The 124,099-nt window shown below is 53.3% G+C and overlaps 2 protein-coding genes across 2 annotated transcripts; one reads left to right on the top strand and one right to left on the bottom strand.

Moving 5' to 3' along the window:
* Positions 1-6,209: 6,209 nt before the first annotated feature.
* Positions 6,210-19,550, top strand: TBATA (thymus, brain and testes associated). Its single transcript, XM_037055800.1, has 9 exons — positions 6,210-6,253; positions 7,628-7,860; positions 9,774-9,929; positions 10,815-10,894; positions 12,075-12,245; positions 14,135-14,216; positions 14,942-15,086; positions 16,668-16,720; positions 17,772-19,550. The coding sequence occupies exons 1-9, from the start codon at positions 6,210-6,212 to the stop codon at positions 17,888-17,890; spliced, it is 1,083 nt and encodes a 360-aa protein (XP_036911695.1). The 3' UTR covers positions 17,891-19,550.
* An 11,910-nt stretch (positions 19,551-31,460) lies between these two features.
* Positions 31,461-121,108, bottom strand: ADAMTS14 (ADAM metallopeptidase with thrombospondin type 1 motif 14). Its single transcript, XM_037055816.1, has 22 exons — positions 120,727-121,108; positions 118,646-119,094; positions 92,641-92,797; positions 86,645-86,835; positions 66,260-66,343; positions 64,965-65,112; positions 62,855-62,960; positions 60,971-61,114; positions 60,245-60,377; positions 59,055-59,168; positions 56,802-56,950; positions 53,722-53,897; positions 51,294-51,427; positions 50,796-50,919; positions 49,482-49,562; positions 44,970-45,133; positions 43,309-43,477; positions 42,686-42,818; positions 40,894-41,101; positions 35,437-35,566; positions 35,189-35,299; positions 31,461-33,184 (listed from the first exon to the last, which is right to left on the bottom strand). Exons 1-22 carry the CDS (start codon positions 121,049-121,051, stop codon positions 32,697-32,699), a joined length of 3,918 nt encoding a protein of 1,305 aa, XP_036911711.1. The 5' UTR covers positions 121,052-121,108; the 3' UTR covers positions 31,461-32,696.
* Positions 121,109-124,099: the final 2,991 nt, after the last annotated feature.

Genomic DNA, 124,099 nt, shown 5'->3' with positions numbered 1-124,099 from the left:
GAACTGGAATAGCAAAGACAGTCTTAAAAAAAAACAAAGCTGGAAGTCTGTGACATTGTGCTTTACAATATGAAATACCATTATTTTTTTTAGACCATAAGACGCATCTAGGTTTTAGAGAGGAAAATAGGAAAAAAATTTGAAGCAAAAAATGTGGTAAAATATTTAATAACAAATAACATAATATTTCACCAATACAAATGTAAACAGAACTCAACAGCAGCATTAACAACCATTATTCCTCCCAAATTGGGGGGGGGGGTGCATCTTATAGTCCACAAAACACGGCACATATCTGGTCATCATCCCCAGTCCTGGCAAAGAGCTCCTAAGGCCTCTTGTCATTCAGAATGAGCCCCTTTTAACCATATCTGGGTTTCTGTCAATGAGATGACTTTTGGTTACCAGGGCAAGCTTTCAGCCCCTCCCTCACATCTGGGGAGGGGAAAGAGGCTGGAGATTGAATCAATCATCAATGGCCAATGACTTAATCCATCATCTATGTCAGGGGTGTCAAACTCGTTTTCGCCAGGGCCCACATTGGCCTCACAGCTGTCTTCAAAGAGCTGAAATAATTTTAGGACTGTATAAATGTAACTACTCCTTAACTGTTAAGGAGTTGAAATTACATTCGGCCCTTTGAAGGCAGCTGCAAGCTTGACGTGGCCCCCGGTGAAAATGAGTTTGACACCTCTCATATATGCAATAGAGCTTCCACAAACCCCCAAAAGGATAGCATTTGGAGAGACCCCAGAGTGGTGAATGCATCCACGTGCTGGAAGAGGGGGGCGCGTCCGTACCAGAGGGAGAGAAGCCCCTGCACTCAGGGCCTTTCTGGACCTCACCCTGTGGACCTCTTCATCTGGCCATTCATCTGCATCCTTAATAATAGCCTCTATAATAAACTGGCAAACATATGCAAATGTCTTTCTAAACTTTGGGAATCGTTCTGGCAAATTATAGAGCCCAAGAAAGGGATCATGGGAACCCAATTTATAACTGGTCAGTCAGAAGAACAGGTGAACCTGAACTTGTACCTGGTGTTTAAAGTGGGGGTAGTCTTGTGGGACTGGGCCCTTAGCCTTGGGGATCACTAGGCAGAGAGGGTTAGCATTGAGTTAAAATTGAGGAACACCCACTTAGTGTCTCTGAAATGAACTGTTGGAAGTGGGGAGAGCTCCTATACGTTTGGTGTCAGAAATACTGAGAGTGGAGAAGAAAACGAGTTTTCCCCAACCAAGTCTTATACCACTAGATATTCAGAGGCATTTAAAATGATAGTTATTAAGAGACTGTATATTGGTGGAGCAGTAAACAAAGAGCATGGGGAAAAAGCACAGAGTCCAGAGACAGGCCACACACACATGGATGCTTAGTTTTGATAAAGATGCTACTGCAAAGAAACAAGACAGGAACAGTGTTTTGAATAATGGTGCTGTATCAAAAGGATATTTTTATGAAAAAAATATGGCTCTTGAGCCCTATGTCACACCATACACAAAAACCAAACCCAGACTGATATCAAGGTAGAACAGTTCTTCTAGAACAGTGGTCCCCAACCTTTGTGGTACCAGGGACCAGGGTGGGGTGGGGGACACAGGAGGTGGAGCTCAGGCAGTAATTTGAGCAGAGTTCATGGGGAGGAGGGAGGCTAAGGACCCATGTTCTAGAAAATAATACAAGAGATAACCTTGGGTAGGCAAAGATCTTTCAAATAGGACACAAACACCACTGATCTTTAAGGATGAGATCAGTAAATTGGGCTATGTTAAAAATAAAGAATGTCTCTCTGTGGTAGGCAGTGAGATGGATGGATGTGAGCAGAGCAAAGGACCATGAGCCAGGTTACAGAAGGTCCCTAGGGCAGAAAGCTCTGAGTGCCTAGCAATGAGCAAACTGGGAAAACAAGGACTCACCCCCAGGGTGACCTTTTCTCCCCTAGCATATCAGAGGTCCTGCGGTTTAGACGCCCTGACCTTTCGTATCACTGGTCATGTGGTTCAGACCCTCCCCTCCTCACTGTCCTCCCAGGTGTGTTGCTAGACATGCTGTTGGACCCCCTTAGCGGAGGAGCAAACGCAGGGTCCAGAGGTAGCCCTTCAGCATTAAGCTCCCAGGACAGTGAGGTTCTGTCTCACATTAGATGCTCTGGGCCTCAGCTGTGTTCAGCTCCAGGCCCAGAAAAGCAGCGAAACCAGGCAAGTGAAGACACAGCGCCTGACATCAGGACCAGTCGGTAGAGGCCACGACCCAGAAAGGACACACTTGGAAAGCTGGTGAATGGTCTATTGGGATCCTGCCCTGAGGCCTTCAAACAAATATCATCGAGACCGAGGACCCAGTGCAGCTCTCTCTAGGGAGCACGCCCATGCCTTTCCCCACCAGGCGCGTTTTCTCTTATCCCTCTCTTTTTTCTTTTCTCCCTCCCGCCACAGTCTTTTACTACCACTCAAGATACTTTCCTTTTAAAAAAAAAATATTTATTTACTTTAAGAGAGAGAGGAAGGGAGGGAGAAAGAGAGGGAGAGAAACAGCAATGTGCACACCCTCAATCAGGGACCTGGCCCACAACCCAAGCAAGTGCCCTGACTGGGAATTGAACCAGTGACACTTTGGTTCACAGGCCAGCACACAATCCACTGAGCCACACCAGCCAGGGTGCTTCTCTCTTTCTACTAAGCTCCAAGGAGCCTTCTTTTGTCTCTGCAGCTGTTTCCTGAGCCTGTGTCTTCTATTGCTCACTTCTGCCACTTCTGTGACTTTCTAAGTAAACTTCCTCTTATAGTTGGAATCTAGGCTCTGAATTCTTTCCTAGCCAGGACTAAGTACCCATGTTGCTAAATCAAGGTCCAGTCTGACCCCACTGACCTAACACTTGGTGCCATTCTCACTGCCACCAGCATCTCCATCGGAGACTGCATTTGGAGACAGAAGAGCAAGCCAGGGAGGGGAAAATATATTTCCAACACAATAACTAAGAATTTCTCTGATCACTAGCTCCCTCATTGGTTAAATGAGATAATATAGCACTGTGTCTGCTGTGTGGGAAGTGCTTTTAAAATTTTATCTCGAGACTCTCATAACCAAGGCCTCTGGGCAGGAGGACAGCACTTCACACCATTTCCAGGGAGACAGAACTTGCCTCCTGTTTTTGACCCTCTACAAAGAAAGATGTCATCTTCCTCAGCCACTCTTTTACACCCCTCACAAAGGGTGTGGAGGGCGGTCCCTAGGGTATCCCCTTTCTCCCCCAGCTGCAATCCGCATGCAGACCAGGTGTGCAGTCCTAAGTCATACCACAGAAGCGTTCAGTGGTGCACAGGGGAGGGGAATGTGGCTTTTACCCTCAGCTGTGTCAGTCCACTGTGGGGGATCCCCGAGTGAGCTCAGAGCGACAGGGAGGCGCTGGCCAGGAGGGAAGAAGCCCTCTCTCCTTTCAAACATATCGTTTATCATAACAGTCACCAGGATTCCCAGAAGCAGGAAAGAGGGGACTTTTAGAATGGCATCAGAGGGGTCAGTCACCTCCTTCCTGCTGAGACAGGAGAAGCCGGAGCTCCAATGGGGAACATTCTGACCTGTGTGGGGGGAGAAGCACTTAGGGAGGCCAGGATCAGGGGTCACTCCCCATTGTGACCCCACACCACCCCTCAGCAGAGATCTCGGATTGGCTTCTAGCTGCCCCCCTTCCTTTTGTTCCTCCCCAGGAGGAGGACACAGAGTCTAGAAGCATGGCGCCACTAATATGAAGCCAAAGGTGGTGAGGATAAAGACCCTTGAATAGGCTCATCCCTACAGGTTTCGAGGGCCAGAGGCTTCGCGGCTAGGACATCAAGCACTGTGTGCAAACCTTTCTGTACTTTACAGAACCGGCCTGCACCCTGGCAGCCCTGACCCCTCCACAGCCCCACGGACTGCGCATTAGCCTTACTCCCATTTTACAGGCGTCCAAGCTGAGCCTCGGAGAAATAGTTACTTACCCAACGCTCTCAGGTGACAGGCAACTTCATAGTTGGCCTCCATCAAGATACCAGTAATAAAGATAGCAGGAGTTACCACTTTTGAACCAGGCACGTAGTCAAATAGGTGCTTCACAGCCATTAGCTCACTTGCCTTCAGAAGGACCCAGAACTAGGTGAGAGTGCCCCGTTCTACAGGCTCGGAGAAGGCAGCAGCAATAAGAGAGCATGCCTGGTGCTGGGCACTGTTCTCAACACTGTGATGTACACTAACCCCTCAGTCTGCCCAACAGTCCTGTGACAATACGTGCCAGTGTCATCTCCGTGTCAGAGATGCAGAAACTGAGGCTCGGAGACATCGGAGGCCACACAGCCAGCAAGTAACAGAACCGGGATTTGAACCAAGCGCTCTTACCACTGTTCCGCATCTGGCGGTACAGACCTCTACCCAAGGTAACACATCCAGACAGAGTCAGAATCTGTGTGAAACCCCTGCCTTACTGAAAACCCGGGACCTTCCCCCACACTGATCTTGCCGAGGGTAGGGCTGGGGGGCTCCTCTGGGTCATGTCTCTCCATCTAAGAGACAGCTTCCTGCCAGTCCATCTCCAGAAACAGGACACAGGGGGACAGAGCCTTACATGGTGGCATCTGGCCCAGTCACACCGACAAAGCTGGGACCCCAGCCCACAACCTTCTTTGCCAGTTTCTCTGCCTGCTGCCCACTGGCTGAAACCAGCCTGACTCTCCTTTTCTCCTTTGGTCTCCACTGAGAGCTCTGAATGGGAGGCAGAGAGGGGGTTGGAGGGAGAGTAGAGCAGGCAGTCAGCAAGCCCTGCCTTCCGCTCCAGGAGGAGGAAGAGGAGCTGGGTGGGGGTGAGGAGAGGGGCGCTGGGGAGTGGTTCTGGAGTTGTGGGGAGGGGGTAGCCTAGCAACCACTGGCTCCTGAGTCACAAAGCAGACAGGCTTGCCTACAGAACCCACAAGCCTTCCCTTTGACTGTCCTCTTGCTCCTTCTTGCTTGGGCAACAGGGGCTTCTCGCCCACGTGCTGGAGGGCGCCTGCCCTGGTGAGTCCAGGGATCCGTCCAGGGCAGGAAATGGACGCTAGAGCCAGACTGGGGCCCAGGGGAGGGCCCCAAGGGTCTGAGATGCAGAGGTGAATATTCTGTCCCTGGGCTCTTGTGAGCATTCAGACTCCTTGTACCTGTCTGGCTGGGGGCCCACGGGGAGAGGGGAGTGGGGGAAAGACAGGCCTGACCCCCTCGACGGCCGCTGTGGGGTGCAACCCAGCAGCGTCTTATAAAATCAGTTTAATGGATCACATCTAATGTTTCTGGAGCTTCCGGAGTTTCTGGGGTTTCCGGAGTCCCTGGAAGAATCCGTGATTCCGAGTGTTAATTCTCAGAGTGCACCAACTTCCCGTTCTTTCCAACACTGTCCCTGGCATCTGGAGCCCCCAGCTCTTTGGCAGCCTGTGCCTGCATTCAGGCCCGTAGATTTAGATGAATCTCCACTCTTGGCTTGGGCACCTGTCATCTTGCACCTGTGTCATTTAATTCATTTACTTAATAACACAACGGACACCAGCAAACGCACCTCCCAAACTGAGACCTGGTGCGTGGCCACAAGCACGTCTTAGGTGCTCCTCTCCCCGCCCCCTGCCTGCTCTCGGGAAGAGCCGCCAGTTGAATTCCATGATTCACATTTCCCTGCTTTCCTTTTCTCGTTTCATCACATGTAGAAGGTAATTTTACTTGCTTTTGAACTTCGTGTTTAATAAGGATCTCAAGCCTTGTAGTTTTCTACCACTCGCTTTCCTTGTCTTAGCATTATATTTGTGAAATTCCTCTAAGTTGTGTATAGACGTGGTTCATCCGCAGTTCATCCATTTTAGTTGCAACATAATTTCAATTGCCTGAATGTACCACAGTTTATTTATTCATTCTTCTGCCACTGGGCGCTCGGGTTGTCTTCAGGTGCTTACTAGTCTGATCCGTGTAGGTTTGAACAGTCTTACAAACAGCCCCACCTGGGCTCGTGTAGGAGCTGCACGTGGGCATACACGGGGGAGAGGACCTGCTGGGTGACGCAGTATGCCGATGTCCAGGTTCACAAGATATGGCCAATCTTTTTCTCCCAACGTGTCTGTTCCAGTGACTGCCTCGCTGCCAGTCTGTGAGAGCTCCTGATATCCATCTTCAACACTAGTGTTAAGTGTCCCGACCTTGATCCTAATAGAGACCATACAATGGCTACAGAGGTGACAACCCAACTGGCTGAGCATCCACTGAGGTAAGGCCCCAAACGTCTACCCTGCTGACCTGAGGAGGAGGTGGGGACAAAAGTGGCCCCAGGGGAACTCAACAGACTGAGGAGGGTCCAAGGGAGGCAATGCCTCCTCACCTCCCACTGCCATCGGCTAGGTCCCAAATGGGTTCTCAGGCCTGAGGTACCTTAGGTCCCAGGTGGGACCCCTCTCTGCGTGGGGAGAGGGTGTGGTAGTAGGTGCCAGGAGCGCTGAGCACAGGAATTCCAGGGATTTTCAAGGGGTGACTTTGTTAGTTGGGGGTTAGGAGAGGCGAGGCCAGTTAAAGTAACTTTCAGGAAAGGTTTGATTTATTTCTTTAAGCCCCAGATCCCTTAGGAGCGAATCAAGGACGGAACAGGAAACCCAGGGGCCTAGTCAGCAAAATCCTCAGAGGGTCCTGAGGCAGAACACCTTGCTTAGCATACCCAGAGTCCATCTATACTCCAGATGGGAGAAGGACTCCCTCCAGCCAGGGCCACCGGGAGAAGGGAAAGCAGACAGCAAGCAGGCAGGCGGTCCCACCGGGCACCAGGCGGAGAGCAGCCCACCTTCAGATCCTTGCTGGACGCACTTCGACCTCTTCCTTCAGGGACAGAGGCACAGCGTGTGCAGGAGAGGGAAAGGGTGCGGGGTGGAGGACAGAGAACCTGAGACGGCTTGTCTCCAGTGAAGCGAGCAAGAGCTTGAAGCTTCCCTGCAGCGTCGCACCCCTGAGAGCTGCACCCTCGGCTCTGCATCTCCTGGGAGGGGCTCCCACAAGAAGAGGATTTGCTGGTGTAGTCTGACCCTGAAGCCTGCTTTGGCCCCCAGTGCTGGGTCTGGGCTAGAACTGCCCCCAATGGAATGAGCGGGGGACACGGGGGGAGGAGTGACAGCCTACAATTGGCTTCTCTTGGGCTGCCAACATTTGGCTTGGGGAGAAAGCCTTGCTGGGGTCAGCCCTCTGGTTCTGGAAGAATATATAATGTGCCTTTGCTCCAGTCCGGGTATTTGGATGAGTAGGTGGGTCTATAGCTCCTCTTTCTGGCTGGAGAGATGGTTCCTGCGAGAAAACTGGGGTCCTGGGGGATTCCATCTGCGTTCTCTCAGAGGGACCCTGGCTCCCTGCTAAGTACCTTAGGGAGACAGAAGCCTCCCTGGGATGGGGGATTGTCCCAGTTAGGAAGATCCCCCAGGAGGCCCAGCTCTGAGCTCAGGTTGGGGATGGGGGGCGGGGGAGGGATGTTGTGGAGAAACCCTGGAAACCACATTTCAGAGTATCTCAGGAATAGACTCTGTGCTAAGCCCCGAACTCTGAGTCTGGGCAGGCACTGCTGCCCGGAAGCTTCATTAGCTTCTTCCTCACCCTCTTCTTTCAGTCCAAGGGCTGAGCTGAAGGCTGAGAAGCCAGAGCACAAGCCAAGAAGCCACGAGACCGACAGGCCACAGAAAGAACCGCTGGTCCCAGGGATTGTGGATTTCAAGGCGATCCCAGAGGCACTGAGGATCCCCAAGCCCCAAGTCCCTGGCACCTACCGCTTCGGCCGCCTCAGCCACCACTCCTTCTTCTCCCGGCATCACCCCCACCCACAGCGCGTGACCCACATCCAAGGTAGGGCGGGGTGGCCAGGGCTTGCCTGGACACTGGTGGGGGGTACTTTTAAATCCTGGAAAGGATGGATCCAGACCCTATTTCTAGGCTGAGGCCCAGAGAATGGGGACTTGGCCAGGCTCACAGAGCTGCTTAGCTACTCGCAAGCACTTGGCCAAGCCAAGACTTAACTTGAGGGTCAGGCTCCGAGGGCAGACCACATGGCCCTACAGAGTTTCCCTTGCTGATTCTCCCATAAATCGGAGAAAGGGGTGAATGTTCTGCCTCGGAGCTGCACTCTGTTCGCCAACACAGGTCATTTTGCCAACCCAGCAGTGTCTACTGAGTGGGAACTCCGTACAAGTCAGGTACTTTCTTAGACCCTGGGAATGTGACAATGAACAAGACAGTCCTGGTCCTCAGGAGCTAACCCTGGGGGTGGGGGGAAGGACGGAAAAGAGACCAGGCATCAGAGCATGGTGAGGGCCAAGGCTGTAGAGGGGGAGAGCTGGTGAATGGCATGACTTCTGAGCAAAGAACTAAAAGAAGAGGGGGCATGAATCAACCATGTGGGGGTTGGGGCTGGGGTGCAGCGTCCTGGGCAGAGGGAAGAGCGAGTGTGAGGGCTCTGAGGCAAGCCTCCTGCCTCTACAGGAGGGACAGCGAGGGGGCCAGTGTGGCTGGCACAGAGTAAGGAGGAGGAGAAGGAGGTGCAGCAGAGAGGCAATGGGGACCCGCGTCCTGTGTCCCTGGAGGCCACTGCAGCCATCACTGAGCCCTGTCACTGAGTCAGATGAGAGCCACGGAAAGTCGAGAGCGAAGCATTGTACGAAGTGACTTTTTGGCCTCTGTCTGGGTGGTGGCTCGAACCAGGGAGGTCGTAGTGGGAGAGTCAGTGGCCCTGCTCTAGAGATATACCAAAGGTAAAGCCAACAACATCTGCTGATTGATTGAAAATAGTGTGAGAGGGAAAGAGTGGTTGATGTTGACTCTCAGGTTTTGGGCTCGAGCGACTGGAAAACCAGAGTTGTATTGGCTGGGATGAAGATGACTTGAGAAGGGGCTGTGGAGGATGGGGGAGGACTTGGGAGTTTGTAAGAAGAATGTAAGAGGTTCAGAATGTGAGCTGTCTTTTAGACATCCAGGTGGAGACACAGAGGAGGTCCGGAGTTATGGGGAGAGGTGCAAACGTGAGAACGATTCAAGGACCGACGGTGGTTGAAGTGGCGGACCTTGGGATTGTGCAGGAGACTGTGTGAATAACCTGGGGGCTGAGCCCCAGGGACCCCAAGGCGAAGAGGCTGAGAGGAGGAGATGAGGAGTGCCTGGGAAGCTAGGACAAGCTAGGAGAGTGAGGGGCCTGAAAGGAAAGTGTTTCAGGAAGGAGACAGTAAGCATTCATTCTGTCCTGATGAAGCCGGCCCCCCAAGCTGAACTATCCAGCAGTAACACGGTATCACACAGACCGTAGGCCGAAGGGTCTGCAGGTGTATGCTGCCTGCCACCGCCTCCAGGCTGCCTGGCGCTCAAGTCTGCACAGGCCGACAGATGGCAAAAGGTTTTATCCAGAGGCTTTAGCTAAATCTCACCCTCTGTGGTTTGAGCCCAGGTCCCTCTCGTCAGAGACTATGGCTTATTGCCTCCGCTCCCACGTGTCCCTTGTCGGGCTGCTACCTCTGTATGCTCACACTTATAGCCAAGTGGACCTCCAGACCGGGGTCTCAGGAAGCCCGACTTGCTGCATGATCCTGAGTGCATCACTTGGCTGTCTGTTCTAAGTGCCCGGGGTAAGGTCTGGGACGTGCCGCAGGCCGTCTGGGCCCTAATGATCTATAGGCACTGGAAGAAGTGGGGCCAGCACTCCCCCTGCCCGGCCTGCTGGGGCTCTTGTGGGCCACACAGGCCCCCCTCCCTCATCCTCCACCCCTTCACAGATCTCACCGGGAGGCCCGTCTGTGTCGTCAGGGACCAGTCCTCTCTGTCTCCCTTGCCTCAAGCCGCACTCTTATCCCACTGTCTGATGGGGATGCCCACCGTCCCTGCTCCCGTTGGCGACCCGCAGTCCAATCGGGACCCCCGGCTTTTTTCTGGTGGGTACTTGGGGCACAGACCCTCTACCTTGGGGTTATGCCTCTCTCCAAGGGCTGTCCCACTTGCATAGGCGCCTGAGAAAAAAATAGGATCACTTGGGTACCCCATCTTCCCCTTATTACTCCTCTACACCTGCATCTGCATTATCTTCCCACCCTCAAGTCCTCAAAAATGCCCTTGCTTGGATTTGATTATTACTCCTCCTGATTGAGGAGTAACCACAAGCAGAGGACAAGCAGATGTGGGCAACAGTCATGTGACTTACAGCTACAAACAGGAACGATATTGGAAAGATTTAGTGCTTGTCAGAATAGTCAGCCACGGTGGCACTGCTGCAGCGTGCCCGTGCCCGAGGCCTCTGCTCTGCCAGTCTCCGCCCTTTCTGTCATGGGGGGTGGGGGCAGGGCGGTGTCCTGCGGAAGGAGCTAGTGCAGCCTGCGGACATTGAGATTTGGAAGGCTTGGTCAGGGCTCTGTACCACCCTCTCCAGTAGTCCAGTGTTTTAGTAACTGGCACGGCATATCAACTGAATCTCAGTCTTGGATTCAGTTTCCTAAAAGGGACAAAGCTAGATTAAACCACTCACATCTTGGCATAAATGGTCAAATGCTCTCCAGCGGCTCCCAGTCAAGCCACAGGCTAGAATAACCACAGCCCCTCCATAGCCCCTCCATTGCCCCTCCATTGCCCCTCCTACCCACGGACAGTGTGACTCCAAATCCTTCCTCCAAGGGCACCGCCTCCCCTTCCCTTTAAGATGCAGGTGGGCAACTGGGAGGAGAGGATGCTCTTCCACCTACAGCCCCCCAACACCTGGTGCCACGGGGAGGGCAAGGAGGGGGCCCCCAGACATCAGTTGCCAGGGTCTTGTCCCCTTTTCCCAGAGGCCTGGAAGAAGGAGTTGAAGGACCTGGCTTCCCAGGTGGTCACATTCAGCAAGGAGAATGAGCCGAGGAACAAAGAGGTGGGTGCAGAACAAAGGAGCTGTTTGGGAAGAGGCCCAGCCCTTTGTAAGGAAGCCCCGCCCCAGTCTGGCCAACCTGATCAGCAGAGGAGCAAGTGTGCGCAGAGAGCTGCCGTGTGCATGGGGAGGGGGGATAAGTACCAGCCCAAGGGAGGCGGCCACAGTGGGGGCTCAGAGGAGCAGAGGAACGTAGGGGGAGGGGGGAGAAATGCAGGAAGAATTCCTAGAGCGGGGGACGTCCTCATAGAGGCACACAGCGCAGAAGCTCGGAAGGTGGAAAACACAGGACATCTTCAGAGAGCAGGGAGCCTAAGTGCAGGGCAATGGGAGAGAAGGTGGGAAGGGGCCGACCTAGAATGTGGACAAGAGCAGCTTGTTCTGATCTCTGAACTTAGTGTAGTGCCTAATCTCACAAAGAGTGGAGAGCTGCTGAAGGTTTTCAAACAGGAGCGGAGTGGCCTTATGGGTGTCATTTGCTGATCAGTAAAGACGAGTTGGAGGCGGCTTGAAGGTAGTAGGAACTGGTCCTAGGACAGGCCTGGCCCTTTGTGGGTGAGTCTTGTCCTGCACTTGTGGTGGGCAGCAGAATTCTCATCTCTGCTCCGCAGCTAACTCACTGGGGGCAACTCAGCCAAATGCTCTGGCTCTCAGTTTTTCTTATCTTTAAAATGGGAAAAAAGATATTACCAGTCTTAACTGGACTTCCCGAGTCTAGAGGCGCCAGGCTTTGTGCTCACAGGCTCGGCTTAGGAGGGTTTCCCAGGGCTAAGAAAGGATGCCAAGCTGTGGGAGACAGACCTGGGGGCAGCTAAGCTAGGAATTAAGGTAGGTGGTGGGGTCATCAGCACAGAATACTGATGGGCTAGGGGGAGCGGTGGCAGGGAGGGCCTGGCTGGAGGAAGGACCACCGTGGGTGGCCAGTGTTCAATGAAGTTTCAGGAGGAAGAGCTTTGGCTACAAGGGAAGGGCCCCTGCTGGGGAGAGGGGTGTAGGACAGGGTGGGGCTGGCCTGTTCCACGTCCTGGGTCCCTGTGATGCTTGATGCTGAGGTTCCAGGAGACGTGACCCAGCCTCCTATTCTCTTCTCTTCCCCTCTGTCCTCTCTCCCATCTGTCTGTCTGTCTGTCTGTCTATTCCATATCCCTGCCCCTGGAGTCCCTGGACACTTTTCTTCCAGCAGGAGGAGCCTAAACGGGAGCAGGGGGCGAAGTACTCGGCAGAGACTGGGAGGCTCATCCCTGCTGCCACCCGAGCGCTCAGCCGCCGCCAGTCCCGCCAGGGCTCAGGAGGCTACACCTCCAGCAGAGATGGGGGAGTCCAGACCTACGTCCTGCAGGATCAGGAGCTGCTGGTGAGACCCTGGGAAGGCGGGGGGCTGTGGCCCTAGAGAGGCTCTGGTCTGAAACCAGAGAACAGGGTGGTGTTGCTCCCAGACCTACAGCGATCCCAACTAGAACTCTTGCAAACTGCTAAGTGTGTACTCTCCGGGGGATACTTGCACCTAAGACTATAAGACCTGAAAACTCCAGACCTGGGAGTCAGGAGCCCAATCCCCTGCTGCTTCCAGGTTTCGGTGTAATCTTTTCCCTCTTTGTTAAGTCTTTTCCCCTCTTGGGGCCTTAGTCCCATGATCAAGCCAAACTGGGGGAATAGACACATTATCACTAACGTCTGTTCCCGCTTCAGCACTTGGCAAGTTAACGAAGGGAGCTGCAGTGGTGGAGTGAGAAGCGTGGAGACAAAGGTCCCGCCCAGTGTGTCCTCAGACCACCCCCAGTGTGTGGCACCCTGCCACCTGCAAGGCTGGCCCCAGCCTTGTCTCCCCACACTCTAAGAGGCATCTGGTCTGTGCTATGACAAAGCACAAAGCCCGCCTCCCCACATTCAAGTTTCCCCATCAAGGCCTGAGATGTGTCCATGACTCGTTCCAGTGGGTTAGGGTATTGAAAGTGCCTGTTAAAATGCACACGTGTTCTCCAGGAAAGGCCAATTAGCCAGAATCTCAACGCCTTGCCTGTGACCAGTACATTCAAAACAGCCCAATGATGTGAGTGGAGCAGACAGGGCCCCAGATCCTCATTTCAGAGATGGGGAGGCTGAGGCTCTGCCAGGTGACATTTTGTGGCCCAGGTCCCCATAGAGGAAGCAGCACAGCTGGGACTAGAACACAGTACTTTCTCCACCATAGGGCGGCTCCACCTTGCCTGGAAATAGGTTCTCAGGTTCCTTGGGGAGGGTGCACAGGGCAGGTAAGTTGGATGCCGGGGCAGTTGAGAAGGACCCTGGGACAGAGTGGGGGCAGGGCCACCATAGAGGGTGGGTACCTGGGGGCGAGGGTGGACACCCTAGCAGGCACAGGCCTGGGGGTAAGGCAAGCCCAGGTTCCCCTCTGACCTCCACTGGTTCGAGTGGGCTCTCCTGAAAGACGGAACCCCCTTTCCTAGGACGCCAGGTGCTCCACCTCCCATCGCGGGCTCAAACTCCAGCCAACCACAGACACAGCCGCCATCAGCATCATGTCCTAGGGAGCCCCCGTAGCCCTTTCAAGACAGAGCTGGATCTTTTCCCAATGATCCTTCATTGGAGGATGCAGGGGGGAAAGGGCCCTGAAGCAGCAAAGATGGCAGATGCTGAGGACACAGCCGCAAGCAAAGCGGGCATGCTGCTCGGTGGCGGGAAGGAGCCCCAAGCTGAGCAGCTTGCAGGACCAGCCAGCCCCCACTGGGATCACCCCGCCTCTTTGCTAACATCTCCAGACTCTGAATTTGGGAACTTCAGGGTGGGGGGGCTCTTGGGGTCCCTGAAATCTCCACACCAAGGATTCTGGCATTTGGGACTCGGTGCGTCTCTGAGGAGCTGACTGTCCAGCTCTGACTTTGCCTTCCCAGGGAGGGACTTGGGGTGCAACCAACCAGCCCAAGCAGGGTTCTGAGATGAGGGGTCCACCTATCTGGTTCTGCGGGTTAGTTCTGCCTCCATCTCCCTGCTAGGTACCCTCCTCTCTCAAGGCCTCAGATTGCTTACCTGTTCCATGAGGGATTAAGACTCTTCCCCCAGGGCTGCTGGGAGAGCAAGCCCTCTGTAGAATGCAAAGTCCCATGCAGATGGGAGGCAAGGACGATCGTGGGGACCACTTTAGCCAAGCACGTGGCTCCGGAGCCCACTTCAGGGAGCAGGCGCCCGCGTGGCCCGCTGGAACAGGCCATCTGGCATGCTGACCCATGTCTGTCCCGCCCACAGATCTTGGAGCTCCTTTGTCAGATCCTGCAAACAGACTCCTTGAGTGCTATCCAGTTCTGGCTGCTCTTTGCTCCCCCCAAGGGTGAGACTCAGCCCCATCCCAGGTCATCCTCGGAGTGGAGGCTGCTGAGGGCCTTGTCCACTGGTTCAGCAGCATTCTGATGTCACTGGGCCTTCTGCCTAAGCCTCCAGTCCCCAGGATATCCATGACCCTTTTCCTGGGAGGGGGCCCCTCCTTTGCACTGACTGGCACCTGGGAGGGAGAAGTCCAAAGACCAGACTTAGTGGACTCAGCCCCTCACCCACCACCATGGACAACGTGCACGCACACAAATGCAAATGCACGTGCATAAGAACACACATGTACACACACGTGAACACATGAAAGGACATACACGCACTCACTGGGACGGAGGTGGAGGCTATGTCTAAGTGGGAAGGTGAGGAGCGGTAAGAGCTGAGAGCTGATTGGAAAGGCTTCCTGATGGGAAGAGTGAAGGGGGAGAAGGGGGCAGGTCCCTTATGGGCTTCCCAGATGGGCCAGGGTGTGTGGTAGGCAGGTGGGCCAAGGGCAAGGTACGAGTGAGGAGGTGTGGAAGGGCTGGGCACACGGCACACCCAGGGCCAGGGAGAAGTGGGACCTCCCCATGGGGCCCTGTGGGCAGAATGTGAAGTGCTTAGAGAAAGCTGTCCTGGGCCAGGGTTAGGCAGGAGGGCTGGAGGCCCCGGTTCCTGCATGTCCCATCCAGGGCCAGAATGGGGTCTGGGGGCGTGCCCCTGAGGACTGCTCCCTGGCTCTGCTTACAGAGAAAGACTTGGCCTTGGGGCTCCTGCAGACAGCAGTGGCTCAGCTGCTTCCCCAGCCTCTAGCCTCCATCCCAACAGAAAAACTTCTAAACCAGCTCCAAGAAGTCCAGGAACCACCTCAAGAAAGGCAACAGCCATCATACAGGTGGGCTTCACATCCCTCACTTGCCCCTCTGTTCCCAGATGTTCCCTCACATTCGGCACCTGTCCTCCAGGTGAGGCTAGTGGGGTCCAGAGAAGGGAGCCGGCGCTGGCCGAAGCCTGGGCCAACTGAGCCTGTCCTGGAGGGGGAGGTGAGTCTCTCCCATGGGACCCTCCAGGGCTACTTATGCTGCTCAAAGACCCAGTGTGCCAGACCAGACTCCAGCTGCCAGCTGTGGGGGTGCCCGAGGGGGTGACCTGTGCCAGCTGTAGCAAGACAGGGCTGGAGAACGGCAGCTAGCCCTCCAGAAGCTCTTGGGGAGACACAAGTGGAGAAGGAATGCTACCAGGCAGGCAGCGGTGCCTCTACGTTGGTATTAAGGGCCCTGATGGCTGGAGAGAAAGAGACTAACCCCAAGTGGGGAAAGGAAAAGTGAGGAAAGGCCTCACAAAGGCGAGGAGGGCCAGACGGCCAGCACTGGCGCCTGCAGTGCCGGGTGCCCATGATAGCTGCCTGCCATCGCTGGGTGCTTTACATGGTTCTAGTCCACACAGCCACCAGTGGAGGCCCTATCACCTCCATTTTACAGATGAGAAAACTGAGGCTTAGAAACAGAATGACCACAAGTCACCTGGCTGATCAGCAGAAGAACTGGGATTGGACTTGGGCTTGCCTGCCTTATATGCCTGGCTGTGCTCAGATTCACAGCAGAGCTTGTTAAAAGTGAAAATTCCCAGATAGTCTAACACAACTGATGCCGTGAGAGGCAGGTACACAGGAACTGTGCATTTTTAACAATCACCCAAGTATTTCTGCTATGGCTTAGAGAGCCCTGCTGGGTGAATGGGACTTGAACGAGGGAAGGTGGGGTGGGCGGGTGTTGGGGAGCAGTGTCAGGAATGGAATCAGGAATGTGCGCACTTAGAGGATGTCAGGTTGTGGGGTGGCTGCGGCCTGACGGGCCTGGGGAGGAAAAGGCAGGTGCCTGTGCTCACTTAGACTTGCTGAAGGTGCGGGTGCTGCGTTTGGTTTTCTCTTCCACGTGGGGAGGCCAGGGGCGGCCAGAGGAGCAAGGCCGGCTTGCCTCACTGTGGCCTTGGTGAAGCCTGTCTGCTTGAGCCTCAGCGTCTCCTCTCCACAGCCCCTCTCCCATAGTTGTAGGGAGGACAGATTACATCCGGTGCGTGAGAAGGCTTGCGGAAGTGTAAAGCCGATACAATATAAGAGCATTATTAGTGCTTGTAAGTAATTCATCAGGGAAGCCTGTTCTCATCTTCCCCAGGAAGGTTCCTGTCTGCAAAGAGACAGGAGACCAAGAGAGGGCCCACCTGGGGCGGCGCTGGCGGAGTGGCCTCCCTCACAGCTCCCCGGGCGGGAGTGCCTCGGTTCACTGTGACCGCGGCAGGTGGTGGAGTCACAGTTGTCAGGGTCCCCCTTGGGGTGGTGCCAGCCCCGGACAGACACTTGCTGGTTCTCAGGGAGGACTGGCTGAGAACCTGGCTCGCCTCCCCGTCCACGCCACTGCTCAGCCATGGCCCACCGGCCTGGCCTTGCCCAACCTTCTGTCCTTTGTGTTGGTTACAGCCAATCCTGGAAGAAGTCCAAGGCAACAGCTCTACCAGAAAGCGAAAAGCCAGGTAAGACTCCACGAGGCAGGCCCCTGAGCCTCACTGGGGCCCACCCTGGCAGCAGTCCTTGGGAGGTTTAAGACTCCCTGGAGATGGGTCTCTGCCCAAAGAAGCTGTTCATCTCGTCCATTCATCCATTCACTCATTCATCTGTTCAACAGAAACTTACATAGCACCTGTGTGCCAGGCTCTAGGGACCGTTGGGAAGAATCCAGACAAGTCCCTGATGTCAGGGAGCTTGCATTCTTGGGAGGAGGTGTGCAGGCAACGAATAAAAACGTACAAGGGGCACACATTCTGTAAGCAAAGTAGGGTGGGGTGGGGTGGTAGACAGTGAGAAGGCCTAGCACGGCAAGGAGAGTGCTCTTTGAGCTGAACGACGGGACAGATTCAGCCCGAAGCAGGTCAGGGGAGAGCCTACAAACAGGAGTCCTACCTCCTGGTGTGATGGTGAAAGAGTGAGCAGACCAGGGTGACCTGGGCCTTGTGGGTTGGGGACAGTGGTAAGAAATGAGATGAGACAGATGGACCTGGTATGTGGCTTCATGCAGAGGACACAGGGGTGCACTGGAGGTTTATGGGCGGGACCCCTCTGGTTTCTGTGTGGAGTATGGACTCTCGGGGGCTGGAGGGAACGAGAGAGGTGAGGGAGGAGGCTGCTGCAGTCACCTGGTGTCTTAGACCAAGGCAGGGAGGGGGTGTTCGCGGGGAGAGAAGGCAGTATCTGCCACGCACGAGATTCTCCCTCGCTAGACTCTACAGGGTCCTGAGTGGCTGGCGGAGTGTCTGCAGAGGGTGGGTGCTTCATAGATATTGTTACCTGGATGTAGAAAGAAGAGGGTGGTCGTGAGGCTCAGAGAAGAGTCCGCTGTCCCCGCCACCGGCAGAGCCCAGAGCAGAAGCAGCGTTGACTCGGGCTCTCAAGCATCTCCCCCGCTCTTACACATCTGCCTGGGGCCTTGCCGGGGCAGGGGTCCCCCCAAGTCCCCTGGGAGGCTCCCAGGTAAGGCTCTGGCCCCTCCTGATCCTCTCCCACACGCTGTGTCTCCCCTTCCCCCAGATCACATTGGAAAAGCACAAGTTCTGCAAATACATTCAAGTCAGAACACAGAAGAGAAAGCGCCAGAGCCAAAGCCAGAGTTCCAAGGAGTCTGCCCTGCTCTGCCCGCCCCGCTGTAAAGTCAGCCCGGAGTTCGAAGTTGCTTTCGCCTCTACCACCTCAGCAGCAATACGTGCTTTCCTATCACACAGAGTCTATTAAAATAGGGTCTTCCCTTTAAGAGGACGGTTCCACTCTCCTATCAGCAGCAGGTCTGTGCTTGGGTCGTTTTTTCTCGGTGACGGGGGTGAGCTGCGTGGACCCACCCCCACTCCCTTGGAGAACTCCTGAATGCCAGGGCCCACGCGGGGCTCCCCTGTTCCTTTGCCTTCCAGGGAACGAAAGAGCAAATAGCGTCTGGGGCGGCCTGAGGAAGCTCTGCCGCTCCTTGAACCAAGGCACACGAGGCTCTAGGCAGGTTAGAGTAGAGGTCAGGAACCCGCAGGCCTCCTTAAAACAATCATCAATACCAATTATCGAAGTCCCGCCAGGCACTGAGGCAGGGACTTCGGTAATAGCTAATGATGAACAATGTTACCTGACCCCCAAACGTCAGAGGGCTTTGGCTAAATATAAATGACAGATTTGCTCAAGGGTCTTAGGGTTTGCAAACTGGAAACACAACTAGGCGATACCCAGAGTGTTCCAGAAGAGAAAGAAAAGCGGAGGGTTTGTACAGTAAAAAGCTCACTCGGCCCTGCACTCGCAGCCCCCAGACTGGGCGGAGGTATTTGTCGGGTGTCTGGTGGTCTGGACTGCAGGGCAGTTTCTTCCTGAAGTCACTCCGCTGGTTTGCTGAAGTCTGGATGTACGACCAGGCATTTCCGCACAACACACGGACGTGCGTCCAGGCTTTGACACAGGGTCGGAAAGTTCAAAAGTTTAAGTTCTCAGGGTAAGTTAAAACAAGAATTGTTTCCCTGTTGCCTCAGACTACTTAATTTCTATAATTTAGCAGCTTGACAGTAACGACTTTATTTTATTTCTTCACTCTAGCCCCCAAACACTACGCGAACTGTTCTACGTACTTTGTATGTATATATTTGAGTCTCCCGAAAGCTCTATGAGGTAGAGCATTAATATTAGAACTACAGTTTTATAGATGAGTGAACTGTGGCTCAGAAAGGTGAAACAAGTTGTCCGAGGCACATAATCAGTGGCAGACCCCAGATCCAAACCCAACACGTCTGGCCCCAGAATCCCCGCTACCAACAGCAACCCTCACCAGAAGTGGTGGCTACATTCCTGAAAAGTGCAACGCTTAGCAAGATGGTGGTTGGCAAGGTCAAGGAGGAAAGGGGTGTCATCCTGTAAACGTGACTCAGATACCCCCAGGGTGTGTCTGTCTTTTAAGATCTGGAGAAGCTGGCCTTGACCCCCTGGGAAGTCCAATGTCATCCTTGAGATATCTGCAAATTCCCCGAGAGGTGCAGGGGAGGAAGGCCCCGAGATCTACAATGCCAAAGTCACCTGCGGCCCCGTGCTCTTCTCTGAGTTCCGTCCCTGGATTGTGGCTCCATTCCACAATCCGTTCCGTTGCATCGCTGCTCCACCTCCTGTCAATTCAGGCAGATGAAGTCCCTCAGGGTTTTCCCAAAAACCCCATTCCCAGGAAACTTTTGTGTGCTTTTGTGTGTGGTGCTAGGCTTCAGTGGAGATTAGACACTGGACGGGAATTTGCTGTGAATCCAGCAAACAGCTTCACGCTCAGTATTAAATAGCCTCGGTTTTGAAAAGTCCTTGGCCACTCACTCCCCCAGCGGGGCGGGGGGGGGGGGGGTTCCGGGGGGGGGGGGGGGGGGGTTCCTCCGTGGCAGCCTCTCACCCTATCACTGGCTTTCTCCTCCTCTGTCCTCTCCCCTGGCACCAGTTTCCCCCTAGAAAGCCAACGTCTTAATGCTTTTCCAATTTTTTATTGTGGTAAAATAGGCATCACCTAAAACGTACCACTTTCACCATTTTTAAGTGTACAGTTCAGTGGTGTTAAGCCTAGTCACGATGTTGTGCAGGCATCGCCACTGTCCGCCTGCAGAACTCTTGTCTCTCGCAAAACTGAAACTGTGTGCAGGAATCAATAACTCCCCATCCCCCGCCCCTAGTGCCTGGCAACGGCCATTCTGCTTTCTGCCTCTGAATCTGGCTGCTCCAGTACCTCATGGAACCACACAGTCACACTTACTTGTCCTTCCGGGTCTGGTTTGTTTCAGGCAGCATAACGTCCTCAGGGCTCATCCACAGTGTAACACATTGCTGTTTCCCCTCACATTTATTTTTTTTATCGATGCAGCAGTTCAGCTTCTCCCCCCAACCTCTCCAGCCCCGCCTTGACCCGTCTGACCTCATCACAGGTCTGTTCATGGAACAGGGTCCTTGCCTCTTGGCAGCTGTGGTTATGAGAATGTGCCCTCCTCTGCTACAAATATTTAAGAATTCACACAGCAAAAAATTCTAGAAGATGTCTACCTTCAAAATAAACCACACTTGTCTGCACAAAAACCCTGGCTCTTGGGGTGATCCTTCTACCTCACCTTTGATTTTTCAGGAAATATTGCCATGAGGTGTTTGCCACTGCAGCTTCCCACGGCTTTCTCAGTCCACACACTGCACCTCTCGTCAAATGTGCCTAGTCCATCCTTCAGTGTATTGATTCTGCTTTCTCCATCTGTGGTTTGCTTTTGCAAATCCGTGCAAAGTGCTGGAGTCGCTGCTGGGCCTTTGCACCCATGGCCATTGCACTTAAAGAGCAGATGTTCCCAGGCCAGCTCCTCACCCACCTGTTTTGAGGGTGGATTGTGAACAGGTATTTCTCAGTAGCCCCGAGGTCTATCGGGAGGGAGGAAGATAAGGACACTGAGCGGAACTGTGGACACATAGGAACACAGTGGAAATAAACACTGTGATATGCAAATGGAAGCTACCATATTGCAAAAAAAAAGGATGGCCCAACCATGGTTGGGTGGGATAACTTCACCTCATTCAGTGCTCACGACAGTACATCAGGTAAGTGTGATTAGCCACGGTTTACAGCAACATGTCAAAGTTTACCCAGCCAGTAGGTAGCAGATTCAAGCCCAGGGCCAAGGGGCTCCTCAGTCGCTACCCTTTCTGATACACCACCAACATGCTTGCCACACCCCTAACTCTACAGTCTCCAGACAAAGAAGTCAACTCTTCTCTCACTTCCAGCCACATCACTCCCCTCACCCCCTCGGTTCTTGCTCTCCAGCTCTTGGCTATGGAGCAAGGCAGGGCTGGCTCTGACTCCCAGGCCCTCTTTGAAGTCTCCCAACAGAGAAGCATCCTCTTTCCCCATCTGAAGGGAGCCATTAGGAAACCTCAGAGGGACAGCCCACTGGGGGAGTGGAAGGTTCCAGACATCTGAAAAAGCACTGGTCAGAGTAGTCAGTGGCCTTCCTCGTCCATCCGTCCGCTGCACTGGGCCTGGGTCCCTATGGCCTTGTGCAGGCTGGTTGCTGGGCTGTGGCCCTTGGGTCTGTCTGGCTTTGCACAGTCTCTGTGCTCTGCTTGGCCGCACTTCCTGTCTCAGTGGCTCGGCCCCATTTGACTTCTGGGTGTCAGGACACTTTGGGGTCACTCCTAAGTTTTTCCCTAAACCCAGGCCCTGGAATTTCTCTCCTTACCTTCTGCTTCTCTGACTGAAGCATGAAGACAGATTTTCCCTTCGAATTATATTCGTAGCATCATGGTCTTGAGTTGTTATAGAAGTTCCTCATGTCATGAAGATAAATATAAATGCGTTAAATCAGCCCTGGCTGGTATAGCTCAGTGGATTGAGTGTGGGCTAGGAAACAAAGGGTTGCCCGTTCGATTCCCAGCCAGGGCACATGCCTGGGTTGTGGGCCAAGTCTCCCAGTGGGGGCCACGTGAGAGGCAACAGACACTGACGTTTCTCTCCCTTTCTTTCTCCCTTCCACTCTCTCTCTAAAAATAAATAAATATAATTTTAAAAAAGAATTGTTTGGTCATCATATGTCAGGAAAAAATAAATAAATGTGTTAAATCAAATCACTGGCCACCAAAGTTCATCTGTTGTACCACCAGAGTGTACTCACCACACCCTGAGAACAGCGACTAGAACCGATAGCAACCAAAGACGAGAGAGCCACCTCAGGACTCTTGGCTCCAGGGCACACGTCGGGGTCAGCTTCTTGCTGCTCAGTTTGCTGGCTCATCAATCTCCCCACCCCACCCATCCCACTTAAACAGATGTGAACGGCTGGAGACCAACTCCAGCAAAGGCAGGGAGGAGGGTTGTAACCTCACTGCTAGAGCCTCAGGGTCCCATTGTTGGGCCGGGGCCATTCATCAGCTCTGTAGCCCCTTCCGAGCCCATGCGAAACCCTGCTGTGGCCGCCACAACATGGTGTCCAACTGAAGCTTAGACATCTGCAGTAACAGAGATCTCACCACTGTTACAGAACAGACCGGCGGGGGCTGGGCGGGGGGCGGTGAACGATATACTATTACCTAAAGGACCCCCCCGACTAGATTTGCTTTGCCTGCTACAAGAGGAAAGACGTCTCTCAGTGCCAGAGATTGGTGAAAAGGAAAGGAATTATTTATTTAAAAGCTATACAGATTTAGAGTAATGACTTAGTGTCTTCATTAAAATACTAAAGTCCTTCAGAATACCCACAGATGCACACAGTTCTTCCTTCTCCCTTTGCCGTAGGCCAGGGTATGTACTTCAGGAAAAGAAGTACAAGTCTGTGATTCGGGCTCCCAGCACCATCAGCTGTGTCGCTGCCATGATCTCCAGTTAATCCAAAGCCATGTGGCACCTTCTCACGGCCCACCAGCAAGAGTCCTTTCACCCCTTTTCTTCCAGGCAAAGTCTCTCTTGTTTCCTAAGCCACGTGGCAAAAGGGAGCACCCCAAAGTCGCGTGGTCCCCACCTCTGCCAAAGTCTCGTGGTCCCAACCTGGTATGCCTGCCATGCCTGAGTTTAAATCCCCACGCCAATCTTCCTCTGCAGCCCCATTTCTGGCTTTTCCCACAGTCAGTTACACCTGCCCACATCCCTGTATTCTTCCATCTTTACTGGGCTGCCATTGTTAAGTCTGGTCAGGCATGGCCCCAACGGTGTGGAGCCAGTCATCTCCAAGCTCTCATGCAGGCGCTGTAACCAGGGGGAGTTTCTTTCCAGTTACATCCTGGGTGGAAGTCACTTCCATCCCCCTGTCTCAAAGCACAGCCACAGCTATCTAACATATCTAAGAAACCAGTTAAAGGTTATAGATATGTTAAATGACCATGCCAGAGGCTAACTGCAAAGCTGTTGCTGTACAAAACAACTCTCAATGGCCCTGGTCCATCTGTCCCTTCCCCCAGCTCAGACTGGTGGGGGTGAGGATATCCTGTATATATATTTTCCTCTAATATTTCCTGGGCACCCTGAGTTCTGGACCCCATTACAAATCCTCATTTGGGCCCCCGACCTTGGCTGTATCCTGTTACACTACCTGTCCTAGCTGCTCCAGATTTAGTTCTGTCCCCAGAGCCACAGTGATCAGGTCTCAGTGATCAAGTCTCCTTCCCCTGGCTCTTTTTGCCCGTGTCAGAACTCTGCAGGAAGGCTCGATTAGACCACACCTCCTTTCAAAGTTTTTATACTGTTGGGAACCGCCCTGCCTGGTTTCAGAAACTGTAACCCCTCATGGCCAAGACTCAGTAAAAAGACCTTGGGACCATAAGCCATTAAGGAGACAAAGCTTATCTTCCTTGTACGGGTGCAGCCTCTGCCCCCTTTCACTTCCCCCTGCTTGGCACCAGGCAGATGACTGGTTAGCCAATGACAGGTAAGATTCCTCAAAGGAGGGATGATCTAAGACAGGCACAGTCTCGAAGGGGCCCCCAGGGAAGGACTCGGGGGGCTACAGAAAAAAGAGGTGATGGGCTCTTGCCCCTCAGCTTTGACATAGCCTGAGTCCTCATTCCGTCTGCAAGAAGTCTCCTAATCTCTTCGCTGCCTTACTTCCCCCACCCGACTTAAGCCTGAAACAATGCTGGAGGTGGGTGCAGCCCTGTGCTGGAATGGGCAGGTTCCCAGGGCAATCAGGCCTAAGAAAGAATGCAGAAATTCCTGCAAAACCTGCTTCGCTAAGAATACCCTCAAATTAAATGATAAAGGTCCAAGCATGAAATAAGTATTTCCCCAAAGTTTTATGGCCCTTTAGCTATCTGACCCTGATTCAGAATAAACCTTCATAGTTCTTTGAATGTTATCTATTGTTTGATCCTTACTGCCTGACAATGATTGGTGAGCTTTACCTGTATTTCTGTGCAAATTAAACCCAATAAAAGCCCACTGAGGAACAGGCTCATGGCCCTTCTCCTTTGAGAGATCAGCCACCTTGCCTCCCCGTGAAGATCATGTCTTCGCAGACTTATTCTCATCCGCGGTGGCTGGGAGGTGGGCAGGGGGGGCGGTGGGCAGAGCTCCCCCCCACATTACACCTTTTATTTTTGAATTTTTCTTATTGTGTTAGCTAATACTTTCAGAGAATGTAGTTAATAATAATGATAGTAGGCATTTTAATATTTTTAAGAGAAATGCCTGTCATTTTTCACCATTAAGCATTCCAGGGCCTGGGTTTAGGGAAAAACTTAGGAGTGACCCCAAAGTGTCCTGACACCCAGAAGTCAAATGGGGCCGAGCCACTGAGACAGGAAGTGCGGCCAAGCAGAGCACAGAGACTGTGCAAAGCCAGACAGACCCAAGGGCCACAGCCCAGCAACCAGCCTGCACAAGGCCATAGGGACCCATTAAGCATTAGTTGACTGTTTATATATCAAAGGTATGTCAACTGAAATACCTATTTATAAGTGTTTCATTCTTAAGTGTTTAATGTGCATTGTAAACGTATAAGGAAGTTACTGTCACTATGACAATAAAGAGCTGAAAAAGAAGTAACTTGCACAAGGTTATACAAATAGGAAGCAGATTCCAGATTCAAATGTGGCAGCTCGGTGGGCAGAGCCTAGGCCCTTGACCCTGTCTGGTCCATAGTAACTTCATGTGGTAGAGACTGGTATTGGCACAAGTTCATAGAGGAGAAGTTAGAAGAGAGGTTAAGTGATTGGTCCAAATGCCAACAGCTTGCACGCATATCCTTCTCTGGATTTGCAGGGCAGTCTTAGGATTCACCTCTGCTGCACACGGGGTAAATTTCTTCAGCACGTTGCGTGATTTTTCTCAAATCTGTATTCTATCTCACTGCCTTGGTCTCCAACTATACCCTTGATATTACTTTACTCTATTTACTAACACTGTGATGCTGTTATTTTTGTCTTGCATTTCTCTTCTTAGCCCACACAACCTCCTTTTCAACTCTCTATTCTCCACTTCAAACTCTCATTCCAAATGGTTTGTTATCTTTAATTTTTTGAGAACACACAACATTTCTTATATTATATTATCTTCTATTCCTGGGGGTGTCTTCTTCCAGAATTATGCTTCATCGTTCTCTGACGTGCTGTTTTCCTCTCTCCCTTTCCTTCCTTCTTTGACTCTTCCCCCCTCCCTTTTTTCCTGTAGCAATTTTTGCATGGGTACGATATGCACAAACTGTGGCTTTTTGATTCTCCCCTTTGTTCACCTGTGCCCTCCCCTCTGAACTTGACAGCAGAGTGTCCCTGGTTTATAGTCTCCCCGTTTTCCTCTTCAGCTACCTGGGGGCAGACTGGGTCCTGGGAAGCCAGCAAATCAATTGTGTCTCTGCTTTCTTCACCTATACTTTTTCCAAAAATGAGCTTTTAGTTTTAGAACCATTTTAGATTTGCAGAAAAATAAACAGAAAATAGCACAGAGCTCCTATATATCCCACACCCAGTTTCCCCTATTATTTTTTAATACATCAGCTTTATTGAGGCCTAATACACAAACCATAAAATCCACCTGTTTAAAGTGTACGACTTGATGGCTTTCAGTGTTCACAGAATTGTGCGACACAGTCAGTTCCAGAACATTTTCCTCACTCCAGAAAGAGACTCCTGCACCCAGGAGGAACGCCCCTTTCATAATAGGTCCACAGTGAGTGTCCTATGCCCACTAGTCACTTTCCACGTGCCTGGAGCTTCCTTTGCCCGTGCAACCTCCAACCATTTTCTGCCCCTATGGATTGGCCTATTCTGGCCACTTCATATAAACGAAATCAAAATACGTGCTTTTCTGAACGGCACCTTTCATTCAGCAAAATGTTTTCAAGGTTTTTCCATGTGGCGGTAGCATGTATTACTATTTCATGCTTTTCATAGCCAAACAATCTTTCGTGATATGGACATACCAATTTTGTCTATCCATTCTTCAGCCGATGGGCTTCTGGGTTGTTTCTGCAGTACCTTTCGGCTGCTGTGAATAGTGCTGCCATAGACATTGTGTATGAATTTTTGTGTGTCCAATTCTTGGGGGCATCTACCTAGAGGGGATTTGTTGGGCCACGTGACAACACTATGTTTTATTTTTTTGAGAGATGGCTGGACTGTTTTCCAGAGCCACTGTACAATTTTATATTCCCGCGAGCGGTGCGTGAGGGTTGGAATTTCTCCACATCCTGCCAACGCTTGTTCCCATCTGTCTTCTTAAAATTCCAGCTACCCTAGTGAGCGGGAAGTGGCATCTCACTGTGGTCTGATGCACCTTCCTCGGATGGCACATGGTGTTGAACCCCTCTCCTGTGCTTATTGGCCATTTATGTATCCATTTTGAAGGATACTGTCTATTCGGGTATAATTTTGCTTGAAAAGCAAAACTCCTGTTTGGTATATGAGGACTCTCCATCCTGCCTGGGACTTTCCTAGGTCTACAGGGGGCGCCCTGCAAGGAAAGCCCGCCACCCATGTTGGTCTGAGGATCTCAGAGTTCTGCTTGCTCTTCGCAGCCGAGCAGTCTGTGCGTTCCACCCACCTAAGCCAGCTGGGCGTTGGTGGGGGGAAATGCATATTAGCAATTCCTCCACCTCCATCTAAGGTGCCCTTTACCCCTGATGGGAGGGAGATAAGTACCAGGGGCTACAGTATCCATCTGGGCACTCCCACACCCACAGTCCCTTTTCCACCAGGCTCGGGGGCGGGCCCACCTGTGAGGTTCCTCGACCTCTTTGCCCCGCTGCTATCATCATACTACTTTCAGGGAAGGAAGTAGGTGTCGATTCCTGCAGCCTTCGCTCGGTTTGGCCTCAGTTGTGGCATCTCTGGGTGAACCTTCCTGAAGCACATGGGTGTGGTTGAGACCCTCCCCAGGTTTCTACAGTAGTGACCCATTCCTTGCTATCTCCATTTCCTCTGGGCCCCTGAAATATGCACAAAGAAATGAAAATAACAACCAAGATGCTATAATAGTAATTGCGTTTGAATTTTGGCCGGCTGGGTTGTGAACGAGTAAGAACCTGAGTGGGATACAAACACGAAAATCAGCTCAGGCTGGCAAACACACACCGCCTGCCACCCTTCAGGCCCACTGGGGACGCGCACAGCAAGGCCATTTTCCTCAAGGTCTGGGGCAGCTGTGGAAGGGCACAACCACCCTCTGAGTAACTTGCCTTCTTACAGACTCCCAGAGGACTGCTGCTTTTATTCCCGAGGATGCCCAATTGCTAAACCACCCTTGTCTCCTGACAGCCCCTGACCCCCAAGAAACCCTCACTTCCCCTAATCCTGCCTCAGAAAGTCACCAATCCAGGACCGATCCTGAGGTGGAAACCCAAACCTTGGAACGGACACCCCGTCCCTCCGGTCCCGCGGCACTCCGTGCCTCCTTGCCGCACCCAGGCAATCCACTTGGTTTTGTTGAACCACAGGCTTGTCCTCTGCAGTCACTGGCTGCTCCGCTTTTAAGAGCTGGTATTAAATCGATGTAGCGCAGCTCTGTTTCTTCCCCTCTGCCCAGTTTGGGTTTGCCATCCAAGGTAACTAACCCCGGGTACTGATTGCTTGGGTGTTTCTTTCCTGCCAGCAGGAAAAGGGGAACATAGTGCAGATGAGCAGCAATCCCAGATCTGGCCACTCCTTCCAGGACCCGGGGGGGGGTCCCCCCGAACACAGCTGCCCAGGCAGCAAGGTGGGTAGTGGACCAGAGCCAACCACGGACAGCACTCGGGGGAAGGGCCAATGACTGTGTGCACATCCCGGGGTCTCTCCCCAGACGCTGCCAGGGAACAGCCCTGGGGCACTTGGCCCTGCCCCAGCAAGCGTCTGTCTTGGGTGGGGAGCCCCTCCTCTCTTTAGGCCTCGGGTCACACATCAGCTCCCTTAGGCCCCTTCTTGCTTGGCCAGTGTGATTCTAAGTTTGAACTACAGAATTAATTGGGAATCCCTGTAATAAAAATCACTAACATTTGTTAAAAGTTTTAATAAATGAAAAAAAGTGTTTTTTCTTAATCCTCACCCAAGGGTATGTTTATTGATTTTAGAGAGAGAGAGAAAAGTTGATGTGAGAGAGAAACATTGGTCAGCTGCCTCCTGCATGCACCCCAACTGGGGATCCAACCCGCAACCTTCTGGTGTATGAGACATCATTCCAACCAAGCCACCCAGCCAGGGCTGTTAAAGGCTTTTGGTGGCCCTGACACTATGTTTAGCCTTTAATATGTATTATCCCATTCGGTTCTCATAACAAGATTAAATATTACTAGTATCACCATATTTTTTTTTTTTAGGTGAAGAAACAGAGGCAAAGAGGGGCTAAGGAACTTACAGCTGGTATGGGGCGACTGTGTGTGTAATCTGCACAGCTCACTGTCATCCCGAGAATCACAGAGAGGTCACAAAGCAACCGAGGCACAGAGGCAGCCGTGACCGCACAGCCACACAGCCAGCCCCCAGGTGCCCCGGCCTCCAGGCCAGGAGCCTCTTCAAGACTCTCCTTCCAGAGCTGCTGCAGGGCCCCCTCCAAACCGGGCTGGCCAGAGGGAGGGCTCTCTGTGCAGGGCTCTGGCCCTTTCAAACAGCCTGACCTGGAGCTTCGTCCCAGACCAGAGGGAAGGAGGAGGAGAGGGAGGGGTTCCAAGCAAAGCTGTTTGTGCAGCGGCTCTGGGCAGGTCCAGGCCAGCCCACCTCGGTCCTGCCCAGCAGACCAGAGGCAGCATGAAGTCAGAAGACCTAACTCAGGCCGTTGGTAAGTCCCACTTGAGCTTTGGAGTATTTCTCTTTCCCCGCCTTGCAGACGATAGGTGAAGTGAAGCGCTCACGGTCAGACACAAAGGCGTGCAGAGCGGGGCTGGAACCTGCACCTTCTGCCTCCCAGACCAGTGCTCTGCCCCCGCACCCTGCTGACCACTTAACGGGATGGCCAGTGGTCACCGATTCCGAAGGTCCCTCACATAACCCGGGCTCTTGGGGACCTCACGGCCAATGCCAATTCTTGCCATGCAGACAGCCAAATCGGGAAGTTCTGGTATGTCTGCCGTCTGTGTTAACACCCAAGACTTCTTGTGAGTGTTTTGAGAGAGGATGACGAAAACCACAATTTTTAAGATTTGGCCGATGGTCCTATTATCCCATTGGAGAGACTCAAGTCTGAACAACTTTGAGGAGTGTATGCGAAGCGTCTGTGAAATGTGGTTCCAGTGCATTCCCCCCTCCAACTCACTTCTGGAAAGCTCTCGAGACAAATCAGGTAGAAATGAACAGTTCCACCTCACATCATCGTTTATGATGCCAGAATTTAGAAACAGCCTAACAGTTCAGTACCAGGGGATTTTTGGTTAAGTGAATGGTCATTCAGCCATACACTGGGTATTATGTGTCACTTAAAATGAAGATGTGACCTGGGTGGCTCAGCTGGTTGGAGCATCACCCCATACACCAAAGTCTGCGGGTTTGATTCCTGGTCAGGGAACGTGCCTAGGTTCCCAGTTCCATCCCTGGTCGGGGATCAATGTTTCTCTCTCTCTCCCTCCCTTTCTCTCTTTCTAATATCAATAAACATATCCTTGGGTGATGATTAAGATTTAAAAAATGAAGATGTAGCTTGACAGATCTCAGGATGGAAATACTGTTTCCATTGTACAGTTGCGGGGGCCGTGGGGGAGGGGCCAGAGTGCGGGTTTCTGTGTGGTAGTCCTGCCCCACGCAATGTGCCAAAGCCACTGTTACAGCCGGGCGCTGGGGCCCTCAGAGGGCCTGCCCTGCCTACCGCCACAAGGACTTCGCTGCCCCACCTGGGGCCCACAGTGCCCTCTTTGTGAGCTCCGTCTGGGTCCCTGGGCCCACACTGGGCCTGAACAATCCCAAATGCAGTTCTAGGGCCTGTCTACCATCTGCCAGGTCAATCCCTGAAGGTGCGACTGGGTTACCGAGTATGTACTTCTAGGCCCAAGTGGTAGCTACTTAAAGGGGATAGTTCCCAAGGGGAGGTGGTTTGCAGGGAGATGTAAATGGAGCTTGAACTTGAGGGCTACAATGCCCCCAGAGGCATGTGAGGCCCCTGGAGGCATTCTCTGTGCCCATGTCCTGGCCCCACAATATTAGGAAGGGGCTTGTGACACACTAATCCACACACTCAGTGATGGATTAGTGATGTCTGACACAGCAGGGGGTTGGGTGTGGGTTGCACTTTTAAGTTGCACAGTACGTGTTTCAAGTCAGCCCTCCCTGCCTGGTAAGATACATCCCATTCCTTCTGCCCCTTGGCCAGCACCCACGTTCCGTTCCGGCTGTTTCTGGGAGAGAGTGCTCACCACCTTCTAAGGAAGTTGCCCTTGCATGTTTGAAGAACTTTGCTAATTGGAATGTTCTTCCCTACGCAGACCCCAAAACTACCTCCCAGGCACTTCTACCCTTTGGACCAAATTCTGGATGGTGACTCACCCAAGGCCACACAGCTACTCAGCAGTGAAGCCTGAGTGGGCTCCCAGCCATGTTCTCACCTCTCCACCCTGCGCTCACTCTCAGAAGAGCCCCAAGCCAGTGAGGCCAAGGCAGGGAAGCCGAGGGTCAAGCCTCCCGTGTCTCCAGTATTTCTCCATCCAGCCCCCACCCCCAATCGTCTTGCTGCTGCCCAGCCCAGCACGCTGGAGCTCTGCCTTCATTGTCCCCGTCCTCTAAAACAGAGGAAAAAAAAACACAACACAACATTTTGGGGTCCAAAACAAAACACCGAGGACAATGTTAATAAATACATAAAAATTTAAAGACCTGGATTTCAACCGCAGAGTTTACAGCCCTCAACACAGGCAGGCTGGGTCTCGGGAATGATTCAGTGTGTGCCCAGCACCCCAGGGGGGCAGGCGGCAGGGGGAGAGGGCACCCGGGAGCCCCCTCTAGGGCTCTCTTCTCTAGGCACTTACAGGCCAACCCCCTGCTCCTATTCCTCTGGCGTGGCTCAGAACAGCCCCTCACCCGGGGGAAGGAAGAAACAGCAAGCACCTGTATCACCTGCTGAAGAGTCGGAAAGACCCTCTGCACGACTCAGAGCAAGGACCCCTTGGGTACTCAGGTGGCTTCCAAGAGCCAGAGCGTCTAGGGAAGTTCCTACCCTTGGAGGTAAGGGGGGTAGGGGCGGTGGAAGCACCATAGCATTGTGGGTCCATGTCCACCCCCCACCCTGGCAAGGGGCAGAGGCTCGTGTCTGGCCCTGGGTGGCCCCTGTNCCTCTGGCGTGGCTCAGAACAGCCCCTCACCCAGGGGGAAGGAAGAAACAGCAAGCACCTGTATCACCTGCTGAAGAGTCGGAAAGACCCTCTGCACGACTCAGAGCAAGGACCCCTTGGGTACTCAGGTGGCTTCCAAGAGCCAGAGTGTCTAGGGAAGTTCCTGCCCTTGGAGGTAAGGGGGGTAGGGGCAGTGGAAGCACCATAGCATTGTGGGTCCATGTCTACCCCCCACCCTGGCAAGGGGCAGAGGCTCGTGTCTGGCCCTGGGTGGCCCCTGTTGTCTCCAGGGCCCAGCTGTGAGTGGACTCTGGCCCTCAGTCTTGGGGCCTGAACCCCACCCCTCAAGAGCACCACAACCCTCTGGCCCAGCTGGAGCCAGTGCGGGGAGCAGACCCCTAACTCCAGCAGGAGTGGTCTTTGGCAAAAGGGCAATGATTGACAGGGCACAGCCTGAGAACTAGCGTCTCCCTCTGTGTCCCACAAAGTCCCCTTCCAGGCTGTCTCCCTCACGTCACGGAGTGAAGACAAAGTTGCCATTTCTGGTTTAGCCAGAGCTCTAGCACCAGTTGGGAAACCTCTAGATGAGGAAGACACATTCTAGAGTGTTCAGAGCCCTCTTCTTGGGTGAGCTGGAGTGAGGCTGAGGGGCCCTAGCAGTAACAGAAAGTGCTGTCTGCTGGGCAGAGGTGGCCACCGGCAGTGCCCTCCAGCCAGCGCCAGTGAGCTGGGCTTCACACCGCGTGGCCTTGGCTGGAAGAACTGCATGGAGCTCCGGCTGCAATGCACGGGGCCTGAGATGAACTTGCCTCCCATCTGCCCCAGCCCTGCAGCTGGAGCCTCAGAACCACACTCACCGCAGCTCCCTTCCTCTCTGACTGCCTGCCCTGTGGACACCTCCGTCACTGGGCAGATGGGCCAGTCAACAGGGCCTCCACAGGGCCCCACAGTTCTGGAAAGGCTCAAACCAGTGGCTGTAAGGACAGGGCATTAGCAGGCCCTCGGTCCTGGCAGGGGAGACAGATGGGAGCACCTGAGAGGTCCAACTCGGTCACCTGGGCTGCTCGCTGAGGTATCTCAGGTTAGGGCTTTCCCTGATATTGTTTCTTCCTCACACACCCACCTTGCGGGTGAAAAGTATCACAGCCCAAAACTAGAAGAAAAAGATAAATAATTTAAAAGGAAGTCTGTGCTTGCCACTGGCCCACTGCATGTCCTCTGAGCTGGGGGTCTCAAGCCCACAGAGTGTAAACTTGACTGGCGTGACTGACAGGGTTCATGTCACGGGGGAGGTGGCAGGAAGGCTGGTGCTGGGATGCATCTGGTCTTCCCTGAATTGCCCTTTACCCTCAGAAGCTGGCAGAGGTGGGCCCGTGGTCCAGCCCCAAGGCAGCCACTGGGTGGCGCTAGAGGGAGTACCCCGGAATGTTCCAGGGCTCAGTTTCTGGGGAGTAAAGCCGTGCTGGGTCACTGGGGAGTTTGTGCCCAGGGGTCCTGGGAGCTGAGTAGGTCGGCCCAGCAGATGGTTGTCTGAGTTCGTTGGCCCCACAGTGGGCTCCACAGCATCTGGAGTGGCCTTGGCTTCTGGGGAGGGGCTCCCCCGAATGGAGAAGGGCAGCGGTGGGGTCTGGCTGGGACTGGCATCGGGCCCCAAGGCTTTCCTGGAACAGGACTTACAGCACAGCCGGTGGTAGCCGGGGATGGAGCAGTAGCGGTCCTGCATTTCCATCCGACAGAGAATGGACCTGTCCTCTGTGCAGGGCTCTGCTGCACACCCAGCACAGAGACCGAAGCCAGAAGGACATTGATCAGCAGGTGGCACCAGGACACAGCTCCCCACCTCCCACTCAGCCCACCAGCTGCAGGCCCTTCTTCTCCTGCTCTGGCTGGACTCACTCTAAAGCCCTTTTCCCAATGGAGACATGGGGCTGCCTGACAGGAGAGACGGGACTGAGGACCAGCCCTTATTGTGTGACAGAGAGACTGGAACCCCCAAGAGCAGTGGTTCAAGGCGGGGTACCCATACCGCTGCATCAGCAGCCCGGAGAGGCTTGTTGGAAATGCTAATTCCCAGACCTCCTGAATCGGAAGCTCGGGCTGGGGCCCAGCTCTATGTTCTGACAAGACTTTCAAGGTGATGCCCACGCATGGGAACTCTGGGCTGCGGCTCTACACCATCAGTTGTCAGATGGGGCTGCCAGCTGGAATCACCTGGGGAGCTTTACAAACAGCCTCTGCCCAGCCCTCGCCGGGAGCCTGGGCGGTCTGGGTGGAGCCTGGGCACTGGGCGGTGCTCACCTGTAGCAGAGCTTGGGAACCCTACCCTCCTCCTGATCGACCCAAAGGAGTCTGTCTGATCCTTTCCAGCTGGGACCAGGCGAATGCCCAGGTAAGTTGCACTTGTAACAAGCTGATCAAACATCCTGCCACAGGCAGCACATTTGAAATGCTAAGCTCTCTGGCAGTAAGTTTGGAATCAAGCAGACCTAGGTTCTAACCAAGGCTCTGCAGCTCAAAAGCTCTGAGGCCTTGGGCAAGTCAATCTCTCCAACCCTCAGGTTCCTCATCTGTAAAATGGGGATAATGCTGACATTTACCAATGAATAATAACATTATAAATAACATTTGTAGAGTTCCTGGCATAGAATGGTGCTTGCTATACTAGTTTTCTCTGCTTTCGTTAAAATATCTAAAAATATTTTTATTTTTTTGTGCTAACAGAAGGTGAAGGAAGGAGTTTTGTGGCCACTAGGTGGCGCCAGAAATTTAAGAACAGAATTAGAGCCTCACCCTTTGCTCTTGGGAGGAAAAGGGAAAGAAACCCAGGAACCTGCACAACCTGAGCCTCAGCACAGACGCAGAGAAGCAGCAAAGCTAGAGCCTGAAAATCCTCTGACGACATCTAGTCAGACCACTTTACTTTACAGATGAGGTCGCTGAGCTCAGAGACATTCAGGGATTTGCACAAGGTCACACAGAGCCAATTTGGTCCTCTACCTAGGAGTTAGGGTCTGTGATCTTTCTGCTACTCATCTTCTCAGACCCTGACCCTTGGAAAGGCAAGGAAGGCAAAGAGAAAAAGAACCTAGGAAGGGCACGTAGATCCTGGTACACAGCAGATGTGTAGTCGTTATTGATGGATGGATGGGTGGATGGATGGGTGGGTGGGTGGGTAGGTAAGTGAATGGACATGTGGGAAGAGGAATTAATCATAAGGCAGAGAGAAACTAATCTTTTGGTTGTTAGCTGACAGCTGGACAGAAGTGCATGCATGCATTATCTCATTTCATTTTCTCAACAGCCCTGTGGAGGCAGCTCAGATCTACAATTGCTTAGCCAAAAATCTTGGAATCAGATATGATTCATAATTCAAAACTTTAGAGGTTAGAAAATGCTCACCATATTTTTACTATATTATATAATATCCCCAGTGGAGATTGGGTTATCACCTTATAACCAAATATGGCAATGTTTTTACAACAGAATAACTGAGCTGTTAGTTCAGGTCAGACTTCGCTGTCAAATGATTCTGCACCAAATTTAGGTAAACGTTTGCAGCTTTCAGCATTTTAGAATTGCAGATAAGGGACCGTGGGCCAGTTCAAGCATTATCCCCACCTCATAGCTGAGGCCTCTGAGGCTTCTGGAGGCTAAGGCCACAGGGACAAATGGGAGGCTGGGTCTGCTCCACCACATGGCCCATACTTGTGACACTGACCACTGGAAGGTTGTTGGGGGGTGGGGTGAGGCAGCCAGAAATACACTTACTTGGTGATATTTTGTTAACGGGATGTAGGGGCCCAGACTGTGGCACCCACTGCCCATCTGGGGTCACGACTTCCTGGACATCAGCCCTCACTGTGGAGTTCTGGAGACTTCCTGTGAACAGAAGCAGCAGCTCTCGTATTTGGTGTTTCTTGAGGACCAGGATACAGGCTGGGCTGGGTCTCGGGTGAAGGCCACAGGAGCTGGGCCTGCCTGTCCTATGCCCCCTCCGCCCATCCTATCTGGCTCACCTCTGCAGGCAGGCAGGCTGCAGACCTGGATGGTGTCGGGCTTGTCCCCCTCGCACTGCCCGACACTGTTGGCATTGGTCCGGCACACCACCTGCCGCTGCTGGATGCCCTCTCCGCAGGTGGCAGAGCACTGCCATGGCACGGCCAGGCCAGGCCACAGTGGCCAGGGAGAGCAGGTGGGGAGAGAAAAAGGGGGCAGTGAGCTCCAATCCAGCCAGTGCCCAGAACAGAAGGGGTGCAGGAAAGGTGCTAAGTCCCCACTTGACCAGAGGGACAAGCAAGGACTGCTTCTAAGTAGCCTCATTGGGACAGCATGCCAGTTGTCAAATGCTTCTGCCCTGGGTGGTGGGCGGCCAGGGCCTGGAGCTCAGACCCAGGCACCCTGCTTCCACCCCGTCGGCCAACCCTGGCTCAGGGCACCGTCTGGCGCCTGTGCCTACATCCATGCTGGCGGCTCTGTGCTTGGTCCTTGAATATTTTGTGTGTCACCCTGGCAAACTCCCCTGTGCGACCCGCCACCCTTGGGACCTGGGGCAGGTCCGTTTACTTGATGGCATCCTGGTGTAGGATGTTGGGACCTGGACTATGGCATCTGCTAAACAGAGAGCTGGGTGACAAGGTTGCCGTAGACCTTCTGGCTCTGACTTTCAGTGACTCCGTGGCTCAGTGTACCAAAACTCAGCCCGCAGAGGCACATTCCATGTGCCTTCTTCCCCAAGAGGAAAAGGTGTGCCGACACAGAGCACCTGCCAGGGCTGCCTACCAACTGCACCCCTGAACCTGGAACCCTTCTTCCCCTGATAAACAGGTGGCAACGGGTGGCAGTGGGTGGGCCCTCCCAGAAAAGCAAGACTACCCCCTGCAGCCAGCCAGGTCACTGGGTGTTAGGCACTAACCACAGCCTCCCCTAGCGAGATAGGAAGGACCTTGCCGAGGTCTCCTTCTCACAGTGGGCAGGGGGCAATGCCACGTCCAGTGCTAACCAGGTCGGCTGACACAGTCACGGCTTGGGGACAAAGGCTTCACAGAAGCGTTTTCTAACCATGTCGGTTGACACAGTCACGACTTGGAGATGACGGCTTCACAGAAGTGTTTTCCAGCAGGACGGACGTGGCATTAGTGGATATATGGTGTTGCTTTTATTCTTACTGTTTCTTAGTATTCTAACCTTTGCACTTCTGATAATTTGGAATCTCCTAGAATTAATGACCACTCTCAGAGAAAAAAACAACAGTTGGCTCAAGTCCTAAGCAATATCACCCTGGCTGAATTAAGGCATCGTACTTTACTTATTTGTTCCTGTGAAAGCCACCCAAGAAAGAACAGTTCAGGGAAAAATATGTATTCCCACAGAACTGCCTCATAGAATAGCAAAAACCCCTTTAGAAAATAGCCCCTGATTGTCAAAGAGTTGTTAGAGTAACAGCCCCTCCTTTACCTTGAATAGGAATATATATCAATTAGAATTAGACAGGCATAAAAACAGAAGAAGCTGGTTAGCTATTACAAACTAAGCACTTAGAAACAACTACCAAGGAGTCAGAGTCCTCAGTATACAAAAAACATTTTAGACAGCAAGATAGATAGCTAAGTTAGATATTACAAAGGCTTATAATGAATTTCCTAACCTCTGCTCGGTCTAAGCGTACCTGTTGCCCATGACAATTTCTGAGAACTTTAATAAACAATAAGACATTCAAACTGTATACATAGAACTATTTCAAATTGTCTGATTAATGGTTTTCCTGGTCAAAATAACTTTTGTTTAACATAATTGAAACTATGGGAACTTTCGTACTTTTCCTGGTTACCTTTGTATTGATTTTTTCTGCTTAACTGATCATGCTATGCACCTGTAATGTTAATCACTACCAGAAATGAAAATATAAAAATCTGCTTGTACTTGCAATAAACGGAACAGTGCTTCACCTGCCTTTGAGCTGTGTAGTTGCCTGTTACCCAGCGCCGACGCCTACTCTCACCTGAGGGACCCTTAGATAAGCTGCGGTCGGACCTCGGCAGGGCAACCCTAGGGAGACATGAAGGTCGGAGGCCACACAGAACCATGGGACAGAAATGGCTCATCCTTCCTGGGGTGAATAATTATAAACAACTACTCTGAAGTGCTTGTCAGTCTCATAAGGGGCAACTGTCTCTACCATCTGTCATGTTGCATTTACCTATGGGGTCTTTTCTGGGACTGGCCATCTTTCTGTTTTATATTAGAGCAAATAAATCTATGTATCATGGAGAAGAATGTAAAGTCTTCATGAGTTGTGTGGGGATTCTTGGTTATTTCAAGGTGCTCTTAATTATGCGATATTTTAAGCATGCAGAAAAGTATGAGGAAGTTCGTCGCGGAAACCTGTTTAAATACCACCCCCAGCTTCAGTAAGTCAGCATTGGGCGTATTTTCAGATACGGTTTGTGCCTTTTACACTTTAAGTAAATTGGAAGTGCTTTTTTTCTTCAAACCTCAGTGCACTTTCTCACCTAAATATATTTTTCTGGGGTTTACATTATGTACAGTTCATGCTTGCTTGTTTTTCTTGCTGTAGAATATTTTATTGTATGAACAGACCATGATTTCCGCCCCCAGATCTCTGATGAATAAACAATTTAAATGTTTCCTCATTTTTTTGCTATTATGATAAGCATCTCTGTGCTTACCTCCTTGACCAAATCAGCTTTTTATATTGTGGTACAATATCACATAAAGCTTACCATTTTACCCCCTTTGGGGTGTACTATTCTGCGGCATTAAGCACATTCACATCGCTGTGCCGCCCTCACGGCCAACCATCTCCGGGACCCACAACCCCCGCACACCGACACTGTCCCCATTAACCAACACCCTAGTCCTCCCTCCCCCAAGCCTGTCCCCCAAACCACCATTCTCCCTTCTGTCCTTGCAAATGCGACCACTCCAGGCACCTCAGGTAAGTGGAACCACACAGTATTTGTCCTTTTGTGGCTAGCGTATTGCACGTAGCATAATGTCTTCAAGGTTCACGTGCAATGAATTTTTAAGAGAGAACCCCAGACGTCCAAAATGACCCAGTGGACCCATGAGGGCCTGGGCTATCCCTCAACCTTCTTCCTGTTTTCCTCTTTCTACCCTGCTCCTCACAACAACCTCCTACCGAGCTGCCAGAGTGAACCTTGAAACCTGAAATCAGAGCTTGCACGCTCACACAAAAATTCGGCAAGAGTTTCCCACTGCCCTGAGAATACAGTATAACTCTTCACCAAGCCCTGGCCACCTCCCCAGTGTCCTCCTGCAGCCCCTGCCCCTTTCCTTAAGCTCCGGCCCCCCTGTCCTTTCAGTTTCTGGAATATGGCAAGGTTGTTCCTGCCTCAGGGGTTGCCTGCAGCTCATACCTCAAGCCTCAACTCCAAGGTCACCTCCTCAGGCCCTCCCAGATACATAATCTCACTTCCCACACGGCTCCAACCACAACTGTTAGGAACCCCTCTGCTTGGTTTCAGGAATTGTAACTGCCTCCCATGGCTAAGACTGAGTGAGTGACCTCTGGAATGCGAGCCACTTAGGAGAGTGGTAGCATGTCTCTCCAAAGCTTGTCTCTGGTAGCAAACGCTGCCTCAGCTTATTCCCCTGCCCTCAAAGCATGGTCGGCTAGTCAGAGACAGGTAAGACTCCTCACAGAGAGGGGCAACACAATCACTTGGGAGGCCATCATGGAAGGACTTGGCGGGGGCGGAGGGGGGGTGCGCACTGCAACAAAGAGGGAGGGATGGACACTCACCCCCGGCTATTCTGACATAGCCTGAGTCCCCATTTCCATCTGGGAGAAGCCCTTCCTGGCTCTAATCCACTTAAGCCTAAAAACCTACAATGGGGAAGGTGGTCCAACCCTGTGCTGGAAAGGGCGGGTTCCCTGGGTGATCAGGCCTAAGAAAGAATATGCAAAAATCCTGTGAAACCTGCGGTGTTTAGAATGCTCTCATTTAATGATAAGGGTCCAAGCAAGAAGTTTGTTCCTCAAAGTTTTATGGCTCATCAGCTATCTGACCCTGACTGAGAATAAGCCCTCATAGTTCTTTGAATGCTATCTATTGTTTGATCCTTACCTGTATTCTTGTGCAAATGAACCCAATAAAAGCCCCTTGAGGAAGGGGCTCTTGACCTTTCTCCTCTGAGAGACTGGCCACTTTTCCTCCCCAAGCAGATCATGTCTTGGTAGTTTCACTTTCATCCGTGGTGGATGGGGGGACTTTGTGGGCAAAGGTGCCCCCACACACAACCTGTAAATGCTTTTGTCATGGGCATACCCATCCCTTATGTCTCCCTCACTGGACTCTAAGCTTCACAGGCACAAGAACAGACTATCTGGCTAGTGCTGGATTCCTACATTCCCAGTTCAGTGTGCCTGACACATAGTTGGCACACAGTACGTATTTCCTGAATGCAAGAATATGCTTTAATCGGCTCATCTGTAACTGGGGACATCAGCCCATGTAACCTAGTGCTGCGTGAAGGTCAAGGCACACAGTGAACGAATGTAGAGGCCAAGCTCAGAGCCATGGCCCAGGGTATGTGGGGGCCATTCCACTTAGTTTTGAGAAAAACCAAATCAGATCATGACGCAGAGAGATCTGATCAGACCACTGGGGAGAAGTAGGGAGGGGCCTCAGGAGCAGGCAAAGGTAAGCAGTCTAGGACAGGACTGGCTGAGAAGCTGATGCCTCCAGAGCCCATGGAACTATGGGCTAGAAGGTTGGAAATAAAAGAGGGCTGACTCTCGGGCTCTGGGGCTCTCCCTCCTCAAAGATGCCTGGATGATCGGACTGCACCTTCCTGCATTTCCCAAAAGACAGTGTTTTTAATGGGGAGGAACTCTGGGCATGGTCTAAGCTCAGGCTGGCCTGGCAGAGGGTGGCAGGGTTCTTCTTCTTCGGGCGTTTTGGAGGGGACGAGCTCTGGGGCAGAGGCCTGCCATTCTTCCAACATTGTGTAGATTTGTGTATTACGTTGTTCTAGTTTGTAAACTAACACTATAGAAACAAGATACCGTAACTAAAAACTAACAGGGAAATGCTAGGAGAACCCAGTTGTCTAGAGTTAAGCCTTAATTAATAGGGTTAAGTGATTAAAGCTGTAACTAAAAAGAGTTAAAGAGTTTGGCCTTGAGAGCCCTAAGTGACTAATTCTTGTGGAAAGCTGTTATTCCAAAATTGTGAAGCTTTTGTATGAAGACCCCTTTCCTTTATCAGCAAATCTTTGCCCCTGGGATTTTGCCCAGAGGGTGGTGGCAGGCAGCAGGACCCCAACTGGCTGCTGGGTCACAATAAGAGGAGAAAAAGTCAGCCAGAAACGCTACCTGAGGGCAGCACCAGATCTCTCAGCAGTTCCCCCTCCAGACTGACCTCTTCCCTGATTCCCCAGAGAAGGTGCCCCATCGGCCCAGCCCCTGCCACCTTCGGAGGACAACTCACCTGGGACCAGGCTCCCATCCGCCACTGAGCTGGGCAAGGCACTCGGAGGCAGGGCCGCCGAGCCTCAGGCCGATCCCCAGGGCAGGCTTTGGCTGGCATGGCCTTGTGGGTGCCATTGGAGAGGGGCAGCAGGCACTGCACTCCCCGAGTCTGCACCCCCAGCTTCCCACAGCTCCGGCTGCAGGGGCCCCACTCCTCCATCACCCACCTGCAGACAGACAGGGCAGAAGGTGGAGGGGGGTGGGACCACGGGGACATTCCTCCCAGGGTCGTTTCCACCCACTGAACCGCAGACAGGAGCCAGAGAGTGGGTGTGGGCTGCAGAAGGCTTGGGGGAAGGACAGCTGCCCGTCCAGCTCGGCGTCGGCCAGCCTGTGTGGCCTCGAAAGCGTCACTTAATCTCTCCTCTGTCTCTTCGCCTGAAAAACTGGTACAATGCATATTTAAATCCCAGAACCCTGCATATGCTTGGGCAAGCTATTAACCCCTCTAAGCCTCAGCTACCCCATCTTTACACCAGGAGCCTCTCAACCCCTCGTGAATGTTCTGAGTGCCTGTCCTGCACAGGCACTGTCCTCGGTGCTGAGGTGCCGCGGTGCACAAAGCAGATGACAGCCACCGCCTGTGCAGCAGACCCCGCCCATGGGGCCCGTGGGCGATGAGAGGACTTGGTATATGTAAAGCACCTGGCAGGGTACGCCTTACATCTCGTACAGTGGGCGCGTGATAAATGTAGGCACTATTAGTACCACCATCAGCGCCTGCAGCACTTCGGTGTCGACCAGCTGACCCGGTGGTAAACCAGGGCTCTTTCAGCCACTCTTCCTTTAAAAACAAAAAGCCCCCCAAATTTACTGGGCAATTTCACAGACAAGCCAGGGTGGGCAACCCAAGGCCTTGCACACTCTGTGATCATAGGCATCTGTGGGGAAAACGGCCAGAATAACACTGCACAGTAAGACATGAAAGGAAAGCGTGAAGGGCTGAGGGGCCGGGAACCATGGCCCAGGCTGGCACAGGGAGGGTGCGGCGGGCTCTAGCCCTGGCCCTGGCTCTAGCCCTGGCCCTGGCTCCAGCCTGGCCCTGGAGCGCCCTTAGCCTGAGGGAGCAGGAGCTGCCAGTTGGCACCTGACCCCACCCTGGGAGGACTGCTGGGAGGGCAAAAGGCTGGATTTGGCTCTGCGGTTTCCTGCTGGCCGGTTACCAGTGCTGAGCTGGCTCTGCAACAGGCTCAGAGGCCTGACCTTGAGTCCTCCACAAGTCACAGCTCTTTCCTCTCCCCTAGGCTCCCTCCAAATAACCCCAAGAACATGATCCTGTGCCCAAAAGAGGCTGAATACTCAAGCCAGGGAACCCCAACCAGGGGCTTGACCCCAGCTGGGGCTAGCAGGCCAGGCCGAGTGCAGGGCCCGGAGGACGGGGCTGAGAAGAGCAGGGGACAGCGTCCTGGCTCAGGAAGCACTGCAATCTGCTTTGCCTCCGTGGACCTCCCACACCACTGAGGAACAGCTGTGTCCCCAAACTGGGCCTCAGTTTCCCAATCTGTGAAAGAATGCTGGGAGTGACAGAACAAAGGAAGCACCTTCCTTCCGGGAGTAGAAGTTAATCCAGAAACCCGGAGGAACAGAGGCACTGGCTGTGGGCACCTCTGCTCAGGGAGCCTGCTGCAGGTGCTGAGTCTCTGGGCTACAGGGCTGGAGGAAGCAGGCTCTGGAGCCCCTCGTCCAAGGCCAGGGCTGACAGCAGGTCTGCAACAGCCGGGCATGGGATCAGCCTCCTCCCCGGCACTCACTCAGGCTGGGGACACTGGTGCTGGTTGCAGCGCCGACGGATGGGCTTGGGCTTCTTCTTGTGGTCACACAGGTGCCGCTGTACCATGTGGTGGTCTCGGCGGCGCCGGCAGCCGTATTTGGTGAACTGGATACCTGTGGGGAGCGCAGGCTGCCAAGGGGCGGGTCCCACCAGGCCCTCACTGTCCCGCCTGGGGCCCTGGGGACGGTAAGCTCTGGAGAGCCTGGAGGCCCAGTCCCAACTCTCTGCGCCTTCTCACAACCCCCTACCCAACGCTTTCCCTTTCAGAGACAGCCTTCCTTGATCAGCCTATCTTTCATGTCCCCGGTGTGGTGTGGTGGGAGGGGCGGGTGAGGATACGGCTCAGGATGGCAGTCTCTCTGCACAGAGGCCCCGCCCCTGATACTTCCTGAGCACCCCAGCCCTGTCCCAGAGACCCTACCCAGACAGGCTGCCTCACCCTGAAGGTCTTCAAGGACAAACTAAGGCACGAGCTGGGGACATGTCAGGTAGACACAATGTCAGCCCCCTGGCCACTCCTTCCCTGCTCCTTCTGAGAGGCCCTGGGCTGCCCCCACAAGGCAGCAGGATGGCTTGGGCAGCTGGGCCCAAGCAGGCCAGTACCTCCTCCGCAGGCCTTGGTGCAGGGGGCCCAGCTCTTGAGTGCCCACTCGTAGGTGTCCGTCTCCTCCAGGAGAACGTTGTTGCTCCCGATTAGGGGCAGCAGGTCCTCATGGATGACGTACTTGTAGGCCAGGCTGCTGCGGGGGCCACCCTCAGCTGGGGGGAGCACCTAAGTAGAGATGGAGGAGATGGCACAGGACTGGAGAGCAGGGCAGCAAGGCCGGCACCAGGGGAGGGTGGAAGGGAGGAGTGCGAGGTCAGAAACAGAAGTGGTAAAAGGCAGCAGGAGGCCCTGGCTGGTGTGGCTCAGTGGGCTGGGCATTGTCCCACAAACTGAAAGGTCATCTGTTCAATTCCAGGTCAGGGCACAGGCCTGGGTTTCAGGCCAGACCCCCAGCTGGAGGTATACAAGGGGCAACTGATCGATGTTTCTCTTCCTCTCTTTCTCCCTCCCACAGACCTCAGCTCCAACAGGGGCAGAAGCCATGTCTGCGGGTCTGTCCTGCCCACGGGAGCACCCGTACCACCTCACTCCGGTAGACAGTCGGCGCGTACAGACTGGGCACAGGCTCTCCCCAGAGGTGTGATTACAAACTCTGTAGGTTGTCTTTTTACTCTCCTGACATTGTCCTTCAATGTATAAAAGTTTTCAGTTTCCATGAAAACCAATTCATCTATGTTTTCTCTTCTTGCGCATGCTCTTGGTGTCATGCCTAAGACTCCAATCTCATCAGACTTGTCCTGTTCCCTCTAAGACTTCTATGGTTTGAGCTCTCGTACATAGGTCTTTAATCTATTTCAAGCTAACATTGGTGTATGATGTCAGGTAGCGGTCCAACTTCCTTCGTTTACTTATGGATTTCCAGTTGAGATTATTCTGTCTCCATCGAATGGCCTTGGTACCTTTGTTGAAAATCAATTGGCCATAGATGTATGGGTGATCAAGAAATAGAGGATGAACAGAAAATGCGTGTTGGGTTGAATCACTACACCGGCCTCAGAAGGCCTTAGACCCCGGCCTCTGTGACCTCCTTGACCAGTGAGGGGAGCACCAGGAGCAAAGTCTGTCCAAGCGCTGCAACTGGCCAGAGCCAAGAGCAATGGGGACAGAGCCCGCCTTGGTCTCCTGGGCTCAAAGTTCCTATTCCATAAGCACTGGCCTGTGGCCTAGGAAGAAGGGCGGGACAGAGAGGCCCCAGCCAGCACAGGGGCCCTGTTCCCTTCTCAGGAGGCCAGCAGTGGCAGACGGCACCCCGGGTCAGTTGCCAACTCACTTGTTGGCGATGCCATAATGCACGCTGTTGCTGGACGATGCCCGGACAACACCAGGAACCAACCCACGTCCCTCCCACTCCTTTTAGGCCCCATTTCTGACCCTCTGTCAAGGAGAACAAACTCCCTGTGTGTGGCGTCTCTGGTCTGACAGTGAGACACTGCTTCTTTTTCCCTCCTCGCTTGCCCTCCTGCCAGCCCTTAAGCACAAATGAGGAGCTGGCCTGGGACGGAGGGCACCTTGCCCTTGCTCAGGCTCCTGAAGACAGTGGAACAGGGGGATTTCCACCAGGCTTGTACTGGCCCAGCAGCAGAGACAGTGAGCTGGGAGGATCAGGCTGGGGCAGCAAGGGGGCAAGCAGGGGACCCTGTGCAGGGTGGGGGCTCACCAGGACAGCAATGGCTTCAGGCAGGGGCCCACTGGTCTTGAGGCTTGCCTTGGCATCCTCCACCACGTATTCCCACTCCAGGCCCATTGCAGTGAAGGTCCTGCTAGTGGTCTCCTTGCCCTTGGGGTTGAACACGAAGCTGCCTGTGACGTGGTTCTTCACCGCTGGCCAGGGCGAGAGGGACACACAGGCTTCTGTTCCCCTCCACAGAAGCACAAACCAGACCCCTTCAGGGGCTTCAGGACTTGCCAGTGGGCCCCTCGGGGCTCCCTGTCTACCTGTGACTCCTTCCCACCTAAGCCTTTACCCAATCAAACAGGCACCCACAGTGCTCCCCAGTGTTGCTGCCTCTGGACCCTGGTGGGACACCATTCCTTCCACCCTCACTGTCTTCCCTTCTTCCTGCCTGACTAATGTCCACCCATATTTAAAGCCAGCACAATTTCCCCCTCTTCCAGGAAGCCTTCTTTGATTGCCCAGTCCTTGGGGATTTACTCTACCTAGAACATCTACAGTAGGGCCCACGGGTTGAGTACAGGTTCCAAAGTCAGGTTGACCATGGGAAGTTCCTGAGCCTCCCTGTGCCACCTCAGTTCCACCACTTGTACCCTGGGCTGCTGCCCCAGGATGAAAAATGCAGTCCCCTACCCCTACCCACCTTCCCTGGGGCTCCTGGGACAATGGAAAGAGTTCATATACGCAAAGACAGAGGCAGAGAGCACGGCATGCAGCAGGCAGTTAATAAATGGTGGGCACTGTTGCTACCATCAGAAAAGTGCCTGACTTTCAGCACTGTTGTGATTCCAGATGTCTCATGTCTCCTGCAGCCTGTCAGCTCATCTCCTCTTTCTCTGTGTCCTTGGCCGGCACACAGCCTGGCACAGAATGGGAGTTTTTAAAATATCTGTGAATTTCTACCCCTTAAAGTCCTAGTCAGTGTGTAACTCACAACCTATTACTAAAAGGCCAGGCGGGAGGTGTGCAGGTGCAGACACCCAGGTGAAGCCCTGAGTTGCAGCCTCACTGGAATCAGCAGGGGCAGGAAGGGCTGCCGCCTGGGACCTGAGCCCCTCAGCCAGGAGGGTCAGGCAAAGGCTCCAGAGCCCTGGTGTGGCCCCTCCGTGCGCAGATTAAAGCCACCCAGCAAAACTGTAATAGAAAAGCTGACAAGCTGGAGCATGAGCCACATGCGGATCACTGCTAGCTGCCTCGGTGATGTCCTCACACACATCCTGAGGTTGGTGCTATTGTTAATCCAGATGGGGAGTCAGAGGCTCTGACAGGGGCAGTAGGCTGGTGGCCCATATCTCTGGAGCAGCGGTCCCCAACCTTTTTGGCACTGGGGACTGGTTTCGTGGAAGGCACTTTTTCCATGGCCAGGGGACGGGGGTGGCGGTAGGGGGAGACAGGAGGCGGTGCTCGAGAGCTAATGCAAGCAAGCCTCACTGGCCAGCCCACCACTCACCCTCCTGCTGTGCGGCCCAGTTCCTAACAGGGCACAGACCAGTACCTTCCGAGGGCTTGGGGACCCCTGCTCTGGAGAACCAGCCTCCCTGCTGAGCAGGAGGAGGAGAAATGCCCCCTCATCTCTGGTATCTCACAGCCTTCAGAGTCACCAGAATGTCCAGGCTACGGCCGGGCAGCTTCTCAGGCCGGGCCCAGACTCAGGTCTGCACACACCCTTGTCTGCTCCCACACCTCACAGCAGCCACCGTCCCTGCCCTGCTGCACAGCACTCATTGCGAGGGGCGGTGGGCTGGACTCCGCACGGACTCTACCATCCAGGCCGAGCTCCGAGTCCTGGCCCTACCCTTGACCTGCTTGGTGCCTCAGGCAACCATCTTCACCTCTTCCCCAACCACAAAATGGGGACAGCAGGAGCCTCCATGGGTCGACCCGATGCTTAAACTGGACAATGTGTGGAAAGGGCCAGCTCAACACCAGCACATACAGGGCAGACATACAACAGCATGGTTTCTCTTCCTTTTAAAGAGTCCATGCCCCTGCATTCCAGGAGAGTCTAATCAGCTTGGACAGGGCCTTGGCCTTCATTGCCAAGGCTGCCATCTGTCTTGGGCTTCCCCAGACAGCACATACCATCAGGCATACAAAGGCACACAAAGGCACATGTGCACACACCCAGATGGCTGACACATCCTTCCTGAATAATCACACGGCCTGTGCAAGTTCCATTCCCCTCCCCGTCCTGGCTCTGGCAGAGCTCCGACCTTTTGGGAATACATCCAATAAACACACAGGCCAATGTGCACGTACAGAGCCTTGCCCTGGTGCTAGAAGCCTCTGTCCCATGTCTACGAAGCTGCCTGGATCCCTCCCTTCCTACAGAGGATCAACACACTGGACCTGTGGGGACGTGGGCAGAGGGAGCTGGCGGAGGAGGCCCAAGGAGCTGCTGATACTATGGAATCATTTGTCGGGCGCAATGATAGCCTGGGGGCTCCATCCTCCTCTGGAGTAAACGAGCCTTCTCTCCTTGCCCCTCCCTCCCCTGGCTCTATTTCAGCAGGACTACCGGGACAAGTGGGCAGGGAGCAGTCGGAGCCAAAGCCACCTAAATGTGCACTCCCTGTGCAGAGTGACGTGGCTGCCAAGGCGTGGGGCAGGAGGCAGGGGGCAGGAGACCCAGGCCCAGACTGGCTCAGGCCCAGATCAGGGCACACAGAGGGCCCGCAATCCACCTGGGTCCTGTGCCTACTGCCTGTGTGGACCACACCCTCCAGGTGCCTTCCAGATCAGTTACAGCTATGTTAATGTGGCTGCACTTTCCAAAGGAGATGTTACCCAGGAGACTTTTAAAAATGTTTTTATTACTTTGAAGATAATCTAAAAATATAAATGTCAGCATTTTTGTGATATAAAAACCTGCCTCAAGAGATGTTATGTTTCGAGTTTGTGTTCATGACCCATGGGGGCCAAGCCATGTAACCTGGTGGGCGTCGTATGTAAGAGGGTCCTCAGTGACGTTGTCGCCCACAAGCCCTCTGTGAGGGGGCTGAGCGCAAACTCATCTGAGAGAACTGTCCACTGCGCAGAGTGCAGGCCGAAGCCTGCTGCCCACCTCCCTGTCAGGACCTGCTCTAAACCATGCTTATGATTTTCAAATTCAGATACAACTCACATACCGTCCAATCGAGCCTTTGAAAGTGTGAGATTCAGTGATTTTTAGTACAATTACAGGGTTGTGCAACCACCACCACTAGCTAATTCCAGAACATTTTCATCATCCCCAAAGAAATCNCCTGCCTCAAGAGATGTTATGTTTCGAGTTTGTGTTCATGACCCATGGGGGCCAAGCCATGTAACCTGGTGGGCGTCGTATGTAAGAGGGTCCTCAGTGACGTTGTCGCCCACAAGCCCTCTGTGAGGGGGCTGAGCGCAAACTCATCTGAGAGAACTGTCCACTGCCCAGAGTGCAGGCCGAAGCCTGCTGCCCACCTCCCTGTCAGGACCTGCTCTAAACCATGCTTATGATTTTCAAATTCAGTTATAACTCACATACCGTCCAATCGAGCCTTTGAAAGTGTGAGATTCAGTGATTTTTAGTACAATTACAGGGTTGTGCAACCATCACCACTAGCTAATTCCAGAACATTTTCATCATCCCCAAAGAAATCTGAGACCCATTAGCAGTCACTCCCCATCCTCCTGCCCCGGCGCCTGACAATCGCCAATCTGTTTCCTATCTCCGTGGGTTTGCCTCTTTTGGACGTGTTCATTTTCTGACTGCCAACTCAGTTTCAGCAAAAAACAGAACAAACAAACCAACAACAGCAAAAATACCTCCCACTACATTAATGTTTTTAATTTGAATTTTATTGATTCACTTCGAGGCCCTAATCTTTCATCTGTTTTGGCTACATAGTTGCATAACTGTTATAAAGAGTAGGCATCTAGTTTAGCGACTCTGTGTTTGTCATTATGAGAATAATTTAAGGGTCTGTGTGGCAGACTGGAAAACTGGCCACAAATCCCTCCTGCTCCTGTATACCTGCCCCCTCGCACCGTGGCTCCACCATGGCTCCCGTCGGGAGATGGTCTGTTTCTACACCTGGGGTCGGCGCTTGGCCACAGGACTTGCCGGGCCAGTGGGACATTAGAAAGCACGACCCGAGCGGAGGCTTAAGAAGTGCTTGCCCGCTCTGGACGCTCCTGAGAACCACGTGACAGACACCACGTACATAACCCTGGGCTAGCCTGCTGTGAACGTGGCCTGTCACCCCCACGACCCCAGCTGACAGCCAGTACCAACCAGGTCCCCTCAGACCCACCCGCTGACTGCATTTGCAGAGTGAGCCCAGGCAATGAGGCACCAGCAGCCCCCAGCGGAGCCCAGCCCCCACTGCTGAACCACAGGAAGACATAGTACAAAGGGGGTCTCTGCCATTATTCAGACCTGTGAAAGGATGGCATTGGGATCCTCTCCTCTACTCTCCCAGCTCCCCCCAACCGTAGGCAGGTCCCGGGCCTAGCAGCCGTCTCCCCAGCACTCACCTATGTGGTGGGGGGCCTTCTCCAGCTCCTCAACCTGGAGGTGCCGGGCACCCGCTGGGATCTGTACCAGTTTGAGTGCTCCTGCTAGAGGGGGATCCAGAAAAGCCGTGAGTGTCCTGAGCGAGTAGCCCTACTGCCCACATCCCCTGTCTCACCCCCACCCCTGTCCCCTGCATGTACCCAGGAACCTTGGTTTCCTGATCTGTAAACCAGGCCTGGGCCCTTCCCCACAACTGATTACAGGATCAAATGAGCTGCTGTAGCTAAGAACGCTCTGCGGACCCTAGGGCTATGTGTGTGTTAGGTGCTAGTATATCCCACTTTTTTGACCTTCCTCTTCGATCCTGACAGTCCTTCCTCCCTTCATTTTCACACCTTAAGCCACTGCAGGGATTTAGATGAAGCAGGCCACAAAGACCTGCGTGGCTACCCTGGGCCCTGGTGGCCCTCCCAGTCCAAGGCCTGGGAACAAACCTTCCTCAGGGCTGCCAACCTTCTCCCATCAAGGAGAATCGAGGTAAAGCCATAACATCCCCCAAGGGGAAAATGGATCTAGTTCATACTAAAATGTAAAGAACTAGTGTCTGGCCATTTCCACAGCAAGTTTGGCAAGATTGCAGGTGGAGAGGGAATCAAGGAACTCAAAAAATATCAGGAGTTCAAGATGGGAGGCATCACAGGTGTATGTTTGTTTTTCTATCCTCACCTGAGGATGTTTATTGTTTTAGAGAGAGAGGAAGAGAGAGACAGAGAGAAACATCGATGTGAGAGACAAACATTGATCAGTTAGTTGCCTTCCAGACACACCCCAACCAGGGATCAAACCCATGACCTAGGTACGTGCCCTGACTGGGAGTCAAACCTGCAACCTTTTGGTGCACAGGACAACGCTCCAACCAACTGACCCACCCAGCCAGGGCGCCGCAGGCGTTTTCAAAGTGAGAGAGGAAAGGAACACCACCAGTTGAGTCTGGGCCGCACCATCAGGCCTGCCTGACCCCCCACCCCGACCAGCGGCCCCAGAGCCAGAGGCAGCTGACCTCCCAGCACAGCTGCCCAGCGGGAAACTGTTTTTGAGCCCAAAACAGGCAGAAGATCATCTAAAAATGAGGTGACCAGCTGTAGCGTCTGGCTCACCAGCCCGGGGCACCCTGGGAAGGTCGACAATAGGTTTTAAGGCCCTCTCTCCCCACGGCATACTGTGGCCCAAATTGAGGAGGAGGGGCCCACGGGAGGGGGAGCCCAGGCCCTAGAACCCTGGCTGGGACTAACCCCAGTCACTCCCAGCCATCCCTCCGGCCCCAGCCTACTTACCTGGCTGCTTAGAAGCCTTGCCCAGAGTCCCCTTCACAGTCCGGCAGTGGGAGTTGTCGCCACCACACACCCCACACTTGTCATCTGCCTTCATGGATCCCACCTCTTTGTCACAGCCGATGGGCTGAGACCAGAGAAGGAGTCAGTGGAGGAGGCTCCCATGTCCTTATCACCGTGCTGGGGTCAGCAGCCTGTGGTCCCCTCCCTGGTCCCCGGCCCCACACACAAGAGGACCCTGAACCAAGAGGCATTTCTAGACAGGTGCTTTGTCACAAACTTGAAAAGTGACATGGGCAAGGTCTTAAAACTGGCCCACTCCTCTTGAAAGCAGCTAGGAGATAACCCCTTTCAAGCAACTCAGGGCTGTTGAGGACTAAAGGATGTCATGGGTGGGGACAGTGAGGCAATGCATGCCTTTGTAGGGAGCAGAAGGGGCAGGCAGTGGAGCCCTCCAGTCCCCTGGGGCTGGCAGTGGGTGGCCTGCAGGGGGTCACCTACCACACACTCGCCACGGGCACAGACGCTGTAGAGGTCCCGGTAGCTGCAGCGTGTCCCATCATGGACCACCTGGTTCATAAAGACCACGTCCCCTGTGTCCTCTGACCTGCAGATCAGCTCACACTTCTGGGCGTCTGTGGGGAAGGGGGCTGTGCTGAGCCCCCGCTGGGCTCGGAGAGAGTGGGCTGGGCTTGCACGACATCCGCATGGGGCCCAAGCCGGAAGCTCCAGGTCCAGCTCTGGGCAGCAGGGGGAGCACTGGGGCCGGGGCTTAACAGTCCCGTTGTGTCACTTATTTATTAGCTATGTGACCTTAGGCAAATGATCTGACCCCTTCGAGCCTCAGCTTCTTATTAATTATCTTTGATCAGTAAAATGGCACACCAGGTTGTTGAGAAAAATCAAGTGATAAAATCATAACAATAACAAGCCAACACTTAGTGAGTGCTTTCTGTGTGAGGTATATAGGGTTTGGAGACACCTCCCAATCTTTTAGACATGCCTGATGTACAACTTTAAATGCTTTTTGTGAATGAACTCATCTAAAATTCTCAATACCCCAAGGAGGTTAAGTTCTAGCATTACAAAGGAGGAAACCATGGACCAGAGAGGTTAAGGAATTTGCTCAGGGCCACACAGTAAGTGGAAGAGCCAGGACTCTGACCCAGGCAGTCTGGGTTGAGTCCTGCTCTGATCTTACACCAATCTCCCTAGTCATACCTGTGATGGTGTGCCTTCACACGCTTTTAAATGTTAACACACGAGACTGGGTGAAAGGCAGGCAGAACAATGGTCTGTGTTTCGGTTTGTAAATGGAGCAGCAGTGAGGGAGGGAAGGGGGTCCCTTCTCGTTCCAACACTTAAATGTTCTATTCTCTATCTGGGCTATTGTTGTCCTAAGAAGAACATCCCAGAGAACATATAAACACTCACTGTGTTTCTTAGAAAATGGGAGGTTGGATTTAGCTAACTTCCTGGAATTTGTCTAAAAGTCTTGGGAAAACCCAAAGTCCAGCTGCCCTGTCCCCTCCACAGCCCGTGCTATGCTGACTTGTTTGGATTCCGACTGCATCTATAAGGTTTTCAAAGCAAGCCCCTCATGCGGTCAAATTCCGAAGGAGCCACTGGGCTCCTGTCCTGGTTCCTGGGTTCCCAGGATACCTAGCGATGTGCCCTAGCACGCAGGACTCACATCTGGAGCCATAACATTCAATACTACTTTGGAGTTCACACACAGAAGCCAGATTCCTGGTGGGACCTGGTGGGGCCAAAGGGTGGGGGCTCCAACCATCCCAAAGACAAGTATGACCCTGACCACTGTGCCCGGGCAGGTGGGTCCGGGGCAGCCATGGGAGACAGCCTATGGTGGCAAGGTAGTGGTGAGCTCCCCAGAGCAGGAGGAATCCGAGCAGAGGAAAGATACTGCCTAGAAACATGTTCCAGAGGGGTACGTGTACTGGCGGGCAATGGACAGGCTTCTGAGGCCCTTCCAACTTGAAGACAGTCATTCTGAACGTAAGCTGAAGACTGGGGCCTGCGAGTGACACTGTGGGACCAGGGCTACAGAGAGGCAGCTGGGGCTGGGAGAGGAAAAGCTGTTCTAATCCACACTGTCTGAGGCCTGAGGCCTGAGGGCTGTGTGGTCAGGGTGAGCCTCAGTCCTCGGAAGGACCGTGGAGGGAAAGGCAGGGAAGGTGGGCTCCGAGGACTGTTAAGGGCCCTTTCAGCCTGAAGGCTTGAGGGCACCATGAATCCCAGCCCTTCACTGGCTTCCCTCTGCCTCTACAGGAGCCATCACTGGAGATACTCCACGTCAGACAGGCCCTAGCACTGTCTCGGGTCCCTCAGCGTGAGTCCCAAGGCCTTGGTCTGTCCCACAGCAGCCCGGAGGGGCTCTGTATGAGGACCCCAGAGGGTCCCATCCGCCTGCCTTTTAAACCATTTTCATTAACTGCTGAAATGGTAGCACAAGCAGTACAACCTAAAACCACGGCATCATGATAGGACTGAGCTTCTCAGGACGTTGGTTTAGCAAAGCCTGCACCTGCACCGTGCCCTCCCGTACAGGTGAGGCAGGCGTGAAAGGCGCCAACCCCAACAGCCAGCACAGCTGCCACCCCATAGCACCTCTGGGGCAGCTGCCCTTGCTCGAGACACCTTTCCCGCACCTCCAGAAAATAGTTACTGTACGTACATATGTAAGTCAGGGGTGACTGTAAGAGGACGGTGGCCTTCCTGAGGTACATGCAACGTGAAGGCCTGCACAGACGTAGGCAGCAAGCCTGCTGGCTGCAACGTCCCTTTTGGCTCCCCCACTGTCCCTCTACCTTCACTGGTGGGCCCTGGCCTGGGAGGCCCTGCCTGGCCAGACATAGACCCAGCAGATGCTCAAGGACATGGGGGTGGGAGGGGAGTAGGGCCCACTCACCGTCTTCGGGCTCGTGGGGGACCCAGCTGTGCTTGGCGTTCTGATGGATGTAGTAGGAGTTGCGCTTGGCACACTGCTGGGCACGGAAGTCCTCGTAGGGACCCGGACACTCCTCGCTGTTGCAGACCTGGTACTGGAACATGGGCCCAGAGCACGGGCGGCCTCCGTAGGCTGGGCTGGGGCAGTCACAGGGAGACCTGGTGACCTGGCTGCTGCGGGGGCTGGGGAGGCCCAGGCTTCCCATAGGGCAGTTCAACCTTTTAGACCAGCTTAAAGAGGGGCTCCGCTAACTGTAAACCATAGAGGGTCCCCCACTGGGGGGCTGCTGAGCTCACAGCCTGCTGGAGCAGCGGCTCCATCCTTCATTTGTACACTACCTACTGCACTGGGGGTGGAAGAGCAGAGAAGGGGGAAAGAGAGGCGAGAGATGGGGAAGATGGGAATGACTAGCCCTCCCAACTGGGCCGGAAGAGAGATCAGTCTCATTCATCTCTGTACTATATTCTTCCAACTGTTACACAGGGCCTGGTGTACAGTGCGGACCCAGTAAATGACTCAACATTCCTGTAACTCCAAGCCCTGATTGCACAATTGGGTCAGTCACTTAGTTTTGCTATGCCTTCATTTCTCCTTTAAAGGAGGGACCATAATACTTCTTATTATTCCTACCTCCTGGTGTGTCTGTGAAGAATAAATAAGAAAAGGCATTCTATAGTGATCCGGCCCTCGTTGGGCTGCTCCGTTGGTTGGAGCATTGTCCCATACACCAAAGGATTATGGGTTCAATCCCTGGTCAGGACACATACCTAGGTTGCGGGTTCAATCCCTGGTTGGGACATGTATAGAAGGCAACCAATTGATGTTTCTCACATCACTGTTTCTCTCTCTCTGTCTCTCTTTCCTCCCCACCCCCTCTTTCCTTTCTCTCTCTCTAAAATCAATAAACATATTCTTAGGTGAGGATTTTAAAAATAAATAAAGATAAATAAAGCAATCTGTACTCCCTTCTCCATTAAATTCAGAGGATTAGATAAGGTTATTAGTGCCAAGTATTTGCATGCACCAGGTTGCTGGCATTCTGCTCAGAGGTGCTGGGAAAATTACATGGGTTTACGCAGGAACACACTCGGCACAGAGAAGGTGCTCCAGAGATGTAATAACCAAAACAGCAGATGTCATTTATTAGTGCTTCGTCTGTGCTGGGTATGGTGTGGAGAGTATGCATATTTATTTCATTTAAGCCTCGTAACATAAAAACAGTTATCATTACAGAGAAGTCAGCAACTGGAGGCTTTGATCAAGGGGGTAACCACCCGTTATGACCGGAAGGTGGTTTGCTCAGAGTGGGCGCCCTGGGCCCTGCCCTAGCCCCCGGCTCCCACACCCCACCAGGTGGGAGTCACGAGGCAGTACATTTGGTTCCTGTGCACGAGAGGTCGGTACAGCCGCCTGACACAGGGACAGGCTGCTCCAGGAGGGAGTGAGCTTCCCATGCCTGGGGATACACGGCAGAGTATGTGGGGCTGCTCTGAGGATGCTAGCGCGGGGTGACTGCTACCAAGCCACTGCAGTCAGTGCTGGGACCCTGCCATTACTGCATTCCTGGAGCCAGCGGGCCCCCATGCCAGCCCAGCCAGGCCCACCTCTCACAAGGCTGCTGAAAGTGGGCTGCTTCAGCCTGGGAAAAGGAGTCCATGCCGAGCTGGTGCCCAGAAGTTCCAACACTATGGGGGGCGGACCCCACAGAGGGGATGATAAGGGAGGAATAGAATGCTCCCCCAGAATGCTGAAAGTTAGGTGGGAGGGGGTGAGAGGGGAGATTTGATATTGGAAAGAGGTAAGTTAAGAAAAAAATTAAAGTTTTGTTTCATGTGGTGGAAGACAAACTTGGGGAAGTTATTCTCCCAAGATTATGACCACTAAGCAAGTTAGGTCCCTGTTTTCTCAAAGTTTAGCAGGAGAATCAGGTTTCATAGGAGGNGTGTAGAGAGTATGCATATTTATTTCATTTAAGCCTCGTAACATAAAAACAGTTATCATTACAGAGAAGTCAGCAACTGGAGGCTTTGATCAAGGGGGTAACCACCCGTTATGACCGGAAGGTGGTTTGCTCAGAGTGGGCGCCCTGGGCCCTGCCCTAGCCCCCGGCTCCCACACCCCACCAGGTGGGAGTCACGAGGCAGTACATTTGGCTCCTGTGCACGAGAGGTCGGTACAGCCGCCTGACACAGGGACAGGCTGCTCCAGGAGGGAGTGAGCTTCCCATGCCTGGGGATACACGGCAGAGTATGTGGGCCTGCTCTGAGGATGCTAGCTCGGGGTGACTGCTACCAAGCCACTGCAGTCAGTGCTGGGACCCTGCTGTTCTGCAGTCCGCGTCCCCTGCTTACTGCATTCCTGGAGCCAGCAGGCCCCCATGCCAGCCCAGCCAGGCCCACCTCTCACAAGGCTGCTGAAAGCGGGCTGCTTCAGCCTGGGAGAAGGAGTCCATGCCGAGCTGGTGCCCAGAAGTTCCAACACTATGGGGGGTGGGCCCCACAGAGGGGATGATAAGGGAGGAACAGAATGCTCCCCCAGAATGCTGAAAGTTAGGTGGGAGGGGGTGAGAGGGGAGATTTGATATTGGAAAGAGGTAAGTTAAGAAAAAAATTAAAGAAAGTTTTGTTTCATGTGGTAGAAGACAAACTTGGGGAAGTTATTCTCCGAAGTTTATGACCACTAAGCAAGTTAGGTCCCTGTTTTCTCAAAGTTTAGCAGGAGAATCAGGGTCATAGGAGGGCTGGTTACACTGGCTGGGACTTGGGCCCCCAAGTCCTCAGGAACACTTCTGCACAGAGGTGTGAAAAATCACTGGTTTGAACCCATTCTAAGATGTCAGACCCAGTGGGAGATGGCAGCCCCAGGCGGGAGTGATCTTCCCCCGGCCCTGACAATTTGGGGTCCTCACCCATTGAAGGCACAGCCACCTGCAGGGGCCCTTCTCCCTTGTGTGCTGCCCCCCAGTGCCTTCCTCTCCAAGCCCCTCAGGCCTAAGGAGAGGGGGTGTCCCTGCTGTACCCACCCCAGCCAAGCATACTCACAGGGGATTGTCACAGTTTCGGCTACGGGATCGCACTCCGCCCCCGCATGACCGTGAACATGACCCAAAGCTGGTCCAGGAGCTCCAGCCACCATCCTGGCCGTACGTCTGCTCTGGTGACTTCCAGATACAGTGACCTTTGAAGCACCACTGGGAAGGAGCAGAGGGCATGAGGTCATTCTGGGGCCATTGCCATCTAGCCTGCCATGGAGGTGCCCAAGGAGGTACATGGCGCAGCTGGTGGGCACCACAGGTGACCCCAGAGAAAGGGTCATGAAGAGCACAACCTCAGGTTACACAGAATCCCACCCCTGCCACGAGCAGAGTGGCTTTCAGCAAAAGCACCCCCCTTCACCATCCTCTCCTTAGCTACACCACGGGGACAGCAGTGCCTGCCCACGGGCTGCTGTGAGCCTTGGAGGTATCCCCGGGTGCACGTGGCCCTTGAGAAGTGGCAGGCAGCATTATCAGTGATGATGATGTTAATCACGCATTTGCCACCTGGGAGGAACGAAGGGCTGACGCCGGAGAGAAGGCACCGTCTTTCTGCACTAGATAGTCTAGAGTTGGTATGGCTCTGTACCTTGAACTCACCAAGCAGGGGCTATAAGCAGGTGTGTCTGTGGGGTCACGGAGGTGAGCCTGCCCTGCAGAGTGACCCATCTGTGCAGGGGCCGCAGAGTGTACGTGAGGAGTCCAAGAGGCCAGGGTTGGAGCCCTGGCTCAGCCACGACTAGCTGTGTGTGGCTTTGGTGGACTTCACCTTGCTGAGCCCATTTGCTCACCAGCTGGCTAAGCTGTTCTAAGAACTAAAGACCATAACCTACAGAAGCCTCAGCATAGGGCCAGGCATGAAGGGGCTCCACCAAAATTAGCCCCCTTCTCCACTAAGGCAATGGGAGAGAAACACAGCAGAGCTCTCCAGGTCTTTTTCAGGAGACAGCTCAGTGGTTCTCAGCCTTGGAGTTACCTGGGAACCTCCAAAACCCCAGATGCTCAGCTTCACCCAGACCAACTGAATCAGAATCTCTAGGGGAAGGAACTTTTTAAACAAAGCCATAATAAAATACATACTTTACATACCATAAAATACACTCATTGCAAATCTGTAATTCAATGATTTTCATAAATTCATAGTGCTGTGTAATGTCACCACACTTTATAACATCATCGGCCCAGAGAGAGTGTGTCCCCTCATGCAGTCACTCCCTGCTCTGGGGTGGGGGGACCTTTAAAGCTCCCCAGGCGGTTCCAGTACTCGTCAAAACAGACCCACTGATGCACTGCTGTGTGAAGTTGTAACAGCAGAGGCCCTGCCCCTTTGATAGCATGCGGAGCAGGCCAATTCAGTCTCCAGGATAACAGCCGGCTGGGTTTGGAGTCTGCTGGGCCTCTACAGGGCTAGGAGGCTAGGAGGCTACAGGAGGCCCCGGAGGGGAGTGGGAGGAGCCTGGTGAGGGCACAGGGCAGAGGGCAGCTGACGGAGGACAGGCTTGTGGGGGTGGGTCCCAGTGCCTGGGCTCACAGCTGGGGCTGAGTAATTACCACGTCTGCTTCTTCTGAGCCCTCTCATTAGTTTTGACCTGACTCAGTGTCTTCAGAAACCCATGAGGGGAGGGAAGTACGTGTGGCCAGCAGTCAGCAGGGTCTGGAGAAGTTCAAGAAATGGCCTGAGGTCACAGCACAGGGATTGCAGCAGGGCCAGCAACAGAGCGGATGTGGGTTTCAGAAGCCAGCTAAGGGCACTCACACCTAACCACGAGGCCCCTGACAAGGAAGCCCGAGCCCACACATACACATGTTGGAGCAAGCATATACCAGGAAAACACATGAAAGGTCAAGTGTGCGGGAAGAGAACATGTGTGAGGGAGAGACAGTGTGGGGTGGGGGGAAAGCAGGCAGGACACTGGAGTCCTCCCTTCATCCCTTGCCTGCTTCCCTTTGTGACCTACACAAGTTCCTTAACCTGCCTGGGCCTCACTCTCCTCATCTGTGAAATGGGAGTAAACATTTCTGCTGGACGGGCTAGGAGGTAATGCCGAACCCCGCCAACTATAGAAGCATAGACTGTGGTGTGGGAGAGGAGAAAGGGTGTGAGTGTGTGGGAGTTCACGGAAGGCTTCCATGTACAGGGGGCTCACATCACATCTGCTCTCTAGCACTGCCCCCCCCCATTACATACTTGGTGGGGAGGCAGAGGAGGCAGGGGCCCCCCTGGGGCCTGAGCCCAGGAAGGCCACTCCTGCTGCAGTACCTTGCCTGGTGCGCACTCGGTGCCGTCCAGCGGGGGCCCCTTCTTGGTCTTGCAGAAGTACGGGTTGTCAGGGTGGCTGCACCACAGCTGCTTGCAGGGCTCAAAGGTCGTGAACTGGGTGGCAAGGGGAACAGGGTCACCTGGCTGGCCTGGCTTTCCAGCTCTGACAAGGGGGCAAAGGGCAGTGACAGAGAGGTGGGAGTGGCGGAAGTTGGGAGCAGAAGAAGCCTGTCCAGCCAGAGCCCCGCACACCCTCAAGCCCAACCCTTCCCCAGGTGCCCGAGGCCGCCAGCCACCCCTCCTTGCTCCCTCAGGCACCAAGGGGAAGCAGCCAGCCACAGCCCACACTCCCCTTGTCTCCCTTCACAGGCCTCCCTCCCTGCCTTTGCAGAGAGGGAAATACTTTTCAATGAGTGGGGACTAGGGTTTGAGGCTCTAGGGAGGCTGGGTCCACTAATACCCCTGAGCCCTATGCACATGGGGGGCACAAGGGGGCTACTGGTCCAGCCCACCCCCTGTAGGGCACAGACAGGGTTGGGACCGCCATCTCCCCCAGTCTGACCCAGCCACGCCACAGGTCGGTAACTGTATATTTCAGATTGTCCAGAAAGGCCCCAGCTTCCTTTTCTCTCCTGTCATCCCACCCTAGCCAGACAGCCATTTTCACAAAACTGCATTGGGCATTGAAATCCCACATCCCAGGCTGCTTCTCCACCCCCAAAGCAGAGACCACATGTCCCGGTGTGGCCTGGGCAGTGGGGAAGGTGGCCATGCACAGGGCCTCCTGGTCCTGGGGGGCTGAGGAGAGGGCTACTTTCCTGGGTGGGGGGTTTGAGGCACTCAGTGCAGTGAGTCTTCGAGGCCTGATCCCTCAGAAGGCCCCCTACCCTGGAACATCCCCTTCTCTGAGCCTCTGCCTGGGCTCTGGTTGGCGATTGTTGCCATCCTTCCCAGGGCTGAAGCTCTCCAGCCACGGCACACACCCACCCCTACAGCAAGGACTGGTGGGGCAGGTGCGGGGCAGGGCCTGGGCCCTGGTCTCCCTGAATCAACCTGAAGGAACCAGGCCTGTGGACCCATCTCCCGGCCACCGGCCTGACTGGGCAGAAGATGCTCTGTGAATGACCAGCCTGGGTCACAGGAGGACAAGGTCTTGGTGGCCCAGCTGGCAGAGGCCGGTGGGAACTCACCTCGGCGCAGGTGTGGTACCCAGTGCCGAAGTCAAAGCGGCACTGCTCGTCCATTGAGTAGTCAATTCCGGGCAGCTCCGAGGGCTGGGGCCAGGCGGGTGCAAAAGGGTCATCGAGGAGGCAGTCATAGGAGCTGCCGGTGAAGACGGGGAGGTGAAGCAGGCCGAGATGGGGATTCTCTAGATTTCAGCAGCAGGAAGGCGAGCAGAAACCCACCCTGCTGCATCTGGCACAGGGCTTCGTGCCCACCTCCGACTGTGCCCTGGGTGCTCTGGGGGGCTAGGGCACCCCAGGCTGGGGCTAGGAGCTCAGGGAGCAGCTGTCTCGTGGGCCAGTTTGCCCACGATAGAGGAACACGCTATGGCCAAGGTTAAGGGCTGCTTCATGGACAAATCGAGGGCTCGCTGCACTGAGGGTAGAGAACATGTCAGCCTTCAGTGCAGGGCACAGGATGCTGGGCCCTGGCCCACTGCCGTGTGAGGTTAGTGACAGAATCTCTGCCTGCACCTGGCCCCCCAAATCCACTCTGTGCCCATTTTCCACATTGCACCCTCAAGTCTAACACTGTCCTGGGCCTCTAGGGGCATGGGGGCCCATGAGTAACCAGCAAAGCTTTGAATTGAGTTTCAGAGGTGGCATGGTATTGGGAAGGGAGACGACTTGAGGAAGATGAAGTGGCGGGCTGCATGCTCCCCCATCCCGGGCACAAAGAGGTGTGTGGCCTACGGGAGGTAGCGGCTGAGCTCCAGCTTGCTGCAGCGGGACCAGTGGAAGCGGTGGAAGGCGGCCTGCACCAGGGGCGCCATGACGCTGCCCAGGCTGGTCTCATCCGCGCAGCTGTTCCCCTGGCCGTCATGCTCCATGCCGAGCCTAGAGGGTGGGGGAAGACAGGGGGCACCTCCAGTCACAACCAGGGAGCCCACCTCTGAGAAGGCAGGCAGGGGGGCCAGCAACAGGAAACCCTGCCCTGACCAGGCTTCAGATTGTGCCTTGTGGCCTCAGTTTCCCAACCCTGCAGTGGGGAGGACCGCCTCTCTGACGGAAGCTGAGGCCCCACTCTGTCCCTCCATAGACCCAGACTCATCTTCCCTGAAAACCTCGCCCCTGCTGTTCTCTACTCCTGGACCCTCTGCCCCCTCCGCAAACCCCACCCACACCTTCACAGCTTTCAAGGTCAGCTCAAGCCCCATTCCTGCTCTAGGGCACCCTCCCTCACTGCCCAGCCTGTGGGCTGACCTCCCACAGCAGAGGCCACCTATCCCACCATTAACAGCTCTCACGCCATGACCTATCTTCCCACCAGGCCCAACGCCTTCAAGTGCAAGGCCAGGTTCCATTCTGTTCAGTTCAGCCTCACATACAGAGCCCCTCTGTGCCGACATCTATAGCTTCTCCAAGACCCTACGGTACTCAGCACACAGCTTTGCATATGGTATGCACCTACTGTGTGATAGTGTAAACTTTAAACTTTGCTCTTTATACTTCATATTTAATGCTGAAGCCCAAAGGTTCCAAATTCTTAAATACTGCCACGTGTCTGCCTGTGGCCTTGACCACTAGACAGACACATGGTCTTCTAAGCTTGACCTTATCTTTCCATACGGAGGGGCCTCTGCTCAGTGAAGAGTAGACATCCCCTGCCTGCCCCACTCAGGAAGACAGACTCTAGGATGCGTGAAACCACGGGCTTCCGGGGCAGGAAGGGACCTCAGAGGTGGCCTTGGTGTCAGCTTCCATGTTGCGGGTGAGCAAACCAAGGCCCAGCAGTAGGTGCCACCTTCCCCGTGAGGGGCAGAGCTGGGAGGAAATCCACATGGGCCTCCTGTGCTGACAGAAATGATGCAGAGGGGCCGAGACCACGGGCGGCAGACCCCTCCTCCAGGGCTGGCCTACCCCCTCCCTCCCGTGCCCCTCAGACTGCAGAGAACAGCTCTCACTCAGCGGGCGGGCTGGAAGGTGTGTCCCTGAGCTCTGCTCCCATGGACAGACAAGGCTGGGAGGCATGACGGTGGCACGTGTGTGTCACCATCTGACACATTAGGTAGAGGCTTATTGGCTTTCTCCCAGAGTGTAGCTTCCTGTGTTCTCTGTCCTTCTCTCCACCGAGGCCCCAGTGGGCTCCTAGAACTGGGCCTGGTGCATGGTAGGCACTAAATAAGTGCTGGGTGAGGGAGTGAATGAATACGCTCTATACAAAATCCAAGCTCAAAGGAGCCGGCCACCAGCCCGAGGGTGGCCTCAGTCTAAGTGAGGCTGTTTATAGGCTCAGGCTGGCACTCCAGTGTGGAGCAGGTCTCAGAAGGGCTTTGAGGATGGATGAGACAAAGGGATAGAGACCACCCAGAACGCTGACTACTGCCTACTGATGGGGCACTGCCATGGCCCTGCCCAAACACAGAGCCACATCTGGCCCCCATCGCCCTGGGCCGTGGGAGCAGGCCCAAGGCAGGCCCACAGCTGCTGTCTGAGCCCCAGGCTCTCTCCCCACCAGGGAAGCTCCTCTGGCATCTCCCAAAACACAGGGACCAGAGCCCAAGCTGGGGCAAAGCTCCCACCCCCAGGGACCCCCTCACAGCTCACGGCACAGCCCGCCCTCCCAGTGCCACTTACACATGACCAGTTTCGTGGGCCACTACAAAGGCCGAAGAGAAGCCGTCCTCATGGTTAAGGGCACAGCTTCTCAGGGGGTGGCACATGCCAGTGACAGGTGCATACCCTGTTGTGGGGGGAGGGCAGAGAGAACCAATGGACAATGAGATGGGAGACACCGAGGTCTGTGCCCAGCAGTCCCCAGGCACACCCTGACCGGCCACTGCCAGAGGGTCCCCGGAGTAAGAAGGACCCTTGTCCAGTCCCACCCACAGCAGAGCGACTGGGCCAAGCTGCCCCGTACCCAGAGGCTGTACGGTGTCTCCCTCCCTGTCCCTGTCGGCCCCTCCTCTATACCAGGCAGTGGCATGTCCAGACAGGCCCCACCTGCTCATGCCCGACTTCCACGTCCCTCCAGCCAGCTTGTCAGTTGGTCAGTCAACAATAAGGTTTTTTTTCAAAATGTGAGCATAGGGGTGGCACTATGTTAGATTCTATGGGGAAAACAGAGGAATGGGGTCCAACCCCCCAACCCCTCCCTGCCACACACCCACACATTAGGAGCAGGTAGCTGGGTGGGGAGAACTGGAATCCAGGGTCAGCTTAGGTGTGGCCTGCAAGGCTGGAGTGCCGGGGGCACAGGGGGCAGTGGGGGCTGATCCGGAGGAAGGGATGGGTTCAACTGAAGGGGTCGAGGGGGATCGGGAATGACTCAAGTGGCACAGAGCTGGGCCTGGAGGACAAGCAAGACAACCCCTCCAAGGGAGAGGGCACGTGGTGGGGAGAACACAGGCGGGGTGTGGGCCTCCGGGAGCCATGGGCAGTGTGGCAGGGCTGGCACGCACCAGCCAGAGCCGGGCCAACACGTGCCAAGCCGCCGTTGCGGGCAAGGCCTGTGCTGTAAGGGGCCTGCTGCCCGGCCTCCCCTGGTGCCCAGTCACAGGTGGCAGGACAGATTTGACTAGGGAAGGCCTCTGAGGAGGAGATGACAGGAGAGCACTCCCCGCCTGGTTCGGCAGCTGATCAGACTGCTAGCCCTGTCTTCAGGACTGCTCAAGGGCGCTTTCTGTGAGGTGCTGTGCAGCTAGTGAAGAATAATGAGAGGTGCGGTGGCAGAGAGGTTCTGAGGCCCCTACTGTCCTGGAGGTCTGAGACATGCTCTACACGGGTGCAAGTGCACACATGAATGGGTGTATGTGTGTATGTGTGCATGTGTCTGTATGCGTAATGTGTTTGTGTGTGCACAGGCAGGCATATGTCTCCCCATCTGTGTATATGTGTGTCTGTGCCCATGTATCTGTGTTTGCTTGTAGGCCTGTGTGTGTGTATGTGTGTTTATATGTGTGTGTGGATATGTGTCTGTATGTGTGCATGCCAGCCCACTTTGGGGCTTCAGGGATGCAGACAAGGAGCCCTTTGGGCAGAGGCAGGGCTGGCTCTCTCACATCTAGCATCAAACCAGAGAAAACTAAAAAGCCCTCAACTAGACTTGCTGGCTGGGTTGCCTCCTCTGCTCCACTCTGTGCCTCGGCTGCCCCATACGAAAAACCATGGGTAGTCAGAGCTTCATGCGTTTACAGGGCGCTTCCAGTCACACTCCGTCACAGACATGTCACACATCCCCTCGGCCCCTTTAGCAACCCTGGAATGAAGGGAGCAAATACTTCCATTTTCCCCGTTTGGCAGTTGGGGGAGCCCAAGGAGATAAAGTGAGCTCAGGTCATCGGGCTAGACACGCGTGCAGCTGTGGGTGGAGCGCGGACTTCCTCTCCCAGTTCCCCACGAGCCCCACTAGGTGCCCACGACTGTGGTGAGGACAGATGAGCACAGTGTGGGCAGAGCACCTGGAAGGTGACGGGGGTCTTCAGACTGCTGGGCCCTGGGAAGGCAAGCCCAGAGCCAGCTGCAGGCTTGGCCAAGACAGCAGAGCATAGAGAAGGGACCCCTTCACTTCTGCTCCCCAAGAAATGTTGTGGAGCTTGCCTGCCTGTCCATCCATGTCCTGTCTCTTCAGTCCTGTGGACCTCTTTGCTGATAGGAAATCCGGCCCCAGGACCCGCATGGCCCTGAGCCTCGGCCTCTGCCCTGCAGCTGCGCGCACCCGGCCAAGGCAGTACAGTACCTGGCATACCTGAGGGCCCAAAGTCCTGCCGTGTGAGGAAGATGACGTGGTCGTGGTGCTCTGCGTGGCCGGGGTCCTGGCGCTGCTGCGAGTGCGCCCAGCGGCATACCTGCTCCAGGCTGCGGGAGGGGTTCCCACGCTCAATCAGGCTCAGGGACTGCGGGGAGCCGGAGAGTATCAACAGCAGAGTGGGCGGTCGGAGCCCGCAGACCTCGGTGGGTGTCGAGAGCTCCCCTCCCACTGGCAGTGGGGAACACAGGAGCCCACAGGACTGCACTGTCTGTCCCAAGGTCACCAGCTGTCCCAAGGTCACCGACGCTGGCTGCTGCTGGCACACAGCCCTCTTACTTTAGGGAATGTTCACGAGCCAAGCCCTGTGTGGGCACACCTGTCTACCAAGAACTGGACACGCATTGTCTCTAATCCCTCAACTAACCCACAAGGGGTGCAGCTCTCAGCTTTTCCTCTAACATGTTCGCTGTCTTACTTCATCTTTACGATAGTCCCTGGGGGGAAATTTGATTGTTACCCCAACTGGGGGGAGAATAAGTAACTGGTCTAAGATGGCAGAGCCCAGTGGCCTGGGCCCAACCACAGCAGGGCTTTCTTGGTCACTGCCCCTCTCTAAGCCCCACCCTCCCCATCAGTTCTCAAAGAGAGGGACCTCCAGCGGTAAGGATCTAGGATCGTCCCGTGTCAGGTCGGAGGAGCCCAGGAATCCCTGCTCACCATCCCCAAATGTCTCTGCCACTGAAGCCTTAATCTGAATGGTCCCAGGGTTCTGGTTCTGGAGTCCAGGTGTTCCCTGGGTGCTGTCCCTGGCCCCCGCCCCACGCCATGGCCGGGACGATGCACTGGCCCCACACCCCTTCTCCCTGCAAAGCCTGCCTGCTGACAAGGGGCTTACCTGTCGGTAGCCCACCATGATCAAGCGGACAAGGGCAATGTTAATGTGGGCCCCCAGGGACTCGTCATGGTAAATTTCATTCACCTGCAAGGAGGGAAGAGGATGCAGTTTTAGGGGATGCAATGTTCATTAAAGGGCCTATTGTGTGACAGGTATTGGGCCCGGTACCCGGTGTACATTGTCCCACTTCACCCTCACCAGCCTTTTGAGCAGGCATTCTTATCTCTACTATACAGATGAAGAGACTGAGGCAGGGAGAGATGAAATGACCTGTCCAAGGCCATGCAGCAAGCAGGCTACAGGGCTGGGATTCAAATTCTAATGCAAACTGTGAGCTCTCTCCTCAAAGCCACAGTGTGAGGGGCCTTCATCAANTGCCTGCTGACAAGGGGCTTACCTGTCGGTAGCCCACCATGATCAAGCGGACAAGGGCAATGTTAATGTGGGCCCCCAGGGACTCGTCATGGTAAATTTCATTCACCTGCAAGGAGGGAAGAGGATGCAGTTTTAGGGGATGCAATGTTCATTAAAGGGCCTACTGTGTGACAGGTATTGGGCCCGGTACCCGGTGTACATTGCCCCACTTCACCCTCACCAGCCTTTTGAGCAGGCATTCTTATCTCTACTATACAGATGAAGAAACTGAGGCAGGGAGAGATGAAATGACCTGTCCGAGGCCATGCAGCAAGCAGGCTACAGGGCTGGGATTCAAATTCTAATTCAAACTGTGAGCTCTCTCCTCAAAGCCACAGTGTGAGGGGCCTTCATCAAAGTCAGCCACTCTGATGAAGGCTCTCATCTTTCCTCATCTCTAGGGAGCCCTTCCAGAAATGCCATCTGGGTCAGGCGGCTCCTTCTCACATCCTTGTGTGCCTTTCCGTGTGCCCCTGGAATCGCCTGTCCTAGGGCGCCTGGGCGCTCCTCCAGGGCAAAGTCGGGGGGAGCTGCTCTAGGACTTTGGACCAGCAGCATCAGCATCCCCTGCAAGCTTGTTAGAAATGCACTCTCAGGCCCACCTCCCAGGTCAAAGTCTGCATTTGACCTTGCCCCACAGCCCAGGGACCTGTGGGGCGGTACTTGCACAGCTGATTAAAACCGCAGTCCTCTCCAAGCCCCTGCTCTACCACTTCTGTCTGTCCATGCACTTCAGCTCAGGAGCAAAGTAACCAGCCTACCACCCACAAAGGGACTGCTGTCCACCAAGGGAAAGGTCCAGTGAGGCCAACCCTACATTTGAGCGTCCCTCAGGGAGTGGAGAGCTGGCAGGGGACTGGAGGCCTGCTCCTGTGTGGACACATCCCTCCTGGGCCAGCCAAGGACAGAGCCAGACTGTGGGTGCAGGGCTGCAGCAGCAAAAACTTCAGCATCGCAGAGCCCCGCCCGTGTTCCCAGTGCCCAGAGCGGGCAGCGCCCCACCCCCGCACTCATGCGCATGTAGACTTGAGAGCTATGAGCATGAGACTTCCGCTACGGTCTGCCTGGCATCTGTGTGTGGACCCAAATGAGATCAAAGACCACTGCCATCATGGGACAGCAGGTCCCCTCAAAACCTCACCACAGGGAGTGACAGGAAGTCCAGTGGGTGGTGGTGCTTCCTCCCACCCTCCTTTCCTCCCCAGCAGGAGGAAAGGCATCATAGAAGCAAAGCGCTCAGATGCACAAAGAGATAATATTCTTCTCAACCCACACGCTCCTGACCAAACCTAGAATTGCCGGGTAGAGAAACAGCATTGCCGGGGTCCAATCAGCCACACACACACACTTTCTCCCTAACAGAATTCCAACCTGAGGGTTCTTTACTGATCTGCAGAAACCATCACTGATCTGCAATAGAATGACTCTTAAGTAACCCTGATATCTCAGCTCCCCCCATACTGGAACAGGGCCTTCCTTCTCTGTGGGGGGAGGGTCAGTATCTTGGACCTCCCCGACCTGCCTTGTAGGCATGCAGACTAAGGATGGGGTCGTGGGCAACTCAACCTACATCTGCATGTAGCTGCATCTGTGCCCCACATGTACACATGTAAACCCACCAGTCGCCCAGGGGCAGGGAAGAGAGTGGTCACTGGGCTACCCTGGGGGGACACCTGTGCAGGGCCTCTGGCGTTTGGAAGTACCCAGGGCCCTTGCCTTCCTGCCTTCGCCTCTCTCCAGAATGGACCAGGCACACTGCTGCCAGAAGGCTGCCATGTCCCCACTTCTGTCCCCATGCTCAGCAGGCCAAACCCACCCTCCAGTGAGCCTGCTCCGGTGGTTTCGATCTCCACCCAGGACTCTGGGAGGTCCTTACCGTGGGACCGAGGACAGGCAGCTGCACCCTGAACAGGAGGCAGAATCAAAACCTGAGTGTCCGACACTGGTGGCGGGTTGGGTGGGGCCTCCTGACCCCACCCCCCACCCCTAGGCCCCTGTACCAAACGTAAATCCTGAGTGAGCAGAAAAGGACATGCTCTTTGCAGTGACCACTCAGCACTCTGAAATAACCTGGAGACCAAAGACTTCTGGAGACTACAGTACTGGGCTCCGCGGCATTTGCGCCACACTCCAGGAGCTGGGGGAACAGAAGGTGGCAGTGTGTGACCAGCAGGGATCAAGAAGAAATCACTGGAGAAGCCGGACTGGGAAGGTCATGGACCCTTCAAAGGAGATCGGCAGAGGCCAGGTGCAGGGGGAAGCAAGGCAGAAGCCACTAAAAGAGTTCCAGGGTCATCAGCCATCAAGGTAACTGAGGCCGTTGAGGCGTAACTAAGGTGTAACTGAGGCATCTGAGAGGGACGTTCTTCCCAGCCCACGCTCACACACTCCCAGTAATGGGCTGCTCTCTGTGCCATGAGCCCCACTCAGCCTTCCTGTCCACCCCCGCCACTGGCCTGGTCTCCCTCTTGAAGTTTCACTGAGTACATCTGCTCCATTCCTAGGGACAGATGGTGACCGGTCTCTCCGGGGCTTCCTTTTCTCCAAGGTTACATCAGTCCAAGAGAAAATCTTACAAGCAGCAAGAGAAAAGACAGATCACTCACCAAGGAACAATGATTGGTTGAGAATAGGTTTTCAACAGAAAGAGAGGGAGACAGTGAAGCGACACCATCAAAGCACCAAAATAAAAGAAAGCTGTCAGCCTAGAATCCTGGACCCAGCAAACCATCTTCTAAGAACCATGACAAGCCCTGCCTGGTGTGGCTCAGTCAGTTGGGCACTGTCCCACAGAGAGAAAGGTTGTCACTTCAATTCCCAGTCAGGGCCCAGGCCGGGGATGCGGGTTTGGTCCCTGGTTGGGGTACATGCAAGAGGCATGTTTCTCTCTCACATGGATGTTTCTCCCCCTCTCTTTCTCCTTCCCTTCCCCTCTCTCTAAAAATAAATAAGTACCCTGGCTGGTGTAGCTCCGTGGATTGAGCACAGGCTGTGAACCAAGGGTCGCCGTTCAATTCCCAGTCAGGGCACAGGCCTGGGTTGCAGGCCAGGTCCCCAGTGGGGGCCACATGAGAGGCAACCACACATTGATGTTTCTCTCTCTTTCTCCCTCCCTTCCCCTCTGTCTAAAAATAAATAAATAAAAATCTTTAAAAATAAATAAGTAAAACCTAAAAAAGAGAACTAGGATAAAATGAAGGCATTATCATATTTTTAAAAAACTGAAATAGTTACCCAGACCCCACTAAAGGATCTGCAGAAAGGAAGCTGGAAAAGTTGGCCTAAGGTGCGAGAATGGGTGAACAGTTCTGGGGTGGTGATAGAAACAGGATTCAGCAATGAGGTAGTTTGGTCTTTTCTTATACTAAATAAGGATAATAAAAATTAAGTAGCTCCATTTTACCCCTCATTCCCCCATTAAAAATAAAGGTGGGGCTGGCCCTGCCGTTCCAGGCCCCCTGGTCTGGCCCATCTCTGGGGCCCTGGCACGCTCACCTGCACACACCGCTATCAGCGCCAGGCTGGGGCTGGAGTCACAGCTAAGAAACTCAGCTGCCTGAGAGGCCCAGGTCCCCGGCCCCTGGAACACACACTCAGGCAGCTCCCTGACAGGCTCCAGCCTGGCTGTGCACCCGAGGCCTGGCTTTGTCCACTCTGCCTCCCGAATGCCAGAGGTGAGGCCAGTGAGGCAGCTCAGGGGGAACAGGAAATGCTTCGCAAGGCAGTGGGCACAAGCACGACAGCCTTGAGACACACCCACAGGGCAGAAAAGAACAGTGTGTCTGGTCTCCTTGCTGCCGCCAAGTTCAAGGTAGTCTGCCAAGGCCCCCAGGTTAGGGTTCAGCGTCACATATTGGCCTGGGATGGCCACTGGATGTAGAAGAAAAATAAGCAAAGGTCAGGACTCCCTCTGTCCAAGGGCAGACAAAACAGGAGAAGAAAGTGAATGGCTAAAGAGTGCTGGGGCTGGAGGGACGAGCCACTCTTCTCTGAACACCTACTATGTGCCAAGCTTTGCGGTGCTGAGGGCTTTTCATATAATCCCCCAACAGCTATAAGGAGACGGGAATGATTCCCTTTTCACAGGTGAGATATCTGAGGCTCAGAGAGATAAAGCAACTTGCCAAGGTCACCCAGCAGGAAAGTGGGAGGAGCAGGATTCGAACTCATGTCTGTGTTATTGTTATAGACTACATGCAGCTGCTGTCCAGAACTAGCTTCTGTAGCAGGCTGGCTGGGGTGGCTCCACCTGGTCTGGGGGAGATGAGGGAATTTGCAACCCAGAGGAGGAAGGCAGGCTGCAGGCGCCTTGGTTACCTGAGCCCATAAGCCTGGCTCAGCTGACCATGGCATTAGTGGGCAGCAGGCAGAAACCGAGCTCCTGGGGGCCTGGGGTTTGCCAGGCAGCCCTGATTGCAGACACTCTGTCTCCATCAGTACTCTTGCCCTTCAATCCACATTTCCTCATCCTTACTTCAGAAACTGCCGTGCCCCTTGGTAGGGTGGGAATATGAAAGAGGCCTTGTTCTCAAACAGTTTACAGTCTTACTAAGAAGATACGAGCTGCACTGGGAGACCCGAACACAAGGTCAGCGGAGGTGAGATCAGAGCAGACCAAAGGAGTCGGGACCTTAAGCAGGGCAGGCTGTGGAGCGGCAGGGTGCAGGGAGCGGGGTATTTCACCTAAGCCAGGGATGGAGAAGGACAGAACTGCACAGTGGCCAGGAAGCAACGGGCTAGGAGGCAGTTCAGCAGGAGAAGGGGCGGAAAGAGAGGCTGGCCCTTCTGATTCTCAACCACATTCTCTGCACTTTCTAGAACCTACTTACAAATATTCCCTCCTATAGGCACCCTAACTTCTGAGTCATTAAAAGGCTTTGCTAGGACCAAATGCAGGATGGGGATGGGTTTCCACGGCTAGTAACCAGCAATGCTGGCAGCCAGGGAGTCTGTCAAAGAACCCCTTCCCTGTTCCATGACCCTGCAAGGCCAAGCCTTCTGATGACCCTGTGGTCAAGCCCACAGAGCAGGAGGAAGGGAAAGAGGGGCTAGTGGGACAGGAGCTTTAAGTCTGTTTTCCTGTCCACAGAGAGGGTCGGACTCCCCGGGCCTTCAGCAGGGATGTCCTGCTTCAGCCTGTGGCTGGAGGGGGAGCCAGGCCCCCAAGGAGCTCACGGGAGGGCAGTTGGCAGGCTTCCCTTCCAGACCCAGACAAAATGGGCTTCTCCCTGGTGGGGAGGAGCTGGGGAGCCCAGCGGAGAATGGCCCCCAGCCAACCGCAAGTTCCTCACTCCCCAGGAGCAGGTCCCTTGGAGGCAGGGAGCAGAATGCCCATCTGTTTCTTGGCAGGCAGGTTCAGGCAGGTCTTACACGGGGAGGGGCAGTCCCAAGAAAGCAAGACCCTGGGGACTTAAGACCACCCTGAGCTCAAACAGGACACAGCACTAGCTGTTGCGTCAGGGCTAGCGCAGCCCCCTAAGGGGGTGACTCCCTGCGTCACCCCACCCCACCTTCCTAGCAACGTGCCTGGGCGGAGGTGCTATCCCTTCTTTTGTCTTTACCTAATACACTTTAAAGTTCAGAATAGCTGTAGTTGTGCAGAAAAGCTGCAAGCATAGTACGGAGGTTCCCATGTGCACTGCGCCCAGTTCCCCTTTGGTTACCAATGGCCGTTTCTGTGGTGCATTTGTCATGACCTGTGGGCCAACATGGACACATTACCCACATTAACTATAGCTCATATTTTACTCAGGTTCCCATCCCTGTCCCCTAATGTCTTTTTTTTTTTTTGCTCTGGAATCTCATCCAGGACACATTTAGTCATTATATCTCCTCTGACTGCTGCAGGCTGTTTCTCCTCTTTGATGTTCCTCAAACTTTCCTGAGTTTTGAGGACCCAACCACACTGGTGAGGTATCTTATAGACTGTCCTTCAACTTGGGTACGTCTGAGGTTTTTCTCGAGGGTGGACAGGGCTTGTAGATTTAGGGCACAGTGGCAAACACAGGCCCGTGGGCCGAATCCGGCCCCCCACCTTGTTTTATCCGGCCCGGCACCTTGTTTCTACCCAGCGGCAGTGCCGAGCTCTCACTTAACTGTTAAGGAGTAGTTTACATTTATACAGTCCTGAAATTACATTAAGCCCTTTGAAGGCAACCGTGAGGGTGATGTGGCCCCTGGTGAAAATGAGTTTGACAGCCCTGGTTTAGGGGAAGAAGACAGGTGAAGCACCATTTCCATCACAGCACATCAAAGATGTGAGCTCACCAACACGACTCATCACTGATGGTGTTGACCTTGATCACCTGCTGGAAGAGTGTCTGCCAGGTTTCTCCTGCGAAGTTACTCTCCCCGCTGCCCCCTTCCTGTACTGGTGTGGCTCAGTGGCTTAGGCATCGTCCCGCAAACCAAAAGGTTGCCGGTTTGATTCCCGGTCAGGGCATATGCCTGGGTTGCAGGCCAGGTCTCCAGTAGGGACATGTTAGAGGCAAACAATTGATATTTTTCTCACACACTGACATTTCTCTCCCTCTTCCTCCCTCCCTTCCCCTCTCTCTAAAAATAAATAGACATAAATATTTTTAAAAATAAAAAAGAAAGTCACTATGCACAGCCCACACTCCAGGAGTGAGGAGTTGAAAGCTACCTCCTGGAGAGCGCAGTAGCTCCACCAATTATTTGGAATTTTTCTGCACAGATGTGCTTCTTCTCCCCCTTCTACTTATTTTATTCAGTTATTTAAGTATGAGTATGGACTCATGGATATTTATTTTACACTCTGAGTATAATTCAATGCTCCATTATTTGTTTCGTTGCTCAAATTGTCCCAGCTTCGGCCACTGGGAGCTCCTGCAGTTGGCCCCTGTGCCCCATAACATACCCAGCATTCTGGTTTGTTGGTGGCCGTGGTTTTTTGTTTTCTGAGCCCTTCCTTACTTTGTGGCCCTACAAGCTGCCCAGCTTGGACATCCCCCGGCCCAGTTCCAGAGTCAGCCATTCCTCCAAGGAGCTCCAAGGAGCCTGGTCCATGATCTCTATTCTCATGGCAAGAAAAGCAGCCCAGAGTTATGGAGGAGCTGCCCAAGCACAGTGGCCAGTCAGAGGTCAAGCCTGGCTTCTGCTAATTCGCCTTCCCTAGACACTCACTGCCCTTGGACCTGGACAGGACAGGTGCAGCACTGCCTGAAAGCAGGGGAATGACCACAATGACCTGCCCTGCCCTTTCTCAGTACCGGACCCTGGGACCAGCCCTTCTATCTCCCCAGCCCCGAACCCCTTCTAGAAACAGGTGGTGGCTGCAGTCCAGGTCTCCAACACCCAGGTGCCCGAGGCACACGCTGCATTTCATGAGTCTAAAACACTGCCCTTTTCCCTGCTTATGACTGCGCAGACCAGGTGGAAGTCATGGTGGGCTGCCACTTTCTGTGCGAGCAAGAACCCCTGTTCCTGGTGGCTTCCTGAGACAACTAACCCCTCCACATTGCAGATAGTGAGTCATTGAGAGACTTTCTGAGGAAGGAATGTGCGTCCTGGTTGTCTGAAAACCTCCATCTCGAGTAAGATAAAAAAGGCACCACATCGAAGCCTGCAGAATGGGTGCCGTGGCTGCGCCAAAGTCCCAGATTGAGAGTGGAGCACTCAGCAGCATCCCCATACTCTTGATGGCATGGGGGACAATACTGTGCGGAAAAGCACAGACTGACGGCTCTATGCTGAACCATCTGCTGAAAGCACCTTGGATGAGTAACACTCTGAATGCAAAGCATGCAGTTATGGGAATTCCTTACTTCCTCATCTTGCCATATGTATGTATGTACAAGAATGGTTGCTGATAAAAATCAAAGTCTAAATAAGGCAAAAAGAGCTCTTGTGAATAGTACAAATCAAAATGCAAGTGCTAAGAAAACCACATCAAAGTTTAGCCGATAGCACTTTTCCTCAAGTATACAATAAACAACACATCTGACCATCTACAGGGGTCTTAGATTTGATGAAGTGTGCCAGTGTGTGTTCACACTCACGTGTGGAGTCCTCTGTGTGCACACCTCACTTGTTCCAGTACATGCAGGTGTGTGCACCTATGCACACACATCTATGTTACACACAGGGGTGACTGGATGTGTGCCCATGTATATGCATGTGTGTGGGAACACGGACTATATATGTGCACGCAGGCACTGTGTGTGAGTGTACAACACACAACTACTGCTGCCTGCAGCCTGGGATCCCTGCCTCCCTAGGCCCTCAGGGCTGGCCAACGCAGTAGCCAGGACTGAGCTGTGGTTTCCCTCGGGTCGGGACCCTGGCACCTCACTGGGTATGACACGCACTCATGCACCATGTGGGCAGGCCCTCCCCCTGAGGTCCCCAGTGAGATCTCGGAGGCTGAGGCTGCTCTCTGGTGCTGGGTGGAGGGCGCTGAATCTCCTGACTCCTATCTCAGTCACCACAGGCTCAATTACTCCATCCTCTCACAAGTTCATGATCATGGCCCCGTAATTCAAAGGGCTGGTGTAGGCTACAGATAAGCACTTTGAGCTGCCTTCTAACCAGCACACCTGTTCAAGGTGTGGCTCTCTCCGGGACTCCCAGGAGCCTGCACACTGCCTGGGGTGGTTCTCCTGGGACACAGCGACTCGGCTCACCTCCTGCCCAGGCTGTTTGTGCAGGGTGGCTCCAGAGGGCACAAGGAGAGACCACCCAGCCCCACAGAGCGCCTTTCACCCGTCCACAGTGCTCAGCATTTGCCCCTCATGACCCATTTCCAACAGGCAGCAGCCTTGATGCCCCAGGCCGGCCTGCCTCTGTGTGAAGAGAGGCAGCGCCGAGGCCTGGGAAGACGCACGCTCTGCCGTGTGACCTCACCCCTCGAGCCCCACTCTCCTCGTCAGGGTGTGGGCACATGGTCTTGCAGGGGCCTGAGAATGGAAGGGGAGCAGATGTCAGTCAGGGGCATCTGTCGGGTTAGAACTGCTGCTTTCCACTTCGGAAGCTGAGGAGTGGCCTCTCAGATGACCCCGGGAATAAGATTCGGGGAGACTGGCCAACACATCTAGTACCCATGCTGGGTACGAAAGTGCTTTGTGAACTGGAAGGCTCTCTTCACACACAGAGGGACTCACTGTTCCATCTCTCTGCCAGGAACCCCAGCAGGAATCCTCTGTCAGACCTCGTTCTCTGCCCAGTAGAGATGTAAGTACTTGCTCTGAAATGTAAGTACCTGCATGTGGCAAGGAGCTGACCCCGCAGGGCAGGTTTTCAGACTGGCCATGAGGGCCACTCTGACACTGATGATTCTCTTTGGGGCCATCCTGTACATAGGGATGTTCAGCGGTGTTCCTGGCCTTCCCCTATTAGATGCTGGTAGCAGCCACCAGTGCCCTGAGTGGAAAAGGGCTGGCAAAGCAATGACCTTGGACAGCAGGCAGACAGTTTCCATGGTATTCCAAGTAGCCTTCATGAGGAATGCTTAACACATGTTATGTGTCCACAGAATGCCACCCTCCCAGGCTGAAGCCACCAAGGTCCTGGTCTGACAGCCATCTGCACCCAAACCCCCCAGGTCTAGATGGGCACCTGGATTTTCCAGGCAGGGTATCTGGGAGGTCTTGGTGCTCCAAAAGGGGTCCTGAGGTGGGTCAGAGCTGGGAGGACCCTCCCAGAGGCATCGGCCAGTGTGTCCCACACAGCCACACCCAACACCTTTATAGTATCAGCCCAGCCGGGTGGCGTGAGGAGCAGCGTAGGCAGGGAGCCCACCACCCGGATAGTGGGCTGCCAAGGGGGGTCAGGCTGCGGGGATGATCAAAGGGCCTCTTTGTCTCTTCTCACCACCCCCTTCCCCTGCTCCAGGCCCTCAGAGGATCCCCACATTCTCATGTCCAAAGGAGCCCTCGCCCCAGCGACTTGGTGCCTCGCCCCTTCACAGGGAGATTCTTGCCCAGTGCTGGCTGGCATCCCAGCCAAAGGGTGACATGTGTGGAGCATCAGGACCCTGGTCCTGCTGGGGAGACCCAACTCAGGAAGAGGGTCCTCCATCCAGGGGCAGCACCCTTCCCACCATCCAGGCTGGGAGCCCAGGGACCACCTTCTCCTGATTCCCAGAGCTGCTTACCCCAGTTCTGCTGCTGCAGCCGTGGGCAGAGACAGCCAAGACTTTGGAATCAGACAGACCTGGGTTCAAATCTTGGCTCTGCCACCTATTAGCTGTGCAGAATCTGAGCAAGTTGCTTGGCTTCTCAGGGCCACAGACATCAGGGAGTGCCAACCACATAAGGCTGCAGTGAGGATTCAAGGAGCCCGTGTGCACAGTTGTCAGTCTTGTGCCTGGCAGACAGTAGGTACTGCAATGGAACTGTGATATCTTAGATACCCAAGATAGATCGGAGAGTCCCTGCTTCTCAGGCCTTTACACTGGCCCATCACAGCTCCAGCTGGGTTCTCTGTCCACCCTCTCTGCCCCCAAATCTGCCTCAGATGCTACCCTCGGGCGCTGTTCTTCATGCAGGTTCTCTACACAGGAGCCCATGCTAATGCCTGATGGCATTCCTGCCATAGCTAAGCCCCTGAGATTTCTAAGCACACCCATCACCTTCCTGTACACCCAGGACAACCTTCCCATTCCTGCACCCACAACCCCACCCTGCCACCCCTCCACCACCACACTCCCTCTGCCTGCTCTTTGCCTCCCCAAAACCCCCTCCTCCGAAGGTGGGCTCAGCTCCAGTGCCCACCAGAAAGCTCGCCTCTCCCCCGGTGCACAGAGACGGCCACCTCCACCACTTCAGCACTGCTTTCATTGGTTCCCGAGTTACTCCACAGGACTGAGGCTTGTTTTTGCAGCCAGACCAAAGCCTCGAGAAAGAGTTTGTCTGAAATGTGAGGCACACACCACACACTCACTGAATGCTGAACATAGAGCCCTTACCTGTCACAGCTCTCAAATTGTTCCCTAGTCCTGAGATTTGAAGAAGCCTTAAGGAAAGTGGCCCAGGAGACATGGGTAAACCGAGGCACAGAGAAAAATAAATCTATCCCCAGCCCACCAACACGTAAAGGAGGGGTGAACAAGGAGTGCTTGCCTACCATCTGGAGTTGCATGAATATTTATAACACATCCCAGGTCAATGTGGAAAAAAAAGAGGCAGGACACCTCTGAGAGCTGTAGTAAGAGGGCCTGCAGTCTTTCTGACTCTTTCACTAATGGCTGCTGCCCCCTCCTCCCTGGGTTAGCACAATGGGACCCTCCATTCCGGGAACCCGATCTCCTCTCTCTCATCCCAAGGAGCCAGCCTTGGCCTTGGAAATCAGGATTGGAAATGGAAACAGGCAGGCACCGAGGAAAGAGCAAAGGGAAAACCCTTTTACTGGTTCCATGAAATCCCTAAGGGAGTAAGTGCTTTAAACATCCCAGACAAATAAAAGTTCTCAAACAATGCTCAGGATGAGCTGCTGGCCCCCTGGGAGGGAGAGGCTGTCAGCTGCCCATCCGCTCATCTCTATGGGCCGGAACTGGGGCTGGCTGTCCTCTGAACCTTGGGAAGCCAGAACGCTGCCTGCCAGCTTTCTCTCTGTGGCGACAGCTCCCTAAGTGTGGCCAGCTCAGTGCTGTGAGCCTGTCGCCCCCAGAGGAACGGGGCCTCTTCATGGGAAGCTCTACCTCAAATGCACCCCTCACGCATCCAAGCCCTTTTCAGTTCTCACATTCACAAGGACAAGCCAATAATGAGCACAACTAGCCTCAAACACCCTTCGGAAACCCCCGAGAAGGACTTACTCTCCTCCTCACCTACTTCCTGGTGGGCTGTGGAGGATGGAAGGTGGAACTAACGCTATGGGCACAGCAGTCCCCAAGGCAGGTGCTCCTGGCACAGTCTTTGGTGAGGACGAAGTGAAGGAGCTCCCTGGCCAAGACTGTCAGTCATGGGTCAGAGGTCAAGGAACACATGAATGTGGTCAAGAGGGCTGAAATGGGTCGTGGGCTTACACTCCTCCTACATTAAGTTTCTGGAGACCCGAGGAGGAACACCAGGGACTGGAGGGCAGCTGGCCTCCACGTTCTGAACCTCAAAAACTTAGTAGAACTTCCCACCTCCTTCCCACCACCATCCACATGGGCTCTTACAGATCCGGGGCTGAGGGACTTAACTGAACCCTTCTGAATTAACCCCATTTCAATCTGGCCAAGGCAGTGGAACACCCAGGACCAAAAGCGCACTTTTCTCTCCAGAAAGAAGTAGCTCCTCGTACAACCCACCGAAATGCCTCTTCTAAGTGTGCAAAGGGAGACCCTGTATTCTGCTTGGGGAACAGGATCTTGCTGACTCTCCCCATCACCTTCCCAGCTTCACTGCTTGCTGCTCTACACCTCAGGGTTCACCTTTGTCCAAGGTCCCGGAGGACAGCCCCTCCAACCCCCAGGTATCCTGAGCTGACCCTCCCAGAACCCTCTCTAGAGGGCCTCAGACCCCACCCATCAGGGGTCTGGGGGGGGCTTGCCGAGGGTCCACAGTGACCCAAAATGTACAACATGCGGTTTCCACCGCAAGCAGGGACTACAGGGAGTGGCACAGGGCCGTGGCCCCTCTAGGACGTGCACACTTACAATCCTCATTTCCTGGGTTGCTCCTGAGGTCCTGTCCCTGGCCTGTCTGGGGAATGACTCAGAACCCAGAGCTGGTATAACACTATCATAAGCTAAGGTCATTTGAGATTTAATCGATGCAGAGAGAAGCAGAGAGACGCTTTCTTAGAAATCCCCTCATGGGACAAAGCAGCAACTAGTGGGACGCGGGCCACCATTGGCCCTTTGCTCAAGGGAATTTCATGGCAGTAAAAAGACAGACCACTTGCACCTGCTTAGACAAATATTATCACAAGTTTTCTTATTTCCCATTTGTTCTCCTAGAACCCCATTTGTCCTTCCTAAAGAAACCTATTTTTCTCTCCATAGAAGCCTTTTCTCCCCCTTAGGCTTCCTATTAAGTTAGACACATAAGCCCCATTCTAACTGCCCCTTTGAGTTATTCATCACCAATCATTCCCATGAGTACGCACCTTGCACACATACATGAACTCTTCTCTTGCCAATCTAGCTTGTCAGTTTAAATCGCAGGTCCCCAGACACTGAACCTAAGAGGGTAGAAGAAAAGCTGCTTCTCTCCTCTGTCACCTGAGTCACCAGCCATGGACAGTACCACCTGGCATGAGGCTGCAGAACTCTGTGCTGAGGCTGTGGGGAGAGGGTGGGCTCTGAAGATGACAGAGTAGCACATGGACCCCAGCCGCTCGGCTGACCAAAGGGTGAGCCAACAAGTTACCGTGTAAGGACACTGGGATACACGGGCCTCTCACGGGGTTGTGGGGAGACGTGAGTAAATGAGATCATGCTGCTGAGGAGTCCGGTTCCCAGTGGTTCTCAAAAAATGATTCTGATGATTTTTATAGTGATGTCACTTACAATTGCTTGTGGAAACACGCAGTGTAAGTGCTCTGAGGGCAGGCCCTACGTTTTCTAGTCCTTCTGGGCCTTTCACTGTGGAAGCTATTCCTTTGTCTACACGCTTCTGTGAACAAAATGGGGGCCACATACTAACCCTGACAAGCTCAGGGGAGGCCTGCACAGTGGCCTTAAAGACTCAGAAATCAAAAGCAACCGCACAGGATGGTCTGGACATAAAACTTCCTAACTAAAAGTGAGTCATCGTGAGTGGTCACATCCTGGCCTGTAGCTTCCTTGAGAAGGTCAGTCTTTACTAAGTGAGCCTGTCCACCGTCTTCTCAAATTTAAGATAACTTGCTTTTAAAATGTCAGGGTAATCTCCTTTTCAAGACCCGCCAGGGCACACGCACCACAGCGGAGCTTCCCCTCATCATCCTCTTGTTCCCGTCTATGTGTGCGGTTACTGTTAATTGTTACCTCTCCTGTGCCCACCACTGTAAAAGAAGCATGTATCTCTCTGTTCTTTATCCAATTCCAGAGATTTCGCCACTTTGCTTTCTCCCACCCCCTTTATTTACCACCAGCAGATTTCATGTAACCCTCTTTATGTCTCGTCCTTTGATTGTAATGTTTAAATAAGCTGAAAAATGGCCATTCTCCAGAGCATTTTCTCAATTCGGTGAAATTTTGCTTCCCAACAATTGTTGTCAGCTGGACTCAGATAAGCTCATAAAAATTCTCTATAGGTTTTGATGCTTTTTTAAAATTATATTTTATTGTGTATGTTATTACAGTTGTCCTATTTTTTCTACCTTTGTTCCCCTGTCCCCAGACCCTGCACTCCCTCATATAATCCCCACACCATCGTCCATGTCCATGGTTCATGCATGTAAGTTCTTTGGCTACTCTATTCCCCACACTACACTTTACATCCCTATGGCTATTCTGTAACTAACAATTTGTACTTCTTAATCCATTCATCTTTATCACCCATCTCCCTGACCTCCCTCCCATCAGGCAATGATCAAAACATTCTCCATATCTATTATTCTGTTTCTGTTCTACTTGCTTGTTTATTTTGTTTTTTGGATTCAATTGTTGATAGATATGTATTTATCACCATTTTATTGTTCATATTTTTTATCTTCTTCTTAAAGAAGACCCTTTAACATTTCATATAATACTGATTTGGTGATGATGAACTCCTTTAGCTTTTTCTTGTCTGGGAAGCTCTTTATCTGTCCTTTGATGCTAAATGACTGTTTTGCTGGATAAAGTAATCTTTGTTGTAGGTCTTTGCTTTTCATCATTTTGAATAATTCTCGCCAATTCTTTCTAACCTGCAAAGTTTCTTTTGAGAATGCAACTGACAGTCTTATGGGAGCTCCCTTGTAGGTAACTAACTGCTTTTCACTTGCTGCTTTTAAGATTCTCTTTTTTATCTTTAACCTTTGGCATTTTAATTATGATGTATCTTGGTGTGGGTCTCTTTGGGTTCATCTTATTTGGGACTCCTTGTGCTTCCTGAACTTGTATCAACTTAGGGAATTTTTCTGTCATTATTTTTTCAAATAAGTTTCCAATTTCTTGCTCTGTCTTTTCCTTCGGGCACCCCCATGATGAGAATATTGGTATGCTTGAAGTTCTCCAGAGATTCCTTACACTGTCCTCGTTTTTTTTAATTCTTTTTTCTTCTTGCTATTCTGATTGGTTGTTTTTTGCTTCCTTATATTTCAAATTGCTAATATGATTCTTGGCTTTATTCACTCTATTATTGATTCCCTGTAAATTGTTCTTTATCTCAATTAGTATATCCTTCATTTCTGACTGGATCTTTTTTATGCTATTGAGGTCCTTACTAAGTTCCTTGAGCATCCTTAAAATTAGTGTTTTGAACTCTGCATCTGACTGACTGCTTATCTCCATTTTGTTTAGTTGGGTTTTTTTTTCTGGAGTTTTGATCTATTCTTTCATTTCAGCCGTGTTTTTTTGTCTCCTCATTTTGGCAACCTCCCTGTGTTTGTTTCTATGTATTAGGTAGAGCTACTACATCTCCCAAGCTTGATAGAGTGGCCTAATATAGTAGGTGTTCTCTAGGGTCCAGTGGCACAGCCTCCCCTGTTATCCACGGTTAGTACTCAAGGTGCGCTCACCACGTGGTCTGTGTACCGTTTGGATGTTTCCTACATGGACTCTTCACTGCCTGCTCTCCGGGAACAGATCCTGCTCCACCTTGCCCCTGCACACCACTAGGCTCCACTGGGGCCCCAAGCCAGGCCTCCCATCTCAGCAATTAGTCCAGAATGGCCATATGACCCAACCTAGGGCAATCCTCCCTAGAAGAGCAGGAAGGATCCCTTTCCCTTTGGGTTCTAACAGCAGAAGTGTCAGAATCTGGGGTTGTCAGGAGTCCCATTTCCAACCCCGGGGAGAAAGCCTGGGTTCTGTCAGTTGATATCCGGAGCAGAGACAAGGAAGGGGGAAAGAGGAGAGAGTGTCTTAACGGGCCTGAAACCCTAGTCCCTGTAGTCCCTAAAGCTGCCTGTCCCACAGCTCTTATAGGACTCTGTGGGCACTGTTGGGACTTATGATCACCTTTTTGGTTTAAGCTAATGTGAGTTGGGTCTCTGTCACTTGCAAACACAGATCCCTAACAAACAATCACCCCTGCCTAATGCCTAACACTGGGGAGCCCACGGAGGCAAGTCAGTACTTGACTTTGAACAAATGAGTAAATGACAGCCCAGACTGGGGGCTGAGGCTACCTGAAGGGGCTCCAGGAAGCCTATCCCACCCTACCAGAATGTACAGACCTGCTCACACCAACAAAGAGGTATGTAAGGAGAAGCTAAGCAATAGAATGTTCAATGAAAGTGCTCAGACAGGAGGGTTTCTCTAAAAGATGTGAGAACAAGTGAAGCATATGGCCCATGGGAGTTCTGTCTTTCTCAGACTGCCCACCATCAACCACCCCAACCCTAGGTCTTCTCTCCATACCCGACTCCCCAGCCAGAATCTGGAAAGAGAGAGGTGGCAGTGAGGCTAACTCTTAGGGAGGGGAGGAAAAAGGAGGAGGGCCCATCATTTAGTTGCTTAGGACTGTCACACAGCGGGAATCCCGGGTTTGTCCTGGCTGAGGCTGCCACCCGTCTAACTCCAGGAGCAGGATGGAGTCTGCAAATTAGATGGGCAATCAGGTACCCTGCCATCTAAGACAAGGGCTCTCAACCTGGGAGCAAGTCCAGGCCTAGCACCCAGAGAATAAAAATTCGTACTTCCATAGAAACTATGTATTGCCCACGGCACACCTCTCAGCCCTCACTTGAATCTGATTCTAAGAAACTGGTTTACAATGGAGAGCACTGTAGATAACTAATAGCAATGCAAAATTCTTGTCTATAGACATACAAATTTTGTCTTCCCTTCCACTCAGTGAAAAATGCCAATTGTCTCTATTTGCACATTCATTTCAACATTCTTTTTTTTTCCAATTTTTTTATTTAATTATTTTTCAAGTACAGTTTTCTGTCTATTACTCCCATCCCATCCCACCCTCATTTCAACATTCTTGATCTATAAATGTTTCTGTTCTTTGGTTCTCTTTGAACAGGTTACAACTCTGCCTGCTTCCCTCATTAATAAGTGAGTAGAGCAAAATCTTCAACACACATCATTTTTATTATTATTTTTTATTTTAGGCTCTTCAGCCCGAGCTTTGGATCCAGACTTCCAGCACCAGAGGGCCTCCTTAACCTCTTCCCCTCTCCTGCTCCTCTTCCTCTTCCACCTGCTGGCTGCTGGGGCCAACCTGGCTCTCCCACTAATGGGATTAGTACTCAGCTGTGTGGTCAGCTGTGTGGTCTTAGGCTGAGCCAGTTATTTATAGAATGTGGGTGGGTGGTCCAGTGCTCCGGGGAGGTGGATGAGTTTCTAACAGTCATCCTCCCTCTCTCCTTCTCAAAGAGCCCCACCTGGTAGGCTTTGCTCTTTGAGTCCCAAACCACGTGCTCTGTAAGGGACAGAAGAATTAATAACCAAACAAAGAGGTGGCGGAAGCAGACCTCTTTCTGGCAGCTCCTCTCCTCCCTGGGGCTCCTGTAATTGGAGCTGATTTCTACCCCTGCCTTTTTCCTAATGCTGGCATTTCAGATGGAAATCTGCTCTCTTCCCCTTCTCCCATCTCGGTAGATACTGGCCCCCTGCTCCTCCCAGAGACACCATTAGCTTCCATGTGTACCGATCACCTGTCAGGTGTTGGGCACTCTGCTGTGTGCTGTTGGGTTCAAAAAAGTAGAAGAAATGTTCCCCGCCCTCAAGGACCTCACTTTCAGAGACTTAGACAAAGAACTGCTTATACACACACACACACTAAGACAAATACAGTGTGCGTGTGTGCTAGAACAATGGGACACATAACTTGAGTACTCACTGTGTGCCAAGAGTATGCTAAATACTTTATACATATTTAACTTTCACAAAAAAAACAAAAGCAGATAGAGTCTCTCAGATGTTAAATATTGTAGCTGACACAAACTGGGGTATATGGCCATCCCAGAACAATTTCTCCAGTGGCCATGCTATGTCTAGTCCCTCTTTTCCTTTGAAAAATTCTGTTTCCTTCTCCAACACACAGTAATTGGTCCAAAGGGCAGTCATGTGACCCAATGCTAGACCAATCAGAGTCCTGACCTAGGAATTTTTACCTGGGAACTGTAGAGGAAACTTCTTTTGTCTCTGGTCACAGATCTAGGGAGATAGGAGTCAGCCTGATGTCGCTGAAGGCCAGAATCTATCACATACTAAAGTTTGGGAGAAGTAGGATATCATAGAGAAAAGGGAACATAAACCTCTAGTAACAATTACATTTACAACCAGCTCCATCATGTCCCCCCCACAGTTTGGCCCATGAGTGAGCCAATAAATTACCCTGTTTTTCTTAATTTAGTTTGAGTTAGTTTTCCATTATTTACCAACTACAGAGTCCTAGGCAAGGCAGGTCTCTTGTACAAGGTGACACAGCTAACAAGAGGCTGGCTTCACGTCCTTCTAGCAGTTACCTCACCTACTATGTGGTCAGTTTATGGACCCCAGCCAGCACAGGCAGTGTCGTGCGTGCTGTTTTATTATGCTATAGATGTTTCCAAGGGGCTGGCATGACCATGAGGTTGACACTTCTGCTCATCCACTGTTGAGTTCCCAGAAATGTGTTACCACTTCCCTCATGAGAGCCATACATTATTATCCCCAACTATTTCTGAGAGCTTATGCTATGGAAGGTACCATGCTGTGTGCTGTTTAATCTCCCCAAAACCTTGCGTGGTTAGTATTGTTAATGCTGCTTTAAGAGCGGGGAAAGCGACTCTCGAGAACTTGACCCCAAGGTCAAAAGAGTCAGACGGTGTGACCGCAAAGCTCCTGTTCTTGGCCAACTCACTAATATGCTCTCCGTGCAGTACTGTGATTGGCTGCATGTCTGTCACAGCCTCCAAGAACCGCCCACATCAGACTGAATGTAAGGTGATTCTATCCCAGCCCTGGCTCACCTGCAGTCATCTTTTGGTCTGCATGAGAACGCAGCTAGCCAACTTCCTCACGAGCCTCAGGTCAGAGGACCCTAATCTTAAGGCCAGTAGAGGCCCATACAGGCACTGGAGACGTGGCTTTCGAAAAAGGCCCCGCTTGAATTCTTTGGGACCCACCATGTGTATGGACCTTCCTTCTCGGCTCCTGTGTTATGTCTATAATGAGCCATTAAGCTGTCACCTGCAGACTTGGAGGTGAAGCCTCTGCCCCGTTGTCTCCTGTTGACGTGGCATTTGCCCACCCACTGCCCTGCTTGCCTCCTCCTGAGCAGACCCCACAGTGCCTCAGCATGCTGAGCTGGGCCTGAGGCAGTGTGCCACCTCCTCTACCTAGCTACATAGGAGAGAACCTGGGGTCCTGCCCACCTTCCCCAGCATCTGGCTGTGGCCAGCACAGTTTCCACCGTAAGTCCCACTTTCCCCTATACCAGTTCTCATCCTTCCCAGGATCAGAGCCACATGCACATCTGACAGAGGCCTCGTGCCTGCAGAGAGACAGGGCCCACCTCTGACGCATTCACCCTCCTTCCCTTTCGGGTCTTTGTCGTCTCTGCTGCTTTGGCGCAGAGGCATCCAGCTCTGAGGTGCTCACAGGCCACATGCGGTGTGTAGACAGATTCCGTTCAGCATTCACAATGGTTTTTCATTTTAACACTTAGCAATTGGCAGTTTCACTAGATAAATGGACTTCAATTTTTCCATAAAAGGTTTTTTTTAAAGCACCGAAAACAAATGCATTTCTGACTTTTCTTGAAATGCTTTTCTGTGACCTGCATGTCTCCATGAGGGCCACCAGCAGCAGCCAAGCAGCCAACACCCATCTGGGTGGGCACAGCTCTCTGCTGTGCTCCCAGGGCACAGCTATCTGCTTCACCAGCCTTAAATTTGCCTGTGACCCTCATTTTCCTTGCTTTTCAAGTCTCTGTGAACACCCAAGGCCCACACTGGGGGCCTGAGCCCACGCTCCACCCACCCCCAGCAGGCTGAGAGCACCTAGCCAGGACCCCCGCCTGGCACTGCACATTTTCTCCAGATAAGAAGTCTCAGGCAAGTACCAGTCACTCCTAACCTAGACTCTGAATGTGTCCAAGCCCAGAGCTCACTGTCCAAATGCTCCAGCTTGCCAGGGACTAGCATGTGTACAGCTGAGGTCAGGCTGGGTGGATGCCAGGCCAACTCAGGCCCAGTTCACTACAGAACCTGCCATCCAGCTGGACTAAGGAGCAAAGAGAGATAAGTCCACCCAGAAAACACAAGTCTGAGAGAAACTGCATACAGGCCAATTCCGGTGGTCCCACCCTGCCCTTTGCCCAAAGCCCCAGTCCCAAGACTCGGGGACACTCACAATGTTCATGAGAGTAAGGACGTAGTTCTGCACGTGCTCCTTGCCGTGGAAGCGTACCACTGAGTCATCCACTGCCAGCAGTACCTCGATGCTGTAGCTGCCCGGCTTGGCATGCCGCCGCTTCCGCTCCACTTCTCCCAGCTGGCCCTCCACCAGGCCCAGCACGTTGGGAAGGTCGCCCGGGCCAAAGGCTGGAAGCAGGATGAGAAGAGACCAAGGTCAAATCCACATAAGGGGCTGTCACTGTGACACTGCCCATCACCCCACTCCTCCCCTGTCACATGTGCCCTTCTCCCTGCTTCTGTAAACCCAGAGAACATGAGGGTTTGTTTGTTCCATACCAGGTCATTCATGAGCGGGAGCCCTTTTCCAGGCACAGGGCATGGCTGCCTTTGAGGCAACAAGTAGCAGAGAAGGGAGAACTGACCTGAGTTCCAATTCCTTCTCAGTCCTGTCTCACTGCGTGTCCTGGCCAAGCCCTGCCCCCTCACTTCTCTGGACCTCCATCTCCCTCCCTGTGACACGTGCATGGATGATCCCTGATCTCCTGCCCTAAAGCTTGCTACAAAAACTGAAGGTGGCAGTGGGCGGAAACATCTTGATTAAAAAAAACTATTATTACCATGGCCAATGCATGACATTTCAGGCACCTCTGTGGCATGTCCCAGGCCTCTCCAAACCCAATCACTGCCAGTGACCCCAAATCTCACCACCACAGCTTTGGCCTTTTGGCTAAAAACAAAATATTTATATAACCAGGATTTATTAACTTATATTATGTAATGTAGGAGTTGTCAAACTTTGTCTGCAGATAATAAATATTTTAGGCTTTGTGAATCATTTAGCCTTTGTCTCAGCTATTCGTTTCAGCTATTAAAGCATAAAAGTGGCCAGAGATAATACATAAACAAATACATGTTTCTGTGTTCTAATAAAACTTTATTGACAAAAACAAGTGGTGGGCCATTTTTGGTCCATAGGCCTTACTTCTACCCAATCTAATCTATCCCATCTAACCTAATCTAATCCAGTCCTTACAACTCTATCAGTTTATTGTCCCCATTATACAGGTGAACAAACTGAGGTTCAAAATAGCTTGTCTAGGGTTGTGTGAATCAAAAGACCATGCTCTCTAACATCACTATGTATACTGCTACTTATAAAGGCAACACCTTCAACAGTGATCAGTCATTGACACCATAGTCTGAATGACGACTGAAGAAACATTTGTTGGGGCAGTGGAACAAAGGTGCATGAGGACACTACAGGGAAAGCTAAGAGAGCCAGAGAGAAGCCTGGGGTCTCTCAAGAAAGCTTCAAAGTCATAATTTTTAATGCCTTTTCTGCCATCTACCCTGAAGTTCTGATACTTGTACTATTGATTTCTAAGAACATTTATTCTATCTACAGTTATTTGAGAACCTCATAGAGATGGAACAGGGCTAAGGCTGTAAAGATGCCACCACTAAAATCCTAGAATGTATACAAGGGTGCAGCTACAGGAGGGGCCCCAATACTTACAAGTGGATGGTGGGTAGGTGATGTGCAGGTGACAGGTAAGATACCAGACTGTGACAACACAGCAATGTCAAGGGCTGAGTAGGACTGACGAGTAAAGGCTTTCATGCCAAGTCCCAGAGCAGGACCGGGGTGTTGAGGGAGGCTTCTGGAGGAGGGGACATCTAAGCTGGGTGGGACGGGAAGCAGGACAACCTGCTGAGAGCATAGGGAGCAGAGGAAACTGACCCTGCAAAATCCCTTTGAGCAACTTTGTGAAGACACCATCCACAGTGTGGGTGACCCTCAGGAACAAGTCAAAAGATACCTTTGCAGGGACCCAAGTTCTGCCTCTAAGCCTCTACTGATGGGTTCTTAAGGAACCGAAATCCAAGGATAGGGCCATAGGAACCACGGGACTCAGTGCTACTATCTGTCTATTTTCCCTGTGGTCAGAGAGCTACCGTGCAAAGGGGAAAAAGCACCAGACTTAAGGACTGAAAAAAATGTGTGGCCACTGGCCTACTGTGGAAACCGGAAAAGGGCGGCCAGCCCCTGAGCAATCACAGCCTGGCAAGCAGGGCTCAAGCCCAGGTCACTCACCTGCCCCTGAGGCCAAAGTGTCCCTCTTAGCAGGCTCCTCTGCATAGGAGCACCTGGCAGCCCTGGGGCCCAAGCCTGACTATGTGCACAACAACCCACAGACAAGTTCCTGGGAGAGAGGAAGGTGGACCCCCAGGAAGAGAGGACAAGGGACAAGGGCTCTCTCTGCGGAGTGGGAAGAACCTTCAGCAGTACCCAGAGGTTTACAAACTACAAGAGAAATGTGGATCTTGACCTTCACAGCTCTCCCTGCCTAGTCTGTCAAAGGGAGGCTCGGAGAGGTTGCCGACTCATCCCAGGTCACACAGCCAGGTGACGGCAGAAGTCCAGAATGTAAACTTGGATCTGCCCCTCTCCCATTATCACTCCCTATCAGGGCCCACCCGATATCTCCCTCAGCAAAAACAGTGCGGGAAGTTGGGGAGGGCCTACTGACATCAGCCATAGACCCCAGAGATGTTCCACCCACACCCTCTTTTGTGTGTCTCTCACCCTTCGGGCCAAAATAGGTGACCCTCAAAATGTGGAAGATGGGGGCAGCAGGCCACCGGGAGGCTTTCAGTGAGCCCACCCAAGAAGGCTCAGAATATAAAACGATGCAGCTGCTTTGGAAAACAGTTTGGCAGCTCCCCAGAAAGTTAGACACAGAACCGCCATAGGACCGAGACATTCCACTCCTAGGTACACACCGAAAAGAATCGAAAACATGTGTTCCACCAAAACTCGCCACAAACGTTCACAGCGCACGATCATAAAGAAAAGCACGGAGACAACCCAAACGTCTATTAGCAGGTGGATGAACAAGCCACGCTGCGTCCACACAACGGAGCACCACCCTGCCACAAAGAGGACCGAAGTGCCGAGACAGGCTCCAACACGGAGGACGCGCGTGTGCTAAATGAAAGAGGCCGGTCACGGCAGGCCACATATCCCGTGCTTCCGTTCCCACGAGATGTCCAGAATAGGCAAATGTATGGAGACAGAAGGTAGACTAGTGACTGATTGCCAGGGTGTTGGGCCGGAGGGAGACAGGAGTGACTGCTAATGAATGGGTACAGAGGTTTTTATGGGAATAATGGAAATGTTCTGGAATCCAATAGTGGCGATGGTTATGCAACATTGTGAATATGGTAAGAAACCACTGAATTGTATACTTTAATTAAAATGGTTAAAATGGTGGATTTCATCTCAATTTAAAACACACACACACACACACACACACACACACACACACACACACAGCAGCCCTAGGCCCCAGCCTGGCGGGCTACCCTGGCATCTGGCAGCGCTAGCCTCCAGCCTGGGAGCCGGAACTCTGGCCGCAGGCACACATGGCCCATTGGCATTCAGGAAGGAAGTGGAGGGTGGGGAGGGGTGATGGAGAGCAGGGCCATGGGTTACGGAAGGAAAGGGTAGCGCTAGGAGTATGGGAACGCCCGTCCAGGGCACACCCTGCAAGGCCAAGGCAGGGTCCACAGGGTCGCAGGGGGCCTGCGGTGAGGCTCAGCTCACACCTGGAGGTCCAGCTAAGGGGAGTCTCTACCCAGGACTTGGGATGGTTTGCATTTCCCACCAGAGTCCTTGAGAGAAAATCACTTAACTCTCCTTTGGAGCCCATCCAGGGTGTGGGGGGTGCTGAGTATGTGACTGTGGGGGTGTGTGAGTGGGTGAGTGTCAGTGGGGAGATGTGTGACTGTGTGGAGAGGCATAAGTGGGTAATTAGCGTGTGTGAATGAGTATGAGTGAATGCATAAACTGTGTGACTGAGTGTGAGTGGGTGAGGTATGACTTGTGTAGGTTCCCTGTGAGTGAGCAAGTGTGTACAGGTGAGTGTGTCAGTGTGGGGAGTGTGTGCGTGCCCTCCTCAGGAAGCAGTGACCAAGGCCATACCCTGAGTGCGAACAGGAAGAGTCCCCCACTGGCCCAGTTCACCAGTGCACCTCACATGCCTCCGCTGAGGGGCAGCTAGAAAGCAGTCTGGTGGGCCCTTGGTGCCCCCTTTCCTTCCTCGAGGAGAGCTGGACATGGCCCACAGGGCAGCACCGCTCATGCAAGTGACACAAACAACACTAAGACTTGGCGTCTGTCCTCTAGAACACCCCACCCTAGCCTGTCTGGAAGAAGGGGACTGTCCCAGGAGAAATCCAGGGGGCTGAGGGATCCAGGAGAGGGGACATCTGAACTGGGCTGACGCCTGGGCAGGATGGGGACAGACAGAGACAGATGTGGGAAGGTGCTCAGCTGGGGAAGATTCCTCAAAAGCCTGTTTCCGGTGGCTAAGCAGGCGCTGACCAGCTGGCCTGGGCCTACGATGTGTTCCCTGTATGCCAAGAACTAAGCCCAAAGACTTGAGGTAGAACCTTTCACCTTCACGAAGAACGGTAAATGGAAGACAGGCGCACCCACAAACACGTCTCCACACACTGGGCTCAGACCCACCACTGGTCTGAAACGCAGAGTGAGTGGGAGTCCCAGGTCTCCAAGAAAGTCTTCTGTCTCCCCTTGTCTTTCCAAGGAAGAACTCCAAAGAGTCCAGGGCAGGGCGCCACAGGCAGCCTGACAGGAGGGAGTCACACCTGAGTCCCGGCTGGAACTGCAACTCTGCCAGCTCAGGAGTCCGGGCTTCCCAGGAGACGGTGGCAGGCCACAGGGTTGGTTCCAGGCTCAGACCCGTGAGCAGGACTTCCCCAGGGTCTCTCCCCAAAAGGGGATTTATGTACTTTTGATTCAGAACTGGCCTCAAATAAAATGGAACCCAATGAGCTTTGCCGTCCTTCCAGGCAGGAAGTGACCCAGGGAATGGTGCCAGTCCCCACCCTGCCCCTGCAATCCACCCCTCCAATCCACCCCAGCCCCCATGGCTCCGCCCAGCCCCCTGCCCCCCACCCCACACCACAGACCCACAGAGCCCTCCTCCTCTGGGCTAGTGCCAGTGCTGCAGCTCCCTTTATGAACCACGTGGAGAGCGGCTGGAGCTTCAGAGAAGGCACTGTATGTAGGGACAACCGGTTTTCAAGCATTCCTTCATGCTGTGCTCAACCCCACCAGGGCCCTGGCTGGAGGGTGTGGCTGCTCATGGCAAGGTTCCACCCAGGGTCTTCTCATGTCCTCTTGGCTGAAGCCTTCCTGATGAGGCTAACTGGGACAATGAAGTTGGCCACGGGCCCGGACCAACACACACGGCATCTATTGCTTCATTCGCTCAGCCTTGGGTTCCGAGTGCTGTGCTGGTCACCAGGGTGCAGGGATGCCTCTGCTGGCAGAGGGTCTTACTCTAACATGTCAGTAGTCAGCCTAATAACCGACTAGTAGTCATCAAGTACCTACTACATGCCAAGCTCCACTATCACTAATCCATACAATCTCAGAGGAAAACAACAATCTGTCCTACTTTACAGATTAGAACATGAGGCTCAGAGGTGGTAAATAACTTGCTAGGGTCACACACTAGACAGCACTGCAGACAGGGTTTTAAAATGGTCCAGTGGACACCAAGCTGACCCTGATGCCCTGACACAGGGCAGGTTTCCTGTGAGTGTTCTAAGAACTTCCTTCCTGTGGCTCCCGGAGGTTGAGTTGGGCATTAGGGGAAAGAGGTAACTGCAGCCATTCTGCCTGCTACTTGAGCAGAGAAACAGCCTTGCAAAGCAACGCTACAGTCCCAGGGTCCATTGTTCAGGGGGCTCAGGGAGCTCCTCTGGCCCCCAGCTGCAGCCAGTTGCAGTAGCCTCTAAAAGCCCTGGACACAGTAGGTACAGTAGGTCTGCATGGCCCAGTCCCACGTTACAGATGAGAAGACTATGGCCAGGCATGGAGGGGTTTAAGGCCTGCAGTTACCTGAAGACTCTGCGAAGGTATGGGCAGAAGCAGAGCTTGGGGCCCTGCCCACAGCCTACCTTCGTTGTGGAGGTCCCCTCCGGGCTCCGCCCACTCCTGCTGGCCAACTTCCCGGCGGTACACCACGTGTGTCCTCCCACTGGCCTCCTTGTCCTGCTGCCCCCGCTCCAGGGGCTCAATGAAGTAGTCGGTGACATCTGTACGGATGAGGCCGGCCTGAACCGTGGACGCAGCAAGCAGAAGGGGGAGAGAGAAGAGGCATGAATACATGGCACAGTACAAGTGAGTGTTAGTGAATGAGCACATCTGTGACCACGTGCATGTGACCACAGGAGGCAGGCTCTTCTCCCAGGGCCTTGGGGAGCTCTGGCATCCCGCAGGCCGCTGGGAGGGGTTGGAGGAGCTGTGCGAGGGAGCCTGTACCGGTTTCAGAAAAAGCAGATCCACTCTCACTGTGTTGTGCACTCATGAGTGCTACACACGCTTCACATCCACGAAGGGTTCTGGTGCTTAAAGGGGGGCCACTACCGTGAGGGACTTGCACACGCAGCAGGGCACCACACCGCCACAGTCGCAGGGGGCTGCCTTTACACAGGTGGAGGGGAAAACCCTATCAGTAAGGCCTCATCATCTCGACGGTGGGAGCTGGCCCCCCACTCCAGCACAAAGTGCTATTATTTCAGATTTCAGGCGTGTGTGCGTGCGGGCCTGGGAAAGCAGCTGTTCGCTGACCATAAACGAGCTGGGATCATGCCCCGGGAGCGAGTGCTCTGCTTTTAATCTAATTTTTGCCTGCATCAAAATAGTCTCTTTTAAAAAAAATCAGGTATTGGCCTTGGAAATAAAAACATATAACCTTAGCCAAGCCTTGCCCATATGTTATTAGTCCCCAGTAGAGGCAATAATCCCCGGGGCAATGAACCTAGGTGTGTGTGAATGTGTGAATGTGTGTGAATGTGTGTGTAGCCAAGCAGCCCTCCCCCTACCCCAACACACGGGTTCGCCTGGTAAGAGGAGTAAGACCCGCCCTCCTGCCACAGTGCCTAGAAAATGGAAGGCGATCCTTAACAAATATATGTATTTGTTGAATTTCCTCACTCCTTCGACAAATATCTGTTGAGTACCTACTGCATACCCGCACTGCTTCGGACGCTGGGAATACAGCTGTGAACACAAAGCAATGAATGAAGAAACCATTTTTATAAATGTACTGGACCCGCCCCGTCCAAGGAGGAGTGCCTCTTTTCCAAGCAGCCACTTTATGGACCTGAAACCTACCCATTTCCCCAGTTTTCCCACCTCAGCTTGCTTTGAGGTTGCTTCTTAGGGACCCCACTCCAAGGCCTATGGATCACGCCCCACGGGGCCTCCCCGCAGCGGCCAGTCTTTCCCTGCCCCTTCTGGCTGAAGCTCTGGGTCAGACTGAAAACCCCGCTTTGGATCAAAACCAAGATGGCAGCCTCCTGTGTCTCACAAACGACCCAATCAGGAGGCCAAACACGTTCTAGGGAAAAGTAGCGGCATTATAACAGAATAAGTGTGGGGCTTTCCAAGGTAACCATCTTGTAAGGCGATACTCAGTTGTCTGCAAAAGTTCCGGTCTGCTTATTAAAATGTCAACATCAAACCTTATATTGTGCATATTTCCTTTCTTTCAAAGTGATTTTACTTTTTTGCCTTGGCACCTGCTATGTGCCAAGGGCAGGGAGAAACAGATCATAAGTAAAGCCCAGCTTTCGGCTGTGAGCTGCTCATCACCTGGAGGGAAGGGCCCACAGAGGAGCAGAGCGCGGCCATATGTTCTGCTCCTTGCTGTGGTGGGCAGGTCTGACTGAAGGGCGGGTATCCATCAGGCTCTCAGGGTCAAGGGGCAGACATTCAACTTGAACTCTCTTGGTTCCAAGTAGAGTGTATTGGCCCCGTGGTGGACTATGGCAGGGGCAGGCACTCGGCTCCCTCTCCACCCTCCTCTCAGCACCCTCTGCAGCAGCTCTGTTCTCCCAGACAAGGCTTCGTAGCCCACCTGTAGACACATCTCTAGCCCACCACCAGAGACGAGGCTCTCCTTCCATAGCCCCACCTGCAACAGCACACCTACCTACATGCTACCCTTTATAAAGAGTGTATCATAAAAACAGGATCTGCCACTTATACTTACAGATCTTACTGAGTCTTTACAACAATCCTATGCAGTAGCCACAGACGTTAGATCCATTTCACGGATAAGGAAACAGAGGCTCAGGATGGTTAGGTAACTTGTTCCAAGTCACCTAGCAAGTAAGTGACAGGCCTAGAACAGGAGCCCAGCTCCTCATGCCTCTCAACCACTAGGCTGTATTACCTCAGGCTGTCCCTGGGCCCTGCTTCTGCCCTTCAAAGCCCCTTGGAATGAAGAAACTTTTCTCTCATAGTCCCGTTTGCAAATCCCTGGGCCTCTGGTCCAGTCTGACCTTACAAAGCAAGCAAGATGTTCACTTCCCCCCTCTGGGGGAACAAACACACAGACACAAACAAAAAGTACCCCTCCCCTGGAAGCCAGTTGTCCTCTCACCCTGGCGGGAGGATGGGGAGAGAGTCCAACACACAGCCCTCAGAGGAACAGAGCCCTTCCACTCCCCAGGCGAAGCAGCCCCAGCAGGAAAGGGTCCTCACCCCACAGGCCATCGTCATCACACTGCCAGCACTCCTCTGCCCGAGGGGAGTCCAGCCCCCACACTGCCCACCGGCCTCTCCCCAGGCAAGAGTGAAATAATCTCTATTTCCCCACCCGCTTTAACTGTTTAGGGCAAAGACAACCCTGTAATATGCAACCTGGACAAGTTTCAAGCCCCTTTGTGACTGGGGTCCCACCAGCCCCGACCCCAGGATCAAGGGCAGAACTCCCCCACCAATTTTCCTTGTCCATTCTGTGCATCATGTCCAGTCTTGACAGGTAGTTCTTGTCCAGGTCCGGGTGCCCCCTCAGCCCCTGAGGGGGTGGAAAGGCAGGCCCAGACACCAGATCAGGCTGCAGGCTGGGCCAGTCCCTCCCACGAGGCCCTCGGTTTCCCATCTACGACACGAGGGCTTGGCCCACGATCCTCTCCAGCTCTGCCCTGGCCAGGAAACCGGGCCCCGAGCAGGGTAGACAGACTGGCAAAGGGAACTTTCTGGCTCTCTGCCTCCCTGCCGAATTACTCCTGCCTCTCAATTTACGAGATGTTTATGTTTCTGAAAAGTGGTGGCTAATTTTAAAGCTCTAAAATCAACTCAGATTTCTGTATAAGAAGTAAAGGGGGGTGAGATTAATTCTACTTAGTTGGAAAAGAAATGTCAACCATATCTGTTTTCACCCATACCTTATTCTTTTGGAAATAATAAATAAGTAGAAAATACATATTACAAGGTTTCTTTATGCAATAAAAACAACCAAAAAAAAAAAATAGCAGCTCACACCCAATTGAGCCCATGCACTAGTCAGACCCTCAGGCTATTTTTCTGAATGGAAACTCTCCAATGAGTAGGCTGGCCCCCCAGCCAAGCTCAAGATCCTTTAATATAACTGTCTTTGAGGGGCCTTTCCTAGAAGGTGACTAGCTGATGGGGTAGGTCTATTTGGTATCTCTGTGACATTATTCTAGTCACAAAGGTGACACCTTCTGCTGCCTCTTCACGCAGAGGCCCCAGGCCAGGCTAATTGAAGTTTCCCTGGTCTGCTTCCCCTCAGGGGAAGCCCCCAACTCCAGAGTGTAATTCCAGGGAGTGAAGGACACTTGTCGGGGGTCACAGGAGAGCTGCATGCTGGCTTAGAAACTACCTTGTGCCCTGCCCCAGGGGGCAAGTTCAGTTGTCAGCAGTAGCTATCATCCGGGTGAGGTCCCAAATATTTTAGCAGATGACTAGAGACATGTTATTTTGGGATTGGCCTGTATGTATATAATAAAACACACTTATTCTAAAATTGCATGTCCTTGCATGTAAATTGGGAGGCAAGGGTACAGAGCCAGCAGACAGAGGTCCCAGGAAGGCATCCCCAAGGACTGGAATGCACGCCCTTAGACGGTGCAAAAGCGCAGGCTTGGACAAGGGCAGGGATCCATCTGTGCTGAGTCCAATGCAGAGACAAGAGGCAAGGACGCAGCCTGGGGCCCAGACAGGGCACACAGCTTGGCTCTGGGACGGGGGATCCTGAACCCACATCTGCACCCTCGGATTCACCAGCCTCTGCTGAATGCCGGGAGGAAGCACTTCAAGATGGCAGCTCAAGCAGAGTCAGGTCTCCTCTTCCTTGTCCTTCCAAGATGGCCTAAGAGGGACCTCCCGGAAGACAAAGGAGCAGGGCAGGCCTCCTCCGACCCAACTATCCCACCACCTCCCAAGGAGAGCGTATTCTTGGGCCTGAACTTGTTCTGGAAATTCCATTACGAGAGTTTTACTGCCTGCTGTGCTGTCTCAGGTCCTAGGCTTCCAGCAAATTCAGCTTGAAACTGTTCCGCTGTAGGAAATGAAAGAAAGCCCAGCAAGTGGAGTCTGCGGTGAGACACACAACTGGGAGTGCAGTGAGAATCAGAAATGGCTTCCACCAGGCTCTCCCCCAACCCAGCAACCTGCTTCTAGCCAGGCGCTGCCAGCCACGCCCCCTCCCTGACCCCTCCCAGGACTGCATCAACCACTGCCCCCTCAGAACCCTTGACTTCAGCAGTCTCCGCCCCTACTGCCTCTGCCCTGCTCACTTACCCCTCAGCATGCTGGCTCCGCTACTGTTAAACTTCATCGGGACCTCCAACGTGTGGCCCCACCACTTTATCACTGTCACCCCCTGGCCCCCTACCAAGTCCTCACACCCCTTCTCACCACTGGGACCTTTGGGTCTAGAATCATAATTCCCCTGTAAACATACATAACTCTCTCCTCTCGCTTCCCCTCCATCCTGCTTTCCCAGAGGAGCCGCTGCCCTAGTTCAACCCAACCAGCCACGCACTCTGTGTCCACACACTGACAGAGGAAACGCACGTGGGGCCCACTGTATCACTCGAAACCAGCGGTCACAACTCACATGAGCATGCTGCTGGCCAGGGATTCTGCCTCACCTCCCGGTTCTGCCCACATTCCAGTTCTCCCAATGGCTTAGACGTCCCACCCCACCCCACCCTCACCCGCTGCTCTTTTCAAGGAGAAAGCAGACACCATCAGGAGGGCCCACCCCTGTCCTCACACCACCCTGTGCTCGGAATCACCTCCCTTTCACCTCCTTGAGGACTTAGCTCTGGCAGTTAGTACCCTCTTTCTGGCATCACCATGCTTGCTCCCTCTCCTGACAGTTCTCACGGACACACAGGTGCCCCCAGGGACCTCCCGCCTGGGAAACTCCCCCGCTCGCTCCCCCCCAGCCCAGTCTCTGCCTTCCTCCCAAGCAGAAAGAGGCATCTGCACTCACTGTCTCCACCTCCAGGTCTCATGCCTCCCCTCTACCCACCCCACAGGGCCTTCTGGAGCCACCCCTTCCTGAAAACTGCTCTTATCCAGGCCACCTGTGACCTCATGTGCCCAGAGCCAGCACTCAATTATTTGTCCTGGTCTCACTCAGCTCCTCCAGCCACACATGCCCCCTGGAAACTTCCCGATCCCATGGCTTTAAATACCCTACGTGTGCTTTCAGAGAGCTCCTCCGTTTCATCTCCAGCCCCGACCCCTCCCAGAATCCTTGCAGGACTGTCTCACAGTCTTCTCGATAGAGACCCCAGGCCTCTGCTGGGCACACCAAACTTTAAAGCACACCTAAAAGCAGTATGGAGAGACCTCAAAAAGTTAAAATGGATCTGCCTTTTGACAAGTAATCCTACTTCTGGGAACATATCTGAAGGAACCCAAAACACGAATTTGAAAGAACATAAGCACCCCTATGTTCAGTGCAGCACTATTTACAATCACCAGGATATGGAAGCAGCCCAAGTGTCCATCAGTAGATGAGCGGATAAAACAACTCTGGGACATTTACACAATGGAGTACTACTTAGCCATAAAAAAGAAGAAAATCTTACCCTTTACAACAGCATGGATGGACCTGGAGAACCTTATGCTAAGTGAACTAAGCCAGTCAAAGAAAGACAAATACCACATGATTTCTTCATATGTGGAATCTAATGAACAAAGTGAACTAACAAGGAAAATGGGGACAGACGCATAGAGAGCAGGATGACAGCTAGCAGGGCATGGGGAAGGGTAGGGGGTGGAGGGACTGAGCAAAAAGGAAAAAGGACTCATGGACATGGACAACAGCGTGGTGACTGCTGAGGGGAGAGGAGTATTAGGAGACTAAAGGGTAAAGGAAAAAACACAATAAAGATTAAATAAAATACAAAACACAAATAAAAGCAGACCTTTTCCTCCCTAGCCATCCTCATCCCAGAAAATGGCATAATATCCCCAGCCGCTCAAGCTAAAAATCAGGAGTGGTGGGCCCAGAGGTTGGGTTTTTCAAATCCTTTCCCATCTCTCCCACCATCCATCATTCTGTCGATGTCAGGCCGGCTAAAAGCCTCACCCAACATAATCTGCAGGTTCTAGAACCACTGATGGGTCATCCTAGGCCACTGTCTCTGGGTCTCAACAGGTGGGAGGGAGCTGGCTCCACCCACACACCCCCCACACCCTGGGACCACCACTCCTGCCAGAACTCCCCGAGGTGGCCCAGATCCTTTCCTCCCTCAGTGTGTCCTTTTGTCTTCATGAAGCACCTACTGTGAGCTGGACGTGAGGGGGATGGGCGTGTGCATAAAGTCGTGAGAGACCAGCCTCCACCCTCCCGATAAGGGCCTTGTAACTAGCATATATAAAGAACTCATACAACTCAATAATAAAAAGACAAACAACCCCACCTGAAAATAAAAAAAGAATCTAAACAAATATTTCTCCAAGGAATATATACACATGACCAATAAGCATGTGAAAATGTGCGTGACACCGTCTGTCGCTAGGGCAATGCAAATCAAACCCACAGTGAGATAGCCCTCCACACCCACTGGGAGGGCTAGAATCAGGCAGGCGGAGAACTGTTGCCAAGGGTGTGGAGAAACCGGAGCCCTAGACACTGCTGTTGGGAGTGCAAAGGGATGCAGCCACTTCCAAAACAGTCTGGCTGTTCCTCAAATATTAAACAGAGTTACCATATGGCCTGGGAACTCCACTCCTTGGTATATACACAAAAGCAATGAAAACATACGCCCACACAAAAACTTTATACAAATGTTCGCTGCAGCACTACTCACAAGAGCCAAAAAGGAGAAACAACACAAATGCCCATCAACTGATGAGTGGATAAACAAAACGTGGTGAATCACACAGTGAAATATTATTCACCCACTGAAGGAACGAAGGGACTCTTCTGGTCAAGATGGCGGCATAGGCAGACACGGCTTGCCTCTTCACACAACCACATCAAAATTACAACTAAAATACAGAACAACCACCACTCAGGAATGTAGGAAATCGAGCTGAATGAAGTCTGACAACTACAAAATTGAGCTGAATGGAAGTCTGACAACTACAGAATTAAAGAAACCACATCCATCCAGGCTGGTAGGAGGGGGCGCCGGTGCAAAACAGGCTGGTCCAACACCCACATAGATAAAAATTCAGGAGGGGTATTTTGGGAGCGAGGAGTCCCAGACCCACACCAGGCCCCCCAACCCAGGATTCTAGTGGCAGGATCAGTCCCCACATCTTTGGGCTGCAAAAATCAGCAGGGATTCAGTTGGTGGAAAAAACTACTAGAGTCCCAAGCAGTTCCTCTTAAAGAACCCACACACAGACTCACCTACTCAGACTCAGTCCCTCTGAGCTCCAGCACTGGGGTAGCAGCTTGAAAGGCACCAGAGGTATACAGGGAGAAACTGAAGTGCCCGGCATCAAGGCCAGCAGAGGCCATTGTCCCTTTTCTAAACCCTCCCTCCACAGAGCCAGCAAGCTGGTACCATATCTGAGACTCCATCAACAGGGCTAACACTGTTTGACCCCCCTTGGAGATCCTCAGAGGCTCTGCCCCACCCTATGGGCCCACCCAAGCTGCTTTTCCATAAGAGTGACTGGTCTTGGCTCCTAAATCCTATCAAATAAGCAACAGCTGGCTTCAGTGAGCTCTAGCGGATGCCAGATTAGATTCACAGTTTGGCTTCCCTCAGAATCTCTAAGCCCAGCACTAGTAGGAGCCACCTCACATTGCTTTACAGCTCAAGTACAGTGTCCTAGGCAAACCACAGGTAGGGGCTGACCTTGGCCTGCACCACCCAGGAAACTCCAAGGCCAGCGTACCCAGTGGACAGCTACAGACCATGTCAGAGCACCACCACGCTGCCCCTATACAGCTGATTATCTACAGACTGTGGAGTTTGGTGGTCAGTGATCATAGCCAGTCCTTGCAGCTGACTGGCCTGGATAAATCCCTCCCATTGACCTGCCAACAGAAATCAAGGCTCAACTACAAGAAGAGAGTGTACCCAGCCCACACGAAGGGTGCACTTTGGGTACCCAGATTGGGTGACAGGGGAGGCTGTGTCACTGGACCCCGCAGGACACCTACTACATTAGGCCACACTAACAAGACACAGAGTCATGCAGCTCTACCTAACACATAGAAACAAACACAGGGAGGCTGCCAAAACAAGGAGACAAAGAAACATGGCCCAAATGAAAGAACAGATCAAAACTCAAAAAAAAAAAAAAGCTAAATGAAATGGAGATAAGCAATCTATCAGAAAGAGAGTTCAAAACACTGGTTATAAGGATGCTCAAGGAACTTAGTGAGGACCTCAGCAGCATAAAAAAGACCCAGTAAGAAAGAAAGAATACACTAACTGAAATAAAAACAATTTACAGGGAAACAACAGTGGAGTGGATGAAGCTGAGAATCAAATCAATGATTTGGGACATAAGGAAGCAAAAAACAACCATGCAGAACAACAAGAAAAAAAGAATAAAAAAAATGAGGATACTATGAACAGCCTCTGGGGCAACTTCAAAAGGTCCAACATTTGCATTATAGAAGTGCCAGAAAGAGAAAGAGCAAGAAATTTCATATCTATCTGAAAAAATAAGGAAAGAAAACTTCCCTAACTTGGTGGACATAGACACGCAAGTCCAGTAAGCACAGAGAGCCCCAATTATGATGGATGCAAAGAGGCCCACTCCACAGTACATCCTAATTAAAATGTCAATGGTTAAAGGCAAAGAGACTCTTAAAATCAGCAAAAGAAAAGTTTGCCCTGGCTGGTGTAGCTCAGTGGATTGAGAACGGGCCTGTGAAGCAAAGGGTTGCCAGTTCGATTCCCAGCCAGAGCAGATGCCTGGGTTGCAGGCCAGGTCCCCAGTGGGGGACACATGAGAGGCAACCACACATTGATGTTTCTCTCCCACTCTTTCTCCTTCCTTTCCCCTCTCTCTAAAAATAAATAAATAAAATATTTTTTAAAAAGAAAAGAAGTTAGTTACCAAATGGTTGCCAGATGGGAGGGGAGTGGGGGAGAATGGGTATAGAGGTGTGGGGATTAAGAAGTACAAATAGGTGGTTACAGAATAGCCATGGGGGTGTACAGAACAGGAAATGGAGCAGCCAAAGAACTTAAACGCATAGCCCATGGACATAAACAATGTCAGGGGGATTTCTTAAGGGAGTAGGGAACACCGGGTGGAGGGGAGCAAAGGGGAAAAAATCAGGACAATTGTAATAACATAATCAATAAAATATAATTTAAATAATCAAAAGACAATGACGCCTTAAAAATAAAAAGAAAAAAGAAATGAAGTCCTGGTATATGTTATAACATGGTGAATCTTGAAAACATTATGCAAATGAAAGACGCCAATCATCAAAAGCCACATATTATATGAGTCCATGTATATGAAATGTCCAGGAGAGGGGAAATCTACAGAGACAGAAAGTAGATTAGCTGGCAGCTGGGGCCATAGACGAAGGAGGGACTGTTCCTGTTCTGTTCAAGGCCAAGCAAAGCAGGAGACCCTCACAGCACGAGTCAGAAGGCCTGTGTGCTTCATCCAGGCTGAAGTCGCGCAAACCAGGCTCACCCAGGGCTGCAGCCTTTGCTGGGGGTGATAGCAAAAGGGTACAGGGCTTCTTTCTGAGAACGTGGAGATGTTCTAAAATTGCGTGTGGTCCTAATGACCCCACTCTGTACATATGATAATGACCCACTGACTTGTAAATAGGTAAACTGCATGGCATATGAATTATATCTCAATAAAGCAAAAGATGACACGCATGCAGGGAGGTGACACGTGCATGAGGATGACACACACACAGAAACAGCACACACACAGTGACAACACATGTGTAGGCAGACAACACACACACAGCACACAGGCTGCCCACTACCACGAAAGCATGAGTCAGCATAGCTGGGATGAAAGCCTGCGGATGCTGAGATTCCATGTAATTCAAACCTGATGTGGAAGCCCCAAGCCACAGGAGCTCTGCTGGAGAGGCTGGGCTGCCAAGGCCTGGGCCCAAGCCAAGGAAAGTCTGAAAGCTGATTCATCTCAAGCTGCAGCCTTGGAGACAGGCAGGAGGAAGAGCCCTTGCAGCAGCGAGCTGAGAATCACCAGGCTCGTCCTCAGTGGCACACCCTGCCATGCCCCACACAGGCAGCATTAGAACTCCCAGAGTAGGCCCAAGGGTCGGAAGAAACACCAGAAAGCGGGCAGCCTCCACCATCTGGAGGAAGTTATCTGGGATGACCATTTGGCCTTACTTCCTAGGGTTATAACCTCTGCAGGCCCCACACCCAGAGAGGTGCTGGGTGAACAGATACTGAGGTCTTGCTGGTCCCAGTTCATCTGCAGCAAGAATCCTTCTCCAAGGAGAGGCGATGTGGTGGATAAATGCAGAGACTCTAGAGCCAGAACCCAGGCTCTGCTCCTCAGACCGCGTCACCTTGGCGAGTTGCTTAACTTCCCTGTGCTTCAGGATGACAACACCCCTATACAGTGGGTTGCTCTGAGAACATACACAGAGCACCTGGAAGGGTCCTACCTGGCAGCAAGGACCAGGCACGTGTTCCAGTTTGCTGCATGGATATCGTGACAATCGTTCAAAGTGTGCTGGGAGCTCCAGTGGCTCATAAAGGGAGTGCCAGGAGCAACATTCTGGAACCACAGGACAGCTTGTCTCTAACTCCTGGCTCCACTGTGGCCCGGCTTTGACCTGCTCAAATTCCCTGCCTGTAAACAGGAAAAAATAGCAGTGGTTGAGCATCCTTAAGGGGACAAGTCCTTACCAAGAGAACAGGCTGGTTCAGAGTAATTTTATTTTATTTTTTTATGGTTAGCAGGGTTACCTTTATTTTTTAAGTATATTTTATTGATTATGTTATTACAGTTGTCCCAACTTTTCCTCCTTTGCCCGTCTCTGACTGGTACCCTCTCTCCTCCAGCAATCCCCCCCTTAGTCCATGTCAATGGGTCGTGAGTATAAGTTCTTTGACTTCTCCATTTCCTATACTTTTCTTAACCCCCAACCCCGCCCCGTCTATTTTGTACCCATCAGTGCTGCTTACTCCCTGCACCTTTCCCCCCGTTCTCCCCCTGCCCCCTCGCTGCTGCTAACCTTCCATGTTATCTCCATTTCTGTGACTCTGTTCCTGTTCTCATTGTTTGCTTAGTTTGTTTTTGTCTTTTAGGTTTAGTTGTTGATAGCTGTGAGTTTGTTGTCATTTTAATATTTGTAGTTTTGATCTTTTTCTTAAACAAGTCCCTTTAACATTCCATATAATAAGCGCTCGGTGATAATGAACTCCTTTAACTTGGCCTTATCTGGGAAGCACTTTAACTGCCCTTCAATTCTAAATGAAAGCTTTAATGGATACAGTAATCTTGGTTGTAGGTTCTTGCTTTTCATCACTTTGAATACATCTTGCCAGTCCTTTCTTGCCTGCAAAGTTTCTTTTGAGAAATCAGCTGGAAGTCTTATGGGAACTCCTTTGTAGGTAACTGTCTGCTTTTCTCTTGCTGCTTTTAAGATTCTCTTCATCTTTAACCTCTGGCATTTTAATTTTGATGTGTCTGGGCACAGTCCTCTTTGGGTCCAAATTGTTTGGGACTCTCTCTGCTTTGGACTTGTAGGTCTATTTCCTTTGCCAAATTAGGGAAGTTTTCTTTCATTATTTCCTCAAATAAGTTTTCAATTTCCTGCTTTTCTTCTTCTCCTTCTGACATCCCTATGATTAGAATGTTGTCATGTTTGGAGATATCCCAGTCTTCTTATTCTCTCCTCATTTTTTTTGAATTCTTGTTTCTTCATTCTATTCTGGTTGAATATTTATTTTTTCCTTATGTCCCAAATACCTGATTTGAACCTTGGCTTCTTTCCCTTCACTGTTAGTTCCCTGTGGACTTTTTCATTTCACTTAGTGTAGCCTTCATTTCTTCCCTTATGTTTTTGCCAAACTCAGTGAGTTCTCTGAGCATGCTGATCACCAGTGTTTTGAACTCTGCATCTCATAGGTTGGCTGTTTCTGTTTCATTTATTCTTTTTCTGGGGGTTTGTTCTGTTCTTTCATTTGGGCCATATTTTTTTGTCTCCTCAATTTGGCAGCCTCCCTGTGTTAGTTTCTTCGTATCAGGTAGACTTGCTTTGACTCCCTGTCTTAGCGAACCTGTTAGGTGTGTGGAGCAGAGCCTTAGGTATTTGCCAGGGCTGGGCAACCCACTTCACTGCTTTGTGGCTCTGTGTGTGTGTGGGGGGGGGGGGGCGGTGGAAAGGGGACAATGCTGCTGCCTGGCTGCTGGAGGTTTGCTCAGCTCTCTCTCCATTTCCAGTCACTTTATCCACTTTCTATACACAACTGGCACTCCTCTGACTGTTGTCCTGGTGTTGGTTCTCAAAGTGCGTGTGTTTGCATACATTCTAGAACCATGTGGGCCCTTTACTGGACTCTCCTGAGAGACCAACAGTTTCTTCCACCACCCCAACCCCCACTGGTTTTTTATAGCTGGAAGTCATGAGGCTTTATTTTCCCATCACAGGAGCCCTTGGCTGCACGGTCTAGCCTGGAGCTGGGATCACCCACTCCCCAGGGATCCCTCCCGATTTTTATCCACTACACGTCAATGTGGGACCGCCTGTTCTGCTGGCTGCCGCCACACCATGTCCTCTCTGCCCAGCTCTGCCACTCTTACCCTCTGGATGAATGTGTCTTCTTCCAACCCTTGGTTGTCGGACTTCCACACAGTTCGATTTTCTGGAATTTCCCGGTATTTTTTGTTTCAAGGTTGTGATCCTTCTTATGGTTGTGCCAGGAGGTGAAGAGTGTCTACCTAGGCCTCCATCTTGCCCAGAAGTCTGGTTCAGGGTAATTTTAAAAGTGACCAAGAGCATGCCCAGATAAAAGGTTGGTGGAAATGCACCCGTGTTGCAGAGTTGTCTCTGGGTGGCAAACTAGTGGGCAATTCCTCTCTTTAAGCCTTTAGGTCTTTCTTGTTTTCTGTAATTCCCTCATCTGAAAAGAAAAGCCAAGTCTGCAGAGAATGTCTGTCTGCCTGCTACAATGAGCATGTCATAACCTTGTAACAATGATTTTAAGTGAAGTTTTTTTAAAAAGAGGCAAACGACATTAACTCCCCTTCTGTCATCCAACCTCCCTGCAAAGTGGTGTAGAGGCTGCTTGGGGGGAGGGAGTCTGGACTGGCCGGCTCCTGCACACCCCTTCTGTTGTGAGCATCTCCCCAGGCTGAGCATGACCAAGGGTCATCTGGACCACAGGTGGTCCGGGCCTTAGGTGCTGCCTTAGAGCCTCCCCCTCTCCTCTCCTCAAGGTGTGATTCCACTGTGAGTAAGGAATAATTCAGACTTCCGCCAAGATGGAAGCTTAGGTGGAAACACTGTGCCTTCTCCCACAACCAAGTTTGACTACAACAAAAGTTTTGGAGAACTAGGACACACCCAAAGACCAGAAAACGGAATTATACGGAAGTCCGACAGCTATGAACCGTTCAACGGGGACAGTAAGAGAAGCGGAACCAGCAGCGGAGCTGGGTCGGGCAGAACAGATCCCCCGACCTAGGCGCTAGGTGCGTGGGCAGCCCAAAGCCAGTTGGGGTGCGGGGCAGACTGACCAAGGTCGCACATTTGCGCACAGTGAGACGGACCACTCAGGCCCCAGGGGACGAACCCAGTGGTGGAGGGCTGACAGCGGTGGCACACTCGAGTGCAGTGGAACGAAACGCGTGGGCCTGGTGGCAGTGGTGGCTGCGGTGCCGGTGGGGGTCGCGGCAGCAGGCGGCAGAGGGAAGCCATTGTACCTCTTTGACCCCACCCCCACATACAACGTCACAACCCAGCTACTGAGTTGCCCTGCTCTGGTGAAAACCTAGGGCTCCGATCCTGCTACTTAACAGGCATGAACAGCCCAAAAGATGGCGCAAGAGGAACTCAAAGTCCCAGAGCCAATAACTCTAAGCGAGCAACAGATTGCCAGCCTCTCAGAAGCCCAATTTAAGACACTATTTATCAGGATGCTCACAGAATTGGTAGATTGCAGTCACAAAATAGAGGAACATATGAAGGCTAAACTAATTGAAATGAAGGGAGATGTCCAGGAAACCAATAGCGATGGAAAGGAAACTGGGACTCAAATCAATGGAATGGACCAGAAGGAAGAACGAAACATCCCACCAGAAAGGAATGAAGAAATGAGAATTCAAAACAATGAGGAGAGGCTTAGGAACCTCCAGGACATCTTTAAACGTTCCAACATCCGGATTATAGGGGTACCAGAAGGGGGAAAGAAACAGCCACGAGTGGAACACTTATTTGAACAAATAATAAAGGAGAACTTCCCCAGTCTGGCAAAGGAAATAGACTTCCAGGAAATCCAGGAAGCTCAGAGAGTCCCAAAGAAGTTGGACCCAAGAAGGAACACACCAAGGCACATCATAATTACATTAGCCAAGACCAAAATGAAGGAGAGAATCCTAGAAGCAGCAAGGGATAAGGGGACAGTCACCTACAAAGGAGTACCCATCAGACTGTCAGCGGATTTCTCAAAAGAGACCTTACAGGCAAGAAGGGGCTGGAAAGAAGTATTCCAAGTCATGAAATCCAAAGACCTACAGCCAAGATTGCTTTATCCAGCAAAACTTTCATTTAGAATGGAAGGACAGATAAAGTGCTTCTCAGATAAGGTCAAGTTCAAGGAGTTCATCATCACCAAGCCCTTATTATATGAAATGCTAAAGGGACTTATATAAGGAAAAGAAGATGAATAATATTAACAGTGAAAGGACAGCAAACACACAGGTATTAACAACCACACCTAAAACAAAAGCAAACCAAGAGGACAGCTAGATCAGGAGTGGAACCATAGAAATGAAGATCACATGGAGGGTTAGCAACAGGGGGGTAGGAGGAGGAGAAGGGGGGAGAAGGCACAGAAAATAGCATAGACGGTAGGTAGAAAATAGATAGGGGGAGGGCGAGAATAGTAAGGGAAATATAGAATCTAAAGAACTTGAGACACGTGGTTATAAACTAAGGGGGGAGAAGGGTGGGGGAGGGAGTGTGCGGGTGGAGGGGAATGAAGGGGGGGAATAGAACAACTGTAATGGTATAATCAATAAAATATATTTTAAAAAAGGAATAATTCACTACAATTTCCCTGAGCAAGGTGGGGGTCTGGCAGGTGGAGGAGGGGGACTGTGATCTGCGGGGCCTCCAGTGGCAAATCAATGATGTCACAGCCACCCCAGCTGGGGAGCCCCCAAGCCAGTACCTCTAGGATGATGTTGATGATGATGAAGATGAAGGCGGCAGTTGATTCCGTCCTCTGGCCATAGAAAACCCAGTTGCTTAGGTCTTCAAAAGCTCAGTAAACATCCTTAAAGGAAAGGTGCTCACTTTTCAGGACCGGACCTCCAGTGTCAGGGCTGCTGGTCCCATGGGCAGAGCAGGGCCTCACACTGCAGGTGTCGGGGACTCCCCTCCTGCTGCAAACCCCCACCCTCAAGCCCAACCAGAGTCAAGTGCAGACCTTGCCAGGCTGGCAGGCACCCCCAGTTTCCATTCCCTGAGCCCAGGAGCCACGTGTCTCTGAGGCTCCCCCTCTGCCACCGCCACAGCCCACCAAGCACGGGCTGGGAGCACTGCCTGGTCCCCTGCTTGGCCCAGAGTCCTGGCAGCGGTGGCGGCAGCTTTGGGACGAGGAGACAGGAAGCGTTCCTCACATGCCAGAAGGTGGGTGGCTGCCAGGCCCTGCTGAGAAGTGGCCCCCTGTGTTGAGGCCCTGCAGCCTGAATCCTCCCCCTCGGAAGCAGACAAGCTGATGGGGCAGCTCTAGAGAAAAGATGTAGCTGCTCCCTCCCAAGGCTAAGGTCACCTGTCCCAGGTCAATGGTCCAGCCAGCTCCCCTCTGATCCATCAGCCTGGCCCAGCAGGGTGCTGACGTGGCTTTACAGCCACGAGATCAAGCATGAAAAATGTTTCCCACGTAGTCTGACACATAGTAGGTCTGCAGGGAGTAATGAATGGGGGTGTGGGGTACGGAGAGTTCCCTACAGAAGATGGGTGAGCACGGGAGGACGGAAAGGGCTAGACCCAGCCGCCTGAGTCCCTGTGCCAGGCCCAGCTCTACAGAATAAGCCGGACCACATGTCCCCTCAGGCCCCACCACACCCTCACACAGCACAGTGGGGAGGAACTGCGGATGGTTGGGGATTGTCCTCAAAGGAGGCATCTCACTGTCCGTAATCCTGCTCTGGGCCCGGCGCCAGCAGCATATTTTCTAGATTCCTTAGAACTGGGACGCTTCATCGGAGCTTGTCGTGGGCACTGAGCCCTCAGCCATTAACAACGCGCCCCGGACACTCGGCCATGCACCAGGTCCCCGACTCTCTTCATGTGTTCATTCTTACCTCTCCTAACCTCCCTCTGCAAGACTCCTTATCTACTCAGCCACTCATTCATTCTTCAGATGTTCACTGAGCAGGCCCTGTTCTCGTGGCTGGGGCCACAGCCAAAAAGTCCTCCTCACCAGCGCTAATGTTCTACTGAGGGGTGAGATAGGTAAAAACAGGGAAACAGGTGGAAATAGCCACGGAGAAAAATTAATCTTAGAGAACTGAAGGCTGAAATTTTAAATAAGGGAGTCGGGGGAGATGTCACTAAGAAGGTGACACCTCAGCAAAGGCCTGAGGAAGACGAGAGGCAGATGCTGGCAGTATCTGGGGAGGGGTGTCCCAGCAAGAAGGGCACAGGAGCCAGGAGGACCAGGAGGAGGGGCAACTCCGAGAGCCTGCTTGGCTGCTCCCCAAGGGGTATGATGGGAGGTCCTGGGGAACAGACAAAAGGACAGCAGCAGGGAAATCAGCCAGAGAGGCCACGGCCGTCCCCGGGAGAGGCAGCAGGCCAGTCCGGACCACCCCAGCACTTGCTATTCTCGTCAAGCCCCGTTGTTTCCCTTTTGGAATTGGGAGCACAAAATCCTCCCACCCCTCCACGGGACGTGCTGTGTACCCAGAACCACTTGGCCCCAGGCCTTTGCCCCTGGCTGTGAGCTCTACCAGGAATGCCCTTCCCTCCCATCCTCTCTCCCTCCCCGTGTCCCCAGGGGTTCTTGGTGGGTGCTCTACCCCAGTTCAGGCACGTCTGTCCTTCCTTCTTCCAGATACACGCTTTAGGAGGACAAGGGCTGATCCACACAGAGCACCAACTTCGGAACCAAACCACATCAAATAAGCATCCTCGGCACCAAACCTCCAAAACAAACTCTCCTGGGCATGTGGCCCTTAATGAAAGCTCTGCTTCCCCACAAAATGTGGCCGTGGCTTAGGGAACTCTTGTTTTACCTACAGCCTCCCCATCCAGGGACTGTGAATTACGAGGTGACAAAGTACTAAGCACTCAGCGCACTGAGGTGGGCAGCCTGCTGGGCCGCAGCACACAAGGCGTCTTTGGGCTGGAGGAGCTACTTGGGAGCATGAGCTCCTGCCAGCCTCGCGGGCGGAAATGGACCTCCGCTGCGAGCCGGGGTGGCTTGGGGGCACGGGTGTTTTCTGGATACATCAAAGGTATGAATGTTTGGTTGGCTTAGAAGCAAAAGCTGACAAAGGGCTTCAAGCGGCCCACTGGGAATAGGGTTTGCGTTAGACAACCGCGTCCTGACCAGTGTCCCACCTTCAGAGGCTTCTGTGACAGGGGCCTGTTCAACTGTGCTGCAGAAAGTAGAAGAGAGTGAGATGCAGGTTTTGCGAGGCCCGTGACCTTGTGTACTGTGTACACAAGAGCAGCCCACTGCCCCATGGTACTTAGAAAATGATCAGACTTGGGCAGTGCTGACTGGGGGCTAAGAAACACCAGGTTCCTTTCGAGCTTCAGATCCCGCTAACGGGGCTGTTGACGTTTGTATTTTCATAGTTGGCTTCCCAGTGGAGGGAAACTATGACCCGCACAAGGGGAGCCTTGTAAACACCTCCACCTGGGCCCCAGCCCCAAGGACTCCCAGGACACGCCCACAAGGCAACCACTGGACCAATCTCTTTAGCATCCTGCTCTCAAGCTGCTGCCACTGCCCCCACATCACTGGCCATCACATGGTTTATGACCTTGACTCGCTATTCCCATTTACTTGGGCCTTTCTGCTGGTGGAAGAGAAGCCACGTGGAATTGTTGGGAGAGCACTGGACCGGGAGTCAGGCACCCAGACTCCATTGTCAGGCCCTGACAATCACCTACGGCACAACCCTGGGTGAGTCTCTTCCCTTCCCCGAGCCTCGGCTTTCTGGTCTGGAAAGTGAAGAGGGGACCGAGAGGCCTCTTTGGGCCACAGCTGCGCACACTCAGGCCAAAGTCTGGGTGAACTGCGAGGACACTGACCTGAGATTCACCGCTGGCAATTCTCACAACAGGAAGATCATCTGTGCTGACAAGGGCCTCCTTGGAGCTGCCTGGAATGAAGTGGCCTGCAAGCACGGCTCTTGTAGTCCCTGCCGCTGTTGTTTTTTAAGGCTTTGGAGGCAGGGCAAGGCCCTCATGCCCGAAACAGAATGTGGACCTGGCACGTGGTTTGGGAACTTCCCGCTGCAGGGTCAGGGGAATGCAGATTCCCCGGGTGCTCGCCGAGGCCCCACCCTGGGCCCTGCCTGACACTGGGAGGCAGGTAGAAGGCAGGTGCAGCCCCGAGCACACTGGCCAGCGCCCCAGCCAGCCTGGAAGATGCCAGGGAAGAAAATAAAACCTGCCCCCAGACCAGACCATCCCTCGCTGGACCGGGAGGCTGGCTCTGCTCAGGAGGAATGGCAGTGCGGTGATGTCTGGCTTTTATTCCGTATCATAAATGTTATTAATCTGGCAAGACGGCGCTGTGGGGAGTCTGCAGGATCAGACCACCTTGGAGGTGGAGAAACCCTCCAGGACCCAGAAAACCACCCATCCACTCAAACACAGGCCTGGACGGGATGGGGCCTTCTGGGAAGCAAAAAACTGGGCGACCAGAGGTCCGGAAATGAACCTGCTGTGGGCTCTGTCTCAGTGTCCACATGCATCCCGAGAGCCCAGCCACAGTAGTAAAATTGGCCACTTTCCTAGGCGCTGCAGCAGCGCTTCACGTGCTCCGGACTCTTCCTCCCCCACCCATCCCGTCCGACGCAGCCGAGAAGCCACAGCATTGAACGAGGACAACGGCCACCGCTGACGGCTCGAGCACTGAGCTCCGCCCTTTACACACGACAACTCCACGAAGCGGCTGCTGTTACGATCCCCATTGTACAAATGAGGAAATCCAGCCCTGGAGCGATTCGGAAGTTGCCCGAGGCCACGCAGCAGTGGAAGGAGAGCTGCATCTCAACCCAGGTGGTCTGGCCCCAGCGGTCACGCACTCACGCCCTGCTCACACGGCCTGCATGCGCTCCGTGGCTGCTAGCTAGCAAACCTGCTCTTAAAGAATAGAGCATTTTGCTTAAAGAACGGACCATTTTGCTTAAAAATCCATATTTCTGATTTCTCCTGAAAACACTCACACATGTTGCGATGCCAAATTGGCACTCTTTTTAGAGAGGGCATTGTCCCCCGTCTGCCCAATCCCACCGCCCCCCACCCCACCCCGCTCGTGCTGGCCCTCTTCTCTTTCTTGTGTTATTCCCCGCTCGTGCAGGCGCTGAAGTCAGGACCCCTGTGTACCCTGAGCCCTTCCCTGTGCTCAGCACTTGGAGAAAAGCAAAGATGTGAGGCTTGTGTCTGATGTCAGAGAACCAGATGGCCAAGTAGGGCATGCCTCAGGCAGAGAGAAGGGGAAGGCACAATGGCAGGTGAAAACAGAATGAACAAAGGCAGAGGGGCCACAAAGGGAAGCATGAACTGGCTGGCGGCTTGGCAGGGGTCTGCAGAGCAGGGACCACCATCAAGGCTGGAGACGCAGGTGGGGCAAGGAGGCGAGGCCTACACTAATGTGGGGCCAGACAGCCCACCCCTGCCCGGGGTTCTCAGCATGGACATGTGAGTGCAGGTGGCCTGTGGCCTGAGATGTGCAGGGACAGGCCTGTGAGGTGGTTCAGTGGGGGCACCACTTATACTCCAGACCTCCCACTCCATGTCCCAGGCGCAGGGTCGGACAGAAGGGCAGAGTGGAGCCCGGACTCCCAAAGGAGGTGCAGGATACCCATTCACTCCACAGCGACCAGGAGCAGCCCCCAGAGCAAGGACACCAAGGAGCCACAGGCCTGTCTGCTGTGCCAGCTCTGCACCAGCTGCACCAGAAAAGACACTTCCCTGAATACTAACGTGGTCCCTGTGCCCACAGGGGCGAGTCTGAGCTCCATGGCGAGGCAGACATTTTCCAGACTGTGTGTTCACCACACCTCCTCTCCCAACGGGGAGCTGGGGTGACTTGCCACTCCTTGCACCCCGTGAAGACACAGGATTTCCTTCCCTGCAGACTGCTTATAATTCCTACCTCTTAGCTTTAAAAACTCCTACTGATGCCTAAAAACCCGGCCCAGGTGGTCCCTCCCTGGAAGCCTTCCTTCCCAGGAAGCACCTCTCCTCCTCAGCACTCACCTCTGGGACACCCACTGAGCGCATGGTGCTTCCCAGCATTTCCACAGAACAGGGATGTTCGGTGTGGCCTGTCTTGATTCGTGTTGTCTACTGTGGGCTGGCCTTCTCTTTAAACCGAAGAGCATAGGAAGGTGGGCTGAGTTTCACACCTGTACTCCCAGGGCCGAAGTGTCCCACTTAGCCCCTCTCAGTGTCCCCCCAGTTCCCCTGTCCCAGAAGGCACCTGCATGTTACAGATCAGCTGTAGAAGCCCCGCCCCATGCCCTGAGCAAGCACTGTGTGACCCATTGTGCAGAGCAAGCTGCAGCAGCAGAGAAGGCAGGCTTTGGATGTGGGAACCACAGGCGCCTCAGACGCACCTCCAGAACACAGACAATCTGCGCAGTGTTGCAATACAAGGAACTCTTGACGGTATTTTTGGTATTTTTCACTATTCACAATAACTGTAACTACTGTAGCCATTACTGTAAGAAAGTAATAAACATTACCATCAATAATATGCCCATTTTAAAGGCCCCACCAAGTACCAGACCTTTCACTTTTTTATACTATCTTACTTAATCCTCTGAATAGCCCTACCAGGGGTGTCCAACCTGCAGCCCACAGGCCGCATGCAACCGAATACAAAGTCATAAATTTACTTAAAACATTATGAGATTTTTTTTTTGTGATTACATGTCACAATGTATTTAATGCGTGGCCCAAGACAACTCTTCTTCCAGTGTGGTGCAGACGCCAGAAAGTTGGACACCCTCAACTGTTCTCTCCTCCTTATAGATGAGGAATTAAGCACAGAGAGGTTTAGAAATTTATTCAAGGCCACACAGCAGGTCTTGTAGCAGGCAAGGAGACCCCACACTTTCTGCCGCCCCAAACTGTTGCCTCATAATTACTACTAACAGTGACTGCCAACTTTTTTGTCAACTTTTATATCTGAGTCCCCATTAGCCTACAAGCTCATCCAGGGCAGTGGTCCCGGCTTCCTCAGTCCTCGATCCCTCCCACCCCCTCCCCCAGCTGTAACACCAGACCCCTCAGAAGAGCAGGTGGGCAGTAAGGTCAAGTGCCTATTGCTCAATTTGAGGCATGAACTAACCGCAGTGCATAGAACCCTCCTGCTGTCTGTGCCAGGTGCTCACTGGTGAGTGATGCTGCAGATAGCAGAAGAACAGGAGGGGGTGATGGCCACTGCCCCCAGTGCAGATCCCAGTTGAAATGAGGATCGAGCCACCCAGTTTGGACACAGTGTTTCTCACCAGAGCAGCTAAAATGCCACATGGCTGCAAGGCTGGCAAGAGGGCTTTGTTCAGACGGTCTTACAACTGGCAAGTTTGCTCGGCTGTGAGGGCCAAGTTCAGGACTGGTGTCTTCCTCTCTGCATCTACAGCCCAGCCCAGTCCCGGCACAGAGTAGGCCCCAGGACGGATGGGGAGGGAGGAGGTAACTATGGGTTTATAAGGGCCTTCAAGCTCCTACCAAACCCCTGCTGCCTGTCACAAAGTGCCAACGCCAGAGGTGGACAGGACTCTGAGAGCGTCCACTTCCACCTACAGAGGTGGAAGTACATCACAGGATGTACGTAGGAGGCCAGTGAAGCCCAGAGAAGGGAGGCAGTTGCCCAGGGTCACACAGCCATACCTCCCAACCCCCAGCCAGATTCTTTCACAGGGCAGGCTGCTGCACCCCTTCCCTGGCCCCCCTCCCCTGTCCTACCCTTCCTTCACAGCCAGACCAAGGCCCACCTGCCCAGCGTGTCTTCTCGGGTCCCCTCCCCGGCCCCGTCCAGCACAGGGCTCCTCCCTCACTTGCTCACGCTCTTTCCTCTGCCCTACCCTCCAGACCCAGCAAACTCCCGCCCATCCCTCAAGGCCCACTTCAAACACCATCTTCTTGGACACTACAGATAATAATCACTCCCACTTACCGAGTACCCACCGCACTGTGTTCTGAAAAACCAAAAAGGTAATGGGGAATCTACTTTTGGGGTCCCCGCGGCTTGGCACCCAAGTTCCTCGAGGGCAGAAACCTGACTCTGTGCAAAGCAGGGTAAGAACAGTACCTGCCCACACCGCACACACGACTACAGGGCTTTGCAAACTCTAAGGTCTATGCTACCGCGAGCTATCTGCATTCCCTCAGACCTCCTCCCCAGGGTCAGTCTCCCCGTCTGCACAGGAGTGAAGTTAATGGGTGAACTGAGAGCCCGAGTGCCGGGACCGTGTGCATGCTACACCTGGGCTGTGGGAGGGACGCATTTCTGTTGTCATTGTCATTTGTGTCACTTTTGTTTTCTCACGCCTCCCCATGGGCCTTGCTCACAGCCCGTGCTAAGTACGTATTTTCTTTGGAACCAATGACTTCAGCATTTGAGTTGTTCAAGAAAATGAGGTTAAAATCCAGAGGCCACATGAAGATGCAGAGTTCAATCTTGTCATCAAAATGCTGCCCTGTGGCCTTTGAGTCCAAAGGCGGCTCGGCCGGGTCACTCTAAACAGCCCCTCACCCTCACAGGGCGGGCTTCCGCAGGGCCAGGAGGGAGCAACCCTGCCCTGAGGGGCCGCTGTGCTGGGCTGGGCCCCCCACCCCCATCAGGAACCTGGAGGGGAGGGCGCCTTGGGATCCAGACTGAAGGACAGGCCTCTAGAGATAGTGCAGGGCACAGGCAGTGACCTGGTGTAAACGGGGGCCCAGCCTGAGGCTCAGCCCTGTGAGGTCCACATTTACCCCTCACCACGGGCAGGGGACCCAGGTGAGCCTCAGTCCTAGTGCAAAGCCCATTAATGGACCAGCCCCCAAGACCTGATTTAGCTTCTGCAAATACCACATTGAATCAATTTCCAAATGCCAGAGAGCATCAAACAAGGCCCCTCTTTGGACAAATGAAGAGTGTAAAGCCCAGAGACGGGCTATGACTCACCCAGGTCACACCGATGATCAGAACACTTACTCAGAGGCCACTACAAGCCAACAACAGGCTGGGCAAAGCCTGGCCCCAGGCCCATTCAGCAGCCTCCCACCCCAAACAACCAGAGTGCAGCCAGTCACTGTACACCACAGACTGTGGGCAGGTGGTTACGGTTCATGGCCGCTAAGATGGGGGACAGGCTCCTCCGTGACCCTGATCCCTGCTTCACCTAGCAGTCACTAACCACATACCAAGGGGCTGCTGAATGAGTTCAATGACAGGGAAGTTTTCAGGAGCAAAGGGTGCAGACAGTTACTCATTAATGGTGATGACCATCCACTACCGCCCTCGGTCAGGTCCCCACTGCACGTTTACAGAGGTGGTCCGAGCAGCGGCAGACCCAGGCCTGTCACTGCACAGCTGACAGCCTGCATGCCTGATGATTTTGGAAAGAGTTCATGCCGCTCAGCCAAGCCGCCGTTTGCACCAGCGCTTTCCCTCTCCACCCGCACGGACACTGCACCCCTGGTGATTCCAAACGTTACCTTGGACTTTTAACCAAAAGCTGTGGCCACAGCACAGCACCAGCCAGCAGGCCGACTGAGGACTCCCCCGCAGCCAAGGCTCACTCACCCTGGCACCAGGGCGAGGTCTCAGCCTCCTCAGCTGTCTCACACCCTGGGTTTCTCAAAGTCTACTGCATGGGGCTCTTGCATCCCTGGTGATTCCCGCACACACCCAACTTGGAGAACCAGCTGCTGCCTAGATCACACTCCTCAGCGGGGGCCCCATCCTCCAATGGGCAATATCTGATTCTTTGGAAGGCATAAAAAAAATCACTCTTTCTATATAAAGTACAGATACACATACAGTTCATAAACATCTATTCAGTATATCTGTGGTGTTCAAATGTTATGGGGGCGGCGATTCGGGAAAATGTCTAAAAAGGCTCTTTGGCCACAGGGTGGGGGCATGATGAAACCAAGACTGAGAAGCACTGGTCTAGACAAAGGTGGCGGTGACATTCAGCAGGAAGACACCCTGAAGGGTGGGAGGATGGTGGGAAGTGTTCCCAGCCTGCCAGAAAGGAAAGAGCCCCCTTCCCATCCCCTTACAGAATGCATCCCTCTCCTAAAGGTGCAGGGCGGGAGCGAGCAGCACCTTTCCTGGGATGTGTCAGCTCATACCTGACCAAGCATGCACCACAAGAGAGTGCCCACTGCCCTGAAGCTGCAACACAGGCTCATGTGGCCTGACACCCTGAGGAAGAAGCAGGGAAGGGACCAAGATTCAGCAGGAATTGAGTGTGAGAAAGAGAGAAGCCACTCGTGGCTTCCTGGTTTGCACTGTGATGCCTGGGAGGAGGGGCAGATGCTGAGAAAGGGAACTCACAGAGCAGAGCACGGGAAAGAGCAGGCTGGCTTCAGGGGCCACAGACAGTGGGGTGCGTGACAGTTAGAGTAATAGCAGCTAATTCTGACAGAGTCTTGACCACGTGCCAGGCAGATGCCACCAACCGTGCTGCCCGGTAAGGTGGGTCCCATGACCAGCACCAGCACATCAGCTCCAGGAGATCAGGGACCATGTGTGCCTCCGGCCCTGCTGTAGCCCCCAGAGCCTGAACAGAGCTGGGCATATGGGAGGCACGAAGGAACTATGTGCAGAATGAAGAAACCCTCACTTTGGGCATAGGAAAGAACCACAGGGAGGGTAAGTAACTTACCAAAGCCTTGCAGCTAGTAAGCGGCACAGAAAAGAATCCACCCCAGCAGAGCCCTCCTTCCTCCCCCCTGCACGTGTCTGGGCTCAGACACCCCTGCCAGGTAAGCTGCGGTCCTGATGCGTCGGCGGACAGTGAGGGGATGAACCAGATAAGGCGTCATCCTAGCTGGGCCACCACCTACCTGGCGGAGCATGAAGGTGGTGCCAGCAGGGCATGCAGGGTTCTCTGCGGAAAGCAGCATGCCCAGACCACACCATCTGCCCACAGGAGCCCCCCACACAGGGGAGCAAGGGAGAAAACCAGGTCTGCTGGGCTCAGGGACTGGAGTCAGCCAGGGCCCGGGGTTAGCTGGGGCCTGGGGAGAGGGGCAAAAGGAGGCTTGGGGGAATGCTTGTCCCTTACCAATCCATCACAGTTGCTGATGGCAACAGCTGCCCCCGGCATGCCTGTGACACTCCCGGTGTAGACACATTCTTGCCGCAAGGGCTGTCTGAAGAGCTCCCGAAAGTCTTCCTGCCACTCCGCAGAGGCCCCAGGCACCACCAGCCGCCGGCTGGGCCGCAGGCGCAAGTGCAGCTCCTCCCCAAAAACAGTAACGTTGAAGTACAGGGAGTAGCGCCCCTCCCGGCCTGGCCCGGCAGGGGCAGCTCCTTGGTGGGGCAGGGGGCTGCGGGCCACCCGGAGGTGACCTGGGTGTGAGGGTGGTGCAGGTGGCCTCTCCACTGCCGCACTCCCTACAGAGGCTGCTGCTGGGCCAGACACCACATGGGAGAGGAAGCGTCCCCGAAAATCCGTGCTGCAGGGCACTGTCACACCATAGCCACGGAGCCTTCCGGAGGGATGCAGCAGCTCTGCCGGAGGTAAACAAACAATCGCTTCAGTACAGGCTGTGCAAAGAGAAGAGAAAGCCAGACATCCCGACTGGGGCGGGGAGTGATCTGCGATGCTGAATGTCACCTTGAAGGGACCTGTTAGCCCAAGTCCACCCATTTCCTATCCCCTGCTTCCTGAGCCCCTGGGTCTCAGCACCCAGATGAATGGTATTCAAGCACTTTGTGGACCTAAATTGTGTCCGGGAGTCCCCAGGTGCTTTTTCAACTTAGCAGAAGAAAACAAACGATGCCAAACAGAGTCCTGTCACTCTAGCAACAAGCCTTCCAACCTTGGGCACTGCCGAGCAAGGCAAGGCACGGAAATTCCCCGAAAGCCCCCAGGGCACAGAGAGGGTCTGCCCAAACATTCCCAACATGCTGAAGTCACCAGACCAGCCTGGGGTAGGACCCTCCTCGCCAAGCTCCCTGCGCACAGCTGGCAAAACAAACACACCTAGAAACCCAGGGGATCCTGGGCACGTGTCAAGGAGAAAGGTGGAGCTGGAGAGGGAGGGGAGGGAGTACAAGTTCTATATTTTTCCAAGTTTAGAAAGAAAACTTTTTTAAGCAGCACAGTGGCTGCTGAGAGTTCTCCATGGCCCAGTCCCAAGCTGGGTAAGTATAGATCTTCAAAAATAAAAAAAGATGCACAGTGACCTGACCACTCAGGCCGAACTGAGTGTGAGGTCATGGCCCCATGCTCTGGGCTGCGTGCCAGCAGCCCCGTCCTCACACAGCTCTCCCTGAGCCCAAGCCAAGCCAGGCAGAAATGACAGTTCCCTGGCTTCCAGGCCTGGTGATTCATGGATACGAGTCTGGAGGAATTTTCACGTCCACACAGCTGTATCTCCTGCCTCCCTAGCCCCCTTCACAGTGCTGATAAAACCTAGAAAGTGGTGTGTCCTGAAAATGCCCCACATCTAAGGCAGGTGTGGGTGGAGGAGCACCAACTCTTCTCTCACTCACCCCTGAGAGCAAGTAACCCCAAGACTTCAGCCAGAGGGATCCGTTTGGTACATGAACAGAGCTCACAAACAAGCAACCATCCTGCCTGGAAATCACGGAAACCACCTCCCCATGCTCTGAGCCCCCAGGAGGGCATCCTACACCGGGAGGTGAAGGTGGGGCGTGTCTGGCCTGTGCGAGGCAGGGTGTCTGCGGAGAGCATGAGAATGCTGGGGAGAGGGGTGCGTTTTTCTGTACAGGCATGTTCACTGGGGTGTGGGGTAACCACCTGCCAGCCTGATTCTGTGTGTGTGACAGACACTTGCACACAAGAACACACATGCGCACACATGCATACCAGTTGGAAACAGAAGACACTGAAAGAGAGTACAGCAGAGGGGGTAAAACCACAGAGACAGATGCGCATCCCCCAAAAGAGGCTTTTTAGTCCCAAATCTTCTCCTGGGGTCTCTCTCCGCATTTCGTGCCAGAAAGTTAGAGAAATCGCGGGACAGCGTCGGTGACACAGAGGAGGAAAGGAGAGCTTAGCCCCGTGTGCGCACCGCTTCCCACCCTCGTGTTACACACTTTCTCTGCACAGCCGCCCACCCGCACCCGAGCGCTCCCCATAAACCACGCGCTGCCGCGCGCCCAGCCCGCACGCACCTGGGGTCCGGCTGCCCGCGGCGGCGCAGAGCGCGCAGTTCAGGGGCAGCAGGCAGGACAGCAGCGCGCGGAGCCGAGCCATGTGGCCGCGCGGGAACGCCGGCCGGGCAGGCGCTGTAGCCCCGAGCTCCGCGTTGCGAGAGAAGCTAGGGCTCACCCGCGGCTGCCTGAGCGCCGGCCGGCCGGCCTCCCCCGCCGCTGCCTCCTCCCTCCTCGTTGCCTCCCGCCCTCCCGCTCCCGGTCCCCGGAGCGGCGCCGCCGAGTGGACAGCTGGCTCCAGGCACCAGAAGCTGCCGGCAGGAGAGCGAAGCAGCCGAGGTGCCATCGCCTCCGGTGCCAGTTGGTGGATCGCTTTGCCCGCACCCACCCTGACGCCCCTGGACTCGCGGGACCGGACGATGGGGCGGCGGGGCGGGCCAGGGGTGGGCACACTGGCGGGGCGGGGCCGGGCGCGGGTCGGAACTGGGGGCGCAGCGCGCTCGGGGGCGGGGCGCGGTGCTGGAGAGTGCAGCTGCATGCGGCCCCGCCGGATCGGAAGTGCCACGCAGAGAGCCACAGCTGGGGCTCCGAGCGTTTTGGCGAGGGTCCCATCAGCCGCCCGGGCTCTCCCGGAGTGACAGCCTCTAGCTGCTTTCCCTGGCTCCTCCGCTCCTCTTGCTTTGACCGCCGGTTGGCTCTCCAGAGCCACAGGACAGAAGGGATGACCGACTGACTGCATTTGAGTGGGGAGACTGAGAGCACCCCCTAGAGAATGTCTCCCACTAACCTTCGGACCCCGGGGATCTATTAGCCCAAGTTCACCTATTTCCTATATCCTGCTGATAGGACCCCTGGGCTACCTACTTTGCAGACTACAGCTTCCTAGGCCCCAAGCACCGAGTAACTGGCCTGTGTCCCAGTCAAGAATAGGGCAGAGCGACGTGAGGGGAGAGCCCTGGCTTTATAGTCAGACAGCCCTGATTGAAACCCTGCCTCTGAGCCTTCACTTCTTCATCCGTGAAGTGGGTCTTAATCATAGCACACAGCCCATGTTCAATACATAACTGCCCTCAATTTCCACCCCTGGCACCAGCAGCACCTGCCACACAGCCATAGGTGGGAAAAACCGAGAGTCAGAGAGATGAGAGTGGGTTGCCAGGACCAGCTCAGTAGCCAGGCAAACAGCCCAACTCCCGTTCTGCTCTCTGGCTTTACTCTGTAAATGTGTTCTAATGATTTGCAAATGAACTGTATTTCAAGCAATCCAGAGGAGGGAATTGGAGATTTTTTTTAAAGAACAGTAGAATAAAGAATCTTTGTGTAAAGTGTATAAAGACCCCTAATCTTTCTTCTTTTGAGCTCAGACACTGTGTTGTAGGGCTTTCTTAAAGGGAGGCCGACTTCTGGTGGAAAGTCTCTACTCAGATTCCTCTTGAGAATCCCTGAGTCCCCTGAGAAAAGGCCTGGGTTCCTGCCCTCTTCTCCCCACCAGAGGAATCTCCTGCCTTGCTGTGAGACAGAATAGTAAGAAGCTAGGAAAATTCCTTGGCAAGTGGAATAGAGACAGAGAGCTGAATGAACAAACTGGCAGAGCACTTGACCAGCCAGGTGAGATGGTCAAAATTGGTCGGGGCAAAACTGGGAAAACAAGGACCGCTACCCTGGGGTACCCTCTCTTCCCCTGGCCTTTCATCCCTAGGAGATAACACCTAGGCCTCAGTTGTATTTCCGCTCCAGGCCCAGAAAAGCAGCAAAACTAGATGGGCAGTGCCAGAACGAACCAACCAAAGACCCTCTGCCCTGTCACTGACCCATCAGAGGAGCGCACCTGGAGAACTGGTGAATATTCTGCAGAAACCCTCCCCTGAGACCTGCTCTAAGATTCCTGCGTGCAAGACAGAGAGAAAAAAGCCTCAAGACAAAGGACCCAGGGCGTGGTCTCTCTCTGGGGAGCAGCCCACACCATTTCTTTTTCCTCCTTCTTCCCCCACTTCTTCCTTCACAGGCACTCGACTCCTGAACTCTAAGGCAACGGGCAGCCGGCTGCTTGTCCCAGGCTGATCCCCTGAACCTGTGCCCAAGGCCTGCTTTTCTCTGACTTCCCAGTGATCTAAGGCAGCCCAGCCTAGCCTCTCCTGTTGCTTCTTCTGAGCTGAGCCCTTCCTGGTTTCACTGTCCCCAGCTTTAATAAACACGTCCTCATAGTCGCCCGGACTCGTGTTATGAAACCTTCCCTGCACGAAGTCAAGACCCCTACACTACAGCTGGCCCCCAGCAGACCTGCTCAGGGCCAGGCCCCTTGTCCCGTAGCAGCTGGGCTCAGACTATGCTCCTGCCTCATGGGCAGAGAGCTGGAGTCTTCATTCTCATAGCCCCAGCACCAGGTCCAGGGGCTCCCAAGAGGCAGTGCTTGTGGAATGAGCGAAACGGCATTGAGGTTTTGGGGGCCAGTGCATTTATGAGGCAGGTTCAGAGAGCTGAGGTGGTCCCAGGTCCCACAGCTCATTCGTAGCAGAACTGGGATCAGAAGCCAGAGTCCAGCGCTGAGGGGGAGAGAGAGACAGGAGTAGCAGTCGGGAGACTGTTCTAGGCTGGGTTTTGCCAAGTGCAGGCCCCGTGACCGAGGGCAAGCTGTTTCCCTGCGGGCCACAGTATGTCTCTGTCAAAGGGAAAATCGTGGACACAAACTCTAGAGTCCCGTGGAAATGCAGAGTGTGTTCTGTCCCAAGCAACACGAGAGCAGCCAGTCAGTCTTTCCTCTGTGTCCTCAGGGGTGGTTCCCAGCCTCTCTCAGGCACCAAAATTTTGAATGTTCAAGTTCCTTATATAGAACAGCACAGTATGCGCATATAACCTATATTCGCCTACGGGCTACAGCTGGGTGTGCCTACACATCACTCACACAGATTCAGCATGGTGTTCAGCACTTGGCAAAGTCAGGTTCTGCTTTTGGGACTTTCTGGATTTTTTTCCCCAACATTCTCAACTCAGGGGACTGAGCCCTGCCTCCCCAGGCTCACCCCATTGCTGCCTTAGATTTAGTAAGTCAAGAGGGGCAGATCACAGCTGGGATCCCAGTAGCCTGACTCCTGAGCGATGGGGCAGGGCCTTCGCTGGAGTCAGTCTCGCCAAACAGAGGGCAAAACCTCACCCACCCCCTTCCCTGGGGCTACAATGGCTGCTTTTGTTGGCCAGTATTGTATGTCCAAGTTCTTTTCGACTGAGGAAGCCTTTGTTAGGAAGAGGGGACACAGGAACACAGCTTAGAGTCTGGGCCAGACGGCAGGGAAAACGGCTAGGTGGTCGTCCCTTCTCTGGAGACAAACAGGGCCAACGCAGAGACATCTACGGGCATCAGCTGGTGACCCTCTTACACAGGCAAGTTCTGGGTCCC

This window comes from Sturnira hondurensis, unplaced genomic scaffold (assembly GCF_014824575.4).
Source record: "Sturnira hondurensis isolate 20B ecotype Veracruz unplaced genomic scaffold, ASM1482457v3 Scaffold0008761, whole genome shotgun sequence".
Classification (NCBI taxonomy): domain Eukaryota; kingdom Metazoa; phylum Chordata; class Mammalia; order Chiroptera; family Phyllostomidae; genus Sturnira; species Sturnira hondurensis.
The sequence above is the reverse complement of the archived record's forward strand: the minus strand, read 5'-3'. Positions and strand labels throughout refer to the sequence as shown.

Coding starts and splice junctions, on each gene's coding strand:
- TBATA (XM_037055800.1), top strand. CDS start 6,210: ATGGCTACAGAGGTGACAACCCAACTGGCTGAGCATCCACTGAG. Junction 14,217..14,941: donor GCTCTTTGCTCCCCCCAAGG/GTGAGACTCAGC, acceptor CTCTGCTTACAG/AGAAAGACTTGGCCTTGGGG. Junction 16,721..17,771: donor ACCAGAAAGCGAAAAGCCAG/GTAAGACTCCAC, acceptor CCCTTCCCCCAG/ATCACATTGGAAAAGCACAA.
- ADAMTS14 (XM_037055816.1), bottom strand. CDS start 121,051: ATGGCACCTCGGCTGCTTCGCTCTCCTGCCGGCAGCTTCTGGTGCCTG. Junction 59,169..60,244: donor GGTACCACACCTGCGCCGAG/GTGAGTTCCCAC, acceptor CTTGCCACCCAG/TTCACGACCTTTGAGCCCTG. Junction 33,185..35,188: donor CGTTAACAAAATATCACCAA/GTAAGTGTATTT, acceptor GGTGTGCAGCAG/AGCCCTGCACAGAGGACAGG.